The sequence below is a fragment of the Lynx canadensis genome, chromosome B3 (assembly GCF_007474595.2).
Source record: "Lynx canadensis isolate LIC74 chromosome B3, mLynCan4.pri.v2, whole genome shotgun sequence".
Lineage (NCBI taxonomy): Eukaryota > Metazoa > Chordata > Mammalia > Carnivora > Felidae > Lynx > Lynx canadensis.
In genome coordinates, this window is record NC_044308.2 from 105,800,460 (window position 1) to 105,944,638 (window position 144,179).

The 144,179-nt window shown below is 38.5% G+C and overlaps 1 pseudogene; it reads right to left on the minus strand.

Annotated features, from left to right (window-relative positions):
- Positions 1-31,061: 31,061 nt before the first annotated feature.
- On the minus strand, positions 31,062-99,693 carry LOC115517078 (annotated as a pseudogene).
- Between the last annotated feature and the right edge of the window lie 44,486 nt (positions 99,694-144,179).

Below are 144,179 nucleotides of genomic sequence, written 5' to 3' on the forward strand. Positions count from 1 at the left end.
GACCTAGAATGGGTAGATGTGACCGCTTTCCAGAAGGAGGCAGAACACTACAGCTACTTGTAGTTGGTGATTAAGATACAGGCAGATATTGGCCTACAGCAGAGGCAACATACTCTTTTTTTTTTTTTTTTTTTGAGCCACAATTATTTATTCCTAGAAATGGACTCTGAGGAAATAATCATAGGTGAGTGCAAAGATTTATTTACAAGGGTGCTTAATACAGATCTCTTTATAAGTAGGAAAAAAGGAGGAAGAAGAAGAGGAAGAAGAGTTGAAGGAGAAGGAAGAAAAGGAAAAAAATGGGAAGATATTGAGCACCCCTATGAGGTAAATAAATGTGATACTTGTTACTGCACAATATTACACAATCCTAAAATAATGGTTACTAAAGACTATGAGAGGTCTTTTTTGCTGTTTAAATTATACCTATGAGGGATACACAACAAAATGTTAGCAATAAGTTTAACTGGCTATTAAGATTCCAGGTTATTTTGTTTTATTCTATTTTTTTTAATTCGGATTCAAGTTAGTTAACATATAATGTAGTATTGGTTTCAGGAGTAGAATTTAGTGATTCATCACTTACATGTAACACCCAGTGCTCATCCCAACAAGTGCCCTCCTTAATGCCCATCACTCATTTTAGCCCATGCCCCCACCCCACACCCCTCCAGAAACCCTCAGTTTGTTCTCTATAAGTAAGAGTCTCTCGGGGCGCCTGGGTGGCGCAGTCGGTTAAGCGTCCGACTTCAGCCAGGTCACGATCTCGCGGTCTGTGGGTTCGAGCCCCGCGTTGGGCTCTGGGCTGATGGCTCAGAGCCTGGAGCCTGTTTCCGATTCTGTGTCTCCCTCTCTCTCTGCCCCTCCCCCGTTCATGCTCTCTCTCTGTCCCAAAAATAAATTAAAAAATGTTGAAAAAAAAATTAAAAAAAAAAAGAGTCTCTTATGGTTTGCCTCCATCTCTGTTTAATTTAATGTTTATATTTTGAGAGAGACAGACAGAGTATGAGTGGGCAAGGGGCAGAGGGATAAAGGGACACAGAATCTGAAGCAAGCTCCAGGCTCTGAGCTGTCAGCACAGAACCTGATGTGGGGCTCAAAATCATGAACAGTGGGATCATGACCTGAGCTGAAGTCAGATGCCTAACTGACTGAGCCTTCTAGGCACCATGCTTCCCTCTCTGTTTTTACCTTATTTTATTTTTCCTTCCCTTCCCCTATGTTCATCTGTTTTGTTTCTTAAATTCCACATATGAATGAAATCATGTGATATCTGTCTTTCTCTGACTGACTAATTTCGCTTAGCATAATACACGCTAGTTCCATCGATGTTGTTGCAAATGGCAAGGTTTCCTTCTTTTTGATTGCCGAGTCATACTCCATTGTATATATATACCACATCTTCTTTATCCATTCATCAGTCGGTGGACATTTGGGCTCTCTCCATAAGTTGGCTACTGTTGATTGCACTGCTATAAACAGTGCATGTGCCCCTTCGAATCAACATTTTTGTATCCTTTCAATAAATACCTAGTAGTGCAATTGTTGGGTCATAGGGTAGCTATATTTTGAACTTTTTGAAGAACCTCCATACTGTTTTCCAGAGTGGCTACACCAGTTTGCATTCCTACCAACAGTGCAAAAGTGTTGCCCTTTCTCCACATCCTTGCCAGCATCTGTTGCTTCCTGAGTTGTTAATTTTAGCCATTCTGACATGGCCGCATCATTCTTCCTACCAGAGGAAGAGACGGAGAGAAAGAGAGAGTGGACCCCCTAACCCAGTGTTGAGATCATCTCTCTCTGTGGCCCTTTCCTACCCAAAATCAAAGCTCCTTATGTTCCATTTTGTCTTCTGTCTTCTCTGTGGTGAAGAATGGGTTTCAGAGTGAATCACATGAAACAAATATGGCTTTCCCTGAGTCTCTAGAGAGACCGAGTTATCCCCCAAGCTTTATTCCAAAATTTATTATTTTTTATAGCATCACTAAATGAAAAGATCGCCTGAGTGCCAGAAATGTACCCAAAATGCTTAAAAGGGCACCAAAAATGTATTGGTTTCATCAAGATACCTGACAAACTTTCTCATGGTACCCTTGTACGTAAACTTGAGAAATTAGATACCTAAGTGGCAAAAATATATCTCAACAATACTGATAAATTAACCAGTGCTAATCTGTACCTATGTTTCTCAGACTTGAGTAATATGTAGAGCCCTTGTAAAGGAAATCTAGTCTTAGACCTCTCAAATATTGATTTAGAATTTTTTTTTTTTATTTATTTTTGAGACAGGGAGAGACAGAGCATGAACGGGGGAGGGTCAGAGAGAGAGGGAGACACAGAATCTGAAACAGGCTCCAGGCTCTGAGCTATCAGCACAGAGCCTGACGCAGGGCTCGAACTCACGGACAGTGAGATCGTGACTTGAGCCGAAGTCGGACGCTTAACCGACTGAGCCACCCAGGCGCCCCTGATTTAGAATTTTAATTGTGATATCACTCAAGTATAAAAACCTAAAACTAGAAATAAGTAATTTACGCTTACAGGCCTATTCAACAATAAATATTAAAATCATAACAAATACATAAAGCAAATAAAAACACAACATAAGTTAATAGTATTCATTTAACATGACAGATAAGGTTCACTGACACTAATGTTGAATTTAATTTTAAAATGATGAGGCTTCATGTCAGGTTCTATAACTTGCAACATTCTGGCTTCACTTGTTTCCAGTGCAGAAAAGGCTTACTGGCATAAATATGCTGTACAAACTGAAATTTAAAACTCCAAGGAATTGTTCGATAGTGCGAGTTAGTCAAATGTTGTAATTTGTCAAAATTCTGTAAGCAAGAAATTCTTACATGCCAATTTTTATTAATTGCTAAAGATTAGCACCAAGGTTAATATTTTTAGGGAATTGAAATCCACATTAAATAGGAATTTAATCCATTTAGTTCTGGAAGTGGGAACAGAATTTCTTTACACTTACTATAACATTTGCTGCTAAATTGGCATTCGGGAAGAAAAGTTAAATATTATTTTCAAAACTATTCAATCAACAACAAGGATTTTTTGAGCACATTTCTCAAGCTACTCTGCGCTCCGTGAACACAGATCTGTCATTACATTTCTCCAGTTGGACTGCCAGAAACCTTTCTTTGTGTAGGATGCCATGAAATTATTTAGTTTCCACACGGCATGAGCACAGTGGCGGGGATAAGCGTGAGCTCAAACACTAAGATGAAGTAGCGACACTCAGTGTTAAGACAATCACCAGATGATGAAGAATATGTTCACATTATTTTTTAAAGATCATCATTCAGTGTGAATCCACATTTAAAATTCTGATTTCAAAATAATTGCTCTGAGTGGATTTTTTGAGCATTTCGTAGCTTAATGCTTGACACTGCTCAACAAATGGTAACTATTCTATTATTGTTGTTGCTATTTATTTATTTAAAACATTTGGTTGGCAACATAGCCAAAAGAAAAGGGGCCAGTACCAGAGCAAGGATTCAGTCTTTTTTTTTTTAATCTTGTATTGACTCACTAATTCATCTTGGATATCAGCTTGGATATCTCTGTACCTAAGGTTTCCTATCCATGAATGAGACTGAAATCTTCTAGCGTTGTTGGGAAAATCGTATGGGTTTAAGATTTGATTCAATAGATGTCTATTATGTAAAATCCCCAAGGTAAATCATACGGCATTTATGCCAGTGTCTGAAAATCAAACAATGCTGCACACATCTTAGATATTCCTTTAATAGACATGAGCCAATTTGTAGAAAATAAATTTCTTAGCAATAATAACAACAACAATAAACCCACTCAGGAACAGAGCATCAAATCATTGCCCCCTGGACAACTTTTTTGTTATTCTACCAAACTATAGTGATTATTCTCAAATGAGACTTTCTGAAGCTGAGAAAATATTCAGTGAAGGAATTCTTTGAATTCATGAATAGGCTTCAGGGAATGGAAGTTTCTGAAATGTATCCAACATTTAGTGTGTGTGTGTGTGTGTGTGTGTACACATGCGTGCACATATCTGAGGGAGAAAGGTTTCCATCTCATCAGATTCACAAATGTGTATAAGAACCAACATGAATATGGACCACTGTTTTGGAATGAAACTCCTAACTCCTAATACCACTTGAGAATTAATGCTTCACTTTAACCTGAAACTAGGCTGTTTTTATGGAATCATTTTTCTAGGAATGCTCTCTAAGGTGCTCCAGTATTAGCTCTCACCATAATTATGTGATGCAAAGCATTAATAAATTTAATAAGGGCTTGTAACATCCTTCTTTATCTTGATCAAATATAAATAAAGACTCGAGATTAAATACTGGTACATAACTGCAACCCCTGAGCTGATGCACTGGACTGTGTTACTTGATTTGGAATTATAGTATTAACTAGCCAAAAATTTGTGGTGCTCCATAAACATGAACTTGACCTTTATAGATGAAACCCATTGAAATGACAGAGCATCTTTTTAGTTAAGTGAACAAGAATCAGCATTTATCTGGGACTTAATAGCTGCAGCCTGGCTCTAGCCTTGTTCTTTTATTGAGGCATATTGTGAGATCCTAAGTGTGCAGTTCAATTTTGAGAAATGCTTACACTTACACCCGGTCAAGGTACAGAGCACTACTATTACTTTAGAAAGTTCCCTTGTTCCCCTTCTCAAGCAGTCTCCTTTCTAGAGACCGATTTGGTTTCTTTCATGATGCCTTCCTTTATTTTAGAGTTTATCCTAATTTCTTATTTAGAAAACCACCCGACTGTAGCATAGACAATGTTTCCAACCTGTGTTTCCTAGAGTCTTAAAGATCCTTGAAGTTTGCGTGGGAGCCACTGTTGGAAGATGGGAGAGAGAGCTGAGGGAGAATCTCAGAGAGATCTAGACTATTCCTCAACTCCTATTTCAACTGGAGCAGCTTCCTTTGAACTCTTTTATAAATTGGAATTCCATGTGGGATTGGTTGTAAAACGGGTTCTGCTTCTTTTAAAATATTATCTGGCAAGGCTGCTGTGCTAAAAATAACTGCAGTGTTTAAATCGAGCCATTATAGAATCGAACTCTTACAATGACAGTTTAGGCTTCGTAAGACCCAAGTGAGTGAGTGGAAGTTAGCAGTTGTGCAGAATGAAGTCTGACAACACAAGGTGGTTGCACATGGAAGCGAATAGCATAGGAATTGGGAAGGCAATTCCCGATTGTGTTCTCCAGGTCATGTAGAGAAGTTTATTAATTCTGAGATGATGCTCTCGCCTTTTAGATCATATTTCCTCTGGTAAGACGATCACTTCTCCAGTACGATGATCAAGTCAATCTTTTGCCTTGAAATCAACTAGACTCAGACTGGCCAGAGACTCTTGTGACAGTATCTAACTAGGCATTACCCTATTTTCTTCCTAAAATCCAATTTCATTGCTTTGTGAATTTCAACCTAAAGTCTACTCGTACTTAGAAGTTTTCCTTCAATGTAAGAGACCATCAGTTGTGCACACTACAAATATTCTTGCATTTATGGCAGAAAAATACAGGAAACTGTCTGGAATAAAATGTATTTGTATGAATTATCAGTTCCTAGTTGCTTAAATTTTATAAAGAACCTATTAGAGGAGGATCTTTGTTGGTTGGCTGTTTTGATGTAGCTTTTAATTTTATCTCCAAAATGATGGGGTGTAAACAATACTATTTTATATTTGTATCCCAATTTATAGTTTGCAAAAATACCACATATTTGTTGTAACAGCCCTTAAAAGTATGTATTATTACCTCCATTTTAATTTTTTTTTAATGTTTACTTACTTTTTAGAGAGAAAGACAGAGAGTGAGCAGGGTAGGGGCAGAGAGCGGGGGAGACACAGAATCCGAAGCAGGCTCCAGGCTTTGAGCTGTCAGCACAGAGCCTGACGTGGGGCTCAAACCCACAAACCTTGTGATCATGACCTGAGCCGAAGTCAGATGCCCACACAACTGAGCCACCCAGGCACCCCTTATTATCTCGACTTTAAAGGTGAGTGAACTGAGGCACTGATAGCTTAAATGACCTGCTCACAGAGGTAGAGAATACTAGAATTTAGTATCCATTTGAATTGCTAACTCACTAGTATTGTGTCATGTATCCAGTTTATCTGCATTTTTAGTACTGGTGTGTTTAGTTAAGAGACAATGAGTAGGCAACTGTCCTTATCCTGAGATCTCTGTGTCACCCCATTTATTAGCCCATTTTTAATGTTGTCTTTAGCTTTTAATGAAATTGGCATCTTCCCTCGTAAATATTTTTCAATTTTAATTTTAAAAAGCTGTTTCCATTGGGAGAGAAGAGGAAATCACTTCCAAAAACTTGAGAAAGTGCCAGGAAAAGCTAAATGATTAATTTCCCATAAACTGCATCAGGCATTTCATTTTGGCAAGTGACTCTGAATTAGAAACCTTCCTTAGACTGGAGATAAAAATCTTTGTGAGCTTCTCTGAACCAGGAAAAGGCATATTTAACTGGATGGTGGGAAAGGCAAAAACATAGGAAAAAGGCTTCAGGGAAAAGACCCCCCTAGAATAAGTAGCCCCAGAAATGCCTATTAAATGCTCAGTGAACAAGCCAAGCTTTGCTAAAAAATGTGTCCAGCCTGATAAGCTGGCCGATGAAGGGCCAGATGATAAGCAAGGACTGAAAATATCATTTTGAAACAAATGATCACCTCACCGAATGCACCATTACTAACAATGTATACTCTCCATCAAAGAGGAAGCAAGCATTTAGTCACACGTGGGAGAATCGGGGCCGGAAAGGAGATAGGAGTCTAGCAGAGGATAACATTACAGTCTTGGGTCAAAATGGAGCCATGAATCTGGATGAGTCATTGAAGGACTGAATTCCTTCAGACACCGTAGAGGAGAGTCAGTCAGGAGGAGGCTCACTGGCAGAGAAAGCCATTGACAAAGGGGGAGACGGGCAGAGGGACAAAAAAGGCTTTGCAGGTTGTTAGGATCCAGGACAGCCACAGGAGGGCAGCAAACGCAGCATAGATGGAAGTTCTTGAGTGTCCTTGAATGAAGCGTTTTCTCAAGATATAAACCCACCGCAGAATCTACATTTAAAACTGCTGGGAGTCAATGAAATATTTTTTCATGAGTTTAATGCAATTTAATCCAAAATAACGTTTATATGTAGTTTAAAGATTCAAAGATTTATGTAGAAGTGGGTCTTGTGAAAGGATTTTCCAAGTAGGGAAAAACCAGAAGATGCTTTCTTCCTTTCCTTATTTTCTCTTTGTCTGCTATGATGGGTAGAGAATTCTAGGATTAGTAATTAAGAATTCAGGACAAAGCCTATGGCCTTTCTTCGATGTTGTGGAAAGCAGGCAGCTAAAGATATACTAACATTTTCAATGAAAACATAGGATGAATGAAAGTGTACCTGAGGAAATTGACAATTGGTTGATGAAACTACATAATTGCCTAATTAAGTAGTCAGTTAAACTGCTTAATAAAATTATGCCTGGGGGCTGCAATAAGGCTCCTTCCAGAAAGGACTCTCTTACCTACTCCTTGTGCTCCTATGAGTTTTTCAAAAGTTGTATGGAGGAAAAAGCCTAGATTTTTGTTTAAATCACATTTCTCTTCAAAAAGGAAAATGAGAATCCTTAACTGAAAAAGAAAATACGATTCTAGTACGTCATCTGAGTGGCCCCCAGAATAGACATGTTGATATGTTACTAGCTAATTTTGACCTGTGAACGGACCGGATTACTTCAATTTAAGGACAGGAAGCCTTCTTCTTTAGGAAGACTTCAACTTTAGAGGAAGTGGGTGAATCTACTCTATAATGTTGGGAGAGTGACCAAAAGACCAACCAAAATGAAAAATACTAATTTTTTTTCATAGAATATATTCCTCTCACTACTGTCTCTTGAGGCCTGAATTCCCTGCTTTTTTTTATTTTTATAAAACTCTGCTAAGGTATCAAACACAAATAGACATTAACCAGGAATTCCCATCCTAGGAAAGGATTCCCAGAAATGATCAGAGATGCAAAAAGTGACTTACGTTTAATGATGTCTTCAGAGATGAGTGTTTTACTTACATTTGAGAATGTGAAAATAACACAAAAATCCTATTTCAAGCCTTTGCATGATTTGTTTTTCACAACAAGCCTAGGAGAGAGCTGTTACTATTATATCCATTTTACATATGAGGAAACTAAGGCTCCAAGAGGTTAAGCAACTTGTCCATGACCACAGACCGAAAAAGTGGAGTTGGAAGGGCACCTGGGTGGCTCAGTTGGTTAAGCGTCCAACTCTGGCTCAGGTCATGATCTCGTGGCTCGTGAGTTTGAGCCCCACATCTGTGCTGACAGCACAGAGCCTACTTCTTCAGATTCTCTGTCTCCCTGTCTCTCTGCCCCATCTCCTGCTTGTGTTCTCTCTCTGTCTCAAAAATAAATACACATTAAAAAAAAAGAATAAAAGGAAATAATAGAAGAACAAAAAGATCAAACACAGTGTACAACAAATTCAATTAAAGGCACATAGCTAAAATAAGATTTAAAAAAAAAGGAAGAAACAGCTCCAGAAAGCCTGGGGTTCATATGATTTTAGTTCACAGCTCTTCAGGCTGTAGAAGTTATACAAGTCCAGGAAAAGTCTTTTTAAATTTCTTATAGAATTCTGTGAGGTAACAAACAAAATAAAACAAAAACAAAACAAAACAACAACAACAACAACGGAGGTATCCCTATAGCCTCGTGATGAAGGTAGGTCTGTCTAGATTTTTTTTTTTTTAAACCTTCTATTAAAGAAACAGCCAACTCACTTTGGTCCAGCTCCAACTGCTCTTTCCCTGGTCCCAGTGGAAATGCAAAGCCTCTGCCTTATTCCTGCTCAGGCAGACTGGCAAGTCCATATTTTGTTCTTGCTTTTTTCACGAGGGCATCATTTTTCACGAGAAAATGCGTAATTGATTGTACGTGTGCACATCACACCCACGCCTGGGGAACCCTAACTGGAGAGTCCACAAGAGGCAGTTGCCTAATTTGCAAGCACAGCCTCAAAAAGTAAAACAAGAATAACCATACTCATCAAGTTCCTCAATGATTGGGGCTATCTATACCTTGCATGCCTTCTAGGATCCAGCAGCACCATGAAATTATTTTGGCTTAGGAACTCTGCTTGGGTTTTACCTTTTATTTGTTCAGTCTCCCCTTCTCAGCGCCTTGAAATGGTAGAAGTCTACCATTTCTACCCAGTAGAAGTCAGTGGTCCCGCTGAGTGAACCAACCCTGTTTGAGTCCTGAGCAGAAAACGATGAATCGTAGTTACTCTCAACATTAGGTGTTTTCTAAACTCTTAGCCTTGAAATGTATTGAGACTTTGAATCCTCTAAATAAACATTAAGTGAGAGTGGTATTTTGGTTACGTGATATATGTTAATGTTTAAAGTTAGGAAAAGTAGATAAGTCTGAAGAAAAGTAAAAACCACGTAAATGCTATTAGTTTAAGATAAATTCTGTTAACATATTGTGACAGGTCCTTTGGTTTTGTGTTTTTGTGTGGGTGCACATTTTTATTTATTCTTTAAACCTTTGGGGCGCCTGGGTGGCGCAGTCGGTTAAGCGTCCGACTTCAGCCAGGTCACGATCTCGCGGTCTGTGAGTTCGAGCCCCGCGTCGGGCTCTGGGCTGATGGCTCAGAGCCTGGAGCCTGTTTCCGATTCTGTGTCTCCCTCTCTCTCTGCCCCTCCCCCGTTCATGCTCTGTCTCTCTCTGTCCCAAAAAATAAATAAACGTTGAAAAAAAAAATTAAAAAAAAAACAAAACAAAAACCTTTAACAGGTATTGGTTGTGTGTAAGCCGTGCTGTAGGAACCAGGTATAGAAAATACAGTGCTAAAAATAAAGTCCTTCCTTTCATGGAGCTTATATTCTAGGATATTTTATAAAAAGTGAATCCTCCTGGGGCATCTGGGTGACTCAGTCAGTTGAACGTCAGACTCTTGACTTCAGCCCAGGTGCTGATCCCAGGGTTGTGGGATTGAGCCTCACGTCAGGCTCCGTGCTGAGCATGGGGCCTGCTTAAGATTTTCTTTCTCTCCCTCTGCCCCTCTCCCCTGCTTGTTCTCTCTCTCTCTCTCTTTAAAAAGAAAAAGTGTATTCTTCCACATCTGCAATTTTAAAACTTGCTTTTTATCAATTTAAAATATACCTCACATCATTCATGCTAAATACAGATCTATGCAGTAATTTTAAATGACTGTTTAATAGGTTAGCATTAGAGTGCTAGCTGTTTTTATCCAGTTCCATAATTTGAACAGATAGTTTCCATTGTGTTTTGCTATTATTGCAGGAACAACTTTTTGGAGGAATTTTGTACATTGGCACATAAATAAACAAACACGTTTACTCAATTACATCTATAAGATAAATTTCTTACTCCAGTGTTTTGAGTTCTAGACTGTAGGCCTCTTTCCACACCAGTATGTAGATCTATTTTGTCATTATCTTTATATTGCCTTCTATGCATAGTCCATTTTCTAAAAGCAGTTCCCTACTTATTATTATTATGAAAAGTGAAGAAATAAGTATTCTTGTGCCCATACCTAGGTACATTTCTATGAGTACTCATTCCCTTGTTTAAATAAACTTTAAAAATGAAATATAGACTTGGTATAAAATAAAAAGTAGAGAAGCATATTAAGTGGAAAATCTAAGCTCCATCCCATCTCCTGTTCAACTCCTTGGAGTTAAGGAGTTCAACTCCTGGGGTTAAATCACAGACATTATCTATGCATTTATTTCTTTTATGAATTTCCTCCACATACCCTGTATGCACTAATGCTGTTTTCAATCACATAGCATCCATTCTCTCTTGTTTGCAACAGCACTCTGATTTTGTGGCGTGCCCACTTTTCCCCCAGTAAATCTGCTCCAGCTACCCTGGCTTCCCCAATGTTCTTCACACACATAAAAATGAACTAATATTCTAGTTTCAGGGCTTTTGCATTTGTCACTGCCACTGCCTGGAAAGCCTACTCCTAGATCCTCACAACTCTCCTCCTTAATCCTTTAGGTCTTTGCCCAACGTTTATCTTGTCAGTGAGGTATTCCCTAGTTGTGCCATTTAAAATGGCAGTCCCCACCATAGCAACATCTTTCTAGATAGATCTCCCGATGTCTCTTGGGACTACATCAAAATAAAAAGCTTCTGCACAGAAAAGAAAGCAATCAACAGAACAAAAAGCCAACATTCTGAATGGGAGAAGGTATTTGCCAATGGCATATCTGTTAAAAGATTGGTATCCAAAATATATAAAGAACTTCTATAACTCAACACCCAAAAAACAAATGGGGAGAAGACCTAGACATTTCTCCAAAGAAGACATCCAGATGGCTCACAGACACATGAAAAGATTTTCAACATCACTCATCATCAGAGAAATACAAATCAAAACCACAATGAGATACCACCTCACACCTGTCAGAATGGTTAAAACAAAAGACACAAGAAACAACAAGCATTGGCAAGGATGTGGAGAAAAGCGAATCCTCTTGCACTGGTGGTGGGAATGTAAACTGGTGCAGCCCCTGTGGAAGAAGGTATGGAGATTAGTCAAAAAATTAAAAATAGAACTACCATATGATCCACTAATTCCACCACTGGGTATTTACCTAAAGAATATGAAAATACTAATTCAAAAACATATATGCACCCCCATGTTTATTGTGTATTACAGCATAATTTATAATAGCCAAATTATGGAAGCAGCCCATGTTCATCTGTAGGTGAATGGATAAAGAAGATGTGAGTATATATATGAATATGCACACACACACACACACACACACAATGGAATAATACTCAGCCTTAGGATGAAATCTTGCCATTACAACAACATGGATGGATCTAGAGGGTATAATACTAAGTGAAACAAGTCAAAGAAAGACAAATACTACGTAATTTCACTCAAACATGGAATTTAAGAAACGAAACAATCAAAGAGAAAAAGAAATAAACAACAACAACAAAAACCCAGACTCTTACATAATAGAGAACAAACGGGTGGCTACCAGAAGGGAAGTGGGTGGGAGGATGGGTAATGTATAGAATTGTTGAATCACTATATTGTATACCTGAAATTAATATAACAATGCACATTATACTGGAATTTTAAAAAACAAGCAATTTTCTAAAAAAGTGGCGGCCCCCTGGCCCCTCACTTCCACCACTCCCTTCGTGATTCTACTCTCCTCTAGGGCATTCATCATCTCACTTTCTGTGTATTTTACCGATTGATTGATTGATTGATTTGTTATTTGAACCCTCCCACTAGGATGCAAGTTCCAGGAAGACAGGAATTATTGTCTATTTTGTCCACTGTTATATCCTCAGTGCCAGAAGAGATAATAGGTACTCAACTGATATTTATTTAATACATGAATGAATAGTATTGAAGGGCACCCATAAGTTTGGGGCTATTTAGACATTATTTTGAATCTCACCTTATTGAGGTCACAATGGCTGTGTGATCTTGGACAAATTTCTTAAATTGTCTAAGCTTCAGTTTCTTCATCTATAAAAACAGCAGAATTAAAATTACTTTATATGGTGTTAAAATGGATCAGAAAGATTCAATCATGATAAGTGTCTAGAACAGCAGAGCTTCCTTTTTTCATCCTCTTCCTCCTTCTTCCTCTGTACTTCTTCCTCCCCCTCCTCCTCCCTTTCCTCCTCTTCTTTAGGTTACTATTTTGAAGTAAAAAGCATAACATTGATAATTTTCTTCCCTAGAGTTCCATCTTGTTATTTAGCGTCTGGGAGCTTCCCTCTGCAGTAAGCTGACCCATCTTACCCTTCAGTGTGTCCCAGCATTACAATGCAGGTGACACTGCCAGTTCAATAGTGATCTGCCACTAGGACATTTGAATACAGGGACACCGTGACCTCCTTCTACACAGTTTGGGATAGCCATAAAGGTTGGTCCAAGTTTAAAGTCACTCATGTCCACAAAAACCTGGAACAGTTCCAATGTTTCCCTCAGAGTTTGGGAGACACATTCTTGGTTCACACACTCAAACAGCTGTCTCATTCCTAGTTCACAACAGCCAGGAATAAATTAGTGGAAGAAGAATCCCACTTGGTTCTTTGGGGTTCAAGAAAAGGAGAAATGACCCATTTACGTTTCTCACAGACTTATTCCCAGAAACTTTGGGTCAAGACCCCATTCCCAAGTTTGTTCATTACCACATTTCCATTCTCTCAACAAACATTTTTTTTTAAATAACACTAGAGGGACGTCACCATCAAATGTGCCATGCAGATTCTTTCTGCAAAGACAATTATTACACCTAGTTATATAGTCGTAAAAACTATTTATTGAGACGCTATCTTGTGTCAGGCAGTCTGCACAGAAACTCAAATCCAAAATGATAATGCAAGGGCATGATGAAATCTACATTACAGATGAGAAAATAGATTCAGAGGCATTAGCTATCCAAGGTCACAAACTACATAATGACTGAGCCAGGAATCAAACCCAAACTCCAAAGCCAAACTCCAAAGCCTATGATTTTTGCAATAGTTTATATTGTCTCTGGATATTATAATCTAGAGAGGAAAATACAAAGTTTGTCAATAATACAAGCTGTATGGAAATTATTCAGTTGCATCCAAGAAGCATTTCTGGGTGTGTAAAACCCTATTAGGTATTCAAAGGGGGTATAACTTGAATAAGGTAAAGTCTATCTACACCTTTTGTAGGGGACAGAGCTTGAATATATGCTATAATTAACAGTAGAGAAACTTCTCTCTACTTAGGATCAGAGAGGTCATCACAGATGATGTCAGGTATCCAAGTCTGGAAGACTGAAGAACATTTCAGCATGCAGACAAAGGTAGAAAGAACACAGGTAAAGCAGAGGCCTGACAGTATTGAGCATGAGTCTGAAGGGACAAGAGTTGAAGTGGTCTGAAGGAGTGAATGTAAAGAGGTTCCCAATGGGAGCCACATCATTGCCAAGAAAGGGATCTCTCCTGGCCTGATAGAACAGGAAGCGTGAGCCGAATGAGGCCACAGCAAAGATGTAGCAGGTGAGGGGAGTGTGGGTGTAGAATGTCTGTGAATCACATTCCTGGGCATGGCCAACGGGAAGGATGTGGTAATAATAGGGAGGCGACTGTGTTAGAACTAGCTGTCCCCAAGGCTCTAGGTGGAACTGTGGAGTGAAAGGCTCATTTAGACGGGCTCAAAATGTCCCTTTTCAGCAATCCAGCCTACAAGTCTGAATCGCAAAACTTTCGATCTAGCGGTAGGATTACTTTGAAATTGCCTCACTAGAGTGGGGGGCCTGGTCTTGGGTGACAGGGATGGTGGGGAGCAGCCTTGGCTTGGTAGTATGACCAGAGAATACATCTCCAAGTGGTACTAATGAAAGGTGTAAAATCTTCCAGGCCAGTGTGTTATCCCAAGAGATCAATGAAAGCCCTCGTGCAAAACATGGCTAAAGCAGATGCATTCGGTTTTTTTTTTTTTTAATTTTTTTTTAACGTTTTTATTTATTTTTGAGACAGAGACAGAGCATGAATGGGGGAGGGACAGAGAGAGAGGGAGACACAGAATCAGAAGCAGGCTCCAGGCTCTGAGCCATCAGCCCAGAGCCCGACGCGGGGCTCGAACTCACGGACCGTGAGATCGTGACCTGAGCTGAAGTTGGACGCTCAACCGACTGAGCCACCCAGGAGCCCCGATGCATTTGTTTTTAATGCTCTTCTAAGTAATGGCTCCTGAAAGTATTCTTTTTTTTTTTAATTGCAATACAACTGACATTAACATTGTTGTAGTTTTAGGTCATAATTATTTGATTTCTCCTTCTTCTTAATATTTTACTGAAGCCAGGCAGACCTAAGGAAAACTCAGAGTAGATTTAACTCAGATATTTTTCTTTTTTTTTTTTTTAGTCACAGTATTTATTGTTAGTTTAAACATGGAAATAGAAGATCATAAAAACATATTATTATTCTAGTGGAAATGGAAAAGTGAAAGGACTGCTTAGACGAGATCGTACTGATTTATTGTCGTTCTGAATTATTTACATGCAGTATGCTTAAATGTATTATTTGACATTGGAAATGTATATTAATAACTGACTCTGATATGTTTACTTGTGTAATGTTGCTATTAGGGTACATATCAGATGTTTTAAGCATATGGGCTTTAAATGTGCTTGTGATTGTCATGTTTTCTTAGAGTTCTGGGTATCACATACAAAATATGTAGTCACATGCTTTCATTAAAAAAATTTTTTTTTGACATTTATTTATTATTGAGAAACAGAGAGAGACAGAGCATGAGCAGGGGAGGGGCAGAGAGAGAGAGGGAGGCACAGAATCTGAAGCAGGCTCCAGGCCCCGAGCGGTCAGCACAGAGCCCAACACAGGCCTCGAACTCACAAACCGCGAGATCATGCCCTGAGCCAAAGCTGGTGGCTTAACCGACTGAGCCACCCAGGCGCCCCAGGAGCTTTATTTTTAAAACCCCATTGGCAAAGAAAGCCCAGTGGAGTGATGAGGGTCAGTGCTACTGAGGTTTGCCCCATTCTCTAAAGTGGAAGAGGCAGATTTGAGTGGAGAACACTGCTTCTTCAAAGCTACAAATGCCTGTCTCAAAGCAATGTCCCAGAGGCACGTGAAACACACAGGGGCTTCACCTTTCTTACTATCAGAATCTGGCCTCATTCAGCTAAGAGTTTCCTTGATCTTGCCGGCAATGATACCGTTCCTTTCTGCTTCATGCTTGCAGAGCTGGGGGTAAAGGAATCCGGATACAGACTAGATACTCCTGCCACACTGTTGCTGCTACTACAAATACCACCCCGGCTTCAACCACTAGCTAAGATTTCCTATTTGCTAGGCTTCATTCTAAGGGTTTACATGTCTTACCTCGTTTAACCATTGTAACAACCCTATCAAATAGCTATTATCATCTCCATTTTACAGAGGAAGGTAACAACACAGCAAGGATACGTAAGTTACTGCTAGTAACTGGTACAGTGTGAATGATCTAACGTAATCCATGTTATCAATTAAAGCATCAACGTTGTACTCTTTTAAAAACGTTCGCTGGACATACTCCATAGTAAAATGTCCTCTAAGGAAATTGACTGAATAACTGAGTCATTTGGCGAACTTCGACCCCGCCATATTTCCCTATCTCCCCAAATAGCACAATTCAGCTTTTTTTTGTTTTTGTTTTTTGTTTTTTGTTTTTTGTTTTTAAAGTAAGCAGATTTCTAGTCAGGAACAAAGTGGAGTTATTTTTCTGTTACCATGACTATTTAGGATTGGTCTCTTTTGTCTAGTTGTTTAAAGGTAGGTTAATAAAAGGGAATTCACATTCTGTACCTGAGAATTTTGTTTTGCTTTGTTATATTGGATTTCTTCTGAGAGGACATTACACCTTACATGAAAGTGATTTGAATTCTCTGACCCTCATTCCAGTATAGAAAGAGGAGATAAACACCAGATTCCAGAAGGGCACACTGTTGCTCACCTATATACTGTACCTCGTGCTTGGGGCGATGATATTTTAAGCCTTGGAGAAGGACTTGGAAGTACAGCAGCACCAGCTGGCAGTTAAAACAAAAATTGCGTTTCTGGAAAATCGTTCTAGTTTGACTCAAGAAGATGTGGAACTCTTCGTGCAGGTAAGAGATGAAGATACGGTTATTTTCAGAGTCATAAGACTGCTATCTATGCGGAGAAGCCATTGGATGTGAGATTCTGTGCAATAACTTCCTTCGTTGAGACTACATATAGTTTACCCAAACAGGAAACTACATCTTAGCTGTGGGCCAGACAGGGAAGAGTAGGAATAAGAAATCATGCAGGCTGGAAAGAGGAAAGAAAGCAGCAGATAATAGGAAGGTGGAAGAAGGTGGAAGTCAGAGAAGGAATCAATTACAATGCAATCACCACATGAGTATAAAAACTAAAAATATTCTGATTGAAACGATCCTTTTCAGTATTCCATAGAAAGTGCAGACAGATGTTCCGAAAAGGAGATCAGACTTTGGCAGGAAATACGGCTTAGTTCCCTTCCACTTTTTCCAGAGATTGTTATGGTCTAAATTCTGGGCACATTTCCCTTAAATCTTTCCTTATGCTATCTTTTGCGGTAGAGTAAATATAATTTTAATGTAGGCATTCTTATCACTCTTTTTCTTTACCGTTTGTACAGTTTATGTCTTTCCCGACTTTAATGTCACAAAAACATCTTCTTAAACGTTCTTCTAAAAGTCTTAAAATTTTGGGTTTTTTTTTTTACATTTAAATAGTTAATTTCTAATTAAATTATTAACCTGGATTGTGTATGCATGTGTGTGTATGTGTATGTGTAAAGTACGATCTAGCTGAACATATTTTTTCTCTATAAAGAGTCCATTGTTCCAGAACAATTTATTGATTAATTCATTATTTCTCATTACTTTTAGTGTTACCTCTATCGTATTCTGGGTTCTCATTTGGACATAAATTTGTTTCTGGCTTTTGATTGTATTCCCTCCTATTTAAATTACAATAGCCTTGCAAAAAGTCCTGGAATAAACTTTCCTATTCTTGGGTTTAAATTTCAAGATTCAGATTGTCAAATTTATGATGGATTCTGCTGGGGTTTTGACTGACATTTCTTTGAACTTGGGGAGAACTATTATGTGATGATATTGACTATTCTTAAAGACAAACTGGAATCACTTAGTATAAAAGAATCATGTAATGCAGTCTTTTACAGCTGGCTTCTTCCATTTGGCATGATTTTGTTTCGTTTTATTTTGTTGGGGGGTTGAGTTTGTTTTTTTAGTATAGTTGGCATACAATGTTACATAATTTCAGGTGTATAACAGTGACTTGAGAAGTTTATACATTATGTTCACAAGTAGCTACAGTCTGGATGCATCACTATTACAATATTATTGACTATATTTCTTATGCTGTGCATTTCATTCCTGTGACTTATTTATTCTGTAACTGTAATCCTGTATCTTCCACGCCTCTTCACCTATTTTCCCAACCTCCCACCCCCTCCCCTTTGGCAACCATAAGTTTATTCTCTGCGTTCATAGTCTGATTCTATTCTTTATTTGTTCATTCGTTTTTTGTTTTATTATATATTCCGTTTATGAGTAAAATCATACGGTATTTGTCTTTCTTAATCTAATTTATTTCACTTGGCATAGTACCCTCTAGATCTGTCCGTGTTGTCTCAAATAACACAAGACATCCTTTTTATGGCTGTGTAGTATTCTATAATGTAGCTGATAGATGGATGGATAGATATATACATACATATATACATACATATGTACATACATACCAACCACATCTTCCTTATCCATTTGTCTATTGGTGGACACAGGTTGCTTCCGTATCTTGGCTATTATTAACAACGTTGCAATAAATATAGGGATGTGTATATCTTTTCCAATTAGTGTTTTTATTTTCTCTGGGTAAACAATAGTGGAATTATTGGATCATATGGGATTTCTAATTTTAATTTTTTGAGGAACCTCCATACTGTTGACATTAGGCTACATTACTGCATTTATCAGTATGTCTTTTCTTTTTATTGCTGAGTAGTATTCTATTATATATCTATACCAAAATTTGTTAATCCATTCACAGTGATGAGCCTTGAATTGTTTTTTAGGTTTGTCTATCATAAATGAAGCTGCTACAAATATTTTTTTATGTAAGTATTTGTGAGGAAACGTGTTTTTATTTTGCTTTGGTAAATGCCTAGGGAAGGAATTACTATGGAAATTACTATATGAAATGAACTATGCGGGTGAGTGTGTATGACTCTGTAGGAAACTGCCAAACAGAGTGGTTCTCCAGAGTGGTTATGTCATTTTACACGCCATTCAGCAAAAGTGAAAATTCAATTGCTCTACACCCCACCAAAAAAATGATGTTGTAAAGTCTCTTAGCCCATCTAATGATATCTCAATGTGATTTTAATTTGCACTTCCCTAATGACTATTTATCTTGAGCATTTTTATGAGATTATTGGCCATTTTTATATCATCTCTTGTGAGTGTCTGTTCAAATCTTTTGCCCTTGTTTTCATTTGTCTTGTTAATGCAGAGTTATAAGTGTTTGGTATACATTTTGGGGAAAAGCACTTTGTCAGGCGTATGAATTGCCAATATTTGCTCCTAGACTGTGGATTGATTTTCATTTTCTTGGTGGTTTCTTTTGAAGAGAATTGTGTTTTTTTTTTTTAATAAATTCTAGTCTATAATTTTTTCTCTTAAGGGTTGTGCTTTTTGTGTTCTATTTAAGAAGTTTTCAGCTACACTAAAGTCACAAAGATTTCCAGAAGTTTTATAGTTTGGTTTTTATATGTATCTATACGATACATCTCAAGTTATTTTTGGTGAATTGTGTGAGGTAAGCATCCAGATTTGGTGGTGGTGTTCTTAATGCGCACAACCTGTTGTATCAAAATCACTTGTTGAAAAGACTATCTGGGGGCGCCTGGGTGGCGCAGTCGGTTAAGCGTCCGACTTCAGCCAGGTCACGATCTCGCGGTCTGTGAGTTCGAGCCCCGCGTCGGGCTCTGGGCTGATGGCTCGGAGCCTGGAGCCTGTTTCCGATTCTGTGTCTCCCTCTCTCTCTGCCCCTCCCCCGTTCATGCTCTGTCTCTCTCTGTCCCAAAAATAAATAAACGTTGAAAAAAAATTAAAAAAAAAAAAAAAAAGAAAGAAAGAAAAGACTATCTGTTTTTTCATAGATTGCCATGGCAACTTTGTCCAAAGTCGATTGACCGGGCTCCCGTAATGGGTAAGGTAGAGTAAGCACACTGCACGCTTTCTGCCCCCCGGAATGTAACTATAAAATCTAGAGAGAATATATGGATCAGGTATTTGAAGAACCTGAAAAGTAAATAGTAGCAGCAAGATATTGAGGAAGAACACCAGAATGTGAAGCACTGTACTGGCAGCGAATTAACCATTTTCCCCGCTCTGGTATCCCCCCACCCCCAGACTAACCTTAATGCACTCAAAAGTCAGAAGTGAATAGTCAGAGAGCTCTTGGAGACACCCTCTGGTTCTGGCTCAGGAGCAGGAAGGGAGCTCTTATGGCTCAGAGAACGTGTGGAAATTCTCCCATTTATTCCTTGTCTTCATTGTCTTGCACCCAAGCTGTCAGGCAATCCTAGGGTGGTGACAAAAGCAACAGTGGAAGCAATAAGGAAGCCACAAGAGGCAAAGTCCTGAGGGAAATTCTGTTCCCTGAAGTTGTAGTTTCAAGGCCAGAGCCAAATCCTTCACCTTTTCTTCCTTCTTTCTCTCTCCCCCACCGTCTGGCCCCAGATACGGTGCAATCATGAAAGTAGTAGCCGGTTTCTGGCTAGAAGACCAACAAGGGGAGCCCCCAGGAATAGGAAAGGGAGATCACAGAGAGGAAGCTGTTTGGGAAAGTGAGCCTATCAAACTGCTGAAGATCTGGCCTCACTTGGACAGGCACATGCCTGGATCTGGTCCTAATTTGCACATCAAAGACTTTGAGCACTGAGCTAGTGGGTAGGCCTGAGTCTGGGTCTCAGACTGACCCCCGAGGGATGGACATGTGGGACAGGTCCAAATGATACTGCAGAAGCCATGGGAGGTGAACACATTCCATAGAATGTGAGTTGGAACTCGCAGCCTGAATCTAAACCGGTGGATTGCCTGCTAACATGAAAATATCAGCATCCAACATACGATTTAAATTAGCCTCAGAGTCTCATAACGTAATATTGAAAATGTAGATGATACAATCCAGAAGTACTCAGCATATGAAGAATCACAAAAATCTGGTGATATATCCTCTCAGGTTCTATTTGTCTGAAAAAGTTTTTGTTTTGCCTTTTTTAAAAAGACATTTTCATTGGATATATAATTCTAGTCCAGCACCTTAAAAGTGTTCCACAGTCTTCTGGTTTGCATTGCTTATGATAGTTTGTATAAAATCTACTTCTGTATCTTTAAGTTTATTAATCTTTTCTTCTGAAAATCTCATCTAGTGAAATATTCTTTTTTTGGATATTGTATTTTTCATTTCTAGAATTTTCATTTGGTTTCTTCTTACATGTTTCATTTCTCTCCTCATTATGTTAATGATTCCTTACATCTTTGGGCATATTTATATTAGCCCGTTTAAGGTCCTTGTCTACAAATTCCATCAGTTTAATGGAATTACTATTTATGGGTTGGTTTCTCTTAAGTAGTTTTTCTTTTGGTAATGGGTTGCATTTTCCTGCTTATTTGTATGTCCATTGATTTTTAGAAATCAGATGATAGATATGGCAAATTGTTTTGAGATGCTTTGTTTTATTATATTCCTTTAAATTCCTTAACGTTCTGTGACAGGCAATTAAGTTACTTACACATTACTTTAATCCTTTCAAGATTTGTCTTAAGGTCCTTTTAGGCTTAAAGTAGCCCTTTCTCAGGAGCAAATTGTGCTGCACTCCTTAGTCCCTGCCTTTTTGGGTTCTCTACTGAATGCCCTGAACACACAACGAAGCCTTGTTCACCCCAGCTGAGAAAACTCAAACAGTTCCTAACCTGGTGTGAACTCCAGGAATATTCCAGTTTACAGGCCACAGTAATTGGTTTTTCCCAATACATTAGTTAACTGTTGCTTCGGAACAACATTAACACAAACTTAAAACATATTTATTATCTGTTTCTGTAAGTCGGGAGTCTCAGCACAGTTTAGAGGAGTCCTTTGCAAGACTACAGTCAAGGTATCAGACAGGGGTGTGGTCTCATCCAATGCTCAACTGGGAACAAACCTGTTTGCAAACTCATGTAGCTTTTAGCTACATATAGTTCCTTCAGCTGTCAGACCAAGGATCCCAGTTTCACAGTGGCTGTCTGCCAAGGCTATCTCCACGTCCCTGCCCATGGCAGTTTACAACATGGCAGCTTCCTTCTTCAAGGCCAACAAGGTAGAGAGAGACTAGCAGAAGCAACACACAATCTCATTTGATCTTAATCACATAATTGGGATCATGGGTGTCCTACCACTTTTGATACATTATGTGTCACTAGAAATAAATCACAGGTCCTACCCACTGTCAAAGGGAAGGGATCACTCAGGGCATGAACACTAGACCATGGGGGCCACTTTGAGAGTCTGTCTGCCACGCTCAGAAAATTGTTTTTGACCAGCCTTACAAAGTTGCATCTGTTTCATGTGCAGAATGTTTTTCAGCCAGCCAAAGATTCAGTGTAGATATCTAGAACTCATTCTCTGTGTAGCTTCCTCCACCGTGAAACTCTGCCCACAAACTGTAGCCACCTCAGCTTTACAGAAATCCAATCTCTGTCTCCTCAACTCAGCAACATCATCATGCTCTTTGGGGATCCCCCTCTCTATGTCCCATTCTAGAAATTACTTCCAAACCATCTGGACAGTTGTGCTCATTTCATTTGCTTCCCTTCTCTTAATGCTTACAGTCTGTCTCTTGGGGTATTATACCTCTGGTTACCATCACCCTGTTCTCATCTAACATGTCATCGCAGAGTGTTCTTGTTCAGTCTCATTTTTAAAACTCCCATATGTATTATTATACATGTAGTTTCTGTTTTGACTTGCTCACATTTTATTGGTTTCTTTATTAATTCTTTCTTCATCTCGGGGGTTCTTTCAGGGATAATTTTCCTAGTGAAATATATCTTTTTGTTGTTGTATAAATATTAAATGTCATTGTATTTATTTTTTAAATTTATTTACCTTAATTCAAGTTAGTTAACATACCGTGTAGTATTGGTTTCAGGAGTAGAACCCAGTGATTCATCCCTTACATATGACACCCAGTGTTCATTCCAACAAGTGCCCTCCTTAATGCCCATCACCCATTTTGTCCATCCCCCCCCCCACCCCACAGACAACCCCTCCATCAACCCTCAGTTTGTTGTCTGTATTTAAGAGTCTCTTAAGGGGGCGCCTGGGTGCCTCAGTCGGTTGAGCGTCTGACTTCGGCTCAGGTCATGATCTCACAGTTTGTGGGTTCAAGCCCTGCATTGGGCTCTGTGCTGACTGCTTGCTCACAGCCTGGAGCCTGCTTCAGATTCTGTGTCTCCTTCTCTTTCTGCCCCTCCCCCGCTCACACTTCATCTCACTCTGTTTCTCAAAAATAAATAAAATGTAAAAAAAAAAAAAATTAAAAAAAAAAAGAGTCTCTTAAGGTTTGCCTCCCTCTCTGTTTTTATCTTATTTTTCCTTCCCTTCCCCTATGGTCATCTGTTGTGTTTCTTAAATTCCACACATGAATGAAATCATATCATGTTTTGTCTTTCTCTGCCTGATTTATTTTGCTTAGCATAATACACTCTAGTTCCATCCACATTGTTGCAAGTGGTAAGATTTCATTCTTTTTGATTCCTGAGTAGTATACCATGGCATATACATATATATATGCCACATCTTCTTTATTCATTCATCATTTGATGGACATTTGGGTTCTTTCCAATATTTGGCTATTGTTGATAGCACTGCTATAAACATTGGTGTACATGTGCCCTTCAAATCAGCATTTTTGTATCCTTTAGATAAATACCTAGTAGGTCACCCAATTGCTGGGTTGTAGGGTAGTTATATTTTTAATTTTTTGAGGAACCTCCACACTGTTTTCCAGAGTGGCTGCACCAGTTTGCATTCCCACCTACAATACGACAGGGTTCCTCTTTCTCCATATCCTTGCCAGCATCTGTTGTTTACTGAGTTGTTAATTTTAGCCATTCTGACAGGCGTGATGTTGTATGTCACTGTAGTTTTGATTTGTATTCCCCTGATGATGAGTGATGTTGACCATCTTGTCATGTGTCTGTTAGCCACCTGGATGTCTTCGTCGGAAAGTGCTTTATTCATGTCTTCTGCCCATTTCTTTACCGGATTCTTTGTTTTTTGGGTGTTGAGTTTGATAAGTTCTTTATAGATTTTGGATATTAACCCCCCCCCTTTTTTTTCTTGCTCATATCTTCTCCCATTCTGCCATTTGCCTTTTAGTTTCCTTGATTGTTTCCCTTCTTGTGCAGAAGCTTATCTTGATGAGGTCTCAGTAGTTCATTTTTGCTTTTATTTCCCTCCCCTCTGGAGACATGTCTAGTTAGAAGTTGCTGTGGCCAAGGTCAAAGAGGTTGCTGCTTGTTGTCTCCTGGATTTTGATGGTTTCCTATCTCACATTTAGGTCTTTCATCCATTTTGAATTTATTTTTATGTATGGTATAAGAAAGTGGTCCAGTTTAATTCTTCTATGAAATACATCTTTAATACATTTCTCTGGTGAGAGTCTGCTAGTGAAAGCACTCTTTTTTTTATTCATTTTGTTTTGGCCTAAGTGTGTATTCATCTCATCTTCTTTCTTGAAATGTATTTTAGCAGAGTATGCAATACTAGGTTGACAATTGTTTTCTTTCAGAACATGGGAGACTAAATTATTTCACTATTTTGTAGCTTCCTTCAGCTGCTTTTAAGGCATTTTCTGTCAATCTAATTGCCTATACTATTGTAGGTAATTTATCTTTTCTCTCTGGCATCAGAAACTACTTTCTCTGATTCTATGAGCTTCTTTTGATCTCTGCTCTTTTTCAGTTTTAATTTAACAGTCTAGATGTAGCTTTTGTTTTTATTTTGCTTGGGGTTTGCCTCCTGAATCTTCATAGTTGTTTCTCTTACCAATTCTGGGAAATTCATTAATTTTTTTTAAATGACCAATATTATTGACCTATTATTTCACTCCTCTGTCTTCTCTTAACTCCTATTTTACATTCTCTGCTATTTTGTCTTTTTTGCTGTATTTTGAGTAATACAATAAGACATACCTTTCCTTATTTTCTTTTTGACTCCATATTCTTTTCTAATGTTTTGAATTTTTAATTTTGAGAATTATATTTTCCCTTTCTGGAAGTTCTATTTTATCCTCTTTAAATTTGTTTGGTGTTTCTTGATAATCTTGTATTCCTACCTGTCTCTATTTTTTTTGTCTCATTAAACAAATTAAACATATTTTGTACTTTGTATCCAACCACTACAATATTTGAAATTTTAGGATTTTAATTTTGCTGTTAGATTTATCTGTGACTCCCATAATGGCATTCTTACCTTGCTTTTAGAGGTATTTGAAATAGAATACCTCCAATATTTCACTATTAAACATGAAGCTGCTGGGGTTTGTTATAGTTACTTGTTTTATCAAATTTAAACATTCTGTTCCTATTTCTAACTTACAAAATATTACCCTAAAACTATTTCATCTATTTTTGTACTAATTAAAATAATTAATATATGCTTTCATCTTTATTATTATATTATTATATATATTTATATTAAATTTATTATGTTTTTAGTGATTTCCTATTCAACGTTAGTACATGCTTTTAGTCATAATGTATTCTTTTATAACTCTGCTAGATTTTATTTAATAATATTTTATTTAGATTTGGACTTCTATGTTTATAGGCAGTTTATAATGTCCTTCCTTTATTCCTTTTCTCCCTCCTTCCTTTATACCTCTGCTATCCATGTCTAGTTTTGATATATTAGTACCAGATTTATTCTGACATTTCATAAGGAATCAGGAAGCACAGAAAAAAAATCTTTGAATTATTCTCCTCATTGTGTCACTTTCCACTTTCTCCCTGACTCTGTATTTGCAGTTTCTCAGGAGCATTTAGAGAATTAAGGCACTGACCTCTTGAACAGGTCACTACTATTACTTTTTATTTATTTTTATTTATTTATTTATTTATTTATTTATTTGAGGGAGAGAGTGTGTACATGCACAAGGACACATGAACAGGGGAAGGGCAAGAGGAGAGGGACAGAGAGAAACCCCAGCAGGCTCCATGCCAGGTGCAGAGCCTGATGCAGGGCTATCTCTATCTCATGCACCATGAGATCATGACCTGAGCCAAAGTTGGACGCTTAATCAACTGAGCCACCCAGGCGCCCCATACTAGCACATATATCTGTCCTGAAAGGTGTTACTGAAACTCGGCTAGATCAAAAATCAAAAATTAAGCTATAGTCATCTAGATGTGAGTCTACTCTGGCCAGAATTGTTTTAGTCTTTAAATTCTGTGGTAACATCAGTATTATCCTTATGTAAAACAGGCAACAATACATTAAAAGATTGCAACCAAAAAAAAAAAAAAAGATTCCGACTTTGCAATCTTAATTGTTACAGAAAAAGGAAAAAAGTCTGATTAGTTATAAGACTAACTTGTATTGATTTTCTAATGGAAGAAAAATAACCATATAACTTAACTTTCTTGAAAAGAAATATCTAGATAGCCTAAAAAAGTACATTCTTTTTTTATTGTTGTTTTGTTTTAAAGTTTATTTATTTTGGGGCGCCTGGGTGGCTCAGTCGGTTAAGCGTCCGACTTCAACTCAGGTCACGATCTCGCGGTCAGTGAGTTCGAGCCCCGCGTCGGGCTCTGGGCTGATGGCTCAGAGCCTGGAGCCTGCTTCCGATTCTGTGTCTCCCTCTCTCTCTGGCCCTCCCCCATTCATGTTCTGTCTCTCTCTGTCTCAAAAATAAATAAACGTTAAAAAAATTTTTTAAAAAAAGTTTATTTTAAGAGAGAGAGAGGGAGGGAGGGAGGGGCAGAGAAGAGGGAGAGAGAGAATCTGAAGCAGGCTGCACATGGTCAGCACCAAGCTCAATACAGGGCTGAAACTCACAAACTATGAGGTCATGACCTGAGCCGCAATCAAGAGTTGGACGCTTAACCAACCGGGACACCCCATTGTTACTATTACTGTTTTAGATTTAGATTTGGCCAAGGTTCTTTCACCAACAAAATTCTATGTATTTTAAACTTTCCAGAAATTGCTGGCTCTGTCATGAACTCCTTTCTTTTCTCCAGTGATGTGATAAAATCACTGTGCTCTTATATTATTTTTCTTTTATGTCTCATGATCGCAGTTTGCTTCAATTGGAAGTCTCTCTGTAGCTATCTATGACCCAGATTTGCTAATTACTTTAAAATAATTGAACTTTATTAACATTTTAATCCTGATGCTAAATTTATATACACACTCTCACCAGTTTCCTCCAAAAATATTGTTATAGTCATATCTAATCCATATACAACTTCTTAAAGTTATGACACCCCGAAAACAAATAGGGTTCTTCATCACAAATGATCATCCTAAGCATTTCTATTTCACCTGAGCCTAAGGAAAATTTCTAACTTGACCCAGTTAAATATGGGTTTGTTTTTAACCCAACTAAATGAAACTAATTTTCTTTAGTGTTCTTCTCGAAGAAATATAAATTACACAACCCCCAACTTTGGTTTTTGTTTTTCTCTTAATTTGCAGATGATGACTTCTCTCATCTTATCAGGAATACCTCCCTTAGGAAATAAGACTAGTGCCTCCTTTTGGATGTTTACAAACTCTTTAATGACTTATTTAATCATCATATCTACAATTGGTAGATATTGTGCTTTTTTTTTCTGAGGATGTAAATATTTGATAAATGTTTTGCATAAGGAACTGCCTGCATACTGTCCATATCTTTATATGTTTGGTATCTTAGATATAATGAAATAAAGTAGTCAGTTTAAGGGGCAGGTACCCTTCCAGAACTAGGTCTACTAAGATAAAAAAGGGAAGCTGGCAATATTCATGGCTGTCTGTGAAAAGGACATTTTTTCTTCTTTCCTACACTTGGGTCTCTTAAAATCTTGGCCTAAAAGTATGGTCTCTGAACCAGAAAGTGTGGGGAGTAAAAAAGTTGTCCCCCACCCCCACCCCATCTCAACAAAAAAATGTTTCAAAGCTAGAAAAATGTGCCCAAATAAGTCAATTGGGACTTCATTCTCTTCTCGCACTCCCCCAAAAGGTGCATCATCAACTCGTGGGCAAAAAAGGACCCATGAATGAGGTTCAAAAATTTTTTTTCTTAGAATAAGGAGCTCCCCAAAAGGGTAGGTTGTAGCTGCAGAACAGTGTGCAAATGCTATTACAGAGGATGATAAAAAAAGAAACCAGAGGGGCACCTGGGTGAGTTGGTTGAGGGTCTGACTCTTGATTTTTGGCTCAGGTCATGATCTCACTGTGTGAGAGTTCGAGCCTCAAGTCAGGATCTGAACTGATAGCTTCAAGCCTGCTTGGGATTCTCTCTCTTTCTCTCTCCATCCCTCCCCACCTCAAAATAAATAAACATTTAAAAAAAAACCTAGAATATGGAATGATTACGAGGGGAAGGAAAGAGGGAGAAAAGATAATAGGGAAGATAAACTCCTTATTACAATATCAGGAATCAAGAATTTATAAAGAATATTTAAACAGTGTTTTTTTTTAAAGTTTATTTACTTTGAGAAAGAGAGCATGAGTTAGGGAGGGACAGAGAGAGAGGGAGAGAGAGAGCATCCCAAGCAGGCTCTGGGCTGCAGCACAGAGCTGGACCTGGGGCTCCAACTCACAAACCTTGAGATCATGACTTGAGCTGAAACCAACAGTTGGATGCTTAAGTGACTGAGCCACCCAGACACCCTTAAACAGGGGTATTTTTTTTAAGTACAAAGGCAAACATAGAAGAATGAGAAGTGGTAATATAAATATCAAACTTGGAGCGATGGAAGAAGATGGTTATAGGGGTTGAATCCCTTTCAGTTACAAAATACCTAAAATTGATAAATCAACAAAGGGAGGTATGACCACAAACATTAGTCTAATCCAACAGAGTAGCTCTGAAGCAGGGATTGCACCGCAGATAATTTATTACTAAATTACACCACAAATGTTTTTTTTAATATTTATTTATTTTTGAGACAGAGAGAGAGAGAGCACGCGTGCAAGCAGGGGAGGGGCAGAGATAGGGGGACAGAGGATCTGAAGCAGAATCTGCACTGACAGCAGAGAGCCTGATGCAGGGCTCAAACTCACGAACCATGAGATCATGATCTGAACTGAAGCCTGATGCTTAACCAACTGAGCCACCCGGGCGCCCCCACAAGATGTGTTTTTATAACCCTCTGTCAGTCAGCTGTTGGGACTCGTGCCTCCCAAGGTGAGGTGTGGGCAGACCTCCCAGGTGCAGCATTTCCACTGGGCTAGGGACACTTACTTCTCGAGAGAAGGACACACTGCCTTCGCGGTTGATACTTATGGCACCTGGGAATGAGAGTATACCAAAAGGTTCAAAGGAATCTGGGTGAAGGCCCGAGCTCATAAACTGTGGCATGCATTTTATTTTATTTTATTTTTTTTAATTTTTTTTTTTTTAATTTTTTTTTTCAACGTTTACTTATTTTTGGGACAGAGAGAGACAGAGCATGAACGGGGGAGGGGCAGAGAGAGAGGGAGACACAGAATCGGAAACAGGCTCCAGGCTCTGAGCCATCAGCCCAGAGCCTGACGCGGGGCTCGAACTCACAGACCGCGAGATCATGACCTGGCTGAAGTCGGACGCTTAACCGACTGCGCCACCCAGGCGCCCCTGTGGCATGCATTTTAAAAATTAGTTGGTAAAGTAAATGCTCTTCACTTTCTGGTTTGCTTGCAAAAGTAGAATGTGCTACATGCAAAACTTGGATACATAGAAAACCACAATTTTTAAACAATTAAGCATAATCTCACAGCTCCCCATACCTGAACTGTCAACCTTTTGTCTCAGAAAGTTCTTCATATATAAATGACAATAGTCAGTTTTAGATGGCTTTCTCAGAGCAATATGTCATCAGTATCTTTCTAGTCATATATATTTCATTATAATCCTTAAAGATCTCACAATATTTCATTGCATTGATATACCATATTGTACATGATCAGGCTCCTTTATTGCTGAACAGGTATACTGATTCCAATTTTTTTTTTTTTAATTTGTAACGCTGACACTGTGAAAAATCTTTTTCGTTTTCGTTCACATTTCTTGATTATTTTCTTAGAGTGAAATCTGAATTCTCACGTTTTTTTTTTTTTTTTATTTGTTTTGTTTTGTTTTTTAATATGTGCTGTGTGTGCTAGGCCTCTTAGAGTACCAACGACTAAAGATTTGTTCTCAAAGCCCAGTGTCAAATGTGCAAATTATACCAAGTTACCATATTTTGAGGGGGATCACATTTATCCTTTTTTCTTTTATCAGGTTATGGAACAATATTTCCTAGAACTGCTGGTGGACAGATGTTCCGTGTTGTCTTTGCTGCAATTGGAATCCCTCTAACTATCATATTCTTTAAACATCTTGGTAAATTAATTTCTCTGCCATTTGAAAACCTTGGAAACTACCTTAAATATAAGGGAATAAATGAGGTTTTCTCTCTCTCTTCACACAATCACACACACACACACACATATCTGGGAGAGAAATTTTGTTTATGGATTCACAACCTTAGATTGACCAGGCACATGACATTTTATATTTACTGGATTCATGTTGAATGAAATTTGTAGGAGTCGAAAAAGCAAAGCACTCTGTGTTATAAAACAGAAGAGAAAATCCAGCATTCAAGAGACCATCTGTTTCCTCTTAGGTGATTTGCCTCCAATTATTTAACTTATAAGATGAGCAGTGGTGAATTGGTATGACCTAAATGTTCTCAAAGTCATTTAGCCAGCTCCTTTATTTTACAGAAGAGGAAAACATTTTATAAAGGCTGAATGACTTACCCAAGATTACCCAAAGAATTAGAGGTCGTGCAGACCTGAGAGGTGCAAAACTTTGTCTACGTATCAGGTTGAAACATGTGTGGTCACCTTAGTAATTAGCACAGGTTTTACTCTTTTTAAAAAATTAGAAACACAGTTCTTTATTTAAAAATTGAATAATTTATTACCAAATTGCTAAGTTGTACACATTCTTCAAGAAGCTACAGTTAACCCTTGAACAACATGTGTTTGAACTGCATGGGTCCACTTAAATACTTTTTTTTTATTTGCTAGGGTTTTTTTTCTTTTTTTCCCCTTACTATGAAAGCTTTATTGTTTCCATTTGGTCCACAGCTTAGGAGAGGGCTCTAGGGTATTTAAAGAGCCCTATCATGGCTGAGATAATCAGAAACCATGATGCCAGGAGGATGCCAGAGGGGCCCCTGAAGGGCTGCTGGGTCCTGAAGGCTCCCAGTCACATGAAAGAGTGAGCCTTTCTGAGAGATCCTCTTCCAGCCCTGAGGACTGACCAGCCTGCGGACCTTAGTCAGATGGTCCCTGTCTTCTTGATGCAGCTCACCTCCTCATCCAGGAAGTGGTTTTCCACAGAGTCACAGGGATGGGAGCCTGCCAGCTCAGAGCCCAGGGCATAAATATCCAGAAGGGCCTGCCTCGGGCGCATCTCCAGGACCTTGGCAGTTTCCGTGGCATTGGGGGTTTTACCCCCCTTATCCTGGGCTGGCTTCTGCCTCCTGGGACAGGACATGGCTGCCGTGCTGGTTTTGCATGAAGAGAGGCTTGGTGACCTAGTGTTTCTCCTCAGCCAGCTCACAGAAGAAGTGGCCCACACCCTCCAGAGCCACATGGTGGAATTTGAAACCGAAGCCCAGAGAGAGAGGTGTAGGAGGCCGGCAGATGCGTGTTGACCAGGTAGCTGATGGTGGCCTCCACCTGAGTGGAATAATTCTGATGGATCTGGGGGGCTCATGGTTGATCAGCAATAAGCAGCTAAGCTCAGAAAACAGTGTTGGCTGGTCCCACAGACAGAGGGTAGCTGAGAAGACAATTCTAAAAATTGTGACTGGAAAAGAGGTTGGAGGGTGGTGGGAGGCTGGAAGAGGGGCATCCTTGGGCCTGTTCTGCCCAAATACTGTTGAAGCAAGAGACAGATCTGAGGGACCGCTGGGTGCACTGCCTATAGGCAGATTGTTTTTAGTATCGTGCTGTAAATATATTTTCTCTTCCCTATGCTTTTTTTAAACAACATGTTCTTTTCTCTGAATACTTTATTGTAAGAATACAGTTCACAATGCATATAACATACAAAATATGTGTTCGTTGACTGTTATCAGTAAGGCCTCTGGTCAACAGTAGGCTATTAGTGGTTAAGTTTGGGGAGAGTCCAAAGTTATATGGGTTTCCCACTATATGTGGTCAATACCTCTAGCCCCCACCTTGTTCAAGGGTCAACTGTATTTTATTTTCTATAAAGGAACATAAAGATGGGATCCTGTTCAGAATGCCCACAGGGAGTAGGTAGGCAAGATGAGAATCCCATTAATTGATATAATCAGAGTCCTTACTCTGGGGGCAGAGAGGCTTCAGAATGTGGGGTGTCACTTTCTTTGTTTTTTCTTGTGTTATTTTTGGAAGTCTATTGTTACTATAAAATCTGCACAGGTAATTAGAGTTTAGACCAGTGGTCCCAAGCTTGGTTGTACAATATAATCACCTTTGAGCTTTAAGAAATCCTGATGCCTAGGCTCCACTCCGGGCCAATTTGATCTGAATCTTTGAAGGTGGAAACTCAATGGTTTTTATTTTACTTATTTTACTTTATTTTATCTTATTTATTTAATTAATTATTCTTTCATGTTTATTCATTTTTTGTTAATGTAGCATTTATTAGAATTAGATTTGACTGCATTATCCTTTCATGTTATTATTATTTTTTAATATATGAAATTTATTATCAAATTGGTTTCCATACAACACCCAGTGCTCATCCTAAAAGGTGCCCTCTTCAATACCCATCACCTACCCTCCCCTCCCTCCCACCCCCCATCAACCCTCAGTTTGTTCTCAGTTTTTAAGAGTCTCTTATGCTTTGGCTCTCTCCCAATCTAAGCTCTTTTTTTTTTTTTTCCTTCCCCTCCCCTATGGGTTTCTGTTAAGTTTCTCAGGATCCACATAAGAGTGAAAACATATGGTATCTGTCTTTCTCTGTATGGCTTATTTCACTTAGCATAACACTCTCCAGTTCCATCCATGTTGCTACAAAGGGCCGTATTTCATTCTTTCTCATTGCCCTGTAGTACTCCATTGTGTATATAAACCACAATTTCTTTATCCATTCATCAGTTGATGGACATTTAGGCTCTTTCCATAAGTTGGCTATTGTTGAGAGTGCTGCTATAAACATTGGGGTACAAGTGCCCCTATGCATCAGTACTCCTGTATCCCTTGGGTAAATTCCTAGCAGTGCTACTGCTGGGTCATAGGGTAGGTCTATTTTTAATTTTTTGAGGAACCCCCACACTGTTTTCCAGAGTGGCTGCACCAATTTGCATTCCCACCAACAGTGCAAGAGGGTTCCCATTTCTCCACATCCTCTCCAGCATCTCTAGTCTCCTGATTTGTTCATTTTGGCCACTCTGACTGGCGTGAGGTGATATCTGAGTGTGGTTTTGATTTGTATTTCCCTGATGAGGAGTGACGTTGAGCACCTTTTCATGTGCCTGTTGGCCATCCGGATGTCTTCTTTAGAGAAGTGTTTTTTCATGTTTTCTGCCCATTTCTTCACTGGATTATTTGTTTTTTGGGTGTGGAGTTTGGTGAGCTCTTTATAGATTTTGGATACTAGCCCTTTGTCCGATATGTCATTTGCAAATATCTTTTCCCATTCCGTTGGTTGCCTTTCAGTTTTGTTGATTGTTTCCTTTGCTATGCAGAAGTTTTTTATCTTCATGAGGTCCCAATAGTTCATTTTTGCTTTGAATTCCCTTGCCTTTGGGGATGTGTCAAGTAAGAAATTGCTGCAGCTGAGGTCAGAGAGGTCTTTTCCTGCTTTCTCTTCTAGTGTTTTGATGGTTTTCTGTCTCACATTCAGGTCCTTTATCCATTTTGAGTTTATTTTTGTGAATGGTGTGAGAAAGTGGTCAAGTTTCATTCTTCTGCATGTTGCTGTCCAGTTCTCCCAGCACCATTTGTTACAGAGATTGTCTTTTTTCTATTGGATGTTCTTTCCTGCTTTGTCAAAGATGAGTTGGCCATACGTTTGTGGGTCTAGTTCTGGGGTTTCTATTCTATTCCATTGGTCTATGTGTCTGTTTTTGTGCCAGTACCATGATGATTACAGCTTTGTAGTAGAGGCTAAAGTCTGGGATTGTAATGCCTCCTGCTTTGGTCTTCTTCTTCAAAATTACTTTGGCTATTCGGGGCCTTTTGTGGTTCCATATGAATTTTAGGATCACTTGTTCTAGCTTCGAGAAGAATGCTGGTGCAATTTTGATTGGGATTGCATTGAATGTGTAGATAGCTTTGGGTAGTATTGACATTTTAACAATATTTATCCTTCCAACCCATGAGTACAGAATGGTTTTCCATTTCTTTATATCTTCTTCAATTTCTTTCATAAGCTTTCTATAGTTTCAGCATACAGATCTTTTACATCTTTGGTTAGATTTATCCCTAGGTATTTTATGCTTCTTGGTGCAATTGTGAATGGGATCAGTTTCTTTATTTGTCTTTCTGTTGCTTCATTATTAGTGTGTAAGAATGCAACTGATTTCTGTACATTGATTTTGTATCCTGCAACTTTGCTGAATTCATGTATCAGTTCTAGCAGACTTTTGGTGGAGTCTATCGGATTTTCCATGCATAATAACATGTCATCTGCAAAAAGTGAAAGCTTGACTTCATCTTTGCCAATTTTGATGCCTTTGATTTCCTTTTGTTGTCTGATTGCTGATGCTAGAACTTCCAACACTATGTTAAACAACAGCGGTGAGAGTGGACGTCCCTGTCTTGTTCCTGATCTCAGGGAAAAAGCTCTCAGTTTTTCCCCGTTGAGGATGATGTTAGTTGTGGGCTTTTCATAAATGGCTTTTATGATCTTTAAGTATGTTCCTTCTATCCCAACTTTCTCGAGGGTTTTTATTAATAAAGTTGCTGAATTTTGTCAAATGCTTTTTCTGCATCGATTGACAGGATCATATGGTTCTTATCTTTTCTTTTATTAATATGATATATCACGTTGATTGATTTGCGAATGTTGGACCAGCCCTGCATACCAGGAATGAATCCCACTTGATCATGGTGAAGAATTCTTTTTATATGCCATTGAATTCGATTTGCTAGTATCTTATTGAGAATTTTTGCATCCATATTCATCAGGGATATTGGCCTGTAGTTCTCTTTTTTTACTGGGTCTCTGTCTGGTTTAGGATTCAAAGTAATACTGGCTTCATAGAATGAGTCTGGAAGTTTTCCTTCCCTTTATATTTTTTGGAATAGCTTGAGAAGGATAGGTATTATCTCTGCTTTAAATGTCTGGTAGAACTCTCCTGGGAAGCCATCTGGTCCTGGACTCTTATTTGTTGGGAGATTTTTGATAACCAATTCAATTTCTTCGCTGGTTATGGGTCTGTTCAAGCTTTCTATTTCCTCCAGTTTGAGTTTTGGAAGCATGTGGGTGCTTAGGAATTTGTCCATTTCTTCCAGGTAGTCCAGTTCGTTGGCATATAATTTTTCATAGTATTCCCGGATAATTGCTTGTATTTCTGAGGGATTGGTTGTAATAATTCCATTTTCATCCATGATTTTATCTATTTGGGTCATATCCCTTTTCTTTTTGAGAAGCCTGGCTAGAGGTTTATCAATTTTGTTTATTTTTTCAAAAAACCAACTCTTGGTTTCGTTGATCTGCTCTACAGTTTTTTCAGATTCTATATTGTTTATTTCTGCTCTGATCTTTATTATTTCTCTTCTTCTGCTGGGTTTGGGGTGTCTTTGCTGCTCTGCTTCTATTTCCTTTAGGTGTGCTGTTAGATTTTGTATTTGGGATTTTTGTTTCTTGAGATAGGCTTGGATTGCAATGTATTTTCCTCTCAGGACTGCCTTCGCTGCATCCCAAAGCATTTGGATTGTTGTATTTTCATTTTCATTTTTTCCATATATTTTTAAATTTCTTCTCTAATTGCCTGGTTGACCCATTCATTCTTTAGTAGGGTGTTCTTTAACTTCCATGCTTTTGGAGGTTTTCCAGACTTTTCCCTGTGGTTGATTTCAAGCTTCATAGCATTGTGGTCCAAAAGTATGCATGGTATGATCTCAATTCTTGTATACTAATGAAGGGCTGTTTTGTGACCCAGTATGTGATCTATCTTGGAGAATGTTCCATGTGCACTCGAGAAGAAAGTATATTCTGTTGCTTTGGGATGCAGAGTTCTAAATATATCTGTCAAGTCCATCTGATCCAATGTCTCATTCAGGGCCCTTGTTTCTTTATTGACCGTGTGTCTAGATGATCTATCCACTGTTGTAAGTGGGGTATTAAAGTCCCCTGCAATTACCACATTCTTGTCAATAAAGTTGCTTATGTTTGTGAGTAATTGTTTTATAAATTTGGGGGCTCCTGTATTCGGCGCATAGACATTTATAATTGTTAGTTCTTCTTGATGGATAGACCCTGTAATTATTATATAATGCCCTTCTTCGTCTCTTGTTACAGCCTTTAATTTAAAGTCTAGTTTGTATGATATATGTATGGCTACTCCAGCTTTCTTTTGGCTTACAGTAGCATGACAAATAGTTCTCCATCCCCTCACTCTCAATCTGAAAGTGTCCTCAGGCCTAAAATGAGTCTCTTGTAGACAGCAAATAGATGGGTCTTGCTTTTTTATCCATTCTGATACCCTATGTCTTTTGGTTGGCGCATTTAATCCATTTACATTCAGTGTTATTATAGAAAGATATGGGGTTAGAGTCATTGTGATGTCTGTAGGTTTCATGCTTGTAGTGATGTCTCTGGTAGTTTGTCTCACAGGATCCCCCTTAGGATCTCTTGTAGGGCTGGTTTAGTGGTGATGAATTCCTTCAGTTTTTGTTTGTTTGAGAAGATCTTTATCTCTCCTTCTATTCTAAATGACATGTTTGCTGGATAGAGGATTCTTGGCTGCATATTTTTTTCTGTTCATCACATTGAAGATTTCCTGCCATTCCTTTCTGGCCTGCCAAGTTTCAGTAGAGAGATCCGTCACGAGTCTTATCAGTCTCCCTTTATATGTTAAAGCACGTTTATCCCTAGCTGCTTTCAGAATTTTCTCTTTATCCTTGTATTTTGCCAGTTTCACTATGATATGTCGTGCAGAAGATCGATTCAAGTTCCATCTGAAGGGAGTTCTCTGTGCCTCTTGGATTTCAATGCCTTTTTCCTTCCCCAGATCCGGGAAGTTCTCAGCTATTATTTCTTCAAGTACACCTTCAGCACCTTTCCCTCTCTCTTCCTCCTCTGGAATACCAATTATACGTAGATTATTTCTCTTTAGTGCATCACTTAGTTCTCTAATTTTCCCCTCATACTCCTGGATTTTTTATCTCTCTTTTTCTCAGCTTCTTCTTTTTCCATAATTTTATCTTCTAGTTCACCTATTCTCTTCTCTGCCTCTTCAATCCGAGCTGTGGTCATCTCCATTTTATTTTGCAGCTCATTAATAGCATTTTTAGCTCCTCCTGGCTATTCCTTAGTCCCTTGATCTCTGTAGCAATAGATTCTCTGCTGTCCTGTATACTGTTTTCAAGCCCAGCGATTAATTTTATGACTATTATTCTAAATTCACTTTCTGTTACATTGTTTAAATCGTTTTTGATCAGTTCATTAGCTGTTGTTATTTCCTGGAGGTTTTTTTGAGGGGAATTCTTCTGTTTCATCACTTTGGATAGTCCCTGGAGTGGTGCAGAACTTCGGGGCACTTCCCCTGTGCTGTCTTGAGTAACTTGCATTGGTGAGCAGGGCCGCAGTCAGACCTGATGTCTGCCCCCAGCCCACCGCTGGGGCCACAGTCAGACTGGTGTGTACTTTCTCTTCCCCTCTCCTAGGGGCGGGATTCACTGTGGGGCCCGTCTGGTCTACTTGCACACTGCCAGGCTTGTGGTGCTGGGGATCTGGCGTATTAGCTGGGGTGGTCAGCTGGCTTTTCCTTCAGTGGTCTGCTTCAGGAGGGGCCCTGCAGCACCGGGAGGGAGTCAGACCTGCCACTGGAGGGATGGATCTGCAGAAGCACAGCGTTGGGTGTTTGCGCGGTGCAAGCAAGTTCCCTGACGGGAACTGGTTCCCTTTGGGATTTTGGCTGGGGGATGAGCGAGGGAGATGGCGCTGTTGAGCGCCTTTGTTCCCCGCCAAGCTGAGCTCTGTCGTCGGGGGTCAACAACTCTCCCTCTCGTTGTCCTCTAGCCCTCCTGTTCTCCAAGCAGAGCTGTTAACTTATTACCTTCCAGATGTTAAGTCCCGCTTGCTGTCAGAACACACTCTGTCCGGCCCCTCCGCTTTTGCCAGCCAGACTCGGGGGCTCTGCTTGGCCGGCGGGCTGCCCCTCTGCCCCGGCTCCCTCCCGCCAGTCCGTGGAGCACGCTCCGCCTCTCCGCCCTTCCTACCCTCTTCCGTGGGCCTCTTGTCTGCGCTTGGCTCCGGCGACTCCGTTCTGCTAATCCTCTGGCGGTTTTCTGGGTTATTTAGGCAAGTGTGGGTGGAATCTAAGTGATCCGCAGGATGCAGTGAGCCCAGCGTCCTCCTACACCACCATCTTCTCCTTTCATCTGTTTATTCATTTTTGAAAGACAGAGACAGAGTGTGAGCAGGGGAGAGGCAGAGAGAGAGAGAGAGGGAGACAGAGAATCTGAAGCAGGGTCCAGGCTCTGAAATTTTAGCACAGAGCCCGATGTGGAGCTCAAACCCATGAACCATGAGATCATGACCTGAGCTAAAGTCAGACGTTCAACTGACTGAGCCACCCAGGCACCCTCTCAATGGTTTTTAAACCACTCCAAGTCATTTCAGTGTGCAACAAGGTTGAGAACCATGGATCCAGACCAATGGTTCTTAACTGGAGTGATTTTTGCTTTCCAAGAGGGACATTAGGCAATGTCTAGACGCATATTCAATTGTCACAACTCAGGAGGAAGTGCTACTAGCATCTAGGTGGTCGAGGCTGGGGATGCTCTTAAATATTCTACAATGCATAAGTCAGGCCCTCACCACAAAGAATTACTGGGTCCAAAATGTCATTAGTATCAAGGCTGAGAAACGCTGATCTAGATGACTGGCTCTCAAAGCATGGTCCCAGGAATAGCAGCATCAATGTTATCTGGGAATTTTTAGGAATGCAGATACTCAGGTCCCATCCATGAGTTCTGAATCAGGAACTCTGGGATAGGTCCATGAGTCTGTCTTAACAAGCCCTGCAGGTGATAAAGATGCACACAAAAGTTTAAGAGACACTGACCTAAAGCCTGATTGACACTAAAGATTAAAATGTGAAAAACTTCTGCCTTTCAAAAGAAACTGTTAAAACAATGGAGAGACTAACTACAGACTGGGAGAAAATGTTTGCAAATTATATACCCAGTAAAAGGGTGTGCATCTAGAATATTTAAGAATTCTTAAAATTCAGTAATACTTCAGTATTTTTAAATGGGAAAAAGACTTAAACACACCTTTACCGGTAAAAAAAAATATACACAAGGCAAACAAGCACATTAAAAAATGCTAAGAAAAAAATCCTAAGTATTAGTCATTAGGACAATGCAGGATAATAACAGCAATGAGATACCAACACACATCTAACATAACAGTTCAAAAGAAAAAAATTGACCACACCAAGTGTTGGCAAGGATATGGAGGAACTGGAACTCTCATACATGAAATGGGAACATGAGATGGTACAATCACCTTTAAAAACAGTTTTTGGCAAGTCCTTAAAAAAATTAAGTGTACATTTACTTTATGATCTAGCCATTTCATTACTAGGTATTTGCTTAAAAGAAATGAACGCTTATGTCCTTTCAAAGATTAGTACATAAATATTCATTGCAACCTTATTTGTAGTAGCTCAAAACTGGAAACAACTGAAATGTCCATGAACAAGTGAATGAATATACAACTGTGATTGATATATGAATAGTATATATATATATATATATATATATATATATATATGAATACTTATCAATAAAAGTAATGAACTATTTATAACACTACACAACATGGATAAACCTCAAAGTAATCATTCTTACTGAAATAAGCCACACCAAAAACAAAAAAAAAGACTACATACCATATGATTTACAGAAAATTCTAGGAAATGCAAGCTATTGTAGAGTGACAGAAAGCAGACCTGTTAGGGTCTAAGGTCAGAGGTCAGGATAGGGTGTGGAGAGCTGGGTAAGTCAGACCATCAAAGGAAATGAGGAAACTTTTAGAGTTGGTAGACAAATTCATTATCATAATTGTGATTGTGGTTTCACAGGTGGATACATATGTCAAAACTTATGAAGTTGTCCAAAGTTTATTTTCATCAGTTAAACCTGTTTTTAAAAGAAGGAGGGGAGGGGCCTCTGGGTGGCTCAGTTGGTTAAGCATTTGACTCTTGACTTCAGCTGAGATCATGATCTCATGGTTGTGAAATCAAGCCTCACATCAGGCTCTGTGCTAGCATGGAGACTGCTTGGGATTCTCTGTCTCCTTCTCTCTCTATGCCCCTCCCCTGCACGCACACATGTGAGTGTACACACCCTCTCTGTCTCTAAAAATAAATAACCGTTTAAAAAAAAAGGAGGAGGGGAGGTGCCTGGGTGGCTCACTCGGTTAAGCGTCTGACTCTTGATTTCAGCTCAGGTCATGATCTCACAATTCATGAGTTCTAGCCCTGCATCGGGCTCTGTGCTGACAGAATGGAGCCTATTTGGGATTCCCTGTCTCCTTCTCTCTCTGCCCCTCCCAAACTCATGCTCTCTGTCTCCAGAATAAACAAACATCTAAAAAAAAAAAAAAGGAGGGGAAGCTGTAAAACTCCTATCAAGTTAAAAACTGGACTAGCTAAATTAAAGTGTATAGGGATCCACATAGGGTGATAAAACCATAAAGCAGTAATTCTCAGACTTCTTTGTCTCAAGATGCCTTTCCACTCCTAAAAATTATCGAGTGCAAACAGCTCAAAGGCTTTTGTTGATAAACTATTCTTTAGGAAAAGCACAATACCTCAGTAATCAGCAGAAGTGCAGTAAGCATACTTTCTCATTTTCTCCAGAATATTAATATCAGAAAAAATAAATTAATTTTACAGAATATTAAAAATTCATGTACTCAAGACTCATAACTTAATAGTTTTTAAATTACTAGATTAAGACATTCTTAAGTGAGGCTGGCTTTTTTTTTTTAACCACGCATGCCTCATGTTCAAGAATATAATGACTGTTAGTACAGTCAGCTGCTGTCGCCTTGATATTTGTGGTGTCAGCAGTTTTAACACCATCTCTCTCCATCAGTACAAACGTCGATACAGTAAAAAAGGCAAATTATGTCTTAGTATTATTATGAAAACAGTTTTGATCTTGTAGATGTGCAGAAAGGTTTTGGGGCTCCTGGAAGTTACAGTCCACGCTTTAAGAACCACTGCCATTAAGAAATGCAAGGAAGTGATTCCTGTATAAGTCAGTACAGTGGTTATTTTCGGGAGGATGGAAGGATGGGGCACATGAACGGGATTCCGACTTGTATTAACACCTTATAATTAATCACTCAGCTGACGCAGTTCATTATATATCTTTCCAGAATTTTCTCAATGTATACACAAACATATGTATACAGGATTTTTCCAGCTTTATTGAGATATAACTGACATAGAACCTTATATAAGTTGAAGGTGTGCACCAATCTATGGTACTGTACTGTAAAAAAAATCCACATTTAAGTGGACCCTGTGCAATTCAAACTAGTGCTGTTGAAGGGTCAACTCTTTATCTTTCTCTCCTACTTATGTCACTCAGCATAATGCCCTCAAAGTCCATCCATGTTGTTGCAAATGGCAGTATTTACTTCCTTCTCATAGCTGAATAATAATCCATTGTATATGAATTATATACAATACAATAATGCAATACAATAATAATTCATTGTATTATAATGTATCTACAATTATATGTGTGCGTATCTTTATCCATTTATCTGTCAGAAGACACTTAGGTTTTTTCCATGCCTTGGCAATTGTGAGTAATGCTGCAGTGAACATGAGAGTGGAGCTACCTCTTTGAGATCGTTACCCTTTCCTTTGGACATATACCCAGAAGGGGGATTGCTAGATAATATGGTAGTTCTATTTCTAATTTTTTGAAGAACCTCCATACTATTTTCCAGAGTGGCCGCACCGGTTTACATTCCCACCGGCAAGGCACAAGGACTTTTTATTCTCCGTAACCTTGCCAGCATTTGTTGTCTCTGGTCTTTTTTACTTTTTAAATTCTTTATCTGGTAAATTGCAGAATGCTGTCTTTGGGTTTGGGTACCAGGAAATTATTGTGATCCTTTAGCGGTGTCACGTTGCTTTGATTTTTCATGGGCTTTGAAGTTATGCGTTGCTGTCTTCTCATTTGAAATAGCAGACACCCCCTCCAGTTTTACTAGCTTCAAGATAGAAATACTTTCTGTCAACCCTGCTGGAGATTCCGAGGCGATCTCAGACCTTGTAAGTGTGTACCTGTTCTTTCTCGCTCTTTCGGCAGAATGCTTAAGCCAATGTGCCTTCTCTGGAGCCTCAACACATCCAGCTGAGTGCTGACAGCCTCTCTTTTGTTCTCCCAAAGCTGACACTAAAGCTCAAATTTGTGGTCCCTGTCTGGCCCACGTATTTGGCTGACTTTCTGCACTTGTTCAGTAGCCTTGACACATGACTTCACACATGTCAGAAATGTACACAGGGGGCTGGCCATAGGGTAAGGAGAGTGTGTGGGTGAGACACAGAGCCCTGGGGGGCCTGTGGGCCAGTGAGGCATTCCCAGTGGTCAGAGCTGGGCTTCTTGATGGAATCTGAGACACAGTTAGGATCTGTGTTCCTTTAATGCCCCAAGAGTACTCTTCAGCCTCTCCCCACACCCCTGCCCCAGTCACATAGCTCACAATTCAGTCCTCTGAATGTGGTGAGAGAGAAATGAGCCCCTTCGGCAGCATCCCACACAGAGAAACTCGAGTGCTCACTCTCATTCTCTCTCTTTCCCCCACAGGGTAAAACATAGGTAGAGAAAGATCTTTTCTGGCCCTCAGCTGGGCCACTTTAGGGTAGAGGTGATACAGGCAAAGTCAAATTGTTCCTCTTATCAATTCAAATATGGCCAAACTTGTTTTGTTTGTCTGATTTTTTTTTTTTTCTCCAGTCGAGTGCCGGAACTTTTCCTCTGGAAACCTAGAGGTCCACAAAGGTTCTCTCACCTAGGAGTGATTGTCTTAGTCAGTGTTCTCTAGAAAGCACAGCAGCCAAGGGGAATTAGAGGTGGTTCATAGACCACTGGGGGGTCCACAGCTGGGACCAAGGCTTCTCTGCCTATTACCTGGCATACAGGTGGGCTAGATGCCTCTTGGGTCCCTTGGTATATGGGGCTGGATCCCACAGCTCCCTCAAAGGCACTCTTGTCCATGGATGGATGCCAAATTTTTGTTGTTGGGGGAACAGGGCCAAAAACAAGGGATATCTTATGCTACCATGATGCTGATATCACTCCCTACACAGTATTTTTTAAAATTTTATTATCTCTTTAGCTTCAAAATTATAGACACCTCTCTGTAATGGTATTTTAAAAAGCTACTTAATGAAGTCTAATGACTTAATTGTATTCCATTTTTTTCATAATTTACTTATGTTTAAATTATTATAATGTATCTACAATTATATCATGTTAAATTATATTTATATTAATAATTTAAACAAACTATTCACAAACTTTTTAAATCTCTCCTGCCCATTCACAAACTTGTAAACAGAACTTTAACAGTGGTTAAAATGGATTTGTCATGATAATGAAACATGCTAAAAAGAAAAAACTGTATATATTCTGTATAACTTCTAATCGTTTTACATTTTTTAAGCATCTAGCAAAACTTTCATATTATTATGGGTACATGTGAATTTTCATCTTTAGCATTTAACAGTTAGTTTGTTCTTATTGCTAGTTATATATTATTGTGTAAAGAAGTTTTATTTTTGAGTGAGGGGCCAGAAACTGTTGTATGCAGTTTGTTTACTATCTTATCCCCAGTTGTAATAATTCTCTGGCTTACAGAACACAACTTTATTCGCTGTAAAAGTTAAATATGTAAAAACTGATTTATGTAATCTTGTTTCATAAATGGGGAGACAGGGAGGCAGTAAGAACAAAAAACTAAGTCTAAAATATTTTAAACATTTGGGATCAAGTGATTAGTCTTTAGCCGACAATTACAGAACTTTGGGGGTGGGGGAAATATTGTAATATCTGAATAGTTTTTTTTTTAAGTCACATGTATGAATAAGTATTTGTTTAGAGATTTGCAATATGTAGTTTAGTTTTACAATATTATCATCTGGTCCTCAAGACAACTCCATTTGTGGTGGGGGAAGGTGGGGAAGCTATTACTATCTAAAACAATAGAAACAAACTGATAGGGTCGAGATTTCTAACATCAGAGCCAAAATCTAACTCTTCTGCTTCTCTCCATATCACTACTCTGTACAATAGATTGTTTAATACATTCACATACAACAATGTTTCTCAGGCCTATAGAATGAAAGAGTGCTATGTGAATTGTGTTGAGCTTAGGGCAAGATACTCAATAATAAACTTAGATAAGCAGGCTTACAAGATCTTGTCCATTTTTGCTAAAACCAGCACTCCATGATGCTTTATGTAACTTTGAAGTGTTTGGACCAAATGGATGTGGTCCTGTGGATCACAGGATGGATCATAAAGATAACTTTGGTCAAACTTAAATGGCTTCTTTGCTGTCCTTTGCCCTGGGCCCACATTCATGTGTAACTGATAAGAGGGAAAGAATGGCAGGTTTAGACAAATGCCTGTTAGGAAAGTGCAAGCACCAAAAGAAGAGTGTTTGCCTCAATACTGAGTGGAGACTAAGACTTCTCAAGGCAATGTAGCCTCCAAATTGATGCAGATCTTTCGGCCTGTGGGACAAAAGAGTATTATTAGTCAGCTAGGACCACCATAATAAAATACTACAGATTTGGTGGCTTCCACAACAGAAACCTATTTACTCCCATTCTGGAGACTAGAAGTCCAAGGTCAAGGTGCAGACAGATTTGATTTCTCCTAAAGCATCTTTCCTTGGCTTCCAAATGGCTGCCCTCGCATTGCCTCTTCACAAGCCTGTCCTGGGAAGCCCCTGGTGTCAGCCCCTGCTGTCTTTCCTAATCTGTTTTTATGAGGAAATCACTCAGATTAGACTAGGGCCCACTCCACTGACCTCATTTTAACTTAATTACCTTTTTTAAGGCCCTATCTTCAAATATGGTCACATTCTAAGATAGTAGGGGTTAGGGCTTCCCCATGAATTTGAGACGATAGAGTTGATCCTATAACTGAATCCGAAGATAGAAAAACTTCCAGGAGGTAGACACAGTGAGGATACACGCCGAGCCCTTGGTCCTGGAGTGTTCCCTACCTGGACACAATGGTAGGGAAGAAGTGGATTGGGGATCCCTTAGCCCTCACTACAAGCTAGCTTTCTCAGCCTTTTTGTTTCTTCTGTTAACCCAGTGGACATAAAGACATAGGGTGTGATCAGCCAGGCCTGCTGCTGTGCCTCTCAGGGAAATCTGTATATGCTTTCAAGGACCTCTTCAACGACCTTTCTCTCCTCTCCTATAAATCCACCTAGTAACAGAAACCATCAGATCCTTAGGTCAAACCCTCCCTGGTGTGGTCTTCAGAAGCCTTGAAATCAGGTTAAGATAGTCCATAATCACTGTCAGTGCTATATCACAACAGGGCCAAATCCAACTCATTCCATTTCCCCTCTCAAATAAAGCTCCCACAATCTTGCCCATCCACACTCAGGAAAGCTTATAAAAACTACACTAGATATTATCAGAATTCAAATAAGACATTTCCAACATTTGAAATGCTCAACTTCCGTCTGAATGTGATTTAATGTAATAAAATGAGAACATTCTCATTATGCTCATAGAGAAATGAATGCTTCAACACGTCTTGATTCCACAGGAAAATAAAATCCACAAAATCTATACCAAATGTCTGTCTGCTGCCTTTTTTCCCTAAATTTTCTCTGTATCATCCAGGAGGGCTTGGGGGAGGGGGTACTTCCCAGTTGGGGGCCCTTCCAATGTTGGTTGATTCCAAAGCCCTTCCCCGTGTGTCCCCCTTTCTAGCGTTCAGAATAATCTACAAATATTAAATTGTGCCCCCACGAAAGAAAATACAGTACACATCAGGATCTAATGTGACCACTACAACTAATTACTATAAAAACCTAAATCTCCTTAGGCAATAGTGTTTTTAAAACTCAGCCCTGTCATTGTGGTACTTAGAATTCACAGTCCCCGGTGTTATGAAGTAAATTATATGTAAATATAAGTAAATGATATTTTTTATGTAAATGAAAAACAAGTTTTCCAAATGTCGATTTATCAAAGCTTGGTGAAGGCCTAAAATATGTCTTTTTTTTCCCCTTTTTCTTGCTTTGCATCTCTTATAATGCTAGCTGGCAGTATGGGCAAAAGATGCTGGATGAATGATGACTTTATAATAAATGGGTAGAGACTTGAGTCATGATAAAAAAAAGAAAGTGAGAAGGAAGAAATTAAATTACAAGATGAATGTCTTGATTCTGCTTGAAAATGTAAATATGTTTTTTTTCTGTGGGGTTCTCTAAACAGTAAATGATCCATTCACTGATGCCAGTCAGTGACCTGATCTTCTACGAAGCTGACACTTTGTTTAATTTAACTTATAATGCAAGCACACAGAAAGGTGTAGAGCTTAGTCTGGATGAGGTGTCCTGGAGTAGGCTGGGGGTATGTGGGCCGCACCTAGAACAATGGAGAACTGTAGCCTGATACCTCGGCAAGGGCGATCTTAGAAGGAAGAGGGTCAAGTTAAAGTGTTACATGGAAGTTAATCTTAAATCATGGTGTAGACGCAGAGACTAGGAAACAAGGAGAGACTAGGAGAGAAGACAACAGATGACAGAACACAGGATGTTAGGAGGTAGACTGGTAGAGCCTGGACAAACTCCTAGGGGCAGGATTATTCAAAGGCATGATCCCTTTATAGTAAGGGCCCCAAGCCTTTCAGCAGTGAAGGGGTAAATAAGAACTCTAAGTTAGTAGAACAAACAGTTTTTTAATGCTTCTGGTCTATGATGTAAATGCTAACATTTTATCTCTTTTTCTAATATATTTTAGAAAAGTGTTTACCTTTGGTATTTTTCATCATGATTGGATTCCTTTTCTTTCTGGTATTACCACCGTCTGTTTTCATGTAATTAGAGAATTGGACTTAACTTGAAGGAGTTTGTTATCCATTCACCACCATAACTGCAATTGGTTTTGGAGACTATACAGTAGGTGAGGCTTAATAATTTTGAAATAAGGTTAGCTGTCATAGAAACAGATTGAAACAGGATGTAAAATAAATGATCAAAGGGAAATTTTAACAGATTTCTTTAAGAGAGTAGAGGTCAACCCCTTTTACATAAATGATCTTCATTGTATAAATAAACTCACCCTGTCCAGCTCCCTCTCTCTGCACACCACAGTGATCACTGACTATGGGAATAAGATACAGAGTAATTCCTGTAAACTAAGTATCTCTGCTTGATCACACATAAGCAAAAGACATATATAATCAAAACACCAGGCTTAAGTGATTAACCCTATAGCATGTACCTTATATAAATTTTTCAGAAAGCATTTCAGATTGCTTCCTAAAATAAAGCGGGGAAAGGAAATGGATAGAGCCATACAGACCCTAAATGTTTTCATAAATATCTGAGTCAAGATTAAATAGCGCATAAGTCCTTTTGGATATAGATTTGTAAGCTAGTACTTTAATAACTCCATTTCATTCTCTGGTTTCCATCGATTTCTGATAAGTCAACTGTTAGTTTTATTGTTGGTCCTTTGAGGTCCAGAGCCGTCCCCTTGCACCTCATACTTCCCCAGCACCATACCTGCTTTTTAGCTTTTCTCTTTGTCTTTGATTTTCAGCAATTTATTATCTACTTCAATATGGTTTACTTTGTATTTATTTTGCTTGGGGGTCACACAGATTATTGAATTGAGGAATTGATATTTTTCATCTGTTTTGAAAATTCTCAGCTATTATCTGTTCAAATATTGAGTATTCCTTATTGTCTGGGACACTAATTACATGAATGTAAGACCTCCTCACTGGGTTTCACATATTCTAATGTACTTTCTGTGTTTTCCTTTTTTTTTTCTTTTGTCTTCTCTTAAGATATTTTTTGTTAACCTTCTAGTTTACTAATTCTAATTTCTATATGTAATGTGCTTTTAAATCCATTTATTGAGTTCTTAGTATCATAATTTTTTTTAGTTCTAAATTGTGCTTTTGTTCTCCCACCCTTTTGGTGTATTTGAATTCTCTGGTGAAATTCTTCATCTTTCCATCTATTTTTCCATACTATCTTATATTTAAGAATATATAATCATGGTTATTGTCAAGTTCTTATCTACTAATTTCAATATCTGGAACACCTGTAGGCCTATTTAACAGTCTTTTTTCTTCTGATTTTTGGCCATATTGCCCTGTCTCTTGGCATACTTGATAATTTCTGGTGGGAGGCTGTACATTGCATATTTTAAAAATTGTAGATGCTTCAGGTAATGTTATCTTCCTGTGGAGAGGTTTTACTGTTTCCTCTGTTAAATATATAGAGATATCCTCCCACACTGATAACTGAACACTTTAATTCAGTCAAGGAATGATCTGATTTGAGACTAGATTGAAAATTTGGTAAGGCTGGGGCGCCTGGGTGGCGCAGTCGGTTAAGCGTCCGACTTCAGCTCAGGTCACGATCTCGCGGTCCGTGAGTTCGAGCCCCGCATCAGGCTCTGGGCTGACGGCTCAGAGCCTGGAGCCTGCTTCTGATTCTGTGTCTCCTTCTCTCTCTGCCCCTCCCCCCTTCATGCTCTGTCTCTCTCTGTCTCAAAAATAAATAAACACTAAAAAAAAAAATTAAAAAAAAATTAAAAAATTAAAAAAAAATACAGAAAATTTGGTAAGGCTTAGTCTCCTTTTGGTTTCTTCTTATTCCCAAATCATAGTTCTTCATGACCTTCAAATGAAAGCCTGTTGTGTTCACAGGGTCATTCCCTTAGGTTGATCTTGAAGCTAATTCTTTTGTGTCCTGATGCTTGGATCTACTGGAAATTCTGTTTTGCTTTTTAAGATCTTTGGCTTAACTTTTTAGCTTTCAACCTCATGCAGCTTCAGAATATGGCAGTATATTGGAGGGGAAAATGAACTGTAGATTTCAAACCCTTAAATCTGCAACTTTATCAATCTAGCCATGCAGGACTACCAAAAGCTCTGCTGATGTCCCTGTTCCTCAGTCGTATCTTTCTTCTTAGATAAAGCCCAGATCCATAACCTCTTGCCTGTGCCCAGAAGTAGCAAAAATGCCAAGGGAAAAAACCATTGCAGATTTTCTGCCTTATTTTCCTTACCTGGTATCTTAATCTTTTTAGTCTTTATTACTTTAGCAACTCTCTAGTGCCTTTAAACATACAATCTTTTAAAATTTATCTGATTTCTCTAGTTCTCATCTGGAGCATTGTTCTATCACTAGCTACTCCATTCTACCCAGAAATGAAAGAGTCCCCATAATATTTATTTTTAATCTAAATAGGACTAAAAATTAAATCATGAATAACATCTAGGTTGATAAATTTATAAAAATAAACATATTTTGAGGCTACACCTAAAGCTGTAAGAACTATTTTTTAAATGTTTATTTATTTATTTTGAGAAAGAGAGAGCATGCACAAGCAGGGGAGAGGCAGACAGAGAGAGAGAGAGAGAGAGAGAGAGAGAGAGAGAGAGAAAATCCCAAGCAGATTCCATGCTCGGTGCAGAGCCCAAAATGGGGCTTGATCCCATGACCATGAGATCATGACCTGAGCCAATATCAAGATTCAGATGCTCAACTGACTGAGCCACCCTGGCACCCCTCTAAGAACTATTTTTAAATATCACTCAGAAAAGTCTGTTACATTTTTCCCAGAGCAGAGATAGTTGGTACTTTCTAGGCATTCCCATAGAAATTTTCTACTAATTTTATTCTAGAATTTTTCATCTTATATTATGTAGCTTACTACCCATTTTTCTAATCATATTCTCTTATCATAAAAAGAATAATAATTCAGGTCGCCTGGGTGGCTCAGTCGGTTGAGCGTCCAACTTCGGCTGAAGTCATGATCTCGCGGTTGATGAGTTCGAGCCCCGCGTCAGGCTCTGTGCTGATGGCTCAGAGCCTGGAGTTTGCCACAGATTCTGTCTCCCTCTCTCTCTGCCCCTTCCCCGCTCATGCTCTGTCTCTCTCTGTCTCAAAAATAAATAAACATTTAAAAACATTGTTTTAAAGAATAATAATAATTCTATCAGCTCCTATCAATATGTTTCCTGAATTCTCTACATCTAAAAAAAACTTCACCCACTTGACATAATTAGTATATATAATTCTGTATCCTTTTATGTAGATCAGGATTTCCCTAAGTCATTAAAAACTCTTCATAAATGGAAATACCTTCTATTTTAAATAAAATTTAATATTTCACTTACAGCTGATTTTAAAGTTCCTGTCAGCTATTTCAACATTTTCTATCATTTCTGAGTTGATTTCTATTGATTGATTTTTTTTCCTCCTGGATAAGGATATTTTCCTTCTTCTTTGCATGGCTGGTGAGATTATTTCTATTTCAAATATTGACTTTGTTTCATGTTGCTTTTACCACACCACCAGGAGCTGCCAAAACCAATCCTCTAGTGTTCTAGAATCAGAAAATACCTTCAAAGAAAAAATGGCTTAGGTACTTTGGTATTCATAATGTGGCCCAGTATTTCCCTAAACTTTTATGTTTTCTGATGACTTTAACATTTTGAAATATGTAATCAAATGTTTTCATTTGTCTCTAGTGTAGAAAGTTGGTCTAAATATCCTTGGTTACCAATACCATAAATGGAAGTTTCTTTAAATATGCTTTCTTTTGAAATTGAGATGTAACTTAACTATGGTAAAATACAGATATAAGTATTCAGTTCAGTGACATTTGGTTAGCATATGCCTTGGTGTAACCGCTCAGAAAACAGTATATAGAATATCTCAGTGTTGTGATCGCTCTAGAGAGGCAGAATAGACCTTGTAACAAACGTTGGTTTAGATGTTGAGATGATGCCACACACATATCCCAAGAGTATATGGGGAGTAGTGGTAGACTGTTGTATATAGAGTAATGTGTAATACAGTTGACCCTCGAATAACACGGGGGCTAGGGGCACTGACCCCTGCACAATCAAAAAATGCATGTACAATTTTGGATTCCCCCAAAACTTAACTACTAATAGCCTACTGTTGACTGATGGCTTTACCAATAACATCAACGGTTGATTAACACATATTTTGTATGTCCTATCTATTACATACCGTATTCTTACAATAAAGTAAGCTAGAGAACAGAACATTTATTAAAATCGTAAGGAAGAGAAACACATTTACAGTACTGTACTGTGTTTATTTTTTAAGAAGCTGGGTATAAGTGGACCCATGCAGCTCAAACCCATGTTGTTCAAGGGTTAGCTGTAGTTGTATAAAGTCATCACACATGATGAAGCTTTTTGAGGACAACTCTCAAGCAGGTCTACAAATTGCCCGAGAGAGCAAGAAAGAGTGGCTGGCTTTGGCTTTTACCGTGATGAGGGTGTGGGGAAGGGATGAAACCCCCCCCCCCCGAGTGGGCCAGTGTCAGTGTGGTTGAACTTCCCACCATCAGCAAGGGAGGGAACGTGAGGGCTTTCTTGTAAGTTTGCCCAGATGTGACCCAAGACAGAAAGAAGGAGAGATGAGGCTTGGAAACTGTCAGCAAATACCAAAAATGAAGCCAGATTTTGTCACATTCCATCACCTCAACAGTATCATTATGATCCTTTACTATCAATTCCTGCAATGAATTCAGATTCCCGAGCTGATCGAGGGGTTGGATATGACCCTAAGGTGGCAGTAGCATGCATGAGTTTTACTTGAGCTGCACTCTGACAGGTTTGCAGGTAGGGTAAATCCCTCACCACATGAAAGCATCTAGAGGCTACAACATGGAGGCCATTGCCCAGGAGAGGAGAGAAAGGGAACTTCTGAGCAGAGGAGAATCAGGGGGTCTTGTGGATCTAGGCAGTGTTGCTCAGCAGCCTGGAGTTAGGGTCTCTGTGTCGGAGAGCTCTAAGAGCAGCAGTGGTTTGGAGGCTTTTATAGCTACTATGTTTATCTTATGGTTACCAGGTGCTGGGTACAGTTTCACAGGATGTGCAAAGCATGCAGGTGCTAAATGACTAAAAATTGGCTTAGTTAGGCTATTTTTAAAACAGTCAGGTGTAGAATAGTTCGAGTTAGTGCTTGTGGGCTTTTGAGCCAGTGGCCCAGCCTTCTGTGAAGAAATAAATAACATAGGGCTAATATACAAAAATTTTCTTTGGCTCATTTCTATAACACTTCCCTCTCATTCAAAGAAGCAACCACTTTCTGATTTCTGTCAGCGGAGTTATTTTGCATGTTCCAAATTTCAAATGAATAGAGGTATAGAGTATGCTTTTGTGCTTGTCTACTTTTGCTTGATGTGTTTTTGAGATTCATTCACGCTTTTGCGTTGTTAGTTCATTGTTTTTGTATTGCTGTACAGTATTACATTGCATGAATATACCACAATTTAAAAGATCTAGTCTCTGGTTGATGGACCTTTGGGTTGTCTCCAATTTTTGGCTGTTATAAATAAGGTTGCTACGAACATTTCATACAAGTTTTTGTGAATCTATGTTTTAATTTTTTCTGAGTAATTAGGTAAGGGTGGAATTTTATCGGATCATAAGTTGGTGTATGTTAACTTTATAAAATAAAGCTAAAATTGTTCTTCAAAGGGGTTATATCATGTTATACTTTCATCAGCAATATATGAGAGTTCTAACTGTCCTACAAACTTACCAATATTTGGTATCGTTTGTTTTTTTTGAATTTGACCATTGCAATGGGTATGAAATTATATGTCATTGTGGGTTAGTTTGCATTTCCCTGGTGGCAAATATGGTTGAGCACATTTTTATGTGCTTATTGGTCATTCACACATCTTGCAGTGTGAATTTTTTCCAACTATTTTATTGATCTTAGGTATTTCTTCTTTTAAATTTACAGATAGTAAAATTCACATTTTTATGTGTAATTCAATGAATTTTGAAAAATGCATGAAGTGCATGTAAGCACTACAAAGAGGATACAGATGGTTCAAATACCCCACCCCTAACACGTATGTGCACGCACACATACAAATTTCTCCTGTGCTAACCTTTTACAATCGAATCCCCTCCTTCTCATTAGCCCTTAGCAACTACTTATTTATTCTCAGAATGTTATTTAAATGGAATGATACAGAATGTTGAGTTGTTAGACTGGTTTCTTAGCATAATGTATAGGAGATTCATCCTTATTGTTGCATATATCAATAATTCTTGTTTTTTTTTTTTTTTTTAATGCTGACTAGTTTCCCTGGTATGGGATATACCGTTTGTTTATTCAGTCCCTAGATGAGGGACAGTTGTGTTGTTTCCAGTTTGGTGCAATTATGAATAGCACTGCTATAGATATTTACATATAGTTTTTTGTAACAAACTTAGGTTTCCATTTATGTTGAGTAAACAGCCAGGAGTGAAACTTCTGGGTCATATGATAAATGTATCTGTATAAAAAAATTACCAGATTATTTTCTAAGTATCTGAACAACTTTAATTCCCAATAGCAATATAGGAGAATTTGTTATTGTTCAACCTTTGGATTATGCCTTTTCTCTCTCTCTCTCTCTCTCTCTCTCTCTTTTAACTTTAGCCATTTTAATGGATTAGTAGGGGATCTCTTTGTAGTTTCAGTTTGCAAGTCCTTAGTACCTAATGATATCGACTGTCTTTTCATGTGCTTATTTGAAATCTGCATTCTTCTCTTTTGAAATTTGTTCAAACCTTTTGTTTTCTTACTGAGTTTTAGGAATTCTTTGTATATTCTGGATACAAGTCCTTGGCTAGATATAGTATTTGAAAATATTTTTTAATATAATTTATTGTCAGGTTGGCTTCCATACAGCACCCAATATTTACTTCCAGTCTATAATTTGTCTTTTAGTTCTTTTATCAATCTCTTTTGCAGATCAAAAGCTTTTAATCTTAACTGAGAACAAACTGAGGGTTGATGGGGGGTGGGAGGGAGGGGAGGGTGGGTGATGGGTATTGAGGAGGGCACCTTTTGGGATGAGCACTGGGTGTTGTATGGAAACCAATTTGACAATAAACTTCATATATTGAAATAAATAAATAAATAAATAAATAAATAAATAAATAAATAAATACCAAAAGGAAAAAAAAAGCGCTTTTAATCTTAATCAAATATCACTTACCATTTCTGCCTGATGGACCATGCTTTTTATATCATAAGAACATCTTGCATAGTCCCAGGTCCCAAGATTTCAAACGGAGATCCTGGAGATTCTGTTCTTTTTTGTTAAGTTCTTTTTTTTTTTTCTCTTTGTCCTTAATGTTGAATAATATCTATTGAACTGTCTTCAGTTTCACTGATGATTTCCTTTGCTGTATCCACGATAAGCCCATCACATGATTTCTTCACTTCCTATTCTAGCATTTCTATTACTGTTACATTTCAATTATTTCTAGCATTTCCATTTACTTCTCGTTGGTTTCTTTCTCTCTGCTGAAATTTCCCCAACTGTTATCCCCTATATGTTATCCGTTGTTTCTACTATATCCTTTATCATATTTGTGGGAATTATTTTAGATGTCTATCTGATCATTCTAATACTTTGTCCATCTCTAAGACTGTTGACTGCATTTTCTCTGGAGCCTGTGTCACATTTTATTTCTTCTTGAAGTTTTTATTGTATGCCAGCCTCTGGTAGTAGAGACTGCAGAGAATAATGTTTACCTTCAGAAAAAGGCATACCCATACCCTTTCTTTTTCCAGGCTACTAGTATGGGCGGGCGGTGTAGGGGTAAAACTATTGCATTTTTAGAGAGTCTGGACCTGGGCTTTGTTGCATGAAGCATTGGCTAGATTTAGTCCACCACTGGCTTGTAATATTTTGAGGCAAAAATGAAAACATACCCTTTGGCAAGGTTTGGTTACTGAATGCCAGTGAGACAATCACAGGATTGCATCTTTTTCTAGTTTACAGCCTGGCTACAGCCATTTGCATTCCTGGGTCGTTCTTGTTGTTCTCCAGCTTCTCTGCTGTCCCAGCTGAGTGTCCCACTCAGTGAAACCTGGTGTGCTTCAGGCAGGTTCCCTCTGTTCTCCTGCCCCGCTTCCAGGCTTCAGCGGACAACCTCTCTTGTACTTGGAATACACCCACAGCGGGTATCACTCCACAGGAAAACAAGTCGCCATGCATAGCTTCTCTCCTAGGAACGGCTGTCACTTTCTAACGTTTGGTTCATTTAGGATTTTTTTTTCCATCTCCTCAGCTCTCTGATTTTTTTTTTAAATAAAATCTGATCTTGCAGCTTATCTGGTTTCTTTCTCTGTTAGTGTGGCGATGATCATCTCTTGTGATTTTCCACATACTAATGCAGAAATTCCTTACATTTGCTTTTTTAGCTAGTAAACAATGCACTCAGATTATGTCAATAGATTGGACTCTTAGTCTTAGATATATTTTGCTTTTATTAGTGGGTGTGTCTGCGCATGCACACACATACACATGCACACATGTTTTGGGAGGCCGTATTTTGGAGAAGCTACATCAGGGACAGTTAACCAAATATCCTTTCAAATCAAAAGTGAGTGTAGCCTTCCAGTTGTACTTATTCAATTTAGTCTCTGATAATTATACTTCACCGATCTTAGCTGATTAATTTATGAAATTATAGATAAATATTGAATAATTTAATGTCTGATAATTTAAAATATTTTCTGTTATTTTATGCTCTCATAAGCACAGTTAAATTGCATTCTTGTGATAAATCACAATGTGTTTATTGTGTTATTGGTTTTTGGTTACTTCTCTTTGCCTTCAAAGTTCACGCTCTTTTCACTGCGTCTCTTCAAACATGTAGATTGCAGTCATGAAAAACAAATGACAAGACCCAAAGGGAAGGTAAAAGTTGCAGTATTGAAGTATTAGGATAATTGAATTATGAGTGATTTTCTTTTCCTTCTTCAGAGAGTTCCTCAGGATTTCTAATGACAAAGGCAATGAATTTCTAGAATTTTAAACTCAGAAGTACAGATAAGTGGCACAGTGAAATGAACCGTAATTTTGTTAATAAAATCTGAATCCCATTTTAAATGATTTTGTTACATACTTATCTTTTCCTTCCCTCATTTCAAAGGTTTCCTAGCAGTAACAATGGTAAATAAATTACTTACTGCAAAATATTATACTTATTATGGTATTCAATAGGATAATTTTCAAAGGGAAAGAGAATTTTTACCCTCTAGATGTGCTCTAAAAAGCAAGAGTCTGAATATGTGTAATTTATAGTCTTTCCTTGAAAGCAATGATAATTTTAGATATACCTTATTTTATTTTATTTTTTAATGTTTATTTTTTTTTATTTTTTTTTAACGTTTATTTATTTTTGAGACAGAGAGAGACAAAGCATGAACAGGGGAGGGTCAGATAGAGGGAGACACAGAATCTGAAACAGGCTCCAGGCTCTGAGCTGTCAGCACAGAGCCCGACGCGGGGCTCGAACTCACGGACCGCGAGATCATGACCTGAGCCGAAGTCAGATGCTTAACCGACTGAGGCACCCAGATATACCCCTATGCCCCATATGCCCCTAGATATGCCTTATTTTAACTAATTTGTCCTGAGAATCAGATTCTAAAAGGAGGCATTTTTCTAGGTACTAATGAATAGAAAGAAAATATGGAGAAAAGTCACCATCTGAGTATTTGCATGTTATTTCCATCCTGTCTTTAGTTTCAAATCCTGTGAAAGAGAATAGGAACATCATTTATTCAATCTTATTATTAATTTGGAATCTACAAGGTCTTGCCTTGATTGCTCTTCTGTTTAACTTAATAACCAATTTTTTTCAAGAAATGGAATCAAAGCTACATAAAGACACATCTGAGATAGAAGTTGGAGAAGGAAAAAGAAGTCAGGTGCTAGATATCAATATTTAGGAGGTTTCCTCCACCCAACTGCAAAGGGTTTATATGGAACACATCCAAAAGTGTCAGAACAGGAAAAAGGAATAGTAAAACAACCAAGTGTTTCTCCATAAACCTCTTGTGCACATTATATTTGCACAAAAACATTTATTTATTTTAATTTTGTGTTGTCATTAAGAAAAATACTTTAAAAATATAATGCAAATCTCAGCTCTCCTTGTCAACTTTCCCCATATCTGCCTTACCCCACACTTGGACTCACACTGGCATTTGTATACAATAGAAGCTCATTCTGAAAGCCGGGTTTGCATTGTTTTTGTCCCCTCATGTATTTCAGTAAAGGTAGAAATACACACGTACAAAACTGTATAAGGCTCTTTTCATTGAGATCTGTTTCTTCACATATTATTTCTAATTATCAATCCATTGCCTCTTAAAATTTTGTGCATTAAACAAAAAGTATGTTAACCCTAAAGTTAGGGCATGAGAGATTTATTTCAGAAGGTATGATCCATAAATTATAGCATTACCCTTTTTGGGAAAGTGAGGAAATTTAGTCTTTAACACTATAAAATATTGCTCACCGTATTCCTTTTTAAAAAAAAAAAAATTTTTAATGTTTATTCTTTGAGAGAGGGGGAGAGAGAGAGAGAGCGAGAGAGAGCATACAAGCAGGAGAGGGGCAGAGAGGCAGAGACACAGAATCTGAAGAAGACTCCAGGCTCTGAGCTGTCAGCACAGGGCCCGACATGGGGCTTGAACGCAGGAACTGGGAGATCATGACCTGAGCTGAAGTCAGACGCTTAACTGACTGAGACACCCAGGTGCCCCACACCGTGTTCCTTTTAAAAGACCGAAGTGTGATTTCTCTCTATGTAGACATAGGTGTGGGTATGGACATAGACAAAGGTGTGTTTGTGTCTACAGTTAACAGCCTTTCTGTAGCTTACAAAAAGCCCTTTATCTCCTACAGTGGAAGGTCATAGCTGAACAACAGCCTGAAAACCTAGTTCTTAGAGTCACGGCACTCTAGAAACCTTTGAATGCTCAGTCAAAGCAGGTATATTATGCAAAAGCTAGGGCCCTAGTGTGCATCCTGAAACTTGGGACAGGGAAATTGGGATGGATACTCCTGAGGATCTTGACTCTACATCCTTCAGGCCTGGACCCCCTGCGCCTGCAGAATTGATTCACATTTTTCCCTGTTAAGAGAAGCCGTTCTGCTAGAAAATGCTTCAGGGGGTCTCTCTCAGACAAGCTACTAAATGTTCCCCTCAGAAGTAACATCCACTGCCTTTCCTGTCTGCCAGGCCAACACCTAGAGTTAAATCCCTGCATAAACTTCCAGGGGACATGGTGGTCTGTTAAGGAAGAATAGATATTGTAAAACCAAAGAATTGCAAGAATCATCGGCCTGTACTTGGGACTGGATGTGGAGTGTATGTGACCAAGGTGTACAGAATGTAAAACTGGTCATGCAAGAATCATAGGCTCTTGACAGCATTTGACCCTGTATTAGTCTGGGTTTTCCAGAGAAGCAAAACCAATCTTTTGTTTATATATATGCATATGCGTATGTATGTATATATACGTATATACACATATATATTGTTAAAGTAAACAGGGAGGCCATTAGACTGGGGTGATTTCTAATGCCTTGGCAGCCTAAGGAAGCAAACCCAATCTAAGCCTGCCAGTGCCTCAAGGTTAAGAAATCAAAAAACCTGAGGACAACCAATTACAAACAGCCAATTAGATTTTCCCAAGTAAGGCAACTTGCCTGAGCTATAGCCAATCAATTAATTTCCTTGCTTTGCTTCTGGGTCTTTCCTATAGCTCTTTTTTTTTTTTTTACTCCTATGCATTTTATTTATTTATTTATTTTGAGATATCACTGAAAATTTATTTATTTTTTCAATATATGAAATTTATTGTCAAATTGATTTCTATACAACACCCAGTGCTCATCCCAAAAGGTGCCCTCCTCAATACCCATCACCCACCCTCCCCTCCCTTCCACCCCCCATCCACCCTCAGTTTGTTCTCAGTTTTTAAGAGTCTCTTATGCTTTGGCTCTCTCCCACTCTAACCTCTTTTTTTTTTTCCTTCCCCTCCCCCATGGGTTTCTGTTAAAGTTTCTCAGGATCCACATAAGAGTGAAACCATATGGTATCTGTCTTTCTCTGTATGGCTTATTTCACTTAGCATAACACTCTCCAGTTCCATCCACGTTACTACAAAGGGCCATATTTCATTCTTTCTCATTGTCAAGTAGTATTCCATTGTGTATATAAACCACATCTTCTTTATCCATTTGTCAGTTGATGGACATTTAGGCTCTTTCCACAATTTGGCTATTGTTGAGAGTGCTGCTATGAACATTGGGGTACAAGTGCCCCTATGCATCAGTACTCCTGTATCCCTTGGGTAAATTCCTAGCAGTGCTATTGCTGGGACATAGGGTAGGTCTATTTTTAATTTTTTGAGGAACCTCCACACTGTTTTCCAGAGTGGCTGTACCAGTTTGCATTCCCACCAACAGTGCAAGAGGGTTCCCGTTTCTCCACATCCTCTCCAGCATCTATAGTCTCCTGATTTGTTCATTTTGGCCACTCTGACTGGCGTGAGGTGATATCTGAGTGTGGTTTTGATTTGTATTTCCCTGATGAGGAGTGACGTTGAGCATCTTTTCATGTGCCTGTTGGCCATCTGGATGTCTTCTTTAGAGAAGCGTCTATGCATGCTTTCTGCCCATTTCTTCACTGGGTTATTTGTTTTTCAGGTGTGGAGTTTGGTGAGCTCTTTATCCTATAGCTCTTGTACCCAGCTCCTGTTGGCAGAGTGCTCCTAAGCACTTCTGTTTTGGCACTGACATTTATTTTTGCTCACATAAACTCACATTTATTTTTGCTCACATAAACTCCTAAAATATTTAATATGTCTCAGTTTATCTTTTAACAGTATAGACCTTCCTTGACTTACAGTGAGGTTGTGTCTGGATAAACCCATCATATGCTGAAAATACCATAAGATGAAAATACATTAAGTATACCTAACAAACATCATAGCTTAGCCTAGCCTACCTTAAATACGCTCCGAACACTTGCATTAGCCTACTTTGGCCAAAGTCATCTAACACAAAGCCTATTTATAATGGAAGGATGAGTATCTCATGTAATGTATTGAGTACTGTGCTGAAAGCGAAAAACAGAATGGTTGTATGAGCACAGAATGGTTGTCAGCATATTGGGTGTATGTCCTTGTGATTGCGTGGCTGACTGGGAGCTGGTTAGTTTGGGATTAGCTCTCTTGTTGGAGAGATCCCACAGAGATCCCCAGCCCCCCTTCCACCATGTGAGAACATAGTGAGAAGGCTACAAATCAGGAAGAGAGCCCTCACTCCGCCATGCTGGCACTCTGATCTCAGATCTTCCAGGCTCCAGAACTATAAGAAATAAATTTCTGTTGCTTATAAGCCACCTAATCTATGGTATTTTGTTACAGCTGCTTGAACAGACTGAGACACATGGGTCAAATCTGACCTGAATGGCCTGTTCGCCCAAGCAGACCCCAAGATCAAGGGGAGAGAGGGGACAAGGAAGAACACTGCAGCCTTCTTTTTTCTTTCCACTTTGGGATGTATTTACAGGTATGATATAGAGGGATCAGATGCAACAAGTAACTTCTATCTTCTGGTTTCAAGAATGTTTAATGAAGCCCTGTTATTCCCCTGGCTGCCTCATCATGACAAGAAGGCAACTATGTTGCAACAAGCAAATCTGTCCAGTAATGACCCTGGGAATTCATTCCAGGTAGCATGGAGAATAAGGTGGCAAGAACTAGGGGTATCTACCCTTGTGCCAGAGCTTCCCTCCCCTGGCCCTGACACCATCCCCAGAAGGGGCTACAACTTCCCACAGGTCCCAACATCTCCAGGTGCTTGGCAGCCATGTTTCCCAGGCAACTCCCTAAAGGGCTGCATCTAAAGCCAGAATGTCTGGCACCTAAACACTCGTGTTTGTTTCTAGTAAAGTCAGCCTCATGCCTAACCAGTAAGAAGTATGGAAAGAAATGAAGACAACTCAGCTGAGAACAAACAAGGGTTATCAGAGCTCCCCAAACTTTTAATGGCTGAACCCTTAAAGAAAGATCTGTGTCATTAATACATTACTAAGCTTTAGGCTGAGTGTTTGGGTGATCTCTTTCTGCTTCATCGTACTTCTCACAAAAGGTTTAAGGTGCCAAGCCAACCTCCCTAAACCGTACAAATGTATCATGCAAGTGTATTGCCCTAGACTTCAGAGAGGATAAAAAGAATTTCTTTGAGGTCTCCTTCACTCAATTACCTATGAATCCTCACTAAGCTATTTGCCTCCTTAATGGAAAAGTCTATACTCCTACTGATAAAGATTCTCTAGGAATCTTTTAGACAGTGGGTACACGTACTTCACCTAGAAGCTAGTTTAAGGATTGTACATAACAAATATTACTTCCCCCACTGCCGTGTATATGTAATAATTTGATCCTTTACATTGCTGAATATAACCCCATACGGCCCAGACTTTACTCAAAGACTGAGTACGTGATCTGAGTGTTGTTAATAATTTAAGTCTGTAGTTAGTATCTTCCATGAAAGGCAAAAACTTGTCCTGGTGATCCTAGGTAGCTAGAAGTTGCCTTGTTCCTTAAGAGGAAATGGTCTTGAAGAAAGTAAAATTATACTATCACCTATGAACAGTACTGGACATTATTAGAATCAACAGAATCAAGGGAACCACACTGGAAAAGGAGAGAAAAGAATCAACTAGCATCTTTTAAGTAATTGTTGTGTGATCCTTTCTATTTCTTAGTCCCTGTTAAGCTGTGTGTTCAGTCTTCATACCCAAAGTTTTTGAGCCTACGGCTAACCCAAAACATGCTTCTGTTTGACCTCAAGGACTTTCTACTTTGCTTTAATCCCTTCCGTGATTGGTAATATCAAGACGCTCTGTCCAGGGTTAGTCAGTGTGGTTGACCTAAAATGGATCTCTCTGATTTTGTAAAACAAAAATGTATATGGCTATTTCTGTCCTAACCAATGTTTGGGGTTTTTTGTTTTTTTAGTCAGATTTTTTTTTCGTTGAACAATTTCCTCTTTATCATGGAAAGTAAATAAGGCTATTCTAATTTTACTTCAAGTTCAGGGCTCTTTATTACATATTTGCAAAGTTCTTCATGGTGGGTGTGGCCAAATACCACCCAGACTATTCCCTCTTTTGTCTTTTTCTACTACATGCAATAGACAGAGGATCTTGTCCTGATGCCATCTTCCTGAGAAAATAATCTGGATAAGTGAACATGAAGAGAGTAGAGGGAGAGTAGAGCCCAGGCCAGATTCACCCTGGACTACCTCATAGTCCTGAGTGTATGGAGGTAGAGGGCATGTGGTTCATTCACCATTAAGCTTTGAAGGGCCGCTGCAACTCAGGAATTCACACAGGGGACTATGGCAGTGAACAGAGCAGGAGCTCAATGGAGATGTCACTTTGGACACAACGGGGGACGAGTGCTTCGGCTGTGGCCAGAGAGGCTGCCTGCTCAGCCTCTCTGAGTGTAGCTTTGATATAATTTCAAAGAACCAGCTTCGAGTAGTGGGTTGTGGGTTTAGCTTTTGGCTTTGTCCAGCAGAGCTGAGGACAGCAAAGGACTAGTCAAGACTCCATGCAAGTCAAGAGAGGTGAGCAAGAGGCTATGGGAAGTCTCCCCAAGCTGATCTCAAGCTCCCGTACTTATTAAACATACATTCAGGGAAACAATGTGCAATAAGTTGGTGGGCTAGATGCCACTAAAAACGTATTGAAAATGTACAGAAAAACAAATTAAGACAGGATAAAATATTCTATGTGACAACATGGTCTAAGGAATTTGTAAGCATAGGCAGGACCCAACCTCTAGATATATGTTAACTAGATAAGTGAAGTATGGCCCGCTGTTTTCAGCAAGTCCAGAAAGCAGTGTTCTGCTTTGCAGTGCATTCCCTGTAATCTCCCAACCCAGGATATAGCTATTTGATTTCCCACAGTGGGTGTGATGTTCTATAGCCTTAAGGAGATGTATCTGAGTTCTAGATCCTGGGGCAAAGCAGGAGGAACCAATGTTAGTCCTTTGGACAGGAAATGCTTCACAAAGACTTCTGGGGATTACCTACAGAAGGAGGAACCCCGGGAGGAACAAAAGCCATTTTAACCACTATCAAGACAGGGACTCCAGCAGTTTGATCAGAACATTGACAGAAGATCGGGTGCCTGGGTGGCTCAGTCAGTTAAGCGTCTGACTCTTGATTTCAGCTCAGGTCATGATCTCGTGGTTCGTGAGATATAGCCCCACATTGGGCTGCTTGGGATCCTCTCTCTCCCTCTCTCTCTGCCTCCTCCCCACTCATGTGCTCTCTTTCAAAAATAACATGGAAAAAAAAAAGAACATTAAAATTTGTTGAACTCTCTTGTCTACTGATGGCTCCCCTCCCCTTTTCTTCATCAGTCTGGTTTACCTGAATAGAGTATTGCCTTAAGGAAAGGTGAACTCGGTAAGTTGAATGCCTGGGAAAATCTGATTATGAATCTGGGTCAAGTTAGAGTACACGATTCTGCAAATCAGTGTGTTGTACATACTGGAGGGCTGGGACTAGGATGATATGAGTGAGGCACTTATTCATTGCCTTGGGTACAAAATTTAAGGGGACATGCACCAATTGAGTCAAAATTATTAGAAGTATCAAAATTTATAAGTTTATTTATTTTGAGAGAGAGAGAGCATACGTGGAGAGGGATAGAGAGAGACAGAGAGAGAGAATCCCAAGCAAGCTCTATGCTGTTAGTGGAGCCCGACGTAGGGCTTGATCTCACGAACTGTGAGATCGTGACCAGAGCTGAAACCAAGAGTTAGATGCCTAACTGACTGAGCCACCCAGGCGCCCAGAAGTATCAAGATTTTAAATAAAGACAGGATTAATGACAGTGCCATTCTAAGCCATATTGAAATCTGAAGCAATAGGAAAAATCGGTAATACTGATCCTCTTTATTTAAAATTTTAGTATTGTGTTTATCATAGATTTTTTGTATAATTTTTTATTTAAAAAATATTATACTCACATATGATGGATCTTGATTAATGAGATTTTTGGAGCTCCTTAAATTTTGTGCAAGCCAGTGAGATTGAAGGAGCTGGCACAGGGGGATCTGGGTGGCTCAGTCAGTTAAGCCTCCGACTCTTGATTTCAGATCAGGTCATGATCTCATGGTTTATCATTTTGATCCCCTTGTGTGGCTTCACACTGACAGTGCAGAACCTGCTTGGGATTCTTCCCCCTCTCTCTCTGCCCCTCTCCCATGTGTTCATTCTCTCTCTCTCTCTCTCAAAATAAATAAACAGGAAAAGGAAGGAAGGAAGGAAGGGAGGGAGGGAAGGAGGAAGGAAGGAAGGAAGGAAGGAAGGAAGGAAGGAAGGAAGGAAAGAAGGAGGGAAGGGAGGAAGACCTGGCACATAAGTAAGTGTTTGCAAAGTATAAGAAGTTTTTTATAACCAATCAAGAAATTGTCGCTCTGCCATTTCCTAAAATATTTCCTTCATTCACAAGGTTGAGGATGGCTCACTATACAAAGGCAGAAATTTACCTACTTGTCTCTTCCCACTTAATCTACTTCTGGTCCAGTCTGGGGATGGGAAAGGTCAGAAATGCAGAAGCACAGTATCTGGACATTACAGGAACTAAAATGCTAAATCATTGAATGAATAAATACTTGCAATGTCGATACCACTACCAATAGTGCATAAACTAGACTCATGTATAAATAAGGCAGAAAATGAAAAATTATGAAACCTATGATCAAAATCTATAGTTCAAAAACTGCTTGTAAGCACAATGGTTCAGTTATAGCCAGTTCTATGGAAAGTAAGAACTGGACACTTGTATCAGAACCTTTGGTATATCTTTTTTTTTCTTAATTATATATATTTTATGCATGGTAAATGGTAAAAAATTTTCATTAAAAATTTTAAGCACTCAAAAGAAATCGCAAAGCTGACATACAAATGGCCACCACTGAAATAGAATTGATTGAAGAAACAGAAAAGTGGTTTAATAGTTTAAATTTATCCTTGAATTTGAAAATATAAAATATCAGGCAAAAATAAAAGTTATTCAGGGTATTAAAAATAAAAAAGCTAACAGTATTAAATACACACTAAAGAGAATAAATATCAGAATAAACACTGCTTAAAAATGCAAATTAGAAGAATATCAAGAAAAATTCATCAAGAATTTCTAAATTCATCATCTTGAAGATAATCTTCTACCAAATGCTATCTACTAAAATTCAGTGTCTTTCTGAGAAAGACATGGAAAATCCCATTGCTTGATGGAGGGCATCTTTCAGAAATAACCAGTATATAACAGAGATAGTCCTAAGTAAGGAAAAAAATTAAGTTGCCTTTAATTACCACTTAAACAGTATTCTGGAGGTATTTAATGTAATAACGAGAAAGAAGTAATGGATAAAGAAGTAATAAATTCTAAGAAGGATGTCAAATATTGGTTCCCTAGACAATATAAGGAAACAATGAATAAACTACATTAACCAAGAACAACTAAAGTATTAAATCAAGTAGGAATCAACCATAATAGTGCCATGTTGGGATAAAAATAAATATATAAACTTTAATGAATTTTAATACCAAAACTGGCTTTAAATATAATGGCAGCTGTAAAAAATATCCATCTCCCATCTTTCTCAATAGTCTACTCAGGTAAGCCAGATTGACGAAGAAGAGAGAAGGAAGGCCACCAGCAGATGAGAGGTTTCAACAAATTTCTGGAAGAAAATTTCTAAATTACAGGAGAAAATCTAGGTAACCTTGGGTTTGATGATGAGTTTTTGCATGCACAATCCATGAAAGAAAATATTTGCTAAATTGGACTTAATTAAAATTAAGAACTTCTGCCTTGGTGCAGGCAATGTTAACAAAATGAAAAGACAATCCACAGATTAGAAGACAATATTTGTAAAACATAGATCCAACAAAGGACTTGTATCCAAAATATACAAAGAACTCTTAAAACTCAACATTAAAAAAAAATAGGCAAAATATCTGAACACACACCTCATCAGAGAAGATATTCAGATGGCAAAGAAAGTTAGGAAAAGATGCTCAACATTAAATGTCATTAGGGAATTGCAAGTTAAAACAATAATTAGATAAAACTACATACCTATTAGGATGGCTATGACCCAAAACACTGACAACATCAAATGCTGGTGAGGATATGGAGCAACAGGAACTCATTTCTTGATGGCGGGGATGCAAAATGGTACCGTCACTTTGAAAGACAGCCTGGTAGTTTCTTAAAAGGCAAATTTAGTCTTACCATACAATCCAGCATTTGTGCTCCTTCATATTTACCCAAATGAGTTGAAAATCTCCACACAGGAACCTGTGCATAAATGTTTATAGTAGCCTTTTAATAACTGCCAAATAGGTGAATGGATAAAGAAACTAGTGTATCCACACGTGGAATATTATTCAGCAATAAAATTAAATAAGCTATCAAGTCATGAAAAAATGTAGAGGAACCTTAGGTACATAATGTTAAGTGAAAGATGCCAGTCTGAAAAGATCACATATATATAGTATGATTCTATACAATATTCTGGAAAAGGCAAAATTATAGACAGTAAAAATCAGTGGTTGGATGAGGTTCAGGACAAAGCATGGAGGGAAGAGTAGGTAGAGCACAGAGGATTTTTTGAACAATGAAACTAATCTGTATGATAGTGTGATGGTGGATACGTTAGATTATGCATTGTCAAAATCCACAGAACTGCACAACACAGTGAACTTGAATGTAAACTAAGGACTGTAGTTAATAATGTACCAATATTGGTTCATCAATGATAACAAATGTATCATGATGCTAATGCAAGATGTTAGTAACAGAGGAAGCTGCTTTGGAGAAGAGAGGAAGAAGAGGTATACGGGAATTCTCTATTTTATGTTCCATTTTTTCTATAAACCTAAACTGCTTTTTTTAAAAAGTCTATTAATTAAGGAAAAAAAACACTGAATTGGCATTTTTGTTGTAAGTGCAATATTTAAGAAAAACTAGGATTCCAGAGAAAATAGAAAATTCTTTATGAATGAAATCTCATCCCAATATTTTTGCCAGGGTCAGAAGAAACCTTGCACTTTTTGTCTCCCATAAAAATCACTCTGCTCTATGTATATTTAATGCTGACATTTTTTCTGTTTTTTCTTTTTGTACTGTTATGAAATAAAAATTTTATTGTCTTGTCACTTCAATATAATCTGCTCCCCAAAAGGAATCCATAAGCATAAAAGGACTATGAAGTCTCATTGGTTGGTTGGTTGGTTGGTTGGTTGGTTGGTTAATTGGCTGGTTTTTAGAGTGGACTTTAATTTAAAACAGCTTCATCCTTTACCTAGAAGGCCTTTCCAGTTACCAGAAGCATGCATAGATCCTCACTGGAACACTAATATTTAGATGCTCCATTCAAACCTCTTCCTCCAAACCACCAGAGTCTTTAACTTAGAGTAATACAGAGGCTTCCTAATTGATTTCTGCCCTTTCCAGGCTTACAGTCTATTAGCAGAAGAACCAAAGATGTTCTAAGTCAAATCGTGTCACAACTACCGAAAATCATGAGTCTCATCCCACTCTGGTATCCCACTCTGGTCCAACCCCACTAGCCTTCTTGCTGTCCCTTGAGCCTTCACCTTTGTAGATGCCTCTGGCTGGAGTGCCCTTCCCCCGGGGCTTGTTGGCTTGCTCCCTCAGTCCCTTCAAATTTTTGCTTACATGCCACCTTTCAGTGTGGCCCACATTAACTGCTACACTTTAAATGTTTCCGTCTCTTCTTTGATTTGTAGAAATTTTTAGTTTCTAATACACTATTGTTGTTTATTTATTGTGCTTATTGTCTTTCATTTCTAAGCTTCAAACCCCTTTAAGGCAGGGATTGTGTTTGCTTTCTTCACAGCTGTATTCTCAACACTTAAAACTTTCTTGAAACATAGTAGGTGCTTGGTAAATATTTATTAAATGAGTAAAATGGATAACAGTGCCCTCTGAGAGCAAACTTCTTGAGATTTCTGTAGCAACACCTGCAATAAATCTGAGCCACTTTATAGAGGGATTGACATGGTTTTCATAGACATGAAACAATTATCTGATTTACCTCTCTAGTAGAAATAGCTCTGTGTACTGCACAGCCATAGAATGTAAAAAATATTAGATACGGTCTCTGATATTCTTGAATAATTTTTGAAGACCCATAGGCTATCTATCACAATCATATAATTTTTTTTTCTAAGAGCAAGTGTTAAATATAACCCTCCATCCATATTTTTATTTGTGGTTAAAGGTGTCCAACTTTTCAGTACTATTTTTATGGTACAATATCTTATGAAGTCAGAGAAGCTAACCTATTTATTACCTTCCTAAAATCAAAGAATGGTTATTGTACATTTGTAATTCTATTGAAGGCAGTAGAGGAACCTCAACCCTCCTATTTGTTAGTAATTGCCTCAATCAGTTGAGTTCATACTGACATCTGGAGGTCAAGTTTGGTACTACATGAGGGCTATTTCACTTCAGAGTTCTTCGTGCCTTCAACCCCTTTAAAAATAAGTAAAACATCTGAAACACTAAAAATGTCAAAAAGTAGTGAGAAAAAGTTTGTATTTTGTATATTCTACAATATCTATGTTGCTTGGAGAATTTGGGTATAACTCCAGGAAAGAATAACGGTAACCATGATTAACTTTGCTTGAGTACCAGCTAGATGTCAGGCAGCACACTAATGCTTTGCTTGCAGCAACTTATTTCATCTTCAGACCACCCTATGAAATAAAGACTATTATTATCCTTATTTTCCAGTTGAGATGCAGGCTCAGAGTGGTTGGTAATTCCTCAAGGTCACTTAACTGGTCATGGCAGAGCAGAAGTGGAACCCCAATCTATGTGACGGCAGAATCTAGTCCAGTTGGCACTGTTGCAGAGAGGAATGTGTTGTGGGGTTAAAAGAAATTCCTGTGAAGAATAAATCACTCTGGGCCATTCCCACAAGGAGCCAACTTGTAGAACTTCCCAAGTCATAAGCATTCAAAATATCCCCCCCGCCCCCGGCCCTGCCAAAAAAAATCTTTCTTAGGAAAAGAGTTGACAGAAAGGGGCAGGAATGTCTCAGAAACATTATCATTTGCCAACTAAGTCTGAGGTATATTTGTAAACTACTCTCTTGGGTCAAATGAATTGGGCCCAGCCCTACCCAAATGGGCACCTGAGATGCCATTTATTTAAGGCCCACATTTGTGAAGGGCCTCAAATGTGGATCTCCAAATGGGATGTACTGAACCCATTGCAAGACGATGACTTCCATCATACAATTTCATGCTTGGGTCTGATTAAATGATGGCCCAGCCCCATCATGTGTTATGAATATGTAACTTTTGCCAATGTTGTAATTATCTTCTAAAACGGCATAATTCTGTTGTACTGTATTTCTGCATTAAAAGTATTAAGTGTAGACATGTTACACTTCAAGTGTTAGAACTCTTTAGCATTTAAAGAACGTTTTTAATAAACTAAGAGCCTCCAAAGATGGAAGGGGGCCACATCACTCTTGAGCTTTTAAATGCCCTTGCTGAGCAGCTCCATAATCCCACAACTGCACTTGGAGCCGTTAGCTAGGAAAGTGCTAATCTTTGCTTTAAGGCCCCTCTTCTAAAACTCAGCCTTCTTTTCTAGTACTGTCTCTAAGGTATTGGCAGGACTTGACTGATAAGTCAAAACACCTCAAAAGCTAAGACATGGTCAAAGATAATGTCTAAGAAATTAGAAGAAATACTGTGCTTTTGGAAGATGGCTGATTAATGAAATTTACTCAGAGCATTTTGGCCAGTGTGATTCTTGTACTTGGCTAAAGGGACTTAGTTGATTTCAATGTCTCTTACTGATTTCATACTCCCAATAATGAGTGTGTGTGTGTGTGGTTTTTTTAAAAAAAAGGAAAGTTTTCTGTTATATTAAGGTGGTAACAAGTAATAAACATCTCAAAAGAAAGAAAGTTAATGAAGTTTTCTATCAAAATTCATGGTAGGACTGGCAAATGTCAGTAGTCACAATGTTTTCTCTCTTCCTATTCCTAGCCATATGCCCAGAGATCATAAATGAGGGAATTACTTCTTACATTTCATCCCTCCATGTTTCCCTCTGTTACAAACTCATCAACTCAATATGTTGACGATAGCAGTCTGGCAAGAGCCAGTGTCTGTCTACCAGTTCCAGAGAGAAAGGAAGATCTGTTAGGATTAAGACTGTTTCTCATTATTGCACTATATATGGTTTCTGTAAACCAATTAAAGACTCATTTCAAAATTATTCATGTCTCCTATTCTGGAAAAATGCAATCTGCTATTATTATTACTTACGTGAGAATCAAATGTAATAATTTGAGTAGTTGGAATAGAAGATATTCAAGATGGAACTTCAGTCACCCTTGGCTCCTTGCATTCCTTCATACATACCCACTCAATCTCTGATATATAGTGTTTTTGATTCTTCTTCATAAAAACACTAAAATCGTTCCAAGATCTCCATCCACGCTGTCACAAGGTTGTAATAGTCTTCCTGCCTCCAGCATACAACCCTTCAAATGTTCCTTCCATGCTAGAGTTATCTGGTGAAGGGTGGTTAAATAGATGAGTTTGAACCACAACCCTGTCATTTACTAGTTAGGTAACCTTGGGCAGGCTTCTTACCCTCAATTTCCACTTCAATAAAATGAGGATAATAATTATATTTAGTTCATAAAGTATATGAGTACACTCTCATATGACTAACAGAGGCTTCTGTAGAAGTTCATTGAAATGTTAAGGGTTTATATTCATAAATTGACTTTTTAAAAGGCAATTTTGTGATAGAAACTCTGATGATTAATTGTATGTATCAACTTTATTAGAATACAGGGTACCCATTTATCTAGTTAAATATTCTAGGGAATGTCTATGAGGATGTTTCTGCATGAGATTAACATTTGAATCGGTAGACTGAGTAAAGCAGATTGCTCTCCCCAGTGTGGATGGATCTCATCCAATCTGCTGGAGACCTGAAAAGAAGAAAAGGCAGGGTAAGAAGCATTTGCTCTCCCTGACTGTTTTTGAACCAGAATATTGGCTTTCCAGATTCTCAGACCTTTGGACTCAGATTGCAACCCTACCAGTGGCTCTCCTGGATGTCTGGCTTGCAACAGCAGACCATGGGACTTCTCAGCCTCCATTATCAAGTGAGCCAATTCCTTATAATAAATCTCTTTATATATACAGGTTCTAGATATAGTCTCTCTCTCTCTCTCCATATATATATATATATATATATATATATATATGAATGATATGGCCTGTTTTCTTTTTCTGGAGAATCCTGACATAGAAACCAAGCTAGATTCTACACTAATTTGTGTAACATATCTGAAATGTTACTAAGTTAGTGAGCAATTCCGAATGAATTAATGTTTCTAAGCATTGTAATTTATTAGATCTTATCCAAAAACATGTAGAATGTTAGTTTTTGCCTATTTATTAAAAGAGGCAAAGAAATTATGAAACCAATTGAAACGGTCTGTTTTTGTATACTAATTAAGGAAGCTGCCAGGGTATTAGGGTGATATTCACTGGAAAGTGCCAAACACTTTTGTTTGCAAATTTACTCAATTTGGTAGTCATAATTTTTCAAAGTCACCACTTTGGAATTTGTTATTTTGATGTCCTGAATCATAAGTACTTGAAAATGGTCTTTGGTGTTAGACTACAAAAAGAACAAAGTAAAATGTTTGGAATGTATAAGTCAAATCCCTTAAAATTGAACACCATGTGCTGAGATAACCTTATTGAAATTTCCAATACTATTCAACAACTCTGGTGTAGTAGATCTCTTAGAAATCCACTTCTATGTAAAATACATCTATTTTTTTTATTACTAAGCTTTGTTTTCAAAATATATTGTTTCACTTACCAAAAGCAGCGTTCATTTAGATAGCTGGCTTTAGATATTCTCCCAGGAATGTTATTATATTCACTTATAAACAACAGGATTAAACATTGCACTTCTGGCTGTGTTTTGGAAGAGTTCGTATCAGGACACCTTGCTCTGTCAGTGTTACTTCTGTTGATGGTATATATTGAGGCAGTGACACTGCTGGTTTGCATTTTCATTCCCTCAAAGTCTCTACTTATCTGTGAATATTACTGAAATCAAGTAAGCCTCTTGAAAATAATTCAGTATACCATTTCTTTCAGGATGCCATTTAAAACTTCCTAAATATTGTGCCATTTCAGTATGTTCTGGTTAGCAAATATCTATTCTGTTAGCTTTCATACTTGCTTATTGTTGAGAATTTTTTTTGCAAGTGCTTCAAACTTTTTTTTTAATGGACTTCATTGTTATTTCAGTTTCAATGAATGAATATCTTTACATTTAAATTGCTGGTGAAATTTCATAGCTATGGGTCCGAATGATGACATAAAGCTAGATTTATTTAACTTAATTAATTAATTTATTTTATTATTATTTTTTTAATTTATATCCACGTTAGTTAACATATAGTGCAATAACTATTTCAGGAGTAGATTCCAGTGATTCATCCCCTATGTATAGCACCCAGGGCTCATCCCAAGTATCTTCCATAATGCCCCTTACCCATTTTGTCCATCACCCATTCACAACCCCTTCAGCAACCCTCAGTTTGTTTTCTGTTTTTAAGAGTCTCTTATGTTTTGTCCGCCTCCTTGTTTTTATATTACTTTTGCTTCCCTTCCCTTATGTTCATCTGTTTTGTCTCTTAAATTCCACATATGAGTGAAGTCATATGATTTTTGTCTTTCTCTGACTAATTTTGCTTAGCATAATACCCTCTAGTCTATCCCCATAGTTGCAAATGGCAAGATTTCATTCTTTTTGATTGCCAAATAATATTCTACTGTATGTATGTATGTGTGTATATATATATGTATATGTATACACACACACACACACACACACACACACACACATCTGATTTAGGACTTCTCCAGTGAATCAATAAAAATGAATGTGTTAGGTATATATTTGTATTCATAATGGAATTTAAAGTTCTATATAACTGTGATTAATCAGAAAAAATTCAAGAACATTGCAGGAAGTGAGAAGTTTTCTATAACTTTAATTTAGTGAGATTAATATCCTGCAGCTAGTAACACATATGAACTATTTTACCATGAACCATAATTTATACAGGTATATATTTAGTATAGCTTGCACAGAAATATTATACGATAAAAAATACAGCATTTATCTATTTGATAAGGAATTAATGTCCATTTTATGGATATACTGCATAGAGTTTATTCATTCATTAGTTAATGGGTATTTGAGTTGTTTCCACTTTTTGGCTATTATGAGTAACCCTGCTATGAACATTCATATACAGTTTTCTGTGAAAGCAAATGTTTTTATTTATTTTGGGTATATACCTAGGAGTGCAACTTCTGGGTCATATGGTAACTCTTTTTAGCATTTTGAAGAATAACCAAACTGGTTTTCATAGTGGCTGTACCACTTTACTTGTCCCACCAGCAAGATAGGGGGTTCCAATTTCTCCACGTCCTTGCTAACCCTTATCATATTATTATTACTATAGCTGTCCTAGTATGTGTAATGTGGTATTTTATTGTGGTTTTGATTTGTATTTCCCTAGTGATTAATGATGTTGAGCATCTTTTTTATATGCTTATTATTCACTTATGTATCCTTTTTGGAGAAATGTCTATTCAACTCTTTTGCACATTTTTAAATTAGGTTATTTTCTTTTTATTGTTGTAAGAATTTTTTACATATTTTGGATACTAGATCTTTATCAGATATATTATTTAATAATACTTTCTCCTATTCTACAGATTATCTTTTCACTTTCTTGATAGTATATTTTGACTCATAAAAGGTTTTAATTTTCAATGAAGTTCAATTTACCTTTCTTTGGCTGCTTGTGCTTTAGGTATCATGTCTAAGAAACTATTGTCTGATCAAAGGTCACAAAGACTCACTCAAACTTTTCTTCTAAGAGTTTTAAAATTTTAGCTCTTATACTTAGATCTTTGATCCAGTTTGAGTTAATTTTTCTATGGGATGTTAGCTTAGATAGGGGTCCAAATTCATTCTTTTACCTAATACTATTTGTTGAAAAGGCTATCCTTTTTCCATTGAATCATCTTAGCATCCTTGTCAAACATCAGTTGACCATGACAGGATATACAACACAAAGAGTAAAACCTAATGTAAAACATGGACTTTTAGTGAATAATAAATATCAGTATTGATTCATCAGTTGTAACAATTGTACCACACTAATGCAAGACATTGATAATAAGGAAAACTATGAAGCGAAGGAAGGAGTATCTGGAAACTCTACTCTCTTCAATTTTCCTGTAAACCTAAAACTGCTCTTAAAAAATTAAGTTTATTAATTATTTAAAAATCAATTGACCAGGGCGCCTGGGTGGCTCAGTCGGTTGAGCATCCGACTTTGGCTCAGGTCACGATCTCGCGGTCCGTGACTTCGAGCCCCGCGTTGGGCTCTGGGCTGATGGCTCGGAGCCTGGAGCCTGCTTCCGATTCTGTGTCTCCCTCTCTCTCTGCCCCTTCCCCGTTCATGCTCTGTCTCTCTCTGTCTCAAAAATAAATAAAACGTTAAAAAAAATTTTAAAAATCAATTGACCATAGATGTATGTGTTTATTTCTCCACTCCTATTCCTTTGATCTGTGTATCTATCCTTATGTGAGTAACACATTTTTTTATTGCTATAATGTTGTAATTTTTTTAATCCAGGAAGTAAGAGTCCTCAAACTGTCCTTTATCAAGGATGTTTTTGCTCTTTTGAATTTCCATATGAATTTTAGGATTAGCTTGTTAATTTCTGCAAAAAGAAAAAAGCCGTTGGAATTTTCACAGAAAAACTCATACATTGAATATGTACATCAACTTTAAGAGTATCTTCAAGAAGGGGTGTAGTACCTGGGCTCAGTGGTTGAAGGTCTGACTGTGGCTCAGGTCATGATCTCAAGGTTCCTGGGTTCGGAGTCCTGTGTCTGGCTCTGTGCTGACAGCTCAGAGCCTGGAGCCTTCTTCAGATCCTTTGTCTCCCCCTCTCTCTGCCCCTCCCCTGCTCACACTTTGTCTGTCTGTCTCTCTCTGAAAAAATAAATAATAAAAACATTAAAAAAGAATATCTTCATGGGGCGCCTGAGTCACTCAGTTCGTTAGCATCTGACTCTTGATTTCGACTTAGGTCATGATCTCACAGTTCATGAGTTTGAGCCCCGCAACCGGCTCTACACTGACAGTGCTGAGCCTGCTTGAGATTCTCTGTCTCTCTCTCTGCCCCTCCCCACTTGCACGCGCGCTCTCTGTCTCAAAATAAATAAACTTAAAAAAAAGAGTATCTTCTTCTGACAATATTGTCTTCCAATATATAAACATAAGTCTTTCCACTTATTTAGGTTTTCTTTAAAAATTTCAAGAATATTTTGTAGTTTTTAGGGTACAAGTCTTGAACTTTCTTCATTAAATGTATTTCTAAGTATTTCATCCTTGTTGGTGCTATTGTGAATGGGAATTTCTTAATTTTATTTTGAGATTTTTATTTGCTAGTGCATAGAAATAGAACTGATTTTTATATATTCCTCTTATCTCCTGCAACTTTTCTGGCTTTCATTCATTCTCCTTTTGATTACTGAGTCAATCTCCTTACTCCTATAGATTTGTTCATATTTTTTATCTATTCATGATTCAGAGTTGGTGCATTTTATATTTGTAGGAAATTTTTTCTTCTAAGTTATCCTATTTGTTGGTATATATTTATTCATAGTAGTCACCTATGACTTATTTCTGTGGCATCAGTTGTAATGTCTCTGCTTTCATTTCTGACTGACTATGTATGTATGCATGTATGTATATTGAGAGAGAGCGAGAGAGCAGGGGAGAGGGACAGAGGAGGGGGGAGAGAGAGAGAATCTTAAGCAGGCTCCACACACAGTGTGGATCCTGACACAGAGCTCAATGTAAGAGGAATGAAATGAGCCAAATGAAATGGGATCATGACCTGAGCTAAAATCAAGAGTTGGACACTCAACCAACTGAGGCATCCAAGCATCCCTGTAATTATTTGATCCCTCTCTTTTATCCAAGTGTGTTTAGCTAAAGTGTTGTCAATTTTATTTTTTTAATCAACCCTTAATTTGTTTTTGTATTCTCTATTTCATTTATTTTTGCTCTAATTTTTATTATTTATTTCCTTATGCTAACTGTGGGCTTAGTTCAATATTTTCTAGTTCCTTGAAGTGTAAAGTTGGGTTGTTTATTTGAAATCATTTTTTTTAATGTAGGCATTTATTGCTATAAACTTCCCTCTTAGTACTGTGGTGCAGCATCTCCTAAGTTTTGGTATGTTGTGTTTTCATTTTCGTTTGTCTTAGGCTATTTTCTAAGTTCTTTTTGATTTCTTCTTAGATGCATTGGTTGTTCAGGAGTGTGTTCTTTAATTTCCATATATTTATGAATTTCCCAGATTTCTCTCTGCTATTGATTTTTAATTTCATTCCCTTGTAGAAAAGATACATGGTATGATTTCAGTCTTTCTGAATTTGTTAAGACTTGTTTTGTGACCCAACATGTGATCTATCCTGGAGAATGTTCCGTGTCCACCTGAGAAGAATGTACAGTCTGCTGCTATTGAGTGGAATGTTCTGTTTATGTCTGTTAGGTCCATTTGGTCGTTAGTGTTGTTCAAGCCCACTGTATGCTTATTGATTTTCGGTCTGGATGTTGTATCCATTATTGAAAGTGGTATATCAAGTCTCCTGCTATTGTATTGCTATGTATTTCTCCCTTCAGTTCTGTCAATGTTTGCTTTATATATAGGTGCTCTATAATTGTTATGTTTTCCTGGATGAATTGGCCCTTTTATCTTCATATAATGACCTTCTTTATCTCTTGTAACTTTTTTTTTTTTTTAATTTTTTGTTTTTTTTTTTCAACGTTTATTTATTTTTGGGACAGAGAGAGACAGAGCATGAACGGGGGAGGGGCAGAGAGAGAGGGAGACACAGAATCGGAAACAGGCTCCAGGCTTTGAGCCGTCAGCCCAGAGCCTGACGCGGGGCTCGAACTCACGGACCGCGAGATCGTGACCTGGCTGAAGTCGGACGCTTAACCGACTGCGCCACCCAGGCGCCCCTCTTGTAACAGTTTTAACATCTACTTTGTCTAAGTATAACCACCCTTATTCTCTTTTAGTTATCATTTACGTATAATATCTTTTCCCATCCTTTCACTTTAAGCTCATTTATGTCCTTAAATCCAAAATGAGTCTCTTATAGATGGTATATAGTGAAATCTTTTTATAATGTTGTTTTTGTCTTGTTTTGTTTTTAAATCCATTCAGCTCTCTGTGTCTTTTGATTCGGGGGTATAATTCATTTGCCTTTAAAGTAATTACTGATAGGGAAGAACTTGCTATTGCCATTCTGTTAGCTGTTTTCTATCTATCTTGAAGTTCCTTCATCTCTCTGTTCCCCTCATTGTCTTCCTTTGCATTTTTGTTGATATATTGTATGAATATGCTTGATTTCTTTTTCTTTTGTGCATCTTCTCTAGATATATTCTTTGTAATTACCATGGAGCTTACAAAAAAACAACTTATGGTTGTTATGACAGTCTATTTTAAGCTGATAACTTCAATCAGACACCAAAACTCTACGCTTTTACTTCCCCCAAACACATTTGTTATTGATGTCACAATTTACATCCTTTTATATTGTGTATCCATTAACACATTTTTATAGTTCTTAATGCTTTTGTCTTTTAACTTTATGCTGGAATTAAAATGGATTTACCCATCATTATAATTTACATTATCCTATATTTGTCTTATATTACCTTTAGCCTTTACCTTACCTTTACCAGAAAGTTTTGAATGTTCATATGCTTTCCTATTACTGTTTAGCATTGTTTCATTTCAACTTGAAGAACTCCCTTTAGCATTTATTATAAGGCAGTTCTTGTGGTGATGGACTCCCTTTGCTTTTGTTTGGGAAATATTTTCATCTCTCTTTCATTTCTGAGGGACAGTTTTGACAGGTATAGCATTCTTTCAACACTTTGGATATACCATCCCATTCCCTTCTGGCCTGCCAAGTTTCTGCTGAGAAATCTGCTGATCGTTTCATGGGGGTTCCCTGGTATGTGACAAGTTGGCTTTCTCTTGCTTCTTCCAAAATTCTCCATGAGGGTAGATTTTAGGTGTTCTCATCACACACACACACACACATTATGTACCTAATCAGCATGACTTTTTTGAATTCAAAGGGACAAGATAAATTAGAATGCACTTTTCTTTTTTTTTTTTTTCCAACGTTTATTTATTTTTGGGACAGAGAGAGACAGAGCATGAACGGGGGAGGGGCAGAGAGAGAGGGAGACACAGAATCGGAAGCAGGCTCCAGCCTCTGAGCCATCAGCCCAGAGCCTGACGCGGGGCTCGAACTCACGGACCGCGAGATCGTGACCTGGCTGAAGTCGGACGCTTAACCGACTGCGCCACCCAGGCGCCCCAAGAATGCACTTTTCTTTATGTAGAGCCCTGCTCTTCACTCTCTCTTATCCATCTTTCCAAATAGCATTCATTAACTTCTTTCCCACATTTCTAAGGTGTATGTCAATGTAATGTCTTTAGTAAGTAATTGCCTTACAAAAATTTTAAAACACTCTATTTGATTTTTGACAATTTGATTATAATATGTCTAGGTTCGGATTACTTTGAATTCATCATATTAAGATTTTGTTGGGTTTCATGGATCTGGATGGCCATTTCCTTCCCCAGATGTAGGAAGTTTTCAGCCATTATTTCTTTGAACAAGATTTCTGCCCCTTTTTTCTCTCTCTTTTCCTTCTGGAACTCCTATAATGCGTATATTGATACGTTTTGTGGTGTCCCATGTGTTCCTTAAGCTTTCTTCAGTATTTTTCATTATTTTTCCTATTTGTTCCTCTGACAGGATAATTTCCAGTGACTGGTCTTCAAGTTTTCTGACACTTTCTTCTGTTTTAGTCTGTTGTTGAGCTTCACTAGGGAATTCTTCATTTTACTTATTGTATTCTTCAGCTTCATAATTCCTGTTTGGTAATTTTAAAAATTACCTGTCGAAGTTGTCACTGTATCCATGCATTGTCTTGATCTTGTAGATGATCCTTATAATAGTTATTTAAAATTTTCTATCAGGTAAATCTTATATCTCCATTTCATTAGAATCCGTTTTGGGAGATTATCTCGTCATTTTGTTTGGGATATATTTCCTTATTTCTTTATTTTCCTTGATTTTTTTGTGTTGGTTTCTGTGCATTAGACAAAACAGCCACTGCTTCCAGTCTTCAGAGACTGTAGGAAGATATTCTAAAGTATTCCTGACACCATGCCAAAGCTGCTTCTGCTTCCTACCCAAGGGTAAAAAGCCTAAAACAATGGTAGATCTTGTTTGGCTAGATCCCTTACTCAAGCATTTATACCAAAAGATGAAGTCCTTGGCTTCTTCTCCAGCACAATACTGGGCAATGATTAATTCATCTTTTAAGACTTTTACACCTGAGTGGACACTTTGAGCCTGCCTAAATGATTTATCCCTCCACTTCATAGTTCCATTTGAAGCCTTGGCTAGTTCCTGCTCCCAATTATTACCATGTCTATACAGTGGCCAACCCCAAGAAACTTTGTCTTTGTGATTAACAGACTCTGAGCATCATAAACCTTCAGAGTTTCTATTCTCTCCTAAACTCTTTCAGTTAAATCTTATCCCATCATCGGGGCGCCTGGGTGGCGCAGTCGGTTAAGCGTCCGACTTCAGCCAGGTCACGATCTCGCGGTCCGTGGGTTCGAGCCCCGCATCGGGCTCTGGGCTGATGGCTCAGAGCCTGGAGCCTGTTTCCGATTCTGTGTGTCCCTCTCTCTCTGCCCCTCCCCCATTCATGCTCTGTCTCTCTCTGTCCCAAAAATAAATAAACGTTGAAAAAAAAAATTTAAAAAAAAAAAAAAAATAAAAATAAAAAAAAAAAAAAAAAATCTTATCCCATCATCACTCTTTAGTCACAGATGGGTCCTACTTCCATCCATGATGCAGCTCTCTTCTGTAGTCATCAAATCTTGTATTCTCAACCTCACCTCCTGCCCTACTGGTCTCTTTTCAAGTCTCCATTTTCTAGGCACTGTTAACCTTGTGCCTTTGCCCCTCAACTTCCCAACCTGCTAGACCTACTAGAGTCATTTTCAGCCATCCAAACAGAGGTCATTTCCACCTTCTTATTGATGCTAACTCTGATTTTCTTCCACTATATCCTAGGCATCTCCCTCTTTGATCCCAAAGTACTTTGATCCTAATTATGGTACTCACTTACTTATATAAAATGGTATGTAGACACCAAAAGACATAAATCAGTGCTCTTTACCTAGCAGTTCTTTAAATGTAAATGCTAGTTTATTTGGATTATTTCATGTTTTTCTTACAGTATATAAAAGATGACTTGGAAACATTACTGTGTCTGAGTGAACTATGTTCAGCACCTAACCTACTGAGTGACTTGGGCAAATTATCATAGATCTATTGCTTCATCTGTAAAAAGGCATTATTTACCTACTTCTGAGGTTATTATGAATATTAGATAAAATGATGAATGCAAAATATTTAGCATATGAGTGCTAATGAGATGCTCAATACATCTTCGTTATTCAAAACGTTTACCAGAGTGACTGGCACACAATTGGCATTCATTCATCTGCTTCCAATATTAGTCAATGTTTAATTACCATTTAAGACAGTGACTATATTTTCATATTCCTCACAATGCTTAGGGTAGTCACTTACATAAGTTAGGTCTTTAATTAATTTGGTTTAAATACATTAATCAGAAAATATCTTTGTCACTTTGAGGTATGGAAGAAGTTCTAAAACAAGATTGGAAAAGTGGTGATTTTAAGAGAAAAAGATGAACTACATTAAGAGCTTGTGTTTATCAAAAGGTATTCTATAGACTGAAAAGATAAGCCACAAACTGGATATGATATCCTCAGTAAATATAACTGAAAATGGGTTAGCATTCAGAATGTACCATAAAGAAAATACTCATACAAATTACCAAGTAGAAGACAAGTAACCCAGTAGAAAAAAATGGGCAAAATTCATGAAGTGGCTATTCACAAAAAAAAACAAAAAACAAAAAAACAAGAATGACCAGAAACACAAGGTGCTCAACTCTATGGTAATTAGAAATAAACAAAGCAAAACTATAATTAAATAGTATTTTATACCCATTATATGGGCAAAAAAAATTTTTAATCTGCCAATACCAAAGTGAAAATATGGAATAATGGAAATTCAAATGCACTTCTAGTATAAGGAGAAATTGAGTAGCTACTTTAAAAAAATAACTTTGTACCTATGCAATAACAACATGGATGGATATAGCTCTTTCCTCTGGGGAGCAAAGAGGCTAGGATTGGGAAGGTACACACAGGTAGCTTCAATTATATTGTCATTAGTTTTACATCACAAGTTGTATGATGGGTTCATGGATATTTATATTTTTTAACTTATGTGATTACATAAATTGTTTTAAATATATTAAATATTACATAATGAGAGATTTTGAAAATGGAAGATTTGGTGAGGATGGTTGAGATTTTGTATTTTTAATTATTTATTATAACTCAAAATAAAATATGAATTACAAAACTTCACTGTGGGTGTGACCCATATGGCAGGTAAATTTTTAAAGCACATGTATCCTCTTTTGGATCATCTTGTCCCACTATTTCAAAAAGAAAGTTGAGATGTTCTCTTTGATTGTGAATCCAGAGAAGGCCAGAAATATGAACTTTTTTCATAGATGACATTCTTCTGTTTGACATAGCATATCGCAAACAAGCTTTTTTTTTTAAGATTTGTCCAATATTTTTGAAAATAAATCAAACAGAAGAGTAACCCAAGCAAGACCAAAAGTACACCAAAGTATTATTATTGCTGGGTAAATTTTTGAGTAATTCTGGGAAGGATTTATACCTAAAGGCAAAAAGTAAATCACAAAAAGTAAGTCATTGGAACATGACTTTTACTTCTGATCTTTTCTTCTCCCTCATAAACTATACTACATTAGTCTAAACCCATAAAACTGTCCACATTTAGAGTCTAATTGCTGATTATTAAAGATCAACTGGAAATAAGAATACTTCTGAAATGAATATTATATTCCATATGACTATTTATACCATGTTTGTCTTTTCAGTGTTACTTTTCTAAATAAGGGACTAACAGATCGTTCCACTTCTGTGACCTAGTAATCAATAAACAAAATTCCAGATATCAATACATGTTCCTTCTGGGAAATTAGAGCCTGGAGCCTCCTTCAGATTTTGTGTCTTCCCTTCTGTCTGTCCCTCCCCCACTCATGCTCTGTCTCTCTCTTTCTCAAAAATAAATAAACATTAAGAAAAGAAAGAAATTGGTTAACATTAGAACTAAAGGGTTTTATAAGTATTCTTCCTGGACTGTCAGTTATTTCTCACTCTCAGACTGCTTAGATTATGCTTCTCCTTGAAGACTCACCTGTAGCCATAGCTGAAGCATGTGATAAGCCTTTTTCTTCTTCCTTGATGACATCATTGCACTATACATTGAACTCAATTATGGCGTATTGGAACTTGAATTGTAACTGTCTATTTACATATCTAAATCTTCCCTACTCCAGTGTGTGCTCCTTGTAGACAGGAGCCAAGTTTTAGTCATGGCTAATTCCTCAGCATACAACAATTAATATTTTCACATGGAAAAAAATCAACTAGTTCAAAGTTTTCCTCACCCCAGCTATTTTATATTAGATCAAATTGAATCCTGTTGGCCAAGTAGCTTGTCCAAATTGACCCAGAGAGATTGTGGTAGAACATACATCAATGTTCTGCTTCTTGCCTTTGTCCTTATTATGTAGAGTACTAATTCTTCTATATAAGTGTGAGGCATATGCATGCATGCAAAATGGGGTGGTATACCTATGTTCTTTGGGCTAACTTTTAAAAAATATGTTCAGGGGCGCCTGGGTGGCGCAGTCGGTTAAGCGTCCGACTTCAGCCAGGTCACAATCTCGCGGTCCGTGAGTTCGAGCCCCGCGTCAGGCTCTGGGCTGATGGCTCAGAGGCTGGAGCCTGTTTCCGATTCTGTGTCTCCCTCTCTCTCTGCCCCTCCCCCGTTCATGCTCTGTCTCTCTGTGTCCCAAAAATAAATAAATGTTGAAAAAAAAAAATTTAAAAAAAATATGTTCATAGTAAGAATAATGTTTGATATGACTCTTATTTTGAGGCAGAGATGAGCCAAGAACAATGGTAGTTTCCCAAAATACATAGCCTAGAGACTTACTTTGTTCCTTTAAAGGATTTATAAACACAAAAAGCCTTTATAAAAATAATCTTACAAAATGCTTTTTTGATATTACTGTTGAATTTTAGGTATGTATGTAAATACTTAGTGTCTGGGGGTCTTTATTTCCTTCTTATACAGTATATTTAATCTAAGGTGAAAGTGGATTTATCTATTGGGAAAGACACTAAGTGCATGTTGCATGGGATTTCTTTTGTACTGGTATTTTCATTACACATGAATTTTGGATACCTGTATGAGCAAATGGTGACATGCTTTGAAAGGAATTCCTCTGTTCCATTTTCCAATAATTAGTGTACTCTGTGGCCTCAACAAAGAAGGAAGTTGGATGGAAAGGAATTATTTTAGATTCTTTCATGGATTGTCAGATGATTGGAGTTTGTAAAATAGTTTTGGCCTCTACCCTAACCCCTATAGTTAAATGCTATGTTTCTGGCGATACTTTTACTTCAAATCTTGTTAATTCTGTGGCTATGAATGCTAATACAATTCCAAGATTCAATCGACTTACCTAGTACATAGTCACCAAACCCAATGGTACTTAAGGAGATAAATGCAAAATATAGTCCTTCTTTGTAAGTCCAGCCCTCTGTATGCATGAAAAGTAATGGTGGTAGATGAAAATGACAAGTCCAGTCACCAAAAAAAAAGAGGAGTGCATGAATGTTAATTTTTCTCTAAAAATAAAAAAAGAAAGAAGGAAAAAAGGGGACAAAGGGAAGGGATGAGGGGAGGGATAAAGAGGGAGGGAGGGTGAAGGAGGAAAAAAAGAGCAAGATGATTATAATTTATGCATAAATTATAAGAGAAAATAAATGAATTTTCCCGTCTTAAAATTGGATATTCCATTTACAGCCTATGTCATATTAATCAATTAAAATGTTTTTATAATATGGGGCACGTGGGTGGCTCAGTCGGTTGAGCGTCCGACTTCAGCTCAGGTCATGATCTCACTGTCCGTGAGTTCGAGCCCCGTGTCGGGCTCTGTGCTGACAGCTCGGAGCCTGGAGCCTGTTTCAGATTCTGTGTCTCCCTGTCTCTGCCCCTCCCCCGCTCACACTCTGTCTCTCTCTGTCTCTCAAAAATGAATAAACATTAAAAAAAATAAATTAATTAAATAAAATAAAATGTTTTTATAATATAATTCAAATTCATTCAATAATCATTTATTGAGGTTTTTTTTTCTATTAGTACCATGAGAAATACTCAAGATACAGAGTAAAACTAAGACAGTTTTTCCACACAGAAATTACAGTTTTGTGGAAGGAGAGAACAGACAGATAAGTAAACTGATATTAGAAATAACATGTTTTAAACTTTCACTTATAAAGTACCTCATACAGGACAGACGTTACTGACAGCTATACAGGCCTTTTGATTTATTATTGTAAAGGGACATCTTGTCAATATTTCCTTAAATTTTAGTGTTTATATAATATGTTGATTGCAATAATTATATTGCATTGTGAGATTTGCAGTATTTTTTAAATTTGTGGGACTATGGAGCTGATGTAATAAAATTCTTACATGTCGTTTTTTGCCTAGAAATTTGAAAACAGAGATTCATTTTCAACTTTAAAGATGCTCAAGCCTATATAACCCACCCATAGAAGATTAGGGCAGAATTAGAGGAAAGTAGAAGAACTAGATAGCTAACTTTTAGTATATATTTTGGGACTGTTAAGGAACTTTAGGAACAAGAGATTAATATTCAGGATTTCATTTTCTAAGGTTACTTCTGTTAATAGCTCCTTTTGTTTAATTTTGTATGATGGTGGCAAACTCAGGGTATGCTAGGTCACTGATATAATTGTATTTGGGTCATTCTGTTATCTGGTGCACCTCAGTGACTCTCTCTGATGAGTTTCTTTAGATATATCTATAACCATGTAAATAAGGTACAGCCTTGGCCTCTGATAGGCTTTGGAAGGCAACATCCAAGAGATCCTGAGTTTCTGAAATGGCCAAATCTTTGATATCAGACATAATTACAGTTGTTGATAACATGGTCCCAGGTGGGAGTTGGGGTGGAACAGGTAGAATCTTTTCAGATGCTATATGATCTCCTTGCTTGAAGGGGCAAGAAACTTCTCTGGTTGAACTATTTCACAGAGAATTTTTGGTCCCTAAGATATGCTCAAAGCTCTTGCCTCTCTATTCACCCCCAAGAAAGAATTGCTGGTAGGAATGGGTAAAGTACAAGAGCATTCATTGACCGCTACTGCACAGTAAGTGGCCAAATGATCTCCAAGGAGTTTCTTTCTCTGGACTCCACTTCCTTGAGACTGGAAAAGTAACCACCAGCTAGCACTCTTACTCAGCACTGCTCTGTCCTAAGAAGGCCTGGGACAACTGGCTTAGAGCAGGCCTGTTTAGACATCAAGCTGGCCTTTCAAGTATCACTCTTAAGCCAATGCATATGAGTCCAGAGAGGAAGGGAAGGGAGCATCCTGCCTCAGTTGTGTATTTTAAATGGATTAGTTAGGCTTAAGGGGTCATTGCTAAGGTGCAGTCTGGGTCGCAGGAACACCTGATCCAAATCCTGCTGGCAATAGGAACAAATATTTGCTTGTCTTTATCTTCTCTGCATTCCTCTTTCTGGGATATTTTCAGCATCAGGAATGGGCCATCCTCTCACATCATCTCTCTCTTTCTCACTTTGCCCCAACTTAAGACAAATTGCCTAGCACTTTTCCCAATAGCTCTTCCAATGATATACTTTTGTAACCTATAACCTTAAAGAATTTCTTGCCCTTAACAGTATCAAGAAATGGATTAGGAGGCAAGGGAGCTCAGAACCTAGAATCAGAAGAACTGAATTTAAGAGGATAAACTCCTGTAGAAAATCTACATGTTAGGTTTTACCATACTTAGCTCATAAGGTGGTCCAGGGAATCAAAGAAAATCATGGTTATAAATATATGTATGTAAATCTATGTAGATGCATTATATAACATTCTACAAGTGTTCTTTCAAATAATACTTATGTTTTCTGAAGAAGAAAAATAAAGCGCTGCTGTTATTTTGGTCTGAATACCCTTTTCTTGATCTAGGAGTTCCATAAAAAATACAGCCAGGGCCAACATAACAAAAACACATACAAACACATATATACCTGCATACACACACACACACACACACACACACACACACAGATATTTTAGCATGCATTTAACAAGAATTTATTTAGTGTGTGTACTTATTCTATGTAAGGCTATGAATCCAAGCATATATAAGAGAACAAAAAAAAATCATTTAGTAAACATTACTTCTCTCATTCCCATAGTCTGAAGGTGTTTACTAAGTCCAGAAAATGGTTGTGATTACTCACAAATTTCAGTAATGTCATAGTTAGAGGAATCCACAATAAAGCATAGAAGACACAGAATGTCTGACCCCTAGGAGTTCTGGGAGCAATTGACCCATAACCTGATGGATGATAAAAAACAAATTTATTATCTGCTCAATACTACTACTCCTTGGAACATGCACTTTTGATGTTTTGTTGTCAATACTTTGTTGTGACTTATAACTTTTAAAAGTATTATCCAGCCATTTTATATCTGGGAATTTCTCCTAGGGAAATGATCAGAAAAGTGTATAAGAATATCACTAAAGCATTATTTGACTAAATAATGGAAACTAACATAAGTATCTAACATTAGAAGGCATATGCTGAGTAAAATGGCCCAATAAAATACTTTCCAGTCTTTAAGAATTACATTGTGGAAGTATATTCAATGATATGTGAAATTAATCATATATTGCTGCACACGAAAAAGACTTTTTTGTGGATTCTGCTATAACCACTTATAAAACCTATTTATGGGATAACAAAAATGGAGAACTTTGCTACTTTGCATATAGTTAAACTTGAATATGTCAATCTTGCTACTGAATCTAATTTTAATCTATACATGTTGGTATTTGGTGCCTATAGATAGCACAAAATTTAACATAATTTCATTTCTGTAAGTTGTGGATTTTGGTTGCTTTTGTGAAAGCAGTTGATGAACTAAACAATTTTATTCCTTCTATGCCCATGGCTCTTAAGTTCAATTTTTATTTTATTATTTTATTTTATTTTATTATTTATTTTTAATGTTTATTCATTTTTGACAGAGACAGAGCATGAGCAGGGAGGGGCAGAGAGAAAGGGAGAACCAGAATCTGAAGCAGGCTCCAGGCTATTAGCTGTCAGCACAGAGACCAACACGAGGCTCAAACCCAAGAACCATGAGATCATGACATGAGCCAAAGTCAGACACAACCGACTGAGCCACCCAGGCACCCTCAATTTTTATTTTCAATGCTACAAAAGAATAGGAAGACACTATCATCACACACACACACACACACACACACACACAGGTTGGAGAAGAATGCCATACCAAAGTTTCACAATTTTTCATGGACTTCACACAAAAGCTCCCTTCATTGCCTGTGGTGATATTTTAAACAGACTGGCAATGTTAAAGTCATTACAACATGAGGAGTTCATGCCCATTTAAAGTCATGCCTGAACTCCTACAAATTCATAGTTCGCCTTAACCCACATTTGTTTCAAAGAATGTGTCTCAAGAATAAAGACAAAGTAGGCTTATTGACTGGTTCCAGGACTACAAAATAAGGACTACGTCCATTCTTCAGGCAAGCTGGTACTTTGATTCTGTCTCATCAAGAAGAAAATATGAGAACATCCTATGATAGAGAATGGTCAAATGGTTTCACCTCCCTTAACTCCCTGTTAAACAGAACCAGTGAATACGGTTGAACTGCCTGAAGTTAGAATTATTCATCTACTGTGGCCCAGACTGGAATGGCTTAGGGATCAGATGACAAAATTCATGCCCACTGTTGCAAGCAGGCTATCAAGGTGCATATATGAGTTGGTCTTTCCACAGTGTCAGCTTTATTTAATCATAAAGCAAGGCTAACATAATTGGTTTTTTTTAAATTTTTTTAACATTTATTCATTTTTGAGAGACAGAGAGAGACAGATCATGAGTGGGGAAGGGGCAGAGAGAGAGGGAGACACAGAATTGAAGCAGGCTCCAGGCTCCGAGCTGCCAGCACAGAGCCCGACGCCAGGCTCGAACTCGCATACCGCGAGATCGTGACCTGAGCCGAAGTCGGACGCTCAACCGACTAAGCCACCCAGGCGCCCCACAAGGCTAACATAATTGTAAAGCAGGTTCAGTATTCCAAGCCCAATGACATTTCACTACACATTTAACTTAGCTTCTTATGTATCACACAAAGCAGAGCATAAAACAAAGTCACAACAAGGAAGATACAACAAGGGGTAAGAACTTAGTGAAGCAAATGTGGAGTCTGTGCATGAGTGCACAAGTGAGATGAGGGCTCGTTTCAGCCTGGGTCAGCTCTCCAAACACGCTGCTTATTATATTCAAGCAGTGGAAGATCTCTGTTATGTTCAGAGATCAGTCAGGCAGACCTTTCATCAGCAACTGCCTTTCTGATGCAGTCAGATATGGAAGGGTCAGCTTCTGGAGGTCTGGCCATTTGCTGCAAAAGTCCTCCCTTTTTGAAGATGCTTAACCAGTCTTAGGCCTTTATGGGCCTCTTCTGGTTCTGCTGTGTCATCAGCTTGTGCTGGTTTCAGCAACATCTCATCTTAGCACCAATGCCCTTGGCTGCCTATGTCCTTGCTTGACATGAGTGACTCCATCTTCCTCTCTATATCCACCAATCAGTTGGACTTCTGTGCGCACCACCAGGCCATACACCAAAGGAAGTGGTCATTCAGACCTTGTTGTTATTATCCTCGGGGCAGAAACCATGGGTCACAGTGACATCCATTCCCAACAGTCTGATCTTATGTGAACCCCTAAAAGTCCGAGATTCTCCCAGTTCTTTTACTGAAATATAATAAGCAAGTAAGAACAGTTTCTAACAAATGTGATTATTTTGCTGGGAATTTGCAGGCATCACATTCTCCATAACTGTAAATGTGCACCCTATTTTTAGTAAAGGAAATACATCTGAGCATGCCATACTGAGAATAACAGTCATTATTAACCTTCTCTAGTCCTAGTCCCATGAGAAGGAAAATTCCACAGCAGTGCCAGAGGTCTCTGGCAGTCTAAACTGGTATTTCCTAGGAGTCTCCTTACGGTCTTTGGCAATGGCTATCTTAAGTTATGCTTATTCTTTTTGTAAACCCTAATAACTCTTAGTTGAAATTAAAATACCCTATAATTGTCTAAAGTTTAGTAGAAACCTATGGTAACTTTTTGTTTTAAAAATTACAAAATTGTCTAGCCAAGTTTGAGCTGAATTCCAGAGAAACTTGTAGACATCTCAGATCTATCAGCAGTCGTGGAAAATCTGACTGGTTCTTGCTTTGCTACTTATCTCACTAGTATGTTGGAAGACAAGATGGAAATGCCATTGCCAGGACCACCCACTAAAGAGAAAAGACACATCAAATTTGTTATGGAAGTGACAAATGATCTAAAAATACAAATAAAGGGGAGGCTGCATGTATTGATGAAATGTCATCTTAACAATAAAAGCAGGTTCTGAATTTGTAGGTTTGAAGGGGTTATGACTCATGCAGACAAAGTTCCATGCACTGGTATTCTAAATTTAAAAAAAAGACCTAAATTAAACTAAAAACAAAGCATCTTACTCATCTATTGTGCTTAATATAGATGCCACAAATGAAAAAGAATTCTTAAAATTCCAACTAAAATAAAGAATTTCATTTCTTAAGGGGATTATTCCATTTTTTTACAGAAAAGGTCAGTGTCCACAAGTTAAAACCAAAAAAGGAGGCGTTAACTTGGTGAAATGTATGAACTTTCCCTTAAAGCAATATGGAAAGAAATACGCCACTGTGGAATTTAGATTCTAGCTTAGGGAAATAAATATAAATATTGTATAATATTTTAGGAGGTGATAAGAGATAAGTAGAGCACAATAAGGTGGGACAAGGGAGATAGTCAGAGAAAGGCTCACTGAGAAGGTAAGACTTGGGCTGGACTTAGAGGCAGTGAAAAAGTTAGCCAAATATTTGAGAAAAGAATATTCCAAGCAGAGGAAACAACTAGATCAAAGGGAAGAGCCTGGACTATTCTAGAGACATCAAGCACAGTGACTAGAGCAAAGTTGAGGGCAGAGTAATGGAAAAGGAAATAGAGGAGGAAGACCAGTTCATGTAAGATTCAAGAATTTTACCTGAAGGAAATGGGGGGAGTCACTGAAAGTTTTGAGCACAGGTGACTTACCTACCAAAGGGATACCAGAAAGATCACTTTGGCCGCTGTATTTAGAAGAGAATATAGAGAGCAAAGTCAGAACCAGGAGACCTGTTGGGAGAATACTGCAGAACTCCAGAAGTTCCAGAAGAGACCAAATGGTGGCCCAGTGAGACCAGGTGGCAGCAATGTTGGGGGAGGGGAGGGAGGAAAAGCAGTGGGAATCTAATATGTTTCCAAGGCCCAGCCAGTAGGTTTTCCTGAGAGATTAAAACTAAGAGAAAGAGCACAGTCAAGGATGATGCAACTGTTCACCTGAGCAACCAAAAGAATGGAGTTGCCACCAACTGAAATGAGGAAGGTGGTAGTTGGGGTGGGTGGCAGATTTCCCTTTTGAAAGGAAAAGAGTAGGTGCTCATTGTTGGAAATGATGAGCCTGAGTGCTTTGTTGGACATCCAAGTGGAAATTTCAAATAGGCAAGTGGATTTACAGTCTGGAATTTGTGGGAAAGGCTTCAGCTGGAGATAAAAATCGGGGCGTTCTTGGCACATACGTGATATTTACAGCCATGAGAGAGACGAACCACAAAGGAAATAAGTATAAAGAGAAAAGAGAAAAGGTCTGAGGACTGCACCCAAGAGCTCTTCAACATTATTGAGAAGAATAGAACCAGCAAAGACAACCAAGAAAAAACAAACTGTAAAACAGGAGGAAAATCAGAATTAGGAGTGTGGTTTCCCAGAAGCCACGTGAAGAAAGTCTGTCAAGGAGAGAGTCACTGTTGGCAAATGATGCCGATAGGCTATGTAAGATAAGGACAGACTGTAAACAAATTTTAATTATGGCCATGTCTCTGAGTGACTCTCTAGGAGGGCTGTGTGTGGATTGCTGGTTGAAATGGTGGACACCAAAATCATTTGTAAATAGTATACAAAGAATGGCATAAAGATGACATTAGGGCTACCTGTAATTTTAAGTAGTGAGATGGGCTCTTTTTTCTTGCCTACTTACCTAAAATTCCCTTAAAATAATAACCAAAACACACAAAACAAAATAGTAAAACGCGGCATTGAAAAGCAAGAATTATAGTTAAATCTGAATTGTGAAGTATTGCTAAAAGCCATTAAAGAAATGAAATTGATTACTAAAGAAACAGAGACAAAAAGCCCAAATTCAAAAGAAAAATAGACACAATCTGCCATGAGTATGAACACTGCTTTTCACATAAATTTCCCAGAGGTACTTCAAGTTCATCATTATTCATGAGACGTGGGGCAGGCAGATATACACAATAGTTATTAAAGGAAGGAAGGTAGGAAGGGAGGAAGGTAAGGAGGTTTTGTTCCCAACGCTCTCTGTAAGACTTGCAGGACTGATGGCAAAACTAGACAACAGCAACATAAAATGATTGCACAACTCTGAATATCCTAAAGACCATTGAATTGTGAACTTTAAATAAGTAAATTGTACCGTATGTGAACAGTATCTCAATCTTTTATTTTTTTAATGTTTATTTATTTTAGAGTGAGAGAGAGACAGCGTGCAAGTTGGGGAGGTGCAGAGAGAGGGAGACACAGAATCTGATGCAGGCTCCAGGCCCTGAGCTGTCAGCATAGAGCCTGATGCAGGGCTTGAACCCACAAGCCGTGAGATCATCACCTGAGCAGAAGTCGGACACCTAAACGACCGAGTCACCCAGGTGCCCCTATAAAGCTTTTTTTTTTAAAGAGCGTGTAATGACTTCTGTAATTACCACTAAAATCAAGATTCAGAACTATTGTATCAACAAAACACAAAAATATCCCTCATGCTACCCCTTTATAGTCACATCTACCAAAACAACCCTTATCCCTAGCCTCTGTTAACCACTAATCTGTTTTCCATCTCTATAATACTGGTTAGACAGTTTTTTAAGCATTCCAGATACTTACAGTAGAAAAATTTTCTGTCCTTTCCTAGATTTTCTTAAACTATTAACCATACTTATTTTAATGTCTTTAGATGATGACTCTTTATCAAATTATTGGTCTCTTTCTAATGCCTGTGGTTCCGTTAGTTTCCAGTCAGTTGTTTCCATTTTTAATCACACCTCCTAATTTTTCATTGGATGCTGGCCATTGTATATGAAAATATGTAGAGACTCTGGATGATGTTATCTTCCTTAAAAAAGAGGGTTTGGAGTTTTATTTGGCAGGCAGATGGAATACCAGCAGATTTCCTTACTCCTGTTGAGAGTAAATGATATAATTTGTTAGAGCTTGCTGTATTTTCAGTTTTACTTCTAGGGTGTGGTGTTTCTGGGATCTCAACAGACAACTCAGGGTGGTTACCAAGTCCCTCTAACTTGGTGAGCCTTGAACTCTAATTTCTGTCTCCCCAGCAATAGATGGCTGCTAAAGTCTCTACACAGCTCTTTAGAATCACAGATGCTGCTTTCATTTGTTTCTCTAAGGTCTTACTCTGCAAATGCATAACTCAGGAGTTGGCCAACAGCTTGAGAGGAATTCATAGCAGACTTGGAACTTGTGGACTTTCTCACTTTGAGGAATCCTCCTTTCTGGGAATTTCTTCTCAAATCTCAGCCACTGTTAGAACCCCACATTCTGACTTCTTGTCAGTTCAGCCTAGTAAGGCTACTGCTTTCTGCTAGGACTTATTACCTATCACCAAGGTAACTGGGAAGTAACTCACAGAGGAAAAGACAAGTAAATGTGGACTTCAGCTCACGTGCTTGCTTTAAATGGTCATTCCCTTTTTGGGACCCACCTGCTTTGCTTATACTCCTGTGTTCTCAGACAGTTATTTTTGTAATATTTGTTTTGTTTTGCTTTACAATTAGTGTCAATGGAAGAGTTAGTCCAATACTAGTTATTCTTTCCTGACCCTCAGGATATCTTTTAGAGTTCCTGTGCCCTTGCTGTATCTGCTCTGTCATTTTTCCTCTTACCTGTATCTATCTTACTCCTTTGCATTCTCTTACTGGTTTTCCTTATGTCTCCTACCACTAGAAGGGCTTATACCTTTTTTCCCTCTCCAGATGACAGAAAACTAGTGCTATTACTTATGCAAGTTTAGGTAAAACAAACAAGAAGGCATTCTATAAAACCTATCTACAGCTAGACACATAATTAGCAAATTTATAACTTTCAAAACAAAACCCCTTTATCTCTTACCTGCAAAAAGATTTCAAGCTCTTCTGGAGTGATGTTGGCATAGTTACTCATTAAAGCTTCTCTGGCCTCCAAAAAGGAATTTTTCAATTCCTCCTGAATGTCTGTCTCCAAAGCTTGAAATATCTTCGCCCCCATCAAGTAGTAAGTAGCCCACAAAAGCAATCAACAGTATGTACCTATAGACTGGGAAGCAACCATCTTTATTAGATAGTACAGACCAGTAGAATGAGAGGCACAGGGGGCCAGATTGCCTTAACATAAGATGGCTCCTCCCCCAAAACACAAAACACGCAACAAGAAAGATCTCTTTCCCATCTCTTTCCCAGAAAAATGTGATCTCATATTTAAACAATATACGGAAGTAAACAATCCCAAAATATTCACACAAGGTGAAATGAAATTTGAACTCCAGTTGTATCCTGACATAAACTATTCTGGTCTGTGAAAATTTAGGGGGGAAAAATCTGTTTCTGAGGAATGTTAGTCAACTTAAGAATAGAGAGGGGACTTTGTTCAAATATCACCATTTAATCACTTATATGCTGGCATTTAAAGGCAGATGAGTCCAATATAGTTTATTCTTGGGAAATGTTTCTGTAGGTTCAAAAATATGTACTATTAGTTAGTTTGTCCAATCAAGATGAATTTGGATAGATTGTCTACCCTGAGGTCTTTTTCTAGTCCTCATTTCCTATTCTTTTCCTTGCTGCTCAGCATGAGGGAATAAATACTACCTATTGGGGAGGAAAATAACCATTATGTTGATGAAACCTGACTCTAATATGAGACCTGACAATGCAGCCAAATGATTGTCCTATTTCTCAGAGAAATTCTTTGGAGCTAGCCTTGGTGTTTATATAGCTGTTCCTATCAGATCAAACGTACCTCACAACCTACCATTCTCTTCCACCAGTGAACCAGATCTTGTGAATCACAAGCCCTTGGCACTGTGGAATAACTTTTGTTATTATCTGATTTACAAACTAAAAATATATTTTGGAAGTGTCACAGGACAATTAGAAACACTTCCTCAAATAGGTACATATTAAAGTCAATATACCAATTGGAGTACATACTTTGAAATAACAAATGTATCAATATAGAAATGATAGATATTCTTCAAAGGACCATAAATCTAACTCTCTATATACAGATATTTCAACTTACGTTGAAACAATAAAAATTGTAACTTTTTTCCAGATTTGTGGTATGAATAGATTGTTTGCTAGTGTGTGTTTAAAAAATGGTATTAGACTTCAAAAAGAAAAGAGACCCAAGTAAAGTAGGATTTATCAGATCCTATTTTATTTTTATTATACTCTATGAATAAGGAAAAAAAACATTCTAAGATTCACTGTAAGAGTATGAAAAAGGAAAATGCATCCAGTGATTTGTCAAGAAACATTTATTATACTATTAGGAGAAAACAACCCCCAGGGAAGTCTTCGCCCAGGATCAGTCCCTAACTCACTAGGCTAAGCTTCCACTCAAATAGAATATCTTTAAGCAGTCCTACCTTTAAATGTAAGTTTTTCCTTATAATTTTTCATGGTGTGCTGAGGCAATACTTCTTCAGGATCTGAGTGGTAATGTAACCCTTCTAAGTGATCTCACATCAACACCACAATTATTTCTGGAACCTTGGGAATAGCTAGTTCTACAGATGGTCCCCACCCCCCCCCCTTCGTTGCAGTGGATTAGTTTCCCATGGCTGCTGTAACAAATTACCACAACCTTAAGGGCTTAGAACACAAATTTATGATTATAGTTCTGGAGATCATAAATTCAAAAGGGGTCTCACTGAGCTACAGTCAACGTGTCAAGGGGCTATATTCTTTCTGGAGGCAAAAGGGAGATATCCATTTCCTTGTCTTCTCCAATTTATAGAGGCTGTCTGCGTTCCTTGGCTTGCGCCTCTTCCTTCATCTTCAACATCAGCATCTTCAAGGTTCCCTGACTCTGACACTTCTGCCTCCGTCTTTTACTTAAAAGAACCCTTGTGACTATATCGTGCTCACCCCGATAATCCAGAGCAATCCCCCCATCTCAAGGTCAGGTTATTGGCAACCTTAATTCCTCCCTTGCCAAATAAAACAACATATGTATTAAACATAATAATATAATTAAAAATCTTGGCTCAAGTCAAGGACTAAAAAAAATATAACTATTTTTAGTACCATGTAAACGGCTAGCATAAGGACCAATGTGTAGCCAATGGCCACTAAATTCAAACTATAACTATTAAGAAGTGCCAAGTTTATTCATCATAGTAATTATTATGTTTGATATGGGTCCTGTATCACATTCTTCTTAGTATTTCTCACAATTTTACAGTATATGTAGGTATGCAATATATGTCTGCTATATGGATTAGTCAGGATTCACTTGGTTAAAAGTAACATAAACCCAACTCAAATTTTCTTAAACGAAAATAAGCAATTTATCAGTTCACACATCTGAAAAATGATGTCATGGATGACCCCTGGAGCAGGCATTATTGGTACTTGCCCGAGGACCTACCTCTATGTAGTCAAAGTCTGAGGGTTTGTATCTGACTCTGGGAGCAATCCCAGCCCTTGCAAAGGGCAAGGCAAAAGTGCCAAAGAGTTAATCCCTGCCCTGAAAGCAGCCACAAAACAAAGATACCTGGGGAGCTGATGAAAAACTTCTCCAGCTTCCTTGCCCCTCAGAGAGGATGACTGTGACACATGTCCAATACTGTCTCTCAAGATCCTCGGTGGGATTGAGCTTCAATTGCCTACAATATTAATATGCTCGAAAACGCATCCTTTATGGTTTTCTTTCATTTTTCAATCTCTTTTCCTCACCCCTTAACAGCATTTTCTGGGTTCATCTCCTGAATAAATTACTTGCTCTCAACTTCACAGCATTGCCCCCAACATTTGGGCAGCAACTATAACCCCCCAGGTATTGCCCTTAGCTGGCGTTATAATCAGGTCTTAATAAGGCATTTTACCAAGTAAGGGTCAGAGTGATGGAGAATGAACTCAGAGGGTTGAGCATCTTGTAGAGTCAGAGTTGGAGGAGTGTGAAGATTTAGGAAGTCAAAGAATGATGGAATTCATCCTAATGGTTTCTTAGTTTTATAATCTTCGTAGTATTTCTTAATTTTAGGGGAGGTGGGCAATCAATTTAATTGTAGTGTCCTTTTTGCGACTAGTCTGTTAGGAACCTTGGAAGAATCACATGAATAATGTTGAAGAAGCAGGAGTAGAGATCTTCTCTAAGGAGGTAACAGGCAGCGTATCTTCCTGGGATTGTTTCAAATTCTGTAGACGGGGCCATCACCTACAGCCTGGAAAGTTGTGCATGAATCCAGCATGAACAGCAACCCTGGAATTGCTTTGTGCCACATCTACATCCGTATACAGTGCCTTTCTATAGCCATCTATCAAATCCTGATAAGAATTAAGGCTTGGGAAGGGGTGGTGTCACCAGGAGCACTGTTAATAATAATGAGAAATTGAAGCAGCCTAATCAGTAAAGTGTTAGTTAGTAAATGGAATCTTCTGCAGACTTTTAAGACTATAGTCAATCTATTTAAGACACAGGAAGAGTCAGAGACATGTAAAATAGAAAAGAAAGGGTATAAAAGTTTTTGCTGGTTTTATATTGACTTCTGTATTTAAATGCATCAGTATGTTTGGGTGTTGGCTCAAAGCAACTCTTTCTAACAAAGTGACAGCAAGACAGAATTCTCATGGCTATGTCCCCTGGTGCCAATCTTTAAAGTAAGAGTCCTTTAAAAACCTTTAGTGCAAGCTTTCTGTAACAAGCCGCCTGTCATCTGTCTAACTCTGGTGAGGATCATACTACCCATGTTAACATAATCATATCTGCTAGACACAGTCTTAGAAAAGATAAATATGATGCTTAAAATTAAATGTAAATGCAAAATGTTGAGTGTTTCTTACCATGTGAAATGAGATATAGCCGGTTCTGCTCTGTGAAATAGGGCTAGGAATTCGGATCACATTTGCACAATTAAGTAATGCAAGAATTTCTGAATTCTCGAGACCAGTGCACCTGTCTGCCAGCCCTGGCTCACCTTCTCAAGTGGACCAAGAGACCGGAAATAGTACCTTAGGTAAGGACTTGGTCTATACATGGCAGGTCTCATTTTGATTGTCTTCTGTGTTTGAACTGGTGACACACACACCTTCCTTGCACCCCCACCCCCGGCCAAGAAAGCCTCAAGTTTCATTTAAATCATCTATGTTTCTACTCTCTTGAGAATAACAGGTACCCATCCATACTTCAGCTTACCTGTTGTGCCTGCATAGTTTGAATCCTCAAAAATAAAAAGTGGGGTGTCAATGATAATTTCAGTTATTCATTTTTAGGGGTGAACTGAGATTCAAGGGAGCAAATTAATTGGAATTCAATCAATTTCTTACTGTTACTGTATGAGAAAAAGAATGAAGCCCTTGGGGAAAAAATCTTAACTGAGTAGTTGTAGGGAATCTCAGTTGAATCTAAGAGATTGGCCAAAGTTCTTAGGCAAAAAAGAAGTGAAGCTGACCCAACCTGGTGCCAAACAGCTGCTTTAAATGTACAATTAAAAGAATGTCAGTTTGTGCAAGATACGACAGACAAGGTTGATTTTTACGTTTCAAAATGAAAGGAGAAAAGTTACATGCCTTCATTAGTTCTAGTGCACTATTTTTAAAAATGATTTATATTTAACATGTGCATGTTATTATTGTTTGTTTGCTTTTAAAAATAAGTTCTTGAGCTTTCTAAAAGAACTCTAAACTTAGAGCTCTGAACGTGTAGGTTTAATGTAAACCATTTGGGTTTTCAAATGCTCTTCAAAAGTCTCTATGCTTAAAAAAACGTTTCTGTTTGGAAAAGATACCTTCCAAGCAACCAATTAAAATATTTGAAATATAAAGCTTCCATTTATAAAAGGATTAAAAACAGTTTTGTTTTTCAAACTTGTGTTTGAAAAAATACATGCAGCTGTTTTTTCATGAAAAATGAAAAAACATATATGACATTTCTCAGTTTCAAGATAAATCCCTAATCAGTACATCTAGGATGTTATTATAAATTAAATTGTATTTTAACTTATGCTTTGGTTTCTCAACAAAAATTTATGCAAAAAAATTAATTCCTATGCATTTCAGAACTGTAGCATGGCAAAATACACTAAGACGTAATCTTTACATACATAAATTGGAATATAGGTTCAGCTGTATATTCCAGGGGTCCAAAACAGTAGTGTATTGACTAAGTTCGTTAGAAGTTTATTTTTCTCTAACTCACCAGACTGGAAGTAAATGGTGCCATGCTGGTTTAAGAGATCTGCTCCATGAAGTCCCTCAGGGACCCAGGGACCAAGGGTCTCATGTAGGTGCAAAGGAGGTAGGGACTTGGTGAAATTTCAAGATGTCTACTATAGAGGAAGAAGAGAATGGGGACTGGGGATAGCTAACAAGCAGTTTCTTTCACAGACCTCTTTTGCCACCCGAATATCCAACTGTACATGACTCACCATCCCTCTTCCTATAGGAGATGTTCCCAAAGTCCCGTCCAGTTATATCCTCAAGTTCCAAGTCTGTGATCTGTTGGTGAATGGCACTTCTCTCCATTATGTGGCTTTTTTGGTCTGATCACCTACAGTTGAAGAGAAAGATCTTTTCCCACCAGCAGTGATAGATTCAGAACAAAAAGGGGAAAAAGAGGAAATATACCACAGTCACTGTTTCCAAATCCTTCTAGTCAGAGATAGTGAAGACCCCCTGTCCTGGTGAGGGAGCAAGTTCCTGATTTAGCTCTGAGAGGCACTCCCTACCGTCTGTGACTCTTGGCTGTGGAAGGCGATTCCTTGCCCATCAGCCCTGTGGCCACATTTGAAGGCATTGAAGAGTAAACGTTCCCTGGGGACTGCAGAACTTGTTTGTGCAATCTGCTAATGCTGGGGCATGTTTACAAATCCAGAGGTTGCTTAGAGAGACTAATACATATGAAATTATAAGTTCATATTAATACTTCCAATCCCAATTATCTCTTCATCTCCTTGCCCCATTTTAGTTTTGTACCGTCTTTATCTCAGTCAGAGTCTGTTTCTCCTACTTTGTGATTTATCTACTACTTTTGACTAATAGAAATATCAATAAAGACATAGCCCCAGAAAAGGACATTAAAAGGAAAATGTTGACTGCCTTAATGTTTAAAGTGTACTTGTACACAGAGAGAAATAGGCAAAAGACATGAACAGAAATTTGCCCAAAACATTATAAATGGCCAATGAACTAATGGAACCTATGTCACTGCACTATCCTTTTCTTAATGTTTGTTTATTTTTGAGAGAGAGAGAAAGAGCAGTAGCAGAGGAGGTGCAGAGAGAGAGAGAGACAGAGGATCCGAAGTGAGCTCTGTGCTGACAGCAGTGGGCTCGAACTCATGAACTGTGATATCATGACCTGAGCCGAAGTCAGACACTTAGCAAACTGAGCCACCCAGGCACCCCTGTCACTGCACTATTTTGAGAAGATAAGATGTGTGATTATCATAGCAGTTGGCCACATACTAAGTCCTAAATAAATGTTGTGATAATGATTATCATGATGATTATTCTGAGGTATACCATTGACACTGAACAAAGTGATGGTGTACCATTTCTCATGTTTTGGATTAGACAGTTTTGAAAAAATTGTATTTAATATAATGGTAACACATGATGTTGGTGACAGTTTTCAGAAAGCAACTATTCTCATACACTTTCTGTGGGATATAAATTATTATTTTTTGGAGGGCAACTTAACAATATAGATCAAAAACTTTAAAGTTTTTCAAATTCTTACTCAGCAATTGCATTTCAAGGCAATTATCTTAAGAGTATAATCAAATAAATGTGACAAGATTTATGTACAGGAATGCTTGCAGACCAAGAAACAAACAAAAAAGAGCCAAAAAAAAAAACCCCTAAATATCTATCTATAAAGAATTGGCTAAATGAATCATGATGCATCCAGCCTGTTTTAATTTTCTTTAGTCCCCCTGAATGGTTCAACTATTTTAAGCTCTTTTTACCACCAGATATTTAAAAATAAAAATAATTCTAATTCTTGGATATAAGAGCAAAATAAGTGACATGTCCACTCCAGCCCCAAACTCTCTCACCCTTGTCCTAGAAAAAGACTTTCATTGGTCCAGATATACTTCCTTCAGAATAGAAGTATTTTACTCCTCCTGCTCATGGACCATCTACATAAGTTCACAAGATTTCCAACATAGAATGATCTAGAAAGAAAACGTTGGGCAGGATTTCATTCAGGCAAAATAAAGGTAATACTGACTGCAACAGCTTCAGTGTGTCCAGAGCGTAGAGCATTTATAGTGTCTCTCCAGATTTCTGTCCACCAGAATAGCTTGTTATCACAGCTGAGGGCTGTTACGTTGGGAGAGGCAGAGGTAATTTCTCTCTTTGGTCTATATTTCACTTTAAGACTCAGAAAGACAAGAGCAGGTCAAACTAACATTGGCTCAACTGTTTTATTTGACATAAGGAGATAAGTCTAATAAATTAGAATATTCTTCTGCCTGGGTCCAGTTGACCTTCACCAAATTATCTTTTAATTCATGAGAATTTCTATTCTCTCTTAGCTCTGAATACGAGTATGGCCCTGGTTGCGGTATTTATACAAGAGGAAAACCATCTGTTGAAGAAAGTTCCCACTTGCAGACAGAATCCTCTTCACCATCATAATCCCAAACCTTAAGTTAGATCATCACAATCAGAATATTAAAAATTGTCACTACACCATAAAATAGAATCCTTCTCAGACATTGAAAGAGATGGTGTAGATCCATATTTGTTGATGTACAACAAATACATCTGGCAAATGTTTAAGTTAAACTGCAAACAACTATGTATGGTATTATAACATTTTTATGGAGACTTTCAAAGGACATATGACAAAATACTAACAATATTTATCTAGGATATTCCTTAAGGTAATTATTTTTATTGCTATTCATATAATCATTGTATTTTTAATCTCGTTTTATTTTACAATTAGCAAAGATTTTTTCTAATCTTAATCATTCTGGCTTTTATTATACCATTTCATCTCATTTTATAGCAAATTTTATAGCGAATTTTATCCCTTTATTTGAAAAAAAATAACAACTGTTAGGTCCCATTTTATCAGCTCGGAGGTCCAAAATAAGTCCACATCTCCTTTTAAGGTTCCAACGCAATGGTTTGATTCTACATCTTCCCTTAGAAAAATTGTCTCTTCTTAGCAGGGAGACAGCTTCAATGACAATACCATATGTCCATGGAATACTCTTTTTAGTTTATAGCATTAGGCCAGAGCTAGAAGATATCATGGGTCAAGGCAGGTTTCTGTCTTCATCCTACCATGACCAACACATCAGTCCTCTTTGACAACCATTGTGGGATCCTCTCTATATCCTTGAGATGATTGTGTGTGGAGTTTTTTTCCCCCTTTTTTGTCACTGGGTCATGGTGACATGACCTATGAGCTATCCAGCCCACCCAAAAGTTTCAATTACTTTGAATATCAGGAAAAAGGGAATGAGATCTGGGTCTCCTCCTTTCCCCGATGCTCTGGGAATTCTCAGGTAAATTACTTATCTCCTCCCTAGAGACCGCAAGTTCATTTCACCCATATATTTTTTCATAGAGAAAAGCATGTCAGCTTCTGCCTGGACAAGTGCCTTGTTACATAATTAGTTTTTTCTGAGTCTAAAAATCATGCTTTCTCTTAATAAAGAATGTGTGTAATAAAGGAATATGCAGAAGTAAAAAGCACTTACATTATTTCCAACACATGGAGAAAACATTATTAATATTTAGATGAATTTCCTTATTTTTTTATTTTTAAAAATTTTTATTTAAATGCAAGTTAGTTAATATATGTTATAATAATGGTTTCAGGAGTAGAATTTAGCGCGATTCATCACTTACATATAACACCTAGTGCTCATCTCAACAAGTGCCCTCCTTAATGCCCATCACCCATTCAGCCCATCCCCTCCACCTGTCTCCCCTCCAGCAACCCTCTGTTTGTTCTCTGTATTTAAGAGTCTCTTATGGCTTGCCACCCTCTCTGTTTTTATCTTATTTTTCCTTCCCTTCCCTTGTGTTCATTTGTTTTGTTTCTTAAATTCCACATGTGAGTGAAATCATATGATATTTATCTTTCTCTGACTTACTTATTTTGCTTAGCATAATACACTCTAATTCCATCCATGTTATTGCATATGGCAAGATTTCATTCTTTTTGATCACTGAGTAATATTCCATCGTGTGTGTGTGTGTGTGTGTGTGTGTGTATACATATATACATATACACCACATCTTCTTTATCCATTCTAGATGAATTTCTTTATTATCTTCTAGATAATAAGGAAATACTATATATACAGATATCCTATATAAATATTATATATATAGTATATATAAGGGTATACTATATATATAATGATATACTATATATATAACTATATATATAATGATAAAATTCTATATATAGTAATAAATTCTAAGTGTTTAATATATAGTGATAAAATTCTAAGTATCTTAACATTTGCACTAAATTAGTTTTATAATAATATTTACTATATACTCACTTAACATTTATATCTGAATTTTCTAAATATACTTGTCTTCAAAAGTATAATTTTAAAGGGCTGCAGAACATTCCAATACATGAATGTACCATAATTTATTTAACTCAATTCCCTTTGCTGGATTTCTATTGTGGCTTTCTATTCTTTATTACAAATAAAGCTAAAACATTCTTGTACATAAATCTTTTTTCATCTCTAAATATTTTTTAGAATGTATTCCTGTAAAGGACTTTACTGGACAAGTCTATCTGTAAAACATTTAACATTCTCCTTTGTAGGACAGATCAAAGGGGAATGAAACTTTTATCATCAATGAGCAATAATGCTGCTTTTCCTTTGACTTCTTACTTTTAATTTGTGATCTAGAAGTTTGCCCTGGAATAATCCATGAGTAGATAGGACTCTAGTTTTTAAAGTGTCCTTTTCCACCCCAGGCTTATTCCCTTCAAAGATGAGAACAAAGCATACAAATTGATACTTCCCTTTTTATTATTAAAATTTTTTTGAGTATGGTTGACACACAATGTTACATTAGTTTCAGGGGCACAACATAGTGATTCAACAACTTTATATATTATGCTATGCTCATCACGAGTGTAGCTACCATCTGTCACCATATAATATCATTGACTATATTCCCTATGCTGTGCCTTTGATTCCCATGCCTTATTCATTCCATAACTGGAAATCTGTATTTCTCACAGCCCTTCATCCATTTTGCTCATTCTCCCACCTCTCTCCCCTCTGACAACCACCAATTTGTTCTCTGCATTGATACATCTGATTCTGCTGTTTCTTTGTTTATTCGTTTGTTTATTTTTAGATTCCACATAGGAGTGAAATCATATGGTATTTGTTTTCTTTGGTCTGACTTAATTTCACTTAGCATTAGTGGATCTATCCATGTTTTCTGAAGATCTATCCATGTTTTCTCAAATGGAACAATCTTATTTTTTTTTGGCTGTATAATAATTATTCCATTGTGTATGTGTGTATAGTACATATAACATATGATTACTTCTTTCAAAGAGCAATAATCAATGAATTGTAATCTACAGATCAAATAAATTAGATTCTGGCATAAACCTAACAGTGAACTTAGCCATAAAGACTGCTTCAGATTCTGTATCACATTATAGCTGATTTTGAGCGGAACACTGCAGTAACCTCCTTAGAGATGACATCCAAGCATGATCATCACTGGCAATGTACAGTTTGGATGTGATCTGGGAGTTTAATGATGACTTCCATGTTGATTTTCAGGGCATGGCAGGGGAAGGGTTCCCCACCTGGGAACTGCTTTCCCAACCACCGCTGCTGACTTTGTCATTCAGGCCCACCCAGCTTGTGTCCTTTGGTTATGCACATTGCTAACTTTGGCTCATCTCTGTGTACCTTAAGAAGTATTAACTCCCTTTTCGAGACTACATTTCATAATGCTTTAACTACATAGGTTCTTTAGCACAATGCTCTCTACAAACTGATTTCAGGTATATTTTTAAGTAGTAAAAATCCCCCATACCCCAGAAAACCTTGCATGAAACTCCAGCATATGAGAAAAACCAAAGCTGCTCTGATTGAAACCAGGCAGGGTTTCTCCCCTAAAACTTTACTCATCCCTAGTCTCAAGGCAAGTGCCCCCAAATCGTTTCAGAGAATCTGTAAGTTTAAAAAGCAGAGGCAAAAAAACCAACCAACCAAGGGCTTATCCCAAACACAAATTTGGTTCACTGAAAAAGGAAGAAAGGACAGTCATCAAGGTATCCAAATGCATACCCGAAGCACTGCCAAGCAATTGAACTTCTTAAAAAAAAAAAGATCTTGAAACTTCCCTTGTTCCATGTATGCAACTGAAATCAAAAAGGAAGCGAACAGCATATTTACTTTGCAGGTGATTGCATCCAGTTCAGCACAGACTTCATTTTGCTAAGCAATTCTAAGGGCTAATTAACCAATCTTACCTGTTGTAAGTGTTAGATAATTATTCCGTCCCGTCCCACTGGCATGAGCAAGTCAGACTATAGTAGCTTTATTTGAAGCACAAAGGAATACTAAAGTAAACATCTTTGTTTTACACTTGTGGTAGTCTAGGATTTAGACAGCAATAAATCTGAAAGGCAACACAATGTTTATCCAGGGCCCAGTAATTTATGGGGTCACATGACTTCTTCCATACTTCTGGTAAGAAATGATGATGTAGCAAGGTCTTCTAGGCCTAGAATTGTTAGTTCCTATTCATTAATATTATCTTAATCATGCAGACATTTAGGTGTCATATTGTGGTACATTATGGTCTTCTTTTTATTAACATTTATTAACAAAGCATGTTGCTAGTAATTATTAACATGGAATATACAGGTATAAGCCAACTCAGTTATGCTTCAGAACTGAGAGCAAACCACAAGATATAGCAGCACAGCCTAATATACAACTAAATAGATTATCTCACACCATCTGTAATGCTCTGGGATTTTCCTTGGGTACTAGCATAGAAAGAGGCACTTTGTAGTTTGCATGTTCTTTTTATTGCATCAGAGGATTTTGAAGTCATCATCTCCTAATTCTTAGAAATCCTTAACATCTATATAAGAACTGAAAAACATAGAAACCCTTGAGTCCATGCAGTTCAAATCTATGCCCTCTTCAGCCATAGAGTTATCATAACTGGATAAAGAGGGGATTAACAGAAAAATTCCAACGGACCCAGTTAAAGCGCACAAAAGTGTTTTTAATGGCAGTGCATAAAAATGTATGGATGTGGCTACACAAAGCAGGAGACAATGCAGCATGCTCTCCAATAAAGGTACAGCTTCCCAGATTACCACAGACTGTCACCAGCACTGGGCAAAGATTCCACCAGGCATGAGCAGTTGCCCTTGTATTTCTCAAAGATGACTTTGCACCTCTCTGCTTGCCTCTGCTCCTGCCATACTCTCCTACTGCTGCCAACTGCTCTGAATACTACACCTGTTCCCCAGGTGCAAGTAACATACCAAACAACCCCAGGCGGAGAGTTCCAGCCCACTGGAAATATATGGTCCTATAGGATGATCATGCAGACAGAATAAAATGGCTTGTAAGATAACAGCTAAAAAATGTAAACAGGAAGTGAAGAAGGAGACAAGTGATCTCACTCTGACTTGTTTTGAAGATACTGAAACTTCTCGTAGGATATGTTCCCTAAGTTAATCTTGGCCAACTGGTTGGCGTGATCATCATTTTACTTATTTAATTTTAGCAAGTCTTTTAGCCCTGAATGCGCTACATAATGAACAGAACCAAGTTTACATAGTCTACTCTGTGCTTGTTTTGGAGTCTGTTCATAAAAGCAAACTTCATAAAAAAGAGGCTGCATATAAACGGTAGAAGGAGGAAGAAGAATTTGATGGTTTATAAATGGTTGGTGGTTGACCAGCTGCTTTAAGACCCAGTTTGAAATTAAAAAAAAAAAAAAAAATTACACATTTTCTCTGATTGGTCACAAATACTAATTTGAAATACAAATTGAAAACGAAATATAATTCCTTAATTGAGTATGCACTATGGTAAGACTCAGCATTAATAACCAGGTAAGAATCGGGGCGCCTGGGTGGCTTGGTCGGTTAAGCGTCCGACTTCGGCTCAGGTCGTGATCTCGCGGTCTGTGTGTTCGAGCCCCGCATCAGGCTCTGGGCTGACAGCTCAGCGCCTGGAGCCTGTTTCCGATTCTGTGTCTCCCTCTCTCTCTGACCCTCCCCCGTTCATGCTCTGTCTCTCTCTGTCTCAAAAATAAAATAAAAACGTTAAAAAAAATATTTTTTTTAAATAACCAGGTAAGAATCAAACCTGGTACACAAATGTACAATAAGAGGTTGAAAGACTTTATTTATTTTTTTTTAATTTTTTTTCAACGTTTATTTATTTTTGGGACAGAGAGAGACAGAGCATGAACGGGGGAGGGGCAGAGAGAGAGGGAGACACAGAGTCGGAAACAGGCTCCAGGCTCTGAGCCATCAGCCCAGAGCCCGACGCGGGGCTCGAACTCCCGGACCGCGAGATCGTGACCTGGCTGAAGTCGGACGCTTAACCGACTGCACCACCCAGGCGCCCCAAAAGACTTTAGTTAGAGAGTGGTACCAGGTAGGGACAAGCCTCAAATGACAAATGGGCTTCTAGGACACTATGTTACACATAAGTATTTGATTGGTCACCCATTTGGTTATTTTATTAGCTATGTCCTTTGCTGCTGCAAACATGCATTGGGCAGCATATAGAAATAAGTAGTGTGTAATGTGTTTTAGAGACGGAAAGCTATGTTCTTAACCAGACTTTTTGGAACTTGCCTTATTTGTGGGATGTTAGTAATCCCAAGACGATTGAAATCTGTTTCATATTAACAGATAATTATAGTGATGCAAAAATTTCCCTCTTTACTCCTCTTTTTCCCCAAGCAATTGAAGTCTGTTTGTTTTGCATTTTGGGTCTCCAAATACTACTCACAAAACCGGATTTGTTCCTGTGACTCATATTGTTTTTAATTAATATCATCTGTTCTTGTTCTAATTTTTGTTATTGTCTAGTTCAATTTTTAGAAATTAATTTTCAGTCACTAACATAGTAAACTTAAATAATGGCTTGTGGCTGAAACAGAACAGCATCTGTGGGAAATTTATAAAGACTAGGAAATCATCATGCACCCAGCAGGTAGAGTGACAAGATTTCCTAGGGAAATCTGGCATTATTATGCCAGGACAGGAATGGCACATTCCAGACGGCTAGCATTTGCTGAGCTCTGCTGCATCCAGGGTTGGCCCTGTCATTCATCCTACTTAAAGGGCAACTGGGGGGTACCTGGGGGGCTCAGTCAATTAAGCGGCAAACTCACGACTTCCGCTCAGGTCATGATCTCATGGTTTGTGAGTACGAGGCCTGCACCAGGCTCTGAGCTGAGAGCGTGGAGCCTGCTTGGGATTCTGTCTCCCTCTCTGCCCCTCCCCCGCTCGCTCTCTATCTCTCTTTCAAAATAAATAAAATAAATAAGTAAATAAACTTTGAAAGGGAAACCCAAAACACCCTCCCTTCATTTGTGTCCCTTAATCTACATTTGGCCAAACGAAGCTCAAGGACCCCCAAATGTGGCCATAAAACATCATATATTAAATAAAGTGGGAATGGAATTGACACAAGATAGTTGTCCTTGTCATTCTTCTAGGCCCCTTTCATCTGGTGTGTGACCATACTGAGGGATGTAGTCTGTCCTGGGTCAGCTTTCCAAGAGAAGATAAAAATCTCATTTTTTTGCACATATCCTCAATTGACTTTTTTTTCATGAGAAGTCAATCCTAGCTTCATTTCCTGAGTAGGAAACTTCCTATAATATAAAATGCAGGCACAAAGGAAAAGAAAGTCTTTTTATACAGTACTTCCCTCTCCCTTTTTTTTTTTTAAACAAAATACTGCATGCCAACTTGCAAGTGAAGTTCTGAAAGCTCTAATTTTCCTCTTTGAAGCCGCAAAGGGTGGCATTGGCAAGGATAGATCCTCTTTCACACACATAGCCAGCCAGGTTTCCTCCCAATTGCTAGTAACATCTGGCATCACCCTAGGGTCTCTTTGAGATCCATAATTATTTCTTTACCATGTTAATGATGACAACTACCTCTTTCTCACTACCCTGCTTCTTCCAGACTTTTCTTTTCTTTACTGTTGACACACCATTGTAAGAAAAATAAATAAGACAATTCCTAATTCCATGGCTGAGGTCTCTGCCTCACAAAATGATAATCTTCAACAGGAAGAATGGTTCCATAAGTAGTGGTCTGAACCAAGTGACTCTAACACCAAATGTAAGATAATTGCTTTTCTTAGAAACCATCAATCTATTGTTCTATCTTCACTACTCCCTGTGGATCCAAAATCCTTCTCTCCATGGACATATTTTGGCCTCCAATGCTGTGGGGAAAATTTTTTTTAACAGTGCCGGTAATTTAGAAGAAGACCACCCAATCTTAATCTGCCTTCCTTCCATGTTTTATCTTTCTATTGGCAGGGAAGCCAGATTTTCAAACCAACACCTCATTTAGGCCTGGGAAGATATTTAGCCATAATGGATCTGCCAACCCATGACCTCTGAGTATAAAAATTTCCTTTAACCAACCGGACACATTCAAGCTGGGACAGGAAAGACATTCCTTGTACATGAAGGGTTATCTGCTCCATAAACATCTCAGAAATCACCAATGGCTTTTTTACTAAGCGAGAGGAGTATTCTATAACCCTAGGATTCTTCAGCTCTAAGGTCAAAGGAAATACACCAAAGTCAATATTTCCATGTTATGTCTTTAGCAATAATAATGACAAAGTACAAATTCTATGATGGAAAAAATCTGAGATCTCACTGTGCCTGAGACTGAAGGTTTATAGAATCCTACCTGACCTCTGTGGACCATCTTTCCTTAATTAGCTAGTATGCTCAGATATTCCAGTATATGCTGGGGAGTTTGCAATACACCATTTCTTCTTAGAGAGTGGTCCAAGAGCCTAAGTGGTATATGACATTTCCCTTCTCATGACCTATAATGAGACTGGGACAAGACAGGAGCTATCATTCTGTCTCTTCCCTACTAGAACATGAGTGCCCTGAGGGCAGGATTCTTGTCCCCATGTACACAATAGCCTCCCCAGTGCCAAGAACAGAGACTGGCCCACTCAGCAGGAGTTCAATAAATATCTGTTGAGTGAATGGATGAGAGAAAACTTTAGGACAATAAATTATCAAAAGCCTCTCTGTCTGGAGCAATCTGTAAGCACGGGAGGGGTTCTGAGGATGAGCAGAATAAGTGGACCAGAGTTGTTGGAACAAACTTAGCAGAGATGGTAGGGCTTGAACTGGCCATGAAGGCAGAGCAAGATTCCAGTAAGTGGAAGGCTCTCCATAGGATGGGACTGAGGTCAGGCATAAGAGCCAGCACGAGCATTAAAAGGAGATCTGCAGGGAGATCCCTTTCTCTTTACCTTCTCCAAAGCCTGTTGTGACTGTGGAGGGTGTTTAAACTTTGGTTCACCATCTGGGGTCTGCATCCCTCAGCATCCAATGCAGCCACCCTCATTTATGGCCACTTTTTTGTACCACTTCTTGGAAGTCAGTTACCAATCCTCTCACAACTCCATCCCATAGGTGAGCAGAGAGGAATGTGCAGGACCCCCAGCCCTCCATCCCTTTCCAATCCCCAGTAATGTCTCCTGTATGTCTTCCTCTTGCTCTCTCCAGAAACTTCTCTCTCTCTTCCCTCTCTCTGGAAAGCCAGCATCATCTTATCAACAATGGGGTTGAGCTTTTGTGAAAGCTAAAAGCTTCTAGTGCTTGTGCTTTCCTTAATACAAAGATTCCTGAGGTGGGCTTCCAGTATGTCCAGGTAATCTTAGCAAACCGGGGAGAGAAGAAAATGCAGGGAGAAAAAAATATGTAAAATTTTCAGTAAATTATGCTTCTACAATTTCTGCCAGTGGCTATAGACCTCTTTCTGCTTTCCTAAAGCACTTTAGATATAACTAAATAAATGTAAAATTTGTCAAAAAGAGTTGGAAAGCAACCCAAAATGCTGGGTTCAAACCTGATCTGTGTCCTCTAGGGCACTTAGAATCTAACAGAAAATGATACAGCACAACCAGGACCTTTCTTGCCTGTGACCTTGTTAATTAAGTACTACAACAGTGGCTGGTGTGAGAGTAGGACTGCATGTGACTAAGATAATTAAACTAAGGAAAATACAAACTGAACTGAAGCAGAGATTTAATTTCCTGGATGAGTCATCCAAAGAGAGTGAGGATTTACAAATTTTCAAATTTTAAAGTTTTTTTAAATCAATGAATGGAACAAAAACAAAAATAGGTGAGCTAATTTAGACTGAGAAAATGGAGTCAATTCTTCTTTATCAAAGGAATCTCTGGGGGTTTGCTGGGAAGGCAGTTTACCCTCTCGAAGCCTCTTGCCTCTCCTTCAGCTGTGGGCCTCCTGGCCGGCACATAACAGCATCATGTGTAATTGCATTAAATTAGAGGACACCCAGGGGTGGTGTTAATAGCATGTCTTCATATGCTTTCGTGGCTTAAAGAGCAATAACTGATTAACTACTATAGGCCAGAATTGCTTTGTGCTGGAGATACCCAAGACTGGTCAGTTCTTTCTGTTTATCATTAATCTTTCTATCCATCTATTGACCAGTCATTTGATTTATCAACCACTCAACAAACTTATCTCTGAATCTTCCTTCCTTCCTTCCTTTCTTCCTCCCATCCACCCTCCCTCCCTTCTTGTCCCCTCTTCCTCCAAACTAAACCTAGAGTCAGGAAGTATCTTGGAAGTTGAGCTCTGAATTTTTTAATCTTACCTTGGGTCCTCACTAACAAGATAACACCTAATCTGAGTCACCTGTAACTTCCACACCCATTGAATGAAAGGATTAGATCAGCTCCTTACACTGTAACCACTAGTTAAAGGCATACCTAGCCTCTGGATCAGAGTGCCTCCATATAGATCCCTGACTTACCAACCACTTCCTGTTTATGTGAGCTTGGGCAGCTTATTTAACTTTGCTGTGCCTCAATTTCCTTATCTGTGAAATTTGGGTCATAATTGGTCCTGTTGGCTATAATCTTCTAAATCTCATAATCTTCTAAATAGCCAGTAGGACCAATTATGACCCAAATTTCACAGATAAGGAAATATATATATATATATATATATATAAACTTAGAACAAAGTGTGGTACATATTAAATGCTCAATAAATGTTAAGATTATTAAATTTTTATTTTATTAATTTTTTTACTGTTTCATTTTTTATTTTAATTCCAGTATAGTTAATATACAGGGTTATATTAGTTTCAGATGGACAATATAATAATTCTGCAATTCTATACATTACTCAGTGCTTATCATGCTAAGGGCACTCTTAATCCCCTTCACCTATTTCACCCATCCCCCCACCCACCTCCCTCTGGTAACCATCAGGTTAAGAGTCTGTTTTTTAGCTTGTCTGTTTCTTTGCTTTTGTTTCTTAAATTCCACATATGATTGAGATCATATGGTTTTTATCTTTCTCTGACTCGCTTCTTTCACTCGGCATTATACTCTCTAGATTTATTCATGTTGTTGCAAACGGCAAGATTTCATTCTTTTTAATAGCCCAATAATATTTCATTGTATATGTACATCACTTCTTCTTTATCCATTCATCAATCAATTGACATGTGGGCTGCTTCTATAATTTGGCTACTGTAAACAATGCTGCAATAAACATAGAGGTCATTATATCTCTTTGACTTCATGTTTTTGTAAACTTTGGGTAAATTCCCAGTAGTGGAATTACTAGATCATATAGTAATTCTATTTTTAATGTTTTGGGAAACCTCTATACTGTTTTCCATAGTGGGTGCACCAGTTTGCAGTCCCACCAACAGTGCACGAGAGTTTCTTTTTCTCCAAATCCTCACCACATTTGTGGTTTCTTATGTTTTTGATTTTAGCCATTTTGACACGTGTAAGGTGATATCTCATTGTGGTTTTGATTTGCTTTGCCCTGATGATGAGTGTTGTTGAGCATCTTTTCATGTGTCTGTTGGCCTTCAGAATGTCTTATTTGGGGAAATGTTTGTTCATGTCTTATGCCCATTTTTATTGGATTATTTGTTTTGGAGGTGTTGAGTTGTAGAAGTTTTACATATTTTGGATACTAATTTAGTGTTGAGTTTTATAAGTTCTTTATATATTTTGGATACTAACCCTTTATCAGATATGTCATTTGTAAATATCTTCTCCCATTCAGTAGGTTGTCTTTTTGTTTTGTTGATTATTTCCTTTGCCATGCAGAAGCTTTTTATTTTGATGTAGTTCTGATAGTTTATTTTTGCTTTTGTTTCTCTTGCTTCAGGAGATCTATCTAGAAAAATGTTGTTACAGCCAATGTCAGAGAAATTACTGTCTGTGCTCTCTTCTAGGCTTTTTATGGCTTCAGGTCTCACGTTTTGGTCCTTAATCCATTTTGACTTTATTTCTGTGTTTGGTGTATGAAAGTGGTCCAGTTTCATTCTTTTGCTTGTAGCTATCCAGTTTTCCCAGCACCATTTATTGAAAAGATTGTCTTTTTCCCATGCATATTCTTGCCTCCTTTGACAAAGATTAATTGACCATATAATTGTAGGTGTATTTCTGGGCTCTTGATTCTCTTCCATTGGTCTATGTGTCTCTTTTTGTGCTAGTATCATACCGTTTTGATTACTATAGCTTTATAGTATATCTTGAAATCTGGGATTGTGACACCTCCAGTTTGTTCTTCCTTTTCAAGATTACTCTGGCTATTTGGGGTCTTTTTTTGGTTCTACCAGATTTTAGGATCATTTTTTCTAGCTCTGTGAAAAATTTTTAAAAATATTTTGATAGGGATTGCACTGAATCTGTAAATTGTTTTAGGTAATATAGAGATTTTAACAATATTTGTTCTTCCAGTCAATAAGCATGGATTATCTTTCCATTTGTGTTATCTTCAATTTCTTTCATGTGTTTTATAGTTTTCAGAGTACAGGTCTTTCACCTTCTTGGTTAAGTTATTCCCAGGCATTTTATTCTTTTTGATGCAATTGTAAATGGGATTCTCTTCTTAATTTCTCTTTCTGCTGCTTCATTATTAGTGTATGGAAATACAACAGATTTTTATATATTGATTTTTTATCCTGTGACCTTACTGAATGCATTTATCAGTTCTAGTAGTTTTTTGATGACATCTTTAGGGTTTTCTATATATAGTATCATGTCATCTGCAAATAGTGAAAGTTTTACTTCGTTCTTACCAATTTGGATGCCTTTTACCTCTTTTGTCTGATTGCTGTGGCTAGGACTTGCAGTACTATGTTGAATAAAAGTGGTGAGAGTGGACATCCTTGTCTTGTACCTGATCTTAGGGGGAAAGTTCTCAGTTTTTTTCTATTGATTATAATGTTAGCTGTGGGTTTTTCATATATTGCCTTTATTATGTGAAAGTTATGTTCCTTCTAAACCTAATTTGTTGAGGAACATTCATCATGAATGAATGTTGTACTTGTCAAATGCTTTTTCTGCATCTATTGAAATGATCATATGGTTTTTATCCTTTCTCTTATTGATGTGATGTGTCATGTTGATTGATTTGCAAATATTGAATCACCCTTGCATCCCAGGAATAAATCCCACTTGATCACGGTGAATGAGTTTTTTTTAATGTATTGTTGGATTCAGTTTGCTAATATTTTGTTGAGGATTTCTGAATCTATGTTCATAAGAGGTACAGGCCTGTAGCTGTCTTTTTTTGTAATGTCTTTATCTAGTGTTGGTATCAGGGTAATGCTGACTTAATAGAATGAATTTGGACATTTTCCTTCCTCTTCTATTTTTTGGAATAGTTTGAGAAGAATAAGTATTAACTGTTCTTTATATATTTTGTAGAATTTCCCTGTGAAGCCATCTGTTCCTAGACTTTTGTTTGTTGGGAGGTTTTTGATTACTGATTCAATTTCACTGCTATTAATCAATTTGTTCAAATTTTCTATTTCTTCTTGCTTCAGTTTTGGTAGGTTATATGTTTCTAGGAATTTATCCATTTCTTCTAGTCCAATTTGTTAGCATATAATTTTTCATAATATTCTCTTATAATCTTTTGTGTTTCAATGGTGTCAGTTGTTATGTCTCCTCTTTCATATATGATTTTGCTTATTCATGTTCTTTCTCTCTCTCTTTTGTGAGTCTGGTTAAAGGTTTATCAATTTCATGGATCTTTTCAAAGAACCAGTTCCTGGCTTCATTGATCTGTTCTATTGTTTCTTTTTTTTTAGTTTCTATACCATTTATTTCTGCTCTCATATTTATTATTTCCTTACTTCTATTGGTTTTGGGTTTTGTTCTTCTTTTCCAGCTCCTTTATGTATAAAGTTAAGTTGTTTGAGATTTTTCTTGTTTTTGAGATAGGCCTGGATTGCTATCAACTTTCCTCTAGGAAAGGTTTTCCTGCATCCCAAAAATTTTGGACCATTGTGTTCTCATTTTCGTTTTTCTCCATGTATTTTTCTGTTTCCTTTTTGATTTCCTGGTTGACCCATTTGTTGTTTAGTCACATGTTATTTAACCTCCGTGTATTTGTGTGCTTTCCAGAGTTTTTCTTGTGATTGATTTCCAGTTTCATAGTACTGTGATCAAAAAAGATGCATGATATCACTTCGATCCTTTTGAATTTCTTGAGATTTGTTTTGTGTCTAATATGTGAACTATTATGGAGAATGTTCCATATACACTTGGAAAGAATGTGCATTCTGCTGTTTTAGTATAGAATATTCTGGGGGTGGCTGGGTGGCTAAATCAGTTAAGTGGCCAACTTCAGCTCAGGTCGTGATCTCGTGTCGGGCTCTGTACTGACAGCTCAGAACCTAGAGCCTGCTTCAGATTCTGTATCTCCCTCTCTCTCTGCCCCTCATCCACTCATGCTCAGTCTCTCTCTTTCTAAAAAAATAAATAGATAAACATTAAAAAAGAAATAGATTTTTAGGATGGAATATTTTGACTATATCTGTTTGATCCATCTGGTCCAATGTGTTATTCAAAATCATTGTTTCCTTGGGGCACCTGGGTGGCTCAGCTGGTTAAATGTCTGATTTTGATTTCGTCTCAGGTCATGATCCCACAGTTTGTGAGCTTTAGCCCCACATCAGGCTCTATGTTGACAGTGTGAAGCCTGCTTGGGATTCTCTGTCTCCCTCCCTCTCTACTCCTTCCTGTTCACACTTTCTCTCTCACTCTCAAAAATAAATACCATTAAAAAGAAAAACACACTGTTTCCTTGTTGATTTTCTGTTTGGATGATCTGTCCATTGATGGGTCCATAAATAGGATGTTAAAGTCCCCTATTATTATTGTTTTACTGTCAATTACTTCATTTTTGTTTGTTATTAGCTGCTTTATGAATTTGAGTGCTTCCATGTTGAGTGTATAAATATATACAATTGTTACATCTTCTTGTTGGATTGTTCCCTTTATGATTATATAGTGTCTTTCTTTGTCTCTTATTACAGCCTTTGTTTTAATGTTTATTTTGTCCAAAAAAGTACTGGCTTTTTGTCACTTCCATTTTCATGATAAACGCTTTTCCATCTCTTCACTTTCCATCTGCATGAATTTTTAGGTTTGAACTGAGTTTCTTGGAGGCAGCTTATAGATAGGTCTTGCTTCTTAATCCATACCATCACCCTATGTCTTTTGATTGGAGCATTTTGTCCATTTACATTCGAAGTAATTATTGATAGGTACCTATCAGTTGCCATTTTGTTACTTATTTTACGGTTGTTTTTGTAGTTCTCCTCTGTTCCTTTTTACTACTGCTCTCTTCTCTCATGGGTTGCTGGCTTTCTTTAGTGATACCCTTAGATTCCTTTCTCTTTAGTGTTGCATACCTATTACTGGTTTTTGATTTGTGGTTACCATTAGGCTTGTATATAACATCTCCTGCATATAGCTGAAGGATGGAGGAGGACCATCCTCCAGCTATGGTCACTTAAGTTTGAATCTATTCTTTACTCCTCTCCCCCGCCCCACATTTTAGGTATATGGTGTCATACTTTACATCCTTTTATTTTATAAATCCCTTGACTGATTTTTATAGACATACTTAATTTTACTGCTTTTCTGCTTCCTATTTTTCTTGCTCCTACTTATGGTCTTTTCTTTCTACTCAAAGAGTCTTCTCTAACATTTGTTGTAGGACTGGTTTAGTGGTCATGCATTACTTTAACTTTTGATTATCTGGGAAATTCTCTCCTTCTATGCTGAATATGCATATGAATATTCTCTCCTTCTATGCTGAAGGGAATATGCCTTGCTGAATAGAATATTCTTGGCTTCAGGTTTTTTGTTTTTTGTTTTTTTTTTCTTTCAGCACTTTGAGTAAATCATGCCACTCCCCTCTGGCTTTCAAAGCTTCTGCTGAAAACTCAGCTGATAGCCTTATGGGGTTTCCCTTTGTATGTAACTGTTTTTCTTTTCTCTTGTTGCTTTTAAAATTCTCTCTTTACCACTACTTTTGCCATTTTAATTACTATGTGTCTTGGTGTGGACCTCCTTAGACTGATTTTGTTGGGGCTCTCTGTGCCTCCTGGATATGGATTTCTGTTTCCTTTCCTGGATTCAGGAAGTTTTCAGCTATTATTTCTTCAAGTAAATTTTCTGTTCCCTTTTTTCTGATTCTTTGATTCCTATAACATGAATGTTATTGTACTTGATAGTGTCGCTAAGTTCTCTAAATCTATTTTTATTTATTATTTTTTCTTTCTCTTATTCAGCTTGATTGTTTTCCATCCCTCTGTCCTCCAGGTCACTGACCCACTCTTCTGCTTCCTTTTTTATTAATTAATTTATTTATTTATTTTTATCATTTATTTTTTAATTTGCCTCCAAGTCACTTAGCATACAGTGCAACAATGATTTCAAGAGTAGAATCCAGTGATCCATCCCCTGTATATAACACCCAGTGTTCGTCCCAACAAGTGTCCTCCTTAATGCCTCTTGCCCATTTAGCCCCTGTCCCCACCCACAATCCGTCTGGCAACCCTCAGTTTTTTCTCTATATTTAAGAGTCTCTTATGTTTTATCCCCCCCCCCCCCGTTTTTATATTATTTTTGCTTCCCTCCCTTTATGTTCACCTGTTTTGTATCTTAAATTCCACATATGAGTGAAGTCATATATTTGTTTTTCTCTTACTAATTTCACTTAGCATAATACACTCTAGTTCCATCCACGTTGTTTTAATGGCAAGATTTCATTCTTTGTGATTACTGAGTAGTGCTCCACTGTATATATATACCACATCTTCTTTATCCATTCATCTGTCGATGGGCACTTGGGCTTTTTCCATATGTTAGCTATTGTAAATAGTACTGCTGTAAACACTAGGGTGCATGTGCCTCTTCAGAAAAGCACATCGGTATCCTTTGGATAAATACCTAGTAGTGCAATTGCTGTGTTGTAGGGTAGATCTATTTTTAGTTTTTTAAGGAACCTCCATACTGTTTTCTAGAGGGGCTGTACCAGTTTGCATCCCTATCAGCAGTGCAAAAGGGTTCCTCTTTCTCTGCATCCTCACCAACATCTGTCGTTGCCTGAGTTGTTAATGTTAGCCATTCTGACAGGTGTGAGGTGATATCTTGTTGTGGTTTTGATTTGTATTTCCCTGATGATGAATGATGTTGAGCATTTTTTCATATTTCTGTTAGTCATCTGGATGTCTTCTTTGGAGACGTGTCTATTCATGTCTTTTGCCCATTTATTCACTGGATTATTTGTTTTTTGGGTGTTGAGTTTGATAAGTTCTTTATAGATTTTGGATACTAACCCTTTACCTAATATGTCATTTGCAAATATCTTCCCCCATTCTGTCGGTTGCCTTTTAGTTTTGCTAATTGTTTCTTTCACTGTGCAGAAGGTTTTTATCTTGATGAGGTCCCAATAGTTCATTTCTGCTTTTGTTTCCCTTGCCTCCTGAGATGTGTTGAGTAAGAAGTTGCTGCGGCTGAGGCCAAAGAAGTTTTTGCCTGCTTTCTCCTCAAGGATTTTGATGGCTTCCTGTCTTGCATTTAGGTCTTTCATCCGTTTTGAATTTATTTTTGTGTATGGTGTAAGAAAGTGGTCCAGGTTCATTCTTCTGCATGTCCCTGCCCAGTTTTCCCAATACCATTTACTGACGAGACGGTCTTTATTCCATTGGATATTGTTTCCTGCTTTGTCAAAGATTAGTTGGCAATATGTTTATGGGTCCATTTCTGGGTTCTCTATTCTGTTACATTGATCTGAGTGTTTGTTTTTATGCCAGTACCATACTGTCTTGATAATTAGAGCTTTGTAATACATCTTGAAATCCAGGATTGTGATGCTTCCAGCTTTGGTTTTCTTTTTCAGGATTGCTTTGGCTATTCACTGTCTTTTCTGGTTCCATACAAATTTTGGGATTGTTTATTCTAGCTCTGTGAAGAATACTGGTGTTATTTTGATGGGGATTGTATTAAATATGTAGATTGCTTTGGGTAATATCAACATTTTAATAATATTTGTTCTTCCAATCCAGGAGTATGGAATATTTTCCCATTTTTTGTGTGTGTGTCTTCTTCAATTTCTTTCATAAGCTTTCTATAGTTTCAGCATACAGATATTTTACTTCTTTGGTTGGGTTTATTCTTAGGTATTTGATGCTTCTTGGTGCAATTATAAATGGGATTGATTTCTTGATTCCTCTTTCTGTTGCTTCCTTACTGGTGTATAGAAATGCAACAACTGATTTCTGTGCTTTGATTTTATATCCTGCGACTTTGCTGAATTCCTGGATCAGTTCCAGCAGTTTTTTGGTGGAATATTCTGGGTTTTCCATATACCGTATCATGTCATCTGTGAAGAGTGAAATTTTGACTTCCTCCTTGCTAATTTGGAGCCTTTTATTTCTCTGTCTGATTGCTGAAGCTAGAACTTCCAGTACTATGTTGAATAACAGTGGTGAGAGTGGACATCTCTGCCTTGTTCCTGACCTTTGGGGGAAAGCTCTCATTTTTTCCCCACTGAGGATGATATTAGCATTGGGTCTTTCATATATGGCTTTTATGATCTCGAGGTATGATCCTTCTATCCCTACTTTCTTGAGGGTTTTTATCAAGAAAGGATGCTGTACTTTGTCAAATGCTTTCTCTGCATCTAGTGAGATGATCATGTGTCTCTTGTCCTTTCTTTTATTAATGTGATGTATCACACTGATTGATTTGCAGATACTGAACCAGTCCTACATCCCAGATATAAATCCCACCTGATTGTGGTGAATAATTCTTTTAATGTATTATTGGAGCCAATTGGCTAGTATCTTGTTGAGAACTTGAATCCATGTTCATCAGGGAAATTGGTCTGTAGTTCTCCTTTTCAGTGGGGTCTTTGTCTGGTTTTGGAATCAAGGTGATGCTGGCCTCATACAATGCGTTTGGAAGTTTTTCTTCCATTTCTATTTTTTGGAACAGCTTCAAAAGAATAGGTGTTAACTCTTCTTTAAATTTTTAGAAGAATTCTCCTGGAAAGCCATATGGCCATGGACTCTTGTTTTTTGGGAGATTTTTGATTACTAATTCAATTTATTTACTGGTTATGGGTCTGTTCAGATTTTCTATTTCTTCCTGTTTCAGTTTTGGTAGACTATAGGTTTCTAGGAATTTGTCCATTTCTTCCAGATTGCCCATTTTGTTTACATATAATTGCTCATAATATTCTCTTATTATTGTTTGTATTTCTGCTGTGTTGGTTGTAATCTCTCCTCATTCATTCTTGATTTTACTTATTTGGGTCCTCTCTCTTTTCTTTTTGATCAAAGTGGCTCTGGGTTTATCAATTTTGTGAATTCTTTCAAAGAACCAGCTCCTGGTTTCATTTATCTGTTCTACTGTTTTTTGTTTTGTTTTGGGTTTTTTGTTTTGTTTTGTTTTGTTTTGATAGCATTGATCTCTGCTCTATCTTTATTATTTCCTGTCTTCTGCTGGTTTGGGGTTTTATTGGCTGTTCTTTTTCCAGCTCTTTAAGGTGTAAGGTTAGGTTGTGTATTTGAGACCTTTCTTCCTTCTTTAGGAAGATCTGGATTGATATATTCCTCCCTCTTATGACTGTCTTTGCTTTGTCCCAGACGCTTTGGGCCGTGGTACTATAATGTTCATTGGCTTCCATGTACTTTTTTTTTTTAATTTTTTTTTTCAACGTTTATTTATTTTTGGGACAGAGAGAGACAGAGCATGAACGGGGGAGGGGCAGAGAGAGAGGGAGACACAGAATCGGAAACAGGCTCCAGGCTCTGAGCCATCAGCCCAGAGCCCGACGCTGGGCTCGAACTCCCGGACCGCGAGATCGTGACCTGGCTGAAGTCGGACGCTTAACCGACTGCGCCACCCAGGCGCCCCGGCTTCCATGTACTTTTTAATTTCCTTTTTAACTTCTTGGTTAGCCCATTCATTCTTTAGTAGGATGTTCTTTAGTCTCCAAGTATTTGTTATCTTTCCAAATATTTTCTTGTGGTTGATTTCGAATTTCATAGCATTGTGGTCTGAAAATATGCACAGTATGATCTCGATCTTTTTGCACTTGTTGAGGGCTGATATGTGTCCCAATATGTGATCTATTTTAGAGAATGTTCCATGTGCACTCGATAAGAATGTATATTCTGCTGCTTTAAGGATAAAATGTTCTGAAGACATCTGTTAAGTCCATCCAGTCCAGTGTGTTATTCAAAGCCATTGTTTCCTTGTTGATTTTCTGCTTATTTTATTTGATTTGTCCATTGTTGTAAGTGGGGTGTTGAAGTCCCCTACTATTATGGTGTTATTGTCAATGAGTTTCTTTGTTTGTGATTAATTGATTTATATATTTGGGTTTTTCACGTTGAGGGCATAAATGTTTGCAATTGTTAGATCTTCTTGGTGGATAGAACTGTTAATTATGATATAATGCCCTTCTTCATCTCTTGTTACAGTCTTTATATTATAATCTAGATTGTCTGATACAAGTATGGGTGCTCCAGCTTTCTTTTGGCGACCATTAGCATGATAGATGATTCTCCATCCCCTTACTTTCAATCTGAAGGTGTTTTTAGCTCTAAAATGGGTCTCTTGTAAACAGCATATAGATGGATCTTGCTTTCCTATCCATTCTGTTACCATATGTCTTTTGATTGGAGCATTTCGTCCATTGACATTTAGAGTGAGTACTGAAAGATATGAATTTATTGTCATTATGTTGCCTGTAGAGTTGGAGTTTCTGATGGTGTTCTCTGGTACTTTCTAGTCTTGTTGCTTTTGGTCTTTTTGTTTTGTTTCATCTTTTCTCCCCTACAAGAGTCCCCCTTAAAATTTCTTGCAGGGCTGGTTTAGTAGTCACAAACTCCTTTACTTTTTGTTTGTCTGGGAAACTTTTTAACTCCCCTTCTATTTTTAATGACAGCCTTGGTGGATAAATATTTCTTGGCTGCATATTTTTCCAATTCAACATGTTGAATATATCCTGCCACTCCTTTCTGGCCTGCCAACTTTCTGTGGATTGTTCTGCTGCAAACCTGTTCTGTCTTCCCTTATAGGTTAAGAACTTTTTTTTCCTTGATGCTTTCATAATTCTTTCCTTTTCTGTGTACTTTGTGAATTTGACTCTGATATGCCTTATTGATGGTCAGTTTTTGTTGAATCTAATGGGAGTTCTCAGTGCTTCTTGGATTTTGATGTCTGTGTCTTTCCCCAAGTTAGGAAAGTTTTCTGCTATGATTTCCTCACATAAACCTTCTACCCCTTTTTCTCTCTCTTCATCTTCTGGGAGTCCTATTATTCAGATGTTGTTCCTTTATAATGAGTCACTGAGTTCTCTAATTCTTTTTTTTTTTTCAATATATGAAATTTATTGTTAAATTGGTTTCCATACAACACCCAGTGCTCATCCCAAAAGGTGCCCTCCTCAATACCCATCACCCACCCTCCCCTCCCTCCCACCCCCCATCTACCCTCAGTTTGCTCTCAGTTTTTAAGAGTCTCTTATGCTTTGGCTCTCTCCCACTCTAACCTCTTTTTTTTTTTTCCTTCCCCTCCTCCATGGGTTTCTGTTAAGTTTCTCAGGATCCACATAAGAGTGAAACCATATGGTATCTGTCTTTCTCTGTATGGCTTATTTCACTTAGCATCACACTCTCCAGTTCCATCCACGTTGCTACAAAGGGCCATATTTCATTCTTTCTCATTGCCATGTAGTACTCCATTGTGTATATAAACCACAATTCTTTATCCATTCGTCAGTTGATGGACATTTAGGCTCTTTCCATAATTTGGCTATTGTTGAGAGTGCTGCTGTAAACATTGGGGTACAAGTGCCCCTATGCATCAGTACTCCTGCATCCCTTGGGTAAATTCCTAGCAGTGCTATTGCTGGGTCATAGGATAGGTCTATTTTTAATTTTCTGAGGAACCTCCACACTGTTTTCCAGAGTGGCTGCACCAATTTGCATTCCCACCAACAGTGCAAGAGGGTTCCCGTTTCTCCACATCCTCTCCAGCATCTATAGTCTCCTGATTTGTTCATTTTGGCCACTCTGACTGGCGTGAGGTGATATCTGAGTGTGGTTTTGATTTGTATTTCCCTGATGAGGAACGACGTTGAGCATCTTTTCATGTGCCTGTTGGCCATCCAGATGTCTTCTTTAGAGAAGTGTCTATTCATGTTTTCTGCCCATTTCTTCACTGGGTTATTTGTTTTTCGGGTGTGGAGTTTGGTGAGCTCTTTATAGATTTTGGATACTAGCCCTTTGTCCGATATGTCATTTGCAAATATCTTTTCCCATTCCATTGGTTGCCTTTTAGTTTTGTTGGTTGTTTCCTTTGCTGTGCAGAAGCTTTTTATCTTCATTAGGTCCCAGTAATTCATTTTTGCTTTGAATTCCCTTGCCTTTGGGGATGTGTCGAGTAAGAAATTGCTACGGCTGAGGTCAGAGAGGTCTTTGCCTGCTTTCTCCTCTAGGGTTTTGATGGTTTCCTGTCTCACATTCAGGTCCTTTATCCATTTTGAGTTTATTTTTGTGAATGGTGTGAGAAAGTGATCTAGTTTCAACCTTCTGCATGTTGCTGTCCAGTTCTCCCAGCACCATTTGTTAAAGAGACTGTCTTTTTTCCATTGGATGTTCTTTCCTGCTTTGTCAAAGACAAGTTGGCCATACGTTTGTGGGTCTAGTTCTGGGGTTTCTATTCTATTCCATTGGTCTATGTGTCTGTTTTTGTGCCATGAGTTCTCTAATTCTTATATCGTGCTCTTTTGCCTTAGTTTCCCTCTTTGTTTCTGCCTCATTATTCCCCCTAATTTTGTCTTCTGGATCATTGATTCAATGCTCTGTTTCATCTATCCTTGCCACAGTGGCATCCATTTGAGATTGGATCTCAGTTATAGCATTTTTAATTATGTCATGTCTAAATTCTACTTCTCTTATCTCTGCAGAAAGGTATTCTATGCTTTTTTCAACCCAAGCTAGTATTCTTATTATCATGATTCTAAATTCTAGTTCAGACATCTTGCTTATATCTGTGTTGGTTAAGGCCCTGGCTGTAATTTCTTCCTGTTCTTTCTTTTGGGGTGAATTGCTTCACTTTATCATTTTGGAGGAAGAAAAAGAGTTAAATAAAATTAAATTAAAATTTTTAATTAAAAAATTAAAAACAACACAAAACATTGGGGCGCCTGGGTGGCTCAGCTTGTTAAGCACCCGACTTTGGCTCAGGTGATGATCTCATGCTTCGTGGGTTCGAGCCCTGCGTTGGGCTCTGTGCTGACAGCTCAGAGCCTGGAGTCTGCTTCGGATTCTGAGTCTCTTTCTCTCTGCCCCTCCTCCACTTGTGCTCTGTCTCTCTCTGTCTCTCAAAAATAAATAAGCATAAACACACACACACACACACACACACACACACATCAAATAAAAGAAGCTAGATCCTAGGCGTGTTTTGGTTTGGTTGTTGAAAGAAGCTTGATAGAATAGAGAAAAAAGGGAAAGAAAATAAAATAAAAGAAAGTAAGACAATCTTTAAAATTAAAACAAATATATACAATAAAATAGGATAAAATGAAATGAAGAAAGTAAAATAGAATTTAGAATTTAGAAAAAATTAAAAAATATAGTAAAATAAATAATTTTTTTTTACAAAAACAGAAAATAAAAATAAATTTTTTCTCTTTCTATACCCAAGAATAATAAGAGAAAAAGAAAAAAATGAATAGATGGACCAGCAAACAGAATGAAATCCAAATGAAATTGCATCCAGTTCTGGGACACCTGGGTGGCTCAGTCAGTTAAGTGACTGACTTCAGCTTGGGTCATGATCTCATGGTTTGAGCCCTGTGTTGGGCTCTGTGCTAAAAGCTTGGAGCCTGAAGCCTGCTTCAGATTCTGTGTCTCCCTCTCTCTCTGCCTCTCCCCCGTTCATGCTCTGTCTCTCTCTCTCAAAATTATATAAACATTAAAAAAATGTTTTTAATTTGCATCCACTTCCCCCTAGAATTCCGACTATGAAACACTTTATAGTCCATACACTAAGCAAGTAGAGAGACTTGTGGTCCTATAGGGCCTTGGTTGTCACAGTTGAACTGGGTTTGGTGTAATGACTCTGTTATCCACTAGGTGGTGCTGCTTAGCTTACTGGGGTGGATAGGTGTGGTGCGCATGCATGTGCATGGGTACGCACATGTGCAGGAAAGGTGACTCAGCTTCCCAGTCTCTGGCACAGGAACACTGCACTCTCACCAACTGGCAATCAAGCACCCCTCCTTTGTCTCCAGCTTCCATCCATTCCCTGCTTCTACACTGTCCATGTCCAAGCCATCAGCCTGCCAAGTGGCATCTCCCTCCTGCATTTTATCTCAGATGGGTGTGTGTTTCCAAACCCCTCACTTCTGAGGGCCTTGTGCTTAGACCCTCTCCAAATCTCTAGAGTTGGGTCTTGCTGAGCAATGGCTGGGTGCCAGCTTTCCCCGGGAACATTCATGGTATCCTGCTGCTGCAGAGGCTCAGAGATTGTGGCCAGGTGCCAGCTTGCTCCAGAAAAAGTTTGTGCAATTGCATGGCAGCAGAGGTTCAGGGACTATGGTAAATTACAACGCACAACTGGAGCCAGGTTTCACCGCACCCTGGTGTCTTTGTTCCAATGCCAGCAAGTGTGGCTCTTCTCCAGGGTCAGCTGGGACCTTTGCCTATGGGGAGGCCCTATGGTCTCTACCAAATGCCCTCCTAGCAGGGGAACCACTTCTCTCCATGTGGCCCGCATACCCCTTGGGCCTCGCTGTCTGTTCCTGGGGATTCACCCTTCCCACCAGAGCACTGCCAGATATTGAGCTGTGGAATTTCCGACTTTACTGTCCCCTGTTTATAGAGTCCTAATGGTATTGAAACCCTCTTCTTTCTCCTTCTCCCTTTCTTGTTCAATCACTTGTGGGTATTTCCATTTTTTCTCTTTCTCTCCAGCTACTTTTAGGGGGACTGCTTTTCCTATACTCTCCCCCCTTTCTCTGTCCTGTCTCCACAAAAACAGCTCCCTACCCTCCGTGGCTTCTCTCACCCATAGTTCACCTGTCCATACTATGTACCTGCCAAATTCTGTGGCTCAAGTTATGCAGATTGTTGTGTTAATCCTCAGATCAGTTTTCTAGGTGTGCAAAATGGTTTGGTGCTGATCTAGTTGCATTTCAGGGATGAGAGAAGCAGAGAACTTCCATGCTGCCCCGCCATCTTGGCCCCTCCCTTGCTTCCTCTTATCTACTATTTTATTTACTCCAACTAGTGTATTTTTTATTTCAGTTATTGGGTCTTTCATCTCTGATTGGTTCCTTTTTATGTCTTCTATCACTTTGTTAAAGGTCTCACTGAGGTCTTCCACTCTTCTCTAGTCCAATGAGTATCTTTATAACCATTACTTTAAATTCTCTATCAGGCACGTTACTCATCTCTATTTAGTTTAGATCTCTTGCTCTGATGTTCTGTTCTTTCATTTGGTACATATTCCTCTGTCTCCTATTTTGTCTAATTCTCTGCATCTGTTTCTAGGTATTAGGACAGTCCGCTATGTCTCCTGCCCTTCAAACCAGTGGCCTTATGAAGAAGAGGTCCTGTAGTGCCCTGCAGTGCAATGTCCACTGTGCACCAGAACCTTGCACTTCATGGGTGTCTCCTAGTGTGTTACATGTGCCTATTATTGGGGGTGAACCACTTTTGCTTTCAATTCAGTTGCCTGCAATGATTTTCTTTGCCTGTTGTGGGTAGAGTTTGTTTCCTGTGTTGTTTGTGGGCCACTCTGGGACTGCCTTGGGCTTGAGTTGAGTCAGACCAGGTGTTTTCCAGAGATACAGTAGCACCAGACTTCAGGGCACTTTCCCTGTATTGTCCGCTGAGAAGCTTTCATTGGTGGGCAGGGCCTGTGGTCAGATTAGATGCCTGCCCCAGTCCACTGCTGGGGCTGCAGTTGGTGTGTGTAGTTATCTTCCCTTCTCCCCAGGATAGGAGTCACTTTGCAGTGATGTTAGCCCCAATCGGGGCTGCTTGCACACTGCACACTTGTGGCACTGCTTTGGATGGGCAATAGCCAAAGGCACATTGGTGAGGGGGAGGGCTTCAGGAGAACAAGGAGGTGGACACATGGTGTTATCAAGATTTGCAGGGTCTGCTGTGGAAGGAGACCTGGAACCAAGGCCTGCCTGGAGGGAGTATGTCCACAGGAGAATGCAAGGTTGGACATGCTGTTAGCAAGCTAGGTGGAGAGTACTGGTGCTAGACTGGTTCCTGTAGGTGTCCATGTATCTAGGCCAGAGGACAGAAGGCAGATATACCTCCTGCTCCTTTGTTAGTAGAGAACTCTCCCAATGATTCCTGCCCCTCTAGAACTCTGAGATTAGTAAAAAAATCTCCCTCCCCTATACCCCAGATGTTTTTCAAACTACTGCTTCTACGCTGTATCTCTGCAGGGATGTTTATTGTGCTGTCTCTTTAAGGGTGCGGACCTAGTTTCCTCTTACCCTCCCAGCTCTCCCAGAACCAAGCCCACTGATTTTTAAGGTTTCAGGTGTTAAGCTTTGCTAATTGTAAGAACTTGCAAAATTCAGCCCTCTGTTTCCAAAGCCAAGTGTTAATGGGATTTATCTTCCCCATGTGCATTTTCCATGTAGGTTCCTAGTGTGAGAGTCTGTTTTTCTCCCTGCTCTGTACCTGCAGTGTCCCTTCCTCCCTCAGGACAGTCCCTCAGTCTCCATCCTTCCTACCCTCTTCTCTACATTAACCTATGGATAGACTGTTGTGCTGGTCTCTCAGGTCATTTTCTGGGTTATTTACACTCATGTAAGTGTTATCTAGTTGCATCCGTGGGATGAGATGGGCTTATGGTCCTCCTATTCCACCATCTTTCCCAGAAGTCAAGATTATTAAATTTTTCTAAGTAAAAGCAAAGACATTTGCCTATTTGAGAGATGACACTAAATAACTCAGATTAAGTGACACATGGAAACGTAATACCACTGATTTTCTCTCTGTAGCCTGCTTTTTAGTCTCCTGAGACTCTCTGTTGTCCTAGAAATGAATAAATCAGGCATGTGCTGCAACAGTGCTAAGCTGATTAAGAGAAATATCAAGTTTGAATTGTACAATAAAATGGCAATTAGCTGAAATGCTTGAAGAATAGAATATAATGGTTACCTCAGTGTTAGCTCAAGAAGCCAGATATATATAAATATATACATGTATATACATATGCATATGTATATATATGCATGTGTGTACCTATGTATATGTATATATATAATTTTACATAAAAAGCTAGAAAATGCATTATGAAATCATTCGACTCAGCCCACTTTCCTGCCTCAGTAAGCAAAACACAGTGAATATAATTAAATTCTTGTGTGTAATTATATATGGAACTTTATATAGAAATATATAAATTTATATATGTCATTTATATATATAATATTTTATTATATTAAATTCCTTTTAAAACAATAATTCTAAAACTTACACTGCCTCCAGGTCATGTTTAAATGCACTCCTAAGGGGACTAGTCTGGACGTTCCACTGTATCCTAGCAGAGCTCAGAATGTTCTCTGAAGAGGAGTGTTGATGAGGAAGGGGATTCACGCCTCCAGTTCCAGTACACAGAAATTATGTTGCATGGTCATCTACCAATTCACACCAAACATTTTTTTTTTTACTCACCCTGAAAATGTTTTTTTAATGCTCAAATCCATGTATCAGTGGTTCTTTTTTATTCTTTTATTTTTTATTCTTTTTATTCTCAAGTTAGTCAATATACAGTGTAGTCTTGGCTTCAGGAGTAGAACCCAGTGACTCATCACTTACATATAATACCCAATGCTCATCCCAACAAGTGACTTCCTTAATGCCCATCACCCATTTATCCCACCCTCACTGATCCTCAGTTTGTTCTCTGTATTTAAGAGTCTCTGAAGGTTTGCCTCCCTCTCCGTTTTTATCTTATTTTTCCTTCCCTTCCCCTATGTTCATCTGTTGTGTTTCTTAAATTCCACATATGAGTGAAATTATGTGATATCTGTCTTTCTCTGACTGGCTTATTTTGCTTAGCATAATACCCTCCAGTTCCATCCACTCTTGCAAATGGCAAGATTTTGTTCTTTTGCATCGCTGAATAGTATTCCATTGTATATCTTTTTAATCCATTCATCTGTTGATGCACATTTGGGCTCTTTCCATAATTTGGCTCTTGTTGACTGCGCTGCTATAAACATTGGGGTGCATGTGCCCCTTCAAATCAGAATCTTTTGTAGTGTTTTGAAAACTACAGAAAGATTATCCATTTAAGTGAGAGTTCCAATCACTTGAGCTTCAGTTAACTGGGGTTTTCCAGTTTTCCAGGATTCTGTTCTCTCCATATGTTACTGGTCAATCCATCTCAGCTGCTAACTCAGGAAATGAAAGGGTAAACCCTGACACTGCTGTGGCCAACTTCTCTGTCCTGGGGAGTCCTAAGGGGGCTGGACAAATTGGGAGCACAGCTCCTGGCTGGGTTTGCCAACAACGTCATCCAATAAACTTGGATAAACTTGTCATAAGAGAGACCAATGACTCACGAGACAAGTGTTTGAAAAGGAGAAAGGGAGAGATTTATTTTAGGTGCCAGCAGCCAGAGCAGGTGGCAACCTTAAGCCTTAACAACTTCTTCTCCACTGGCAAGATGGACACCCAGAGATTTATAGGGAGAGAGAGGCTTTGGGGGGCATATGCAAGAGAGCAGGCAGAGAACGTGTTATCACAGGTTGGGGTAAGTATGTGTTCAGTGGTGATTATGGACAGAAAAGAGGACATACAGGATGTGGTCTTCCAGGCATTCCAGAGCTTTTCTGGCCTAGTAATTGGAATGTTCCAGTCATTGCAAAATATCTTCATCCATGCCTCAAGAGGGTGCTGTAAGAAATAAGAACAATGGGTTTCAGCTAGAGCATGAGTCAAGTGGTCTTGCCTATTTCTGGTTTTAACTACTGGGGTCTGTAGTTGAGCAAAGGGGCTCACTGACATCTATGGCAGCACTTTGTAGAACAAGATAAAATGGCAGCCTCCCTAAACTGTGGTCAGAAGGGAGTACCAGGAGAGGAGCATGCATTGATTTTACCAAAGAAATATTCATACTTTGGTTCTGAAACCAATCACCATCTGTTGACATATTTGCCACTTGGTATTCTAGGGAACTTCAATTTAACTTGTTCTCATGGTTGTTGCTCTGTGTGTATATCTATGTTTATATGTGTGTACGCAGGTCTTTGTGTCTGTGTGTGTGTCCAGTCTGAGCCTCTGACCAGTACTGAGGTCAGCAGTGGAGCAGGGGTGGAGGCTGCTGCTAGAAGGTAGAAGAGAGTTGCCAATCATCCATCTCTGACATGGGTGGGCATGGTGCTTTTGGGGGTGTTTGGAGGGAGCAAAGCTAATCTTATACAGAGGTGAGATCACTGATGTCCTCCTGTCTGCTGGAGCAGCACCATTTCCCTTATCTGGTTGGTATCCCATCTCCTGGTTTCCCTATGTTGCTTCTCCCTCAGGGCTGTCATTCCTAAACCTTGCTTCCCCATTCCCCTCAGCCACTCCCATGCCCCAGCCATTCAAAATGCCTGTTGTCTTAGAGGAGCTTGCTCTCAGCTAGTTATCCTGTGGGATAAGATTTGCTAAGACTCATACTAAGGTTCTAGAGATTGTTAACAGATTAATATGTAACTTCTCCCATGTAACAAATTCAAAATTAAACTAGAAGTCCTCAGATGGTGTTTTAACTTCCCTTCAACTCCCCTTATATAATCATCTGATGGTGGACTTCGAGAAATCTCATTACAGAAGAAGTGTGAAGGGAAAATAGAACTAACTTTTCTGACTTCCTCTGTTGTCACCATGATAGTGCCTGCCTGTTTCTACAAGCAAGCCAGGGCCTGTGCAGTATCCCTCAGTATTCAGAGGTAGCTGCTGCCATACAAGGATTTATGGTCTATTTGGCTCATTACTTTCTACTGAAGCCTCAAAGCCAGAATACCGTGTAAGAGACGTGGTGGCCAGAAAGTTGTGACTGAACGCTCACATCGCATTGTTCTCACTGGCTAATAGCCCGGTTTTTACCATGCTTATTGCAATATGTTAACATCACCAAAGTGGGTCGCAGAAATGAGATACACACCTCAGCTGACCTGGGTAGACCTAGGGTGACAAGGATCTATTTATTTTAATGTATTTTAAAATAAGTCAAGCCCTGTTTACTGTCTCCGGCTATGTTTCTTAGAAACCTCATAATTCTGACCTAAATCCAAGTTAAAATGGAACATTTGGGAAACTATGGAAAAAATGTCTTGGAACTCTATCATTATTCAGGAAAGTTTTTCCATGTGAATTCTGCATGATTCCCCTACATAGGGGCAACTTTGTAGGTAATAACATAAAATTATGTATTTTAGGGTGTTTGTCCCTGTATCATAAAAGAGGACACATTCTCTTCTGTTCCTGAAGTTCGTGTCTCAGATGATTAAAGAGACACTTCCACTGTATTGGGAGTGTTGGAAAAGAACTTTTCTCCCTCCTTTCCATCATTCATTCTCCCTAGGGAGGAATAGTAACCCAAACTAATGAGCACACCTGCCCTCTATCACACAGGGGTCAAATGTCAACAACAACTGCCCATGTGTGGCTTCTTTCTTCCTCTCTGGCCTCTATCTAGAGAGATGGCCTCCCTGAGGCTTATAAACTTTGGTTTGGATATGGGCATATGACCCAATTCTAGCTAACAAAGGGAAAGTTTTAATAGGGACTTCAGAGGGAAAAGCCTCCTCCTTCTCTGAGAAAAATAATAGAACCACTCTCTTTTCTCAGTGTGGAAAAGACGCACGTAACCCTGCAAATTTTATACAGCTATCCTACAGCTATATAAAGGAGTCAGGCTTTAGAAGGAAGCCAACAGTACAGAAGGTAGTGCCAAGACATGAGAAGAAATTGAGGAGTTAATAGCATGATTAAACTGCTGAATCTAACCAACTCTGAGGCCCACATTACCACTGGGCTTTGTCATTTCGTAACCGATTATTGTTCAAGACAGTCTGGATTGGCCTAATTATTTACAACCAAACTCACTGTTTCTGACTCGATGGCCTTTAATTTGTGAATTTCCTCTAGGGTGTGATTGTTTTTCTCTTCCCCATTTTCATCCATCTCCATGACTCTAGTAACCATTTATATGTTGACAATCAAAATTATATCTCTAGACCAGACCTCTCTTCTAAAGTCTAGACAGATATACTCAACTGCTGACTAAATATCTCCCCCTGGGTAGCTCACAGGTAACTTAAACTCATCAAGTCCAAAACTAAACTGATCTCTGACCCCACAACTCCCCCACCCCACCCCTGCAGGCACTCATGTATAGCCTGTGTCTCCTACAGGGTTCCCTGGCTTAATAAGTGCTCAAAGCCTGACACTTCAGAGTTATCTCTACCTGACTCCTCATACTCAATCAATGATCACTTCCTGCCAATTCTTCCTTCTAAGTGACTCTAATCCATCAATTCCCCTCTATGTTTACTGCCCCTACCTTAGCCCAAACATCCAACATCTTCGCCTGAAATATGCAATAATCTCTTCTAAGTGATCTCCCTGCCTCTACACATTACCCACTTTGCAACCTGTAGGAGCTTTGAAAAATGGAAATTTGATCATGATGTTCACTGCATACGCTTTTAGAGAGTCCAAAATCGTTATAGTGAATATCATCACTCACATTAATTCTGCCCCCTCAAATAATAACAATAGCTTTCTATTTCATCTATTTTGTTCGTTTCTCAAACTCCTAAGTTCTTTGCAATATTTCATTTACTCTTCCCAATAACACCACAAAGAAGCTACTACATTGTCATTCATTTGCAAGAGGGGAAACTGAGGTATAGAGGGGAGACCAAGTAGCTCTCCCTAGGTTACCCAGTTGGAAATAGGAAAGTTAGGGTTTTGGGGCGCCTGGGTGGCTCAGTCGGTTGGGCGTCCGACTTCAGCTCAGGTCACGATCTCACGGTCCGTGAGTTCGAGCCTCGTGTCGGGCTCTGGGCTGATAGCTCAGAGCCTGGAGACTGCTTCCGATTCTGTGTCTCCCTCTCTCTGCCCCTCCCCCATTCATGCTCTGTCTCTCTCTGTCTCAAAAATAAATAAACGTTTAAAAAAAAAAAAAAAAAAAGGAAAGTTAGGGTTTTAGCCCAGGTTTGCTCAGTTGCAGATACTGAGTTCTCAATTGACAGATCATATGACTACAAGTCCTATCTATGATTTGATCCCTCCTCACCTTTCTAGCTCCATCTCAGGAAACTCTTTCCAAGGCAAATAATCCAGCCATACCAGTCTTCTTCCTGTTCCTCAAATATGTGACCCTTCCTTACCAGTTCCTTCTGTCTGAAGCATTCTGTTTCTCCCTGCTTCTTTGAGACAGGTCAGATATCAGAACTTGCTGATGCAATATCTCAAAGATATCATCAAAAACTCAGGTTTTTATGCCCTTTGCTGTATAGTCCACAGCCTCTATTTCATCCATCTGGGCCATGAAACAGCACATGCAGCACTTGGCCATGCTGTGGGAAAGGCCAGCTTGGTTGACTTATTGGATTTCCTAGGTCTGATTTTCCTTACAGTGATTTGGGCCATTTGTCCTTGAGACATTTTGGCACTTTGTGGCCAACGAATACAATCTGAATTGCAAGAGTGTATGTTCCAAACAGTGGAACACTGGAGGCTGAAGCTGACAAAGGCTTGTGTATACATGACAGCCAGCTCAATGTTTTTGGCAGCAGCTGGAATTTGCAGATAGCCTCCATGGTCATCCCAAGTAGCTAGAATTGTTAACAACACACCCTTCTTAATGGAAATTGACCCAAAGACTCGATAGACACATACCTCAGGCTCTCAAAATTAGAGATATCTGTGATTTCCCATGACGTTCTGGATCAGACCCTCAATGACCATTCAAACTCAGCATGAAGCATTTTGTTGAAGAATCAGAGAAAGAAGACCTAAATATCAGTGTTAAGGAACAGAAAACGGATACGCTTCCCATCCAAAAAACAGAAGCATATACCATTAGCATACATGGTTGAGAAAGGAACAGGTAGTTGAATTAAAATTTAGAATACACAGGATGTATGAAGAATGTAGCAATTCTTATCATTTTTGTGTTAGTTTTTTAAAAAAATGATATTTGAAATGAAAAGGATATTTGGAGTCAAATCATGTATATTATAGGTATTATCTAAAATATTCTACTAGGTAGTTATTTTTCATGAAACACTGACGTATTTTAAAATAACTTCAATGAGGAAATGTCACAGATAAATGTATATTATACATTTTTACAAACTCTCATAGTTATAAGATGGCTGCCCGTGACATATGGCAACATCCTTCCTCTTGCACATCTGGCTGAAAGGAGAGTAAATGCTTTTCGTTTTGTTTTGTTTTTAGTTTTGAAGTTTATTTTATTTGTTTTGAGAAAGAGAGCACACAGGATGGCAGAGATAGGGGGAGAGAGTAAATCCCAAGCAAGCTCTGCACTGTGAGCGCAGACCCCGACCTGGGGCTCAAACCCACGAACTGTGAGATCGTGACCTGAGCCGAAATCAAGAATCAGATGCTCAACCAACTGAGCCACCCAAGCGCCCAAGAAAGTAAATGTTTTTCCCCAACGATGGAACAACATTTCTGCCCCTCAATCTAACTGGGTCAATTTAGTCATGGGCTTTCTGCTGCTAAACAAATAATTGTCACCAGAGGTATGCCATATGTGACAGGGGATATGGGATAACTAATGTGGCTTAGACCAAATAGTATCTATCCTGGAAGCAGAGGCCATCTCCCCAAACTGTACTGTGGTGACACATGGCCAATGGGTGGAATAAAGTGTGCATTTGTTGGTCCCGTAATGTTCTCAACATCACCCCTTGCCATGCTAAGTCCCGTTAATATTTCAAGTCTATGTTTAAAATAACCCAATGAATTCATTCAGTAAACATTTTTTGGATGCCAGACAGTAAGCTAGTACTAGGTTTAAAACAGTAGGCAGCTCCCCAAGGGCCACAGCTGGGGAGTGGTATGGGAGCCAGAGGGTTGAACTTTTAGGGTGCAGCTTGCTCATGAGGTATTGGAGTCGGCATCTCACCCCTACACTTCTTCAGTCCAAGAGGTAGTCTGGGATCTGGCATTAGGCCCAGACTTTTGCGCAGGCACTTCTGCCTTGTTACTTACCACCTCTGCACCTGCTGTCTTGAGATTCAGCCCAGCCCCAGGCATTTCCACCTGCTCCCAAGCCCCCACCATCTCCCTGTGATGCCTGAACTTTGTGTACTGTGTCTCAGATCCAATATATGAATTGCGAGCAGGGTTCATGTATTTTAAACACAGATGTTTGCAGAATAAAGACTATTTCAAACCAGAAAAAATAAATAAAACAGTAAGCAGAATAGACAGGCTCCCTGCTCTATGAAGTTTATAGGTTAGTGGGAGAGACAGAGATAACAGAAGAAGAACACATGGAACAAACACGTAATGACAATGTATGTTGGGTGCTCTGAGAACAGGTTACTGTGACAGCAGGGGTCACAGTTAAGGTTTGGTGTTAGAAATGGCCATCCTGAAGAAATGCAGTTCAGCTCAGACCTGAAAGATGAATAGAAAAAAGGCAGGCAATGGGAGAAAGAAACAGCAAGTACAAAGAAGCAGAAGAAACAGCCCAAGGTTACTGACAAACTAGCCGGTCTCATCATGTGCCGCTCCATTTTTCCTTTCCAAACGATGTGAACATCTCAAACATCTGTGGAGATTTGTAATGTAATGTAAAACTTTTAAACCTAGATATTGTCAGAGTAAAGGCATCGCCTCCAGCAGGTGAAAGGGAGAAGCATGGAGGGAAGGTGCAGGACAGGAAAGGTAGCTGATGTCCATGAGGAGAAGGCTAGAAATACTTCCTACATTGATGGGACTAGAAATAAAAGTATAAATATGTTATTTAAATATCTTTAAGGGAGCAGGGCACCTGGGTGACTCAGTCGGTTGAGTGTCCGACTTCAGCCAGCTCATGATCTCACAGTTTGTGAGTTCGAGCCCCCCGTCGGGCCCTGTGCTGACAGCTCAGAGCCTGGAGCCTGCTTCGGATCCTGTGTCTCCCTCTCTCTCTGCCCCTACCCTGCTCACTCTCTGTCTCTCTGTCTCAAAAATAAATAAACATTAAAACAACTTTTTTTTTAATCTTTAAAGAAAAACTTGAGTTTTAAGAGACTAGGCACAGGCTTTGGCTTGCTGTCCCTTCCAAGTTCCAGTGAAGTAAAAACAGAAGTGCTAAGCTGAAAGGAACCACAAGATAGCAGGGAACAAAAGAGGGAGAGAAAGGCCTTGTCCCAGCACTTCAGGCTACTTGATACCATGGTTAACAATATAGAAAAAATTTTTAGTTGTTCCTAACAGAATGTCTTATAAGCTCTACTAACAGAAGTTTCTCTGGGCACCTGGGTGGCTCAGTCAGTTAAGCATCTGACTCTAGATTGTGGCTCAGTTCATGATCTCAAAGTTTGTGAGTTGGAGCCCCACATCAGGCTCTGCACTGACAGTGTGAAGCCTGTTTGGGTTTCTCTCTCTCTCTCTCTCTCTCTCTCTCTCTCTCTAACCCCTCCCCTTCTCTCTCTCTCTGTCTCTCTCTCTCTCAAAGCAAATAATTAAACATTTTAAAAAACAAACAAACAAACAAAAGAAAAAAACCCAGAAGTTTCTCTGCTTTCTGTCACATAAAAGTAATGAACAGAGCATTCTTTTCTTTTCAATTATTCCTTTTTCAATTTTTTTATTAAATTTTAAGGCTTTTTTTAAAGTTTTATTTATTTTGCAAGAGAGAATGTGTGAGTAGGGGAGGGGGAGAGAGAGAGAGAGAGAGAGAGAGAGAAAGAGAGAGAGAGAGAGAGAGAGAGAATCCCAAGCAGGCTCCACACTGTCAGCACAGAGCCCCATGCAGGGCTCAAACTCACCAACTGTGAGATCATGACCCTGAGCTGAAACCAAGAGTTGGATGCTTAACCGACTGAGCCACCCAGGTACCTCAATTATTCCTTGTTTTTAAGCAGTAAATGCTTAGACCCAAAGCCAGACAAGAAAGACCTCCCCGTGTGCTCCTTCCGATAGTTGGTGTTGCACCATCATGATAGTGTGTCACTGGTCTCTGAAGCAGAAGAAACCTGAGATGTTTCCTTTAAGACTTCAGAAGCATTTGAATATTTTATTAGCTTCATTTCAAATTTGAATATCTGAAATTATATGCTATAGTCTACAGTGTGCTGCAAAAAAAGTATGTTTAAAAATAATATAATTTTAAGTAATAGTGGTAGAAATTCACTGAACTAGTGGAATCATCATTTAAAGACTAGTGTGGTTTTGGAGGAAACATGAGAAATTCTTCAAGCAGGGAATTGAGTTTGCCCCTCACCCACTTGGCAACAAAATTTAGGAAGTGAGGTGAACCACACATTTGGCAATAGCTATGAGAATTATCAAGTCCTTGGTGAAGAAATTTAGAAGTACCATCCGTGGAAAACCTGAGAAAAGCAAGGCCTTCCAGAAGGAAAGTTCCATGCCCTAAAGCTCTATGTTTTCCTGGGATGGTCTCAGTTTCAAGTCTCTGCCTTTCTCCATTTAAAGTGAGCAGGGTGCAGTTGCATTCAGAATTGTCAACAAACAGAGCCAAAGAGTATTAGATTTCTTTTTTTTTTTTTTAATTTTTTTAATGTTTATTTATTTTTGTAAGAGACAGAGCTTGAGCAGGGCAGGGGCAGAGAGAGAGGGAGAAAGAACTTGAAGCCGGCTCCAGGCTCTGAGCTGTTAGCACAGAGCCTGATGTGGGGCTCAAACCCACAAACTGTGAAATCATGACCTAAGCCAAAGCTGGACCCCCAACCAGCTGAACCACCCAGGCACCCCAAAGAGTATTAGATTTCTAACTTAATGGTGGAAATGGGCAAAGTCTATTTTAAACAATTACCATTACCAGATATTTCACACATCAAAATATTCAGATGGCAATCCAGCAGGACAGGTCTAAGATTCACATACATGGAAATTACCCAAGTCAAGTCTTGGAAAAAACTCAGATTTAGGCCCTGACAACCTGAGATCCACCCCCCCCCCCACCACCGCTGGAAATTTTCTAGCTTCCAACATAGCCATAAAGATAATGCATACCACACAGGGTTGATTTGAAGATCATTTGAGATAATGTGAACATTTCGTAAACCATGGAGCACAGTGCCAAGTATCCTCCTCTATCTCCATTTACCTGTTTCTGGATGATATCCTTTCCACCACCTCTAGGTTTTTGTTCTGTGAAGAATTCCTGACACACACGGGGAAGAGAACCATGTGAGGATGGAGGCAGAGATGGGAGTGATGTGTCCATGAGCCAAAGATTGCTGGCTACCACCAGAAGCTGGGAGAGAGACATGGAACGGATTTTATTTCAGAGCTTTCCTCCTGGAAATCCTTCTGGAATCCTAAGAGTCTCCTTAGGGGAGTCTCCTTAGGAGAAACCAGCACTGTGGATGCCATGATTTCAGGCTTCTGGCCTCCGAAACCATTAAAGAGCAAATTCAGTTGGTTCAAGCCACTGGATTTGTGGTTGCTTATCACAGCATCCCTAGAAAACGAATACAGCCTTTCATCTGAAAGCTGAACCTTCAAATCCCTGAACACTCAGCAACCCCAGTCCTCAGAAAATTCCCAAATAGGAAGTTTTTGCACGTGAACACCCTATTCATAAAATGATGCATTTTACTCACAAAATGGCACAACTTATTCCATCACTGATTGGATGATGTGATATGGTCACAAAGTGAAATATTTATACAGCAATGAAAATGAATGAACTACAGCTACATGAAAGCACATGGAATAATCTTAGAAATCCCATGAGAGAAAAAGTCAATCCCAGAAGACTACCTACGGTACAATTTATTTTTATAGAACGAATACTAACAAGGTTAAACAAAATATTAAACGTACACATATCTGTGATTAAGCAGTTTCTTAAAAACTTAAATATGTGTGTACCATATGATCAGCAATTTCACTTTTAGGCAGTTATCCCAGACAAATTAAAAGTTAGGTTCACACTAAACCTGTACCCAAAGGTTCATGGCAGCTTTATTCATAATACACAAAACCCAGAAACAAACCAAATGTCTCCAACAGGTGACTAGTTCAACAAGCTGTGGCACATTTCTACCATGGAATACTACTTAGCAATTAAAAAAAAAAAAAAAAAAAAACAACTTGGATGGATCTCAGAGAATTATGTTGTGTGAAAAAAAGTCAGTCTCGGGGCGCCTGGGTGGCTCAGTCGGTTGAGCGTCCGACTTCACTCGGGTCACGATCTCACGGTCCGTGAGTTCGAGCCCCGCATCAGGCTCTGTGCTGACAGCTCAGAGCCTGGAGCCTGCTTCCGATTCTGTGTCTCCCTCTATCTCTGTCCCTCCCCCGTTCATGCTCTGTCTCTCTCTGTCTCAAAAATAAATAAATGATAAAAAAAAAATAAAAAAGAAAAAAAGAAGTCAGTCTCAAAAATTTTGCATATGGTATGATTCCATTAATTAGCATTCTCAAAATGTCAAAAACTGGAGGCAGAGAACAGGTTACTCATTACCCATGGTCAGAAGGAAGTAGAGGAAGAAAGGTAAAACTAGCTATGAAAGGCTGGCAGGAGAATCTTTGTGATGTTATTATTCCATTTCTTGACGGTGCTGGTAGCCACACAAATCTATACATGTGATTCAATTGCATAGAACTAAATATATATACAAATCCATGCATGTAAAACTAGTGAAATCTGAATAAAGTTGATGGATTGTATTAATGTTAAAAAAAAAAAAAGTGAATTCCCTTTCTCCCCTGTAACTTCAGACTCTCTTCATTCGTTGATTCAGTGACTCATTGAACAAATATTTGCTGAGTGTACTGTGTATGAGCCACTATGACATCAAACTGATTCATCGAAGTTGTGAAATGTGCTACAATAGAAAAATGTCCAGTTCCTTCTGAATGTGAAACGGGGAGACCTCACCTTGTCATTTGGGACAGTGAAGGCTTTCCTGAGGAAGCATTGCTTAAGTTAAAACCTAATAGATGAGTAAGCAAAAGTTAGGTAAATAGCTAGGATTCTTGGGATTGTCTCAGGCAGAGAGAATGTATGTGTTCACCCAAGTGTTGTCTTGAGCTGGGAAGCAGCATGGATTAATGGTTTAATTAATGGATTAATGAGCTGAAAGATGTTCAACAAGACTGGAGCAAAGAGACTGGGAGAGACAGATACAAGATGCCGATGAGTTATTCAGGAAGGGCAGACAGAGAGAGGAGAGGGAGAGAATCCTAAGCAGGCTCCTTGCTGTCAGCGTGGAGCCCTATGCAGGGCTTGAACCCGTGAACTGCAAGACTATGACCTGAGCCAAAGTTGGAAGCTTAACTCACTGAGCCACGCAGGCACCCCTTGTGATGAAATTCTGAGACTACAGCAGGATTTTTTCTGCCTAAAGGCTGTTGCATGTGGTGTTCCCACTACCTGTGTCATTACCTCGAATGTGAATTCATGAAACAGGGACCTTGTCTGTCTTGTTCTCCAAATGATCACTCATGCCTCCCACAGTGCCTAGGACAATGGGGACTCAAAAAGTACTTGTCAAGTGAATGTTGAATGAATGGTAGAAACAGAGTAGAAAGTACTAAGGCTTACCTCGACAGCAGAGGCTGTAGTTGGGAAGATATAATTACTGATGTCCAGTTTATTGCCTGAGCATATCTCTTCCTTTGTTTCCTACTGCTGGTGTTTTTCACCCCTATATATTATCAGTCAACAGTTTGTTCCCATTTCCAACTTCCTCTAAATGTCTTCAACTGAACTCCTACAATGATGTCAGGCTGACACTTATCTCTCAAAATTTTACCTCCTCCCATATTCCTTCTTTCTTATGGCTTCCCCTTTAATGACTCACCAAAATCAGAAACCTGATATTTATCTTTGCTAGTTGCCTTTATTCACCCTTAAATCAATTCTCTTATAAACTTCTTTTTATTTTCCCTTTTCATGTATTTTTTAAAGTTCACTTATTTATTTTGAGACAGAGAGAGACACACACACAGAGAGAGAGAGAGAGAGAGAGAGTGAGCAGAGGAGGGGCAGAGAAAGAAAGAGAGAATCCCAAGCAGGCTCCACACTGCCAGCACAGAGCCTGATACACAAACCCACGAACCATGAGATCATGACTTGAGCCAAAACCAAGAGTTGGATGCTCAACCAACTGAGCCACCCAGGTGCCCCTTATTTTCCCTTTTTAAATAGATTTCAAATCCATTCTCTCCTCCCCAGCCTTATGACTGATCCCTGCCCACCCATCTTGCTCCATTTCCTACTCTCCTCTCCTCCCCTGGTACATTGTTCTCCAGTAATATTGAATGCCTACTCTTTTAAACGTCCTTATATTTATGTTCATTCTGTTTCCTCTACTTGGAATGCCCTTCCCACCATCCCCTTTTAACCTGAAATTCCCAGGAGAACAAGGCAACCTTCAAACACTAAATGGGCACTCTCTTAGAAAGAATGATGAAGGGAGTTGAAATGGGGGTGGGGGTGGGAATAAGGTTCCTATTGTGCCTGAAGTCTTTAGGAAAAAGTTTCAAATTTTTTAAATACGTGAAGCCCAAGTGCCTGTGCATTCCGCCCATAGGAGACTCCTAAAAGCAAGAGGGAAGAACTGTGAAAATACTAAGTACTATCCCCCCAAAAAAACTAGCAGATGAAATTAGAATGACTAGAATAGCAAGAAAAGCTGGCAACGACTAAGTTCCTGTGGAGCCCACATTAACTTTTGTCATAGGGATCAGAGGTACCCATGACAGGAGCCCTTAGGTCCTTAGGTCTGAAAGGTGTTACAGCCCCTCACCATCACCAAGTCTCAGTAGCTAACCTGCTAAGCTCAACTCAAATCTGAAGTCAATAAATGAACTAGTTCTCAGCATCATTATGACAAAAATCAAAAAGCACGTTGTCTTGATGCCTAATCTTTTACAGCACAATCACTCAATAATTCTGAAATCATCTGTGCAAAGGATATGATTTATGATATCTATATAGTTGGAAAACATTTCAAAGAGGCAAACAACTTACTGTGGACTGTAAATCATTTTCTCCATGAGGTGGAAGGAAGAGACTGTCCCTAGACCAACTGCAATGTGTTGCGGGATGGGGTGGGGGCGGGGAGCATCCCCACACCACCACCAAGCAATGCTCTGGACACCAGCTGGGTGTTCTGCAATTCAACTCAATTCTGACACTATTTACCTTGGGATAGCATCGGGTTCCACAGATTAAGGGCTCAGCTTACAGGACTGCCCCCACCCCTCCACATCAGAGGCCAGTCACAAGTCAGGTTATGGGCTGTCCTTCTGGCCAACCAGCTATAATGAGATTCCCACGATCCCCCTTCTTCCCTGGGTTCGATTAATTTGCTAGAGTGGCTCACAGAACTCAGGAAATATTTTACTCACTAAATTAATGCTTTATTACAAAAGGATACAACTCAGGAATGGCTAAATAGAAGAGATGCATAGGGTGAGGTGTGAGGGAAGGGTGCGAATGTTCCACAGTCTCCCAGGGCAACGCTCTTCCAGCGCTTCCCTGTGTTCACCAACCTGGGAGCTCTCCAAACACTGTCCTTTTCGGTTTTTATGGAAGCTTCATTATATAGCCATGACTGAGTAAATCATTGGCCATTGGTGATTGATTCAGACTTTAGCCTCTCTCCCTTCCCTAGTGTCTGTAGGTGGGACTGGAAGTTCAAACCTCCTAATTACTTGGTTGGTTACCCAGACAGCCAGCCTCCATCCTTACAAGCTTCCCAAAAGTCATTTAATTAACATAACAAAAATGACTTTATGGTTCTCTTCACTTAGGAAATTCCAAGGGTTTGGGGAGCTCTGTGCTAGCAAGAGGACAAAGGTCAAATATATATTTCTTATTATAAATCACAATATCACAGAGACCATCCATTTTTTTTTTAAAGAAGGACATGCTGTTAACAGGGGAAATCAGACCATTGTAGATCACATTAAAGAATGAGGCCAAGGATCTACCAGTGACATAGATGTCACCTCTTCTGTGAACCTTTTCACTACCTTCTACTTCAAGATAGAATTAAGCCTCCTGTGACCCTCTTCTGCATCTCATAAATTCTTATTGTACATACATCACCCTATTATTCATTCATATATCATCTCCCCTACTGGATTGGAAGCAATTTAAGGACAGAGACACTTTGCATGCATTTGTACTCTCCGTGTCTGCTCAGGCT